At 33.5% G+C, this 144,179-nt stretch overlaps 1 protein-coding gene across 1 annotated transcript; it reads right to left on the reverse strand.

The window, feature by feature from the left end:
- Positions 1 to 5,340: 5,340 nt before the first annotated feature.
- Positions 5,341 to 93,242, reverse strand: LOC143223623 (uncharacterized). Its single transcript, XM_076451793.1, has 4 exons — positions 93,026 to 93,242; positions 13,563 to 13,768; positions 10,721 to 10,856; positions 5,341 to 5,903 (listed from the first exon to the last, which is right to left on the reverse strand). The coding sequence occupies exons 1-4, from the start codon at positions 93,078 to 93,080 to the stop codon at positions 5,815 to 5,817; spliced, it is 486 nt and encodes a 161-aa protein (XP_076307908.1). The 5' UTR covers positions 93,081 to 93,242; the 3' UTR covers positions 5,341 to 5,814.
- Positions 93,243 to 144,179: the final 50,937 nt, after the last annotated feature.

The following is a 144,179-nucleotide window of genomic DNA, read 5'->3' on the forward strand; positions in this document are numbered from 1 at the left end:
AATGACTAGTCGATATTTTCACTACGCTTGAAAATACGTCGAAACGCACACGCGAGAAAACTCGTAACAGCTGCCAATAAATAAAACTCACAGTAATAACTTTACTCTTGTACCAAATCATTGAAATGGAATGGCAAAGGTGTGCGTACAAGCATGCGCAGGACTCATTAATTTGCACTCGCTATGACAGGTGTGCGAATCCCACCATCCTCGACAAAAGCCGTATTTCTTTGTTGAAAAATAGTTTTGTACTAAGAAATATTGCTTGCTGTATCGACATATTTATCACCATATATATATGACTCCATCTCTGGAGTAGCAAAGGTTTCAGAAGACGGTCGCGTTGTTTGGAAACTTTGTGGCAGTTTAGTGCGTAGAAATAATGCGCCTGTGTGACAGGTTGTTAGTTTTGGGGGTAACAACACACAGCCCAATATGGCTCTATTCACAAACAAACATACATAATTTTGGTTATTGTAGAGAAACGACAAATAAGGTTTCTACTTTTGTTCAGTGGAAAATTTCTGTTCACCGAATTATAAAAAATAAGCAACTCAAAGATGGCTGTATCGTTAGTCCTAACGTCGAGGACACAGTGGCATGTCTGCGGGCTTACAACGCTAGAAATTGGGTTTCGATATCCGAAGTGGGCAGAGCACAGATAGCCATTGTGTAGCTTTGTGTTTAATTACGATGAATCATAATAAACCGGACTATAATTAACATAATAAACCAAACTATAATTAACTTAATAAACAAGACTATAATTTGTTTGGTAAGCTTCATCGAACCGGATTGTTGTTCGATAGTGTTTCTTTACACGTATAAACTAGGTGATTAGGGCGCTCGACTCGTAATAATTTGAAGGTTGTGGGTTCGAATCGCCATCGCACCAAACATGGTCGTCCTTTCAGCCGTGAGGGCGTTACAAATGTAACGGTCAATCCCACCATTCATTGATGAAAGAGTTGCCCAAGAGTTGGCGGTGGGTGGTGGTGACTAACTGCCTTCCCTCTAGTGTTACACTGCTAAATTGAAGACGGCTAACGCAAATAGCCCTCGTGTAGCTTTGTGGGAAATTCAGAAACTAAATAAATAATATTTATATGTCACAAATGTCATGGTGATTTGAGTAATAATGTAATGATATTTTAATATCAGCTAACATTGTAATCTGCTTATTGTTTTGTTCTGTATGTAAGAGATGCACCAATCACTGAAGGCGTCCTGTGCAAGGTATAAATTCTACACCTCTCGTCAGAAAGTCTGATTTATTCTTACTTTCAAAGATGTATACTTGCGCCCCCTGTAGCTCAGCGCTATAACTACCCTTGATAGAACCCTTCCGTATAACAGCAGAAAGGTTACTTAAAAGACAAGCATTATACTTAGATTGTTCCCCAATCTCAAATCAGCTTTCCATAATCATAAAATATATTTGTTTGATGTGCTTGTTTATTTTTAAGATAAAATTTCGTTCAGATAAATCACAATAATTCCGTAGCTAACTTCTCAAGGAACATACACTTGAACGGCGTGCTTGTTTGATTGGTATACAAGAATAACTGGTATTGCGTTATATAGTTTAGCTGAGTTTTTCCATCATTCTAAAAATTATCTATTTTCTCATGGAACATATTTGACCTTTTTCCATCTATTAATATAATAATATTGTGTTTTGTAGTCTAGCTAAGCTTATGCCATCATTATAAAAATGATCTGTCTTCCTAGGAAGTGGAAAATGTTTTACCTTATCTTCCATAATAATAGGATATACAAAGAACCACGTGATGTCACCTGAAGATGGCGGGTGAAACTTTAGTGTACACACTGTGGTGAAGGTCCGGCATGGTTAAGTGTGTTAAGGCGTTGGACTCGTAATCCGAGGGTCGCGTGTTCGAATCTCGATCGCACCAAACATGCTCGCCCTTTCAGCCGTGGGGGGCGTTATAATGTACAGTCAATCCCACTATTCGTTGGTAAAAGAGTAGCCCAAAAGATGGCAGTGGGTGGTGATGACTAGCTGCCTTCCCTCTAGTCTTACAATGCTAAATTAGAGACGGCTAGCGCAGATAGCCGTCGAGTAGCTTTGCGCGAAATTCAAAACAAACAAATATACTGCGGTGAAAATATGTTAGGACAAGAGAATATTTTATCATTCTTTCCACTTTATGGAGCTAATTATTCTATAACATTACACGATGTATATTTCAACACTACAGTAATGCTTCACTGATACATGTTAACAGTTGAATGAACCAGGATGAGAATACTTATCATTCTTTAGAATTATCATATACTTGTAACAAAAGTATGTCATAAGCATGTTTGGTGCGACGGGAATTCGAACCCGCGAACTCGGATTGCGAGTCGCACGCCTTAGCTTACCTGGCCATGCCGGGCCTTGTGCTGACAGTTTTGCATATGTTTGTTTGTTTTTGAATTTCGCACAAAGCTACTCGAGGGCTAGCTATGCTAGCCGTTCCTAATTTAGCAGTGTAAGACCAGAGGGAAGGCAGCTAGTCATCACCACCCACCGCCAACTCTTGGGCTACTCTTTTACCAACGAATAGTGGGATTGACCGTCACTTATAACGCCCCCACGGCTGGGAGGGCGACTATGTTTGGCGCGACGGGGATGCGAACCTGCGACCTTCAGATTACGAGTAGAATGCTTTAATTTACCTGGCCGTGCCGGGCCTTGTCCTAACCGTTTTGCATGTGTCTTAAGAGAATATTAATATTGCAAAAAAGTAAAACAATACCAAAGGAAGGACTGAGTTAAAACCTCTGTTGGTTTGTTTCTCTATTTAATAAAAAGTTGTGTTAACCACATCAGTAGTGGGGTACGTAAGATGTTTAGTTATTTAATTCATTTGCTGTCACTGCTCTGCGTAATTTTGTTTGATTTCAAATTTCTGTTACATTACGTCGAAATGATAGCTGTGTAATCTTTATCAGAACGTCTAGAACTCGGCTTTTTGTTTTAAACAAAATCTTTCTCAAAAAGTTAACATTTCTTTATAAATATATTTTAATGTTGCAGTTATAAGTGCAAGTCGTAAAGAAACAAATAACCATTGCTCTGTACATAACGTAAGAAATCCACTTCTTTTCTAGGCTTCACTTCAACTCTTCTGCTATTCGACACAAACCAACAAAATTGATGGTTTTACGTGTTACCATCTATTTCAAACCCACCAGTTGTTCAAATGGCGCATTCTAAGCAAAGACTGGCCGGTTTGGTCAGTCTTTAACCAGTGTGTTTAATACTGCTTAAAATGTGCAAGTTTTAGAACAAGTAACATGCCGGTAAAATAGGAATTATCAAAACTAAACCTGTATGTAATATATTTCACACTCATGTAAACAGACTAGCGTCATATTCAAATACTATATTTATACTTATCTAAACAGACTAGCGTCGTATTTACATAACACTATGTAACACATATTTTGTTCCTGGATAGTATGTGTTATTTTTTTTAATTGCTTGTGTTGTGAAAATACAGAAAATGGCCATTATTCCCTTCAAACTTTGCTTTTGTGACCTGGATAACGAAATTTAGAAATTAATCTATTTTATATGTGAAAACGGGCAAACTTGTACATTTTCATTTACATAAGGTCTGAATAAAACAACATATGAATCAAGATTTACGTGTATTTATACTAAAGTTGTACAAATATGTTTAGAAGTGAGTAGTTTTTCGAAATTTGCGACTGTAATGTAAATCACTTTTATATATCAGCCCCCAAATATAGTCTCCCATTATGTTTTTGTTATACGCTCCCAGGTCACAAAAGCAAAATTTGAAGAGAAAAATAGGTCTTTTCTGTTTATTTTAGGCATAAGCAATCGGGAAATAACACTTTCTGACTAGAAACAAGAAAAAGTAAAAATTTTGATACACTGTAATATATTCCACACTTATGTAAATAGACTAGCCTTAGATTTCATGGTAAGGCTCGCTTCTTTGTTGTCAAGCGCAAAATTACATAATGGGATATCTGCTCACAGTAGGTTTCGAAACCAAATTTGTAGAATTATAAGCTCTTACACTTATCGCTGGTTCACTGGTAAGCTTCAATGTAACGAGACTGAGGATGGCGTTAACTCGAGTCATGTAATATTTAAACGGTTTGTTTTTTAATGAAATAACAGAAATGTTGTGAGATAACCAACTTATCCATTAATAAAGAAATAATTAACTAAAAAGCTAAAACAAAGTTGTTTGGACACAGAAAATAACAGTAATTCTAAAAAGTAATTTGTAATTATACAATTTCGACTGACGGGCTTTAAAACTGTACATTTAGATGCATAGTGTTCTCTGGTTTATTGTGTAAAAACTATATTAAGGTTTTGAAGTAAAAATATTTTTGTTAAAATATGAATATGCTAGGTTATTTTTAACAGAACCTCGTTCCGCTATTGAGCAACCAGGCTGCATCTCTTAAGGTATGTGTTAAAAACAAGTTTTTGTTATATTCCCGAGTTTCGTTTCGTATTATGATAACTTTATTTAAAAGCTTAATTATCCATTCTAATAAATTATTATCTAGGACATAAGTTTATTAATTAAAAATTCAAATCAAAAATAAAATATACTTCATAAATGTACGAAAATAAGTCCACGTTTGGATTACAGAAATTACGTCACCCGTGCAAAAAAAAAAAATCGCAAACTACATTAAACATTTATGAAGAGCAAACTACGTCTTATCGGTGTGAGAACGAAAAACACACAATACGTGATACTTGTGAAGAGGTAATAATCACGAACTACGCTGAACATGTGAAAACCACACAAAACTAAATAAAACGTGTATGATAATTCCACAACTTGCATTACGCATGGAGAAGAAACAAGCAACTCATCATAACTATAAAAAAATATAATAATAACAAACTACCCAGAACATGTAAAAAGAAAACAGTTGCTAACTACGATAAACATGTAAAAATAATTTTACCATTAATTGAAAACAAAGAAACCAACTACAACACCGCAAGCGATAATAGAAAAAACACACATTGCACATGAAAGAAAAAAACACACACAATCTTATACATGTGCAAAATACAAATTATAACATTTCAGGTCACACAATCACCATGTTTAACCTGAGTAATTCAGATACAGTATATTCAACTCATTGTTTCGTGTTTACATTAAAACCATGGGATTGTTTCGTTTTTTTAACCACGACCTTGTTATTATATGGTATATGATTATCTGTTTGTAGTATGTGATGCTTCAAAGAATAATGCTTTTATTTTTTTTTGGGGGGTAGGTGTCGCTTAATTTAGTAAGATTTTTACTCAGGTCTTTCTTGAGCGTGGCTGTTATTTTGTTTATTGATTCAACAAATCGATTATTTCCCAATCAAAAGCTTTAAAAGCAACATCAGAAGGTTCGTTTTTATATAATACTCATAAACACATTAAAGGTCTATAGACAATAGGCACAAATATTAGTATAGTACAACTACTCTTGGTCTACCATATTTCTGTCATTCAACGAATTTAACTGACGAAATTCGTTTCTATGACAACCAAGAATAAAAGAGTATTGTCCATCATTTTAGAAGATAACATGACACAGCGAAGAAAATTCTGACACTGGCTTACGAAAGTGGATAGTTCTTCAAAAAGACGTCACGACTCATCAGGCTATGTTGTCTTTTTTTTTCACCATTTTTTTATTATTATTATTTTTTTCCTTTTGTCCCTCTCTCACTTCCATTCTTTTCTCCTTAAATTTTGACATACAAAGAGGATTTGAGCCCGATTAAGCCTAACAAAAATTGCTAGTTAAAAAACAGAGAAAAAAAAACTGCTAGTGAAGCCATTGGTAGCACTCCCTGGAAAGAAGAAACTCTTGGCGCACCAGATGTACCTGAAAGTTAGAAAAAAATTGCGATATTAATTATACTCATAATTCCAAGTTAAAATGTTTAATAATATTGGTAATAATCTTGTCTATTTCAATGATAATTGGTAATTATCACTGATTAACATAAGTAAAGATATTCTTGTTTACCAACCACCAAAAGTTGGCATTTGCTACTACTGAAAGACATATTCTTTTAGCACACGCCTAGTTAACCACAGTTTATTTGTTATAGGATACATATACATTCAGGAGACATAATGTAGCATTTGTAGCAATAATTGCCCTACCATTTTATATAATTTGTTCATGATAAATTATTAATTACTTTTATCCACAATTTAAAATGGCTGACATTTTGTTTTCTTACGAACGACATGCATCTCTATAACAGGTTATTTCAATCACTAGATATGTCTACCTTTGATTCTATAGCTAGGTGAAGATCCAACTTTCAAAATTTCGGTGCCCAACAACAACAAAATGTTGGATTTCTTAGTGGTATGAAAAGACAAGTTACGAGTGCATGGATTTGCAATGATTGATTGAAAAAAAATAATTAAAATCTGCTTCAACATGGCCTCCAAAATAACCCTTACGTCAGCATTAATGTGCCGCTAAGAGTAACTGTTCCAAAACGTAAGCCTAACAAATGCAGCAGTGAACACTGGTCTATATTGGCACGAACACCTCGTGGCTACTTTGTGTATCGAAAATTTTACGATATGTACTAGTCCTATCACTAGTGAGGAACAAAGCAGTAAGTCTGCATCTACCTGGACGAGGCAATACCTTGTTTATTTCAGTCGTAGATAAGTGTCTATGTTTGAAAGCATGCTACATTAGTGCTGAATAAGGAAGAGTACCAGTCGTTTCTATTTAAAAGTCTCTTTAACAATAATGATTACAGTTTTAATATATTGGATTGACTAATAACGCACAGAAATACGTGAAGTCCATCCTAAAGAGCGCTTGAAGAGATTGAAAAACAATTTAATAGCCTTAACCATCTGGCTGTTGCGGGTGTTTAATAAAGGGTGTTTATTCGCTTTACTAGTGTGTGTGTGTGTGTGTGTATTTTTCATTCATCAAAGTCATCTCGGGCTATCTGCTGAGTCACCCGAAGGGAATCTTACCCGTGTAACTCCGTAGATTTACCGCTGAAACTAGCGGGGAACTGTTTTGCTTGTTTCATGACCTAGCCCCGCGTAAACTCGCTCCTAATTTCAAACTTATTGACTAAATTAAATACAGACGTTAAAAAACTCCCACCGCCAATTCTTGAGCTACTCTACTGATCGCCTCAAAGTTCGAGGCGCGATTTTTGTAGTAGTGGACTTTGGGTTTCATAGCCCAGGCAAGCTATCAATTTGGCGACGCCTGGCTCGGTATGAAAGAGAATAAATTTGCGTTATTCACGTATCTTGTAATTAGGACAGAACTCGTTTGATTCGTTAAAATTAGTATTATGCACTGAACTAGAGTACGTTTCCATGTAACAGAAAACTCTTAACTAACAACATTTGTCTCTCATAATTAATTGAAATAGTTTTGGTAGCTTTGTAACTATTGTTTGTTTTTAGTACTCTCTATATCAGAACCGACTTTCCCTCAGGATTTTAGTACACTCGCGTTTTCTTTCTGTTGCTGATTCTGTAATGCTGTCTGTGTAAAAAATGGTTGGTAAAGTATCAGAGGCATTAATATTCATTTTTGAAAATGAACAGTATAAGTTTATTCTGACGCATCATTGTTTGTGTCCCGTCCCTACTCGTATCACTAGCTTTTGTAATAAAGACGTGCTTATCGGACGTAATGGAAAACCACTGTACGCCACCGATAAGTCTTACTTAGCAGTTAACGTGTTGGTCACGTGGCCCAGGTATTAGGCAGGTAATCAAATGATTTCGAAAAGAGATTTCTAGGTGCTGCTTAGAATGAACAATTAACTTCCTTTCAGATATTAGGGAAGTAGCAATCACGGATGCGATTCAATCTAGAATTTATCGATTTAAAACTAATAACAAAGACTCACGTTATGATGACCTTTTAGACATTTTCTGACATAAACAACGTTTCTTAATCACTCTATAATCAAATAACATCAGCCAACATGCTGCTGTTATAAATGCAAGGAGCCACAAGTTTAATACGTTTCTTTAGCGTATTCTGTATTATCTTTTCACTATTTTCAGAAGTTAATAATAGTAAATTCAAATAGCGAAAATCTAATAATGCGTTACTGGAAGACATCAAATGCGTTTTTGTAAATTTGCTAGCTACATGTTTCCCTCTCTTGTCCTCCTTTTACTGAGATTTCAACCGAATCGGAAAACACAAATTCGATCATCCATTCGATCATATGAGGTTCATCCATTTATCTAGATTTCGTCTGTGTTGGTAAGAAAGAGGACCCCACAATATCTTAGTTTTAATAGGGTCCTCCGCTGACTCAGAATTACGTACGCCTGTGAGTCTAGAACTTTAAAATTTGGGTTTCGATACTCGCGTTCGGCACAGCATAGATAGCTCATTGTATAACCTTGCAATTAGTAAAACAGAGGTAGACAGGTTTTTCAAAATTTAGATTATTGTTTCTAGAGAGTTCTGACGTAAGTTGGATGTTCACATGGTGTAGCTGTTTAAAGTTTCAATTCTAGAGAGTTCTGACGTAAGTTGGATGTTCACATGGTGTAGCTGTTTAAAGTTTCAATTCTAGAGAGTTCTGACGTAAGTTGGATGTTCACATGGTGTAGCTGTTTAAAGTTTCAATTCTAGAGAGTTCTGACGTAAGTTGGATGTTCACATGGTGTAGCTGTTTAAAGTTTCAATTCTAGAGAGTTCTGACGTAAGTTGGATGTTCACATGGTGTAGCTGTTTAAGATAAAAATATTACATTTTTTCATCTAATGTTGTTTTTTTATTTTAGTTATTACACAACACATAAAGTCATTACACAATAAATACATCACAGTAGCAAAATGAAAAACATAAACAAACAGAACACACTCTAATCAATGTGTAGTAAACACATAATTATGTTACGTATTTAAAAATATATATAATTACACAAGCAAACAATGAATAATAAATAAATATAAGGTTAAAACATAGATGTGACGTAAAGCGATATGTAAAGGCAACAACAAGAGTGACTAAAAGCCTTTGTTTAATTTGTTTTTATTAAGGGTTACGTTATTCAAATTTAATACATCTCCAGGAGTCATTTTATAAAATGACAGGAACCGTAAACCCATCCCACAAATCTAGATCATATATTATAATCAAACAAAATCACTCATAAGAAAAATATATTTTAATCACAGTGATATACTAGTACAGTTCAGATATACTCAATTTAACCAGAGATTTAAATCGGTCAGTTTAATTTATATATGTGGGTAGGTGGTTAAGACATTCGACTAGTAATCTGAGGGTTGCAGGTTGGAATCCCGGTCGCACCAAACATGCTCGCCTTTTCAGCCGTGGGGACGTTATAAAGTGACGGTCAGTCCCACTATTGTTTGGAATTTCGCGCAAAGCTAAACAAGGGCTATATGCGCTAGCTGCCCCTAATTTAGCAGTTTAGGACTAGAGGGAAGGCAGCTAGTCATCACCACCCACCACCAACTCTTGGGTTACTATTTTACCAACGAATAGTGGGATTGACCGTTACATTATGCCCCCACGGCTGAAAGGGCGAACCTGTTTGGTGTGGCAGGGATTCGAACCCGTAACCCTCAGATTACGAGTCGAGTGCCTATTAAGGACGGTTAGCGCTGATTGTGTTGTTTTGAGCGAAAATCAATGAACAAGCAAAAAAAAATTAATCCATAATTTTGAATATACAGACGAGAGTAAAGGCAACTATTTAATAACACCTACCGCCAATTCTTGGGAATTTTAATTGACTAGTGGGATTTTATATCACACTTATAACGTACAATTGACCCCCAACAATGGTGCACGATTTGGTTACAACAAAACACGAACCTTGGGCCCACGGGTTCATAATACGGCATGTTGCCCACAAGACCAAACTGGTCTATTGCTAATTAATTCTCATATTTCTTTAGATGTTTTAAAATTTCATTGTTATCTACTTTTTTCATATCCTCTGTTTGATTTTCTGGTATTATTTGTCTTTTTAAGATTTTCTCGCATGGTAGGTGTTGAACATTATAATTTTCAAAAGAAAAATAAAACTTCAGGTGCATATATAATGTATGAAATATTAAAAGTGTTATTTAAAAAAACCGACAACATCAGGGTCTCGAAATTGATTCAATTATTTGCCAAAAACGTGAAGTTAAACCAGGATATCACAAGAAATATTGGGTACATTTGTTCGAACGTATTCTGTTCTTTTATACCAGTCCGGCATAGCCACGTGATTAGGGAGCTCGACTCGTAATCTGAGGGTCGCAGGTTCGAATCTCCGTCACACCAAATACGCTTGCCGCCATTTCGGCCGTGGGGATCCATCCCACTATTCGTTGGTTAAAAAGAGTAGCCCAAGAGTTGGCAGTGAGTGATGATGACCAGCTACCATCCCTTTAGTCTTTCACTACTAAACTAGAGACGGCTAGCGTAATGTCATACCAAATATGCTTGCCCTTTCAGCCATGGGGGCGTTATAATGGTACGATCAATCCCACTATTCGTTGGTAAAAAAGTAGCCCAAGAGTTAGCGGTGAGTGGTGATGACTAGCTGCCTTCCCTCTAGTCGTACACTGCTAAATTATGGACGGCTAGCGCGGATAGCCCTCGCGTAGCTTTGCCCGAAATTCAAAAACAAACAAACGAAAACAAATCTTCCATACCTTGTACTGCCATCCATTGTTCTGCTGCTGCTGTCTTGAAAAATGGAGCATCTGCTGAGACTTCACAGCGAAATTTTCCTCCTGTTTCTTCTTGAACATTCTCAATGTAGATAGACTGTTTCGTGGACCTTGAAAACTGAATTAACTCGAATTACTTTTAAGGTTTATTAAATTCCTCAAAAGTCGCGTGGACTTTCTTTGTAGCAATATCAAAATTCTCCTTGTGTTATTTATCTAATTAGCTTCGGAAACACACTCAGGAATAGCAAAAGAAAATTTAGTGAATTATAAAACAGGAACTAGAGGGTTTTGAACTAACAGTGTTTATTTTAATAGTTTAATTCAACTAAACGAACATTTGGCACTTCTACAAAATAAAACTTCATTAAGCTGCCGATCTCAAACTGTATACAAATAATCTCACCCAAATGATATTGACTACCGTCCTGTTAAGTATGATTATCACAAACATAACAGATTTGTGAGATATTAGAAAATATATGTGGCTGAAATAAATACAAATATGAATTATTTTAATACCTAAAAATCTTGACGAAGATTGCTAAAATAGGAAGTTTAGAAAATGAATTATTGTTATTATAACACTAAGGTATTGGTTAATTTTGACGAGTGGTATAGTGGAACAATAGCGAATTTCATGGACGTTCCACGCTACAATTCCCGGTTCGAATCCTCGCTTTGGCCTCTAGAAATGGCCAAACGTGTTATTTCTCTAAAATCAACTGGCAAATTAATATCATATATGATATAATATACATTTGCAACAGCGATAAATAATGGATATTAAAGGTAGTTTTAGATTAACTTGTTTCAGATATATTTCATTGTCTTGTTCTTTAAGTATTTTAAAATAAAATTCACAAAACTCAAAGTTCTTCGAAATATCTGTTTACAATTTAAAGTTAAAAGAGGAAGTTGTGAAACATTTCAGAGAATGTCTGAAGAAATGTTTACAGGATTTTGTCTGATCCAGGTAAAAGTATAAATCATCCATGGAAATTTTAAATGGACTTTTAGGGACCAAGCTCTTAAGACATACATATAAGGATGCTATTACTTAATAATTTGCTCCTTGATTATAACAAAAGCAGGCAAGCGCGACTAGGTGGTTAGGGCACTCGACTCGTAATCGAACGGTTGCGGGTTCGAATCCCCTTCAAACCAAACATGCTCACTCTTTCAGCCGTGAGGACGTTAAAAAAGAAGCGACAAGTCCCACTATTCGTTGGTAAAATAGTAGCCCAATAGTTGGCGGTGGGTATGATGACTAGCTGCCTTCCATCTAGTCTTTCACTGCTAAATTAGAGACGGCTAGCGCAGATAGCCCTTGTGTAGCTTTGCGCGAAGATTTAAAACAAACAAATACTCTAAAAGTTTGCTTGTTATAAACGTGACAAGAGTAAAGACTGTTTACAGCGTCTCATTCCTCTCTAAAAGTATGCTTGTTATAAAAGTGACAAGAGTAGAGACTGTTTACAGCGTCTCATTCCTCTCTAAAAGTATGCTTGTTATAAAAGTGACAAGAGTAGAGACTGTTTACAGCGTCTCATTCCTCTCTAAAAGTATGCTTGTTATAAAAGTGACAAGAGTAGAGACTGTTTACAGCGTCTCATTCCTCTCTAAAAGTATGCTTGTTATAAAAGTGACAAGAGTAGAGACTGTTTACAGCGTCTCATTCCTCTCTAAAAGTATGCTTGTTATAAAAGTGACAAGAGTAGAGACTGTTTACAGCGTCTCATTCCTATCTAAAAGTATGCTTGTTATAAAAGTGACAAGAGCAGAGACTGTTTACAGTGTCTCATTCCTCAAAAGAAAAGAGTTGTTGTTTTGAATTAAGCATAAAGCTACACAATGGGCTATCTGTGCGCTTCCCATCACGGGTATCGAAACCCGGATTTTAGCGTGTAAGTCCGCAGACATACCGCTGAGCCACTGGGGGGCGAAAAGAAAAGACTAAAATTATTAAAGAAAGGTAGAAAAACTATTGGAATTCGATACAATAAATTTTCTGAACACTATAACCAATGCAATATATCAGTTTCGTACTATAATTCGAATATCCCAAAATATTTAAAGAAATTGTCGTCATAACCAGAATTTTGATGATAGCGATGAATATATCACGTCAAATATCTTCTAATGACGTTTCAATTAGTTTTGCGTATTTTCTTAAAGCTTTTTGTGCTTAATACTTATGTATTGAATATCAATGATTCTGTAAGCAGCTTTACAATAGAATCCAGTGAGTATTATAACCGAGACATACATGTAAGATGACTAAATAATCGGATTAGCTTCCAGAGTTTCATTAAACAATACTTTCTTCGATGTTGCAAACGTATAAATATGACCAACTAAAGAATATATAAAAATGAGTTTTCCGTATTTCTTTTATTATGGGCATCTTTTTTATTTCCATCAAACTGAAAACGAAATAGTTTATTGTGATTCCCATAACCCATTACTATTTCAGAAATATTAAAAATGCGACAGATAGAAAATCACTACTGTTTTCACTGGTTGCATTTAGTTTCAGATAGAAAATCACTTTCAACACGTGTCCACTCTTCTCACATTTCTTATATTTACCAAACCTTTTATTTTTTTTTGCAAACTTGGTGATATATTCTGTGCCCACTATAGGAATCTAATACCGAATTTTAGCGTTAAAGAAGTCTTACAACCCCTGATTTTTCCAACTGGCCTTTAAGTCACCGTGGAAGCTAACAGTCGTAACTTTATTAGAAAGAAGCTAATACAAATTTTTACCGCATTCTTACGAACGTTTTGTAAAGAGGAAGTGAATATTGTTTGCTCTTACGTCAACCTCGATTCCTTCCAATGGGAAGTAAAGTTGCTTAGGATCGTCACGTGGTACGAATCTGAAGAATTCCATATCGTCTCGGTACCATTTCACTGAATAAAGCTTTTCTCCTTCGAGGTCGTAAGAACAAGTCAACCGAACTTCTCGCCCTCGTGGTACAGTCCGAGGAACGTCGAGATTCACGATCCTTAAGGAGGAGGAAACTAGAAACAAAAATCAATGTAAATAGAAAGGTGTAAAAAAAAAACGTAAGACTTAAGCTATAGCATCACCAGAAGTGAATACGAGTTATATAGAAAAACAATACTGGGCATGAACTGAGAAAAGAACGTATGTACAAGAATGTTGATTTTTCAATGTAATAGAAAAGCTGATATCTATAGTAAATATAGAAAGGGAGACCTAAATCAGAAAAAAAAATAATATCTCACGTGAATAAGTATAGAATAAGGTAGAAAGAAAGTTAATACTGAATATGAATAAATAATAGGATGTGATAGTAGAAAAGTCGCTATTCACCATGAATAAAAAATGGAATCCGATAGAGGGAATGTAATTATTCAAAATAAATAAAATATATGTTTTCTTATAGCAAGGCCAAACCGAGCTATCTGGTATGCTCACCCTAGGGGAATTGAACCCCTAATCTTAGCATTGTAAATCCGAAGAATTAACAAAAATGTGGTATAGTTAAACTAATATAACATTGCTAAGAAAATTATTATAACTTGTTTTTGAATTTCGCGCAAAGCTACACGAGGACTATCTGCGCTAGCTGTCCTTAATTTAGCAGTGTAAGACTAGAGGGAAGGCAGCTAGTCATCACTACTCACTGTCAACTCTTGGGCTACCCTTTTACCAACGAATAGTTGGAATGATTATCACATTATAACTCCCCCACAGCTGAAAGGGCGAGAACATTTGGTGTGACAGGGCTTCGAACCCGTGGCCCTCGGATTATGAGTCGAGTGCCTCAACCATCTGGCCATGCCGGGTCTAATATTATAACAACTAAAAGTTGAAACTTAATTTCAATAGAAAAACTTTAAAACAAAAAATATATTAAATCATAACGATCAGGGAAAGAAACCTAAAAACAACAATGTTGAAAATTACTGTAACTTATGAACAACAAAAAAGTTCTTTAAAACGCGAATGTATGTTGAAAGAAATGTTGTGCGAAAAAGAGAGATAATCAAAGAATTATCTAAATGTTTACCAATTATTTTTGAAAGTTGCAAAATTAAAACTCGCATGTTTGAGTAATATGTAAGTTAAGAATATCTGGTCTTAGAAACACTATGTAGCGGTCCGCCATGGCCATGTGGTTAAGGCATTCGACTCATGTCCGAGGGTCGCGGGTTCGAATCCCCGTTACACCAAACATGCTCGCCCTTTCAGTCGTAGGGGCGTAATTATGTGAAGGTCAATCTTACTATTCGTTGGTAAAAGAGTAGCCCAAGAGTTGGCAGTGAGTAGTGATGACTAGCTGCCTTCCCTCTAGTCTTACACTGCAAAATTAGGGACGGCTAGCGCAGATAGCCCTCGAGTAGCTTTGTGAGAAAATTCAAAACAAACTTGCATAGCTTTGCGCGAAATTCAAAAACAAACAGTATAATTAATTTTGGTATAATTTAAAGTCTTAAATTTTGTTCGACAAATGTATCATTAACTTCAATATTTAAACTTCTGATCAATGGAATTTGTTTCGAAATCGCAATATGATTTTAATATATTAACGAAATAATATATTAGAAACAACCTGCATTTGAATGAAAAATACATCGGAAACTTTAGAAATATATAATGTCACTGTACAATATTACTGTGTTATTATGGTGGATATGGGTTATTATAATACGAACAACCACCATAAATACTTTGAAATTCTTTAATCAGTTTCATATGTTTTTCAAAGTGAAACGAAGTGGTTCAGTATGACGTCACATTAATTGAATACCATGAACAGGAAGACTGATAAAGGCCTAGCATGACTAGGTAGTTAGAGGAGATTATAATGTGACGTTTAGTCACACTATTCAGTGGTAAAAAAGTAGTCCATTCCTAAATTAGGGACGGCTACTCACAGAGCCTTCGTCTAGCTTATTACAAAATTCAAAACGGTCCAATAACTCCGCTGAATTTCAAAGTTATTAAATATTCGGTTAATTAACTATTTCTGCTACTTAAAAAAAAAAACCTTTGAGAAATACATGTAATAGGTAACCCTCTTTTGTTGTTCTGCTACGAATTAGCATAACTTTATTTAGGACTGCCGTTTTAATTTATATTAAATTAACATAAACTACCTACACCACAAAACTCCATAACAATTTCTTTTGGAAAAACAACAACATTACATCAAATGTAAACAACTTGTTTGGGTTAAAAATTGAATGTTTTCTATCTACAATATTTTCTTAACCAAATATGGATATTCATAATTTATCAAAATATCGTTTTGTTTTTCTTTTGCACGATTCTTTTATTTCTCCTAGATTTTAACCCCAGTACGTATTTTATTTCTCAGATTTTAACCCTAGTACGTATTTTATTCTCAGATTTTAACCCTAGTACGTATTTTATTTCTCAGATTTTAACCCTAGTACGTATTTTATTTCTCAGATGTTAACCCTAGTACGTAGTTTATTCTCAGATTTTAACCCTAGTACGTATTTTATTCTCAGATTTTAACCCTAGTACGTATTTTATTCTCAGATTTTAACCCTAGTACCTATTTTATTCTCGTTTGCAGCTGAAAGTTTCCGTTCTTTGTTTTTTAATACATGGATTTAGAAGAAAACTAACAGAGAGCAGTAATACAATAACATTTGTCTCTGTTCTCTTCGTCTGTAAATCACCTTCTTTTTACGAACAGAAAATAAAACTCCTTTTCGCATCTTACATCATCTATTGACAAGCCGTTTTGTTGCATTTATTGACGGGATCATTTATTTTGTTCCAGGATCGTTCGTATTAAGCTTGTTGAAGACAACTACGATACCAGTACAGCTCTTCCTCATAAGGAGAAACAGTGATCACCGTCTGTTTCACGGGCAATAATGAGAAAATAAAAAACTCAAACTTTATTGAAAAAACTTCGACAAACAATAAAGATGTTACTGCTACTGTGTTTTTTTAGTTAAAGTAAAATAGTTATTTTGAAATCAATAGAAATACTTTAAAGAAAAACTCAGACCACACATATTTTCATCAGGTACTTCATAAAAATTTTGGTTTTCTCTAAATTTCGCACAAAGCTGCGCGAAATCTGTTGGCGTTAGTCGTCCCTAATTTAGTAGTGATAGGGAAGACAGATAAACACCAAACACATCACAACTTTTGGGCTACCAACAAATAGCAGGATTAAGACACAATGACGCCTCCACAGCTGAAATTGCAAATTGAGAGCCGAGTGTTCTAACCACTAGGCCATGTCAGAATCTTTTATTCTATAACGGATTTACTATTATGTATTTATCTTAATATCTACATTTATTTCAGATTAATATATATATTTAGTAATGCGTGTAATGTATATTGTTAAATGTGTATTGTGTAAGTCCCACCTGTTCTTTAAATTTACAGAATACTTTCGAGTGCAAGAATTACCAATGTATATATATATATATATATATGTATGTATGTATGTATGTATGTAAACACAAATATTGTTGGGCCTAATGAGTGTGAGAGGTAGCCATTGCAAGGCAGTATTTAATAATGTTGTTCTGCTACAATCAGTATACTACAAACCTCTGAAGCTATAATTGTGATAAACGCTCATTGATAGAAAACCTACAGATATTTGACCAGGAACATGTATAGACTTTGAGCATTACAACTTCAACGAATTAACTTCGGACGCTAGTATTTCTATGAGGAAATTAAATAGTTTTCTCATTGAAAAGTCAGCTTGTGAACAGTGTGAGGCTAACCATTAAACGGACTGTAACAATATCAACATAGAATTCGCTCCTAGTGACGTGTCGATAAAACATTCAGTTCCAGACCAGATATAAGACTCAGCATCATTTGTAAGTTTGTAAAACTTTCGTATATAAATCAGTATTTGTAATAACTGCTATTATAAAATGCACTATCGTTTGTACATTAAAATATATTTGTGTTAAAACCAATTATGTGCATCAGTCTTATTGCATATCGACATTCAACGAACTTCTAAATTAAAATTAAATTTTCTGGTTATTTGAAATCGTAATACGTAACGTGCGTAACATAATAAATAGAAGACTGGTCCAAGATAAATTATAATACGTAACAAATGTTAGAACTAAAACGATCACGATAAGGAAACTGCCTACACACAGTCTTTAGATGGTGTAGTAATACAACTTTAGATAGTGTAGTAATACAATTTTTCTTTACCTCACCGTTCGGCACCGAACGAGGAAACGCTAATATACTGCTTGATTTAAAATATTAAACCATTAGTATCTATAGTAAGGCATCTTACTAACGTTTCGCCTATGACATGATTTTTCCTTTTCACAAACGAGGCCTATCCCTGATTCACGTGACGGCCACTAACTCAGTGCCGATTTCTCTGTGATGATTTTGTTTTATTTTACACGGATTCGAGATTTACCACTTAAAGGATAAACAAAAGAATCTTTAAGGATTCGTAAGAAAAGCCTGGACTTGGATTTTTCTTTCAAAGATATGCAGCTTTGTCTACCAGTTCTTTCTGTTTGCGTGTCTCCCGCAAACAGGATTTAACTTGAGACTTCTCACAGCCTAAGGCGAATGTTCTACAAGCTGAGCCACAGGGCTGACTCGTATGTTATCCCTAGTTAGGCTTAAAAATTCAGACCACAGCAATAATAAGAGTTTGAAATGAAAGGTTGTATTTCAGAATGATGCGATAAGCTGTTAAACTTGTTTGTTTGTTGTTAAGCACAAACCCACACAAAAGGCTATCTGAACTGTGCCCATTAAATGTTGTTGATTTGAATTAAGCACAAAGCTACACAATGGGCTATCTGTGCTCTGCCCACCACGGGTATCGAAAGCCGGATTTTAGCGTGTAAGTCCGCAGACATACCGCTGAGCCACTAGGGGCCCTACTAAGTGTATCGAAACAGGTTATAGGTTTGCAGAAATATCGCTGTAACACTGTGGGTAAGGTTGCAGTCGTTAAATTTTTTTTTTTTAACGTGATGTAATTACCGTGTGATGTCTGCTTCATCTTAACAAAAGGTAACTGTGGCAGAACTCCATGGATATCAGATCAGAAAAAAATTTAAAAAAACATGTAAAGTAAAAAAGAATGAACAAGTAAAACAAAAAAAAAACATGGTGGAAAAAATGTAGCATTGTTTTATATGTAAATAAATGTGTTAGCAGCACGTAACGGAAGAGCTAATAGTGGCAACATGAAAGGTAGCCACTGCACGTTCACGTAGATATAAGGAAACACAATATGAAACACATTTCGCGGTGCCTAAAGGCTTATAAATCTAAAAACTAGCTTTCAGTATCTGTTGTGGATAAAGCACAGATAGCTCTTGTATAGCTTCACCCTCAACTCTACACAAATAAAAGTAAAGTTACGTCTACAGCTCTTCGACGCGACATAGCCAGGTGGTTAGAGCGCTCAACTCTTAATCTGCGAGTCGAGAGTTCGAATCCCCCCTCCTACCAAACATACACGACCTTTTATCTATGGGGTAGTTATAATATTACGATTAATTCCACTATTCGTTGGTACAAGAGTAGTCCTCGAATCTTACACTGCTAACTTAGGGACGGCTAGCGCAGACATCCTTCGTGTAGCTTTGCGCAAAATTCAAAAACAAACTAGAGCGCCGTAAACCTCACCAGTTTTCTTGCCAAATAAACGTAAGAAACATGCAACAAAAATGATAGGAGAAACAGTGAGAATTTAACCAATCATAAGACAGAAAGTGTTATTGTTATTAACGAACACCTTGATAACTTATAATTTCTAAGGAACTTTCTAAACACTAAAGCAGAAGGACAAGCGACTCTGAAAAAGCCGATCATAGCTAGTTTAATAGTTATGAAAACACCATTATTCCGAGGATCTGTTAATAATAGGGCTAAAACAATTAAAGTCATGAAAAAGATGAAACAAAACACCGAAATTGTACATGAAACAATTAAAAATTCCTTTACTTGTGTTTGAAATTAAGCGCAAAGCTACACAATGAGCTATCTGTGATCTGCCCACCACGGGTATCAAAACCCATTTTATGGTGTTATAAGTCTGCAGAAATCCCGCTGTGCCACTGGGAGGTTTTGTTTTGTGTAACTTATTTTCCTTTTACATATGTTTCACCATATTAATTGACCAAATCGGTCCAAACAGACACATTGCTACCTAGTGTTTAAAGACCCATAAATATGAACGAGGTTAGTTTGTGTGTTTTTTCTCATAGCAAAGTCACTACAGGCTATCTGCTGAGTCCACTGAGGAGAATCGAACCTCTGATTTTAGCTTTGTAAATCCGTAGTCTTACCGCTGTACCAGCGGGGGAACGTGGTTAGTTGTTCAGTTGATAGCAGATTAACCCTAAGAAGAAAAAAAAACATTCATAACATGTGTTTTTTTACCTCTGCTGTATTAAGAACCGTAATATCTAATACATCCACGCCGAGGCTATTTTTAGGTTTGAGCCGACGTTTTGTGTGGATTTCGGAATGGTTTAAGGTTACGCCATCATTACCAACGAAAGATCAGTGCGAACGTAAAAAGATATATGTTTTCTTTCATTGGTTATTCACGGTTTATTTGACCTATCAGCAGAGACCTTAGGTTAGACAACTGCCTCGCTGTATTCAAGATGGATTACTTAAAGGAAAAAAAAACTTATTAATCTGATGAAGTCCTTAACCTGAATTATATGACAAATTCCTTCTTTTGCCCACAAACTAGATCCAGCATGTTCATCTTGTACCACTGTATCGCAAGCCAATACATGATTAATATATATTATAGCTATTAAACCTACCAACCACCTTCCCTAATTTTGAATTACTGACCAGAGAGAAAGACAGTCACCATCTATGTTAAGGGATTGACTGCTATTCTTATAACGCACTCACAACATATTACCAGTGCTATAAATATTTCTACCGTTTCTTCTGCATTAAATCTCTATTGTGAGTAATTTAATTTTCATCCACAATAAGGCCGTATTGTGAAACAAAATTCACAACTAAGATTTATAGGAAATAATAGAAGCTTCCCTCAAACATACTTTCAAGACTTTTTTTTTTTTTTTAATTTCGCACAAAGCTACTCAAGGGCTACCTGCGCTATCCGTCCCTAATTTAGCAGTGTAAGACTAGATGAAAAGCAGCTAGTCATTACCACCCACCGCCAACTCTTGGGCTACTCTTTTACCAACGAATAGTGGGATTGACCGTTACATTATAACGTCTTCACGGCTGAAAGGGCGAGCATGTTTAGTGCGACAGGGATTCGAACCCGCGACCCTCACATTACAAGTCAAACGCCTTAACCCACCTGGCCATGCCGGGCCTATTTTCAAGCCTAAACGAAATGCATTGTTTTCAACCGCAATGGAATTTATAGTGGTATGTTTGTTTGTTTGTTTGGGCTGTTTGTGCGAATATCAAAACCTGGTTTCTTTCGTTACAAGTCCGCAGACATACCGTTTTGCACGCGTGGAGCTATAGCGACAAGGAAAGGAATTTTCAATGCATTCATAATTTTAAAAACTGCCTTTTTGCATCTGAGCAGGAATGGGTGGCGTATTAAAATAATTATTGTTGTTTGTTATAGAATCATATTTATCAAGTTAGTTTACTAATATTGTGTGAGCTCTTACACGCTTATAACTAGATAATAACAATAAATTCAAAATTACTGTAATTAATGTTTTAATGTTTATGATAGGTGGCGCTTTAGCCAATGCACAATAGTTTTTGTTCAAGATCTGGTTCGAGATCCTTTTTACTTTATAAACAATTAGTAAATAAAACTGTTCGTTGACATGTTTCTGCGTTTCCTTGCATTTATTGCAAATACAAAATCATAGAGAGAATATAATCTAACTCACGGCTACCCGCTGGTATAGCGGTATGTCTGCAGATTTACAACGCTAAAATCAAAGGTTCGATTCACCTCGGTGGCCTCAGCAAATAGCCCGATGCGGCTTTACTGTAAGAAAACACACACACTCTACAACCCTTACTCACACCACCACCCAACAACCCTTCTGAAAACACCAGTAATATAAAATTTTGTCACGACAAGTAAGATTTTTAATGAAATATTTTGAGTACTTATTTTAAACAACTCAAAATATTTTGAATGACTATTTATAAGTTCTGTAGTTTTGTAAACACACAGTTAAAATATACTGTTTGGATAAAGTATCTCTATTTGTCTGAAATGGAAGAATTTATATAGTATTTCCAGTTCTTTTGTTGTAACTAATTTAGGTAATCCAAATATCCTATGTTTCTTTTTCTTTCGTTCTTTTAACTATTTAATTCGAATATATGAACACATCGTAAGGTACCGATATAAGAAGTAAGTTTAAAAATAGATATAATGAAACACACTAGACATTAAACAAGAATCACGTTATTGAACATAACATAATTTGAAAGAAGCCTCAATCATACAACAACTCCAGCCCGAAATAAACCAATACAAAGGAAAACCTTTATACCTATATTAATAAATATAATCCAACATCTAAGCACGCCCTCTACATTCCTACACTCAATTACACAACCGCCTTCAAACAGCTATCGGTCAATTATATCTTTCTTTCTTTGTGAACCTGACGATGACCGAAAAAGGTCGAAACGTTGTTTGCTCCTCTATATAGTGTTTTCTAATTTTGCTTTTTCTACCCATACCAGCCGTTTTTACATATATAATTTGAAAGCAACGTGTTCCAATCCGAAGATTTCTAGGACTAAGCTATAGCTATCCATAACGTTGAACTGCTGGCAAGAAGGAAGGTTTTATTTGGCTTTTTTGAATCATAAAATTGGATTTATTGTCACTTTTGTAACTTATATGCACCTGAAAATGCAATGCGCGTTCAGCATCAACACGTCTCGAACCTCGGATCTGTTGGTCCAGAACATAATATACTGCCACTTAAATCATATACAGTTTAACGGGTTTCTTTTTCTGAAGCCTCAGTTTATTTTTTATCCTAAAATATCTTAATTAAGTTATTTATTGAATTCGCCTTTTGAACATGATTGTCATAATTGTGAAAATAAATATAGAAAGCGATAAAGCTGTCCCCCTCTGGTACAGCGATAAGTCTACGGATTTACAACGTGAAAATCAGGCGTTCAATTCCCCTCAGTGGTCTTAGCAAATAGCTTGATGTGGCTTTGCTATAAGAAAACACACATATGGGATAAAGGTTACTTTAACTTTGACCTCTCCGACAGGATTATAGTTACACTTTCTAGATTTATGACCTAATAGTTAATTATCTGACTAACGATCCTCGAAATAAAAAAAATTAAAATTTCCCTTCCTTAAAGTATACAGAAAAACTCATCAATTAGTTATTTATTGACAAATTATCTAGTAATTGGGATTTTATACCATGGAAGTAATCATTGCTTATCACTTTTTGTTCTATTTCATAATGAATGCTCTAAAATGTCACTAAAAGCTTTAGAGATATCTAAATCCAAACATAAGTGGGTCTTGGAAATGAATCCCCATTGCTCCAAGCATGCTCGCCCTTTAGCCTTGGGGCGTTATTATATTACGGTCAATCCCACTCTTCGTTGCTCAAAGAGTAGTTCGAGAGTTGACGATAGGTGGTGATGACTAGCTGCCTTCACTCTAGTCTTACACTGCTAAATTAGGGACGGCTAGTGCGGATAACCCTCGTTCATCTTTGCCCGAAATTAAAAACAAACAAACAAACGCTCGTGGTTGCTAGTTTGTACGGACTTGGAAACTCGTAGATTCCTTGTTCATATTCCGTTGCTACATAAACGAGCTTTGAGACCATCAACTCCCACAATTCGTTCATACAAGAAGAAATAAAGAGCTTATGGAAGGTTCTATTGATTAGATAGCTGCTCTCCAGCTTTCACCTCAATATTAAGGAGCGCTACGCGAAGAGTTTTACTTGCGTGAAAATGTTAAAACAAAGGCATACCTTTGTATAAAAATAAAATATATTTAATTACTGGTTTCAGTCTTCAGATGTTCTCTTATCCCTAGCTCTCGAAAGGTCAGAGCATCTATAAACTATTAACTTCTCACTAACTGGATATCAATAAATAAGTTAACTTAAAATTCAGAAACTAAGTTACTTCATTTTATATACTTTGTATGAAAACAATTTTGAATATGTAAATAAATAAATGACGTGACACTTACCATTAATATAAAGCCTAGATGAACAACATGTATCAAACCTACATGTTCATATTATTTGGCGTCTCGTCAGTATTGTGACCACACCGAAAACTGATCTCACTCTGGAAGGGCTTATAAGTGTCCTGTCCAAAGCAAAATATTTATATTTTCATGAAGATGTCTTCAGATGGTGAATGTAAAATTCAACGATGGAGGTGGCTCTTATATTGAATGTTATTGGAAAAAAAGGGAATACGGATTAGCGTGGGGTATCAGAACCATCCAGAAAGTGACTTACAATAAGTCACACCCAAACAATTCTAAACAAAGTTAGATGAGAATCCACAAAAACAGACATCAGTGAAAACTTTTACATTTCTTGTACTACGATATGCAATATAATTAAGAAGGATAATGTGGAAGAGCTTCTTTTCGAGTGTCTGTTTTATCAAAGGTTGAAAAATTCATTAATAATAACCAAGAACTATTTAATCATTACTTCCCTGTGTCAAGGAAAATAGCACTTCCAAATAGTCATCCGACACGGAATTCCTAACAAAGCATACAACTTGAAATGAAGTTGAGATACTAACTAAAGCTTTCAACAACCTCGCCCATAGAAGACAGAATCAGGAATGTTATATTGAAACACTTATTGTATTTATTTGTTTGTTTGTTTTTAATTTCGCGCAAAGTTACACGAATAATATCTGCGCTAGCCATCCATATTTTAGCAGTGTAAGATTAGAGGGAAGGCAGCTAGTCATCACCGCCCACCATCAACTCTTGGTCTACTCTTTTACCAACGAATAATGGGATTGACCGTCACATTTAAATCTTCCACAGCTGAAAGGGCGAACACGTTTGGCGTAACGGACTTCAAACCCGCAACCCTCGAATTACGAGTCGAGCACCTTAACCACCTAGCTTTGCCGAGCCAAACGCATCGGAAACATAAATTATATACTTAAAAGATCTGTTCAACCTTCGTCTTAAATCTTGGTATCATCCCTTCCAATGGGATTTAGCCACGCTAAATATTTTGTCGAAAACCAACTCAGCCACTAAAGATCCTAAAACTTGCAAACCAATAACCTTACTCATAAGTATACGCAAGCTCCTAGAGAAAGTAACAACTCGTTTATTATTTAGAAAAAACGCACCAAAAACAATTATTTATCAGAAATGCAGAAGGCATCACACAAAACCAGACAAACAAAAGACCACTAAGTTAGGTTAACAGAAACAATAATTCAAGGTTTCAACAACAATTACATAACTGTAGGATTATTTCGGGATGCTTAGTGTGGCACCAAGGACTAAGATTCAATTTCCCACCAGTAATAACCAGATGGATTTCCAGCTTCCTATCTGACAGAACAGTCAGGGTGAAAATCGATAATGTCATATCAAATCTAATAACATTATCAGCAGGAATACCGCAAGGGGCTGTTCTAAGTATCCTCTTATACATTCTGTTTGTAATGATATACCCTTCCTAAAATTAACGTATGAGCAAACACTCCAGTATGCTTCCCCCACACCAGTGGCACAGCTGTATCTCTGCGGACTTACAGTTATATCAACTAAAGTTTACACAGGAATCCTTCACTCAAGAAAGATAATGAAGTGATGACGAATGAAAACAATAACAGCAATATATCTATACATGTAAAGCATGCATACGTCTAAAAATAGAATAAGACAACATCATTGCAGTCAGTATGTCACATCCCAGCGTAGTCCACAAAATTAAACACTTAGAATAGGATTCCGACTCCCTCAATATATCCATGGAAACACCTTGAGAAAATTAATAAGACAAAGAGTGAAACAACACTCGTTAATAAATATGTCAAAAACCAATTAACTGGATTAATGAAGCTGCTTCCCTCATTAGATGCCACCCCCCAAAAAACTTCTAAACACACTATACACGTCCTGACCTTTCTCACAGTTTTGGGTACTGGTTAGGTAAATATTTAGTGCCTTACCAGTAAAAGTTGGTTTTCTCGGGATAGTCCCGATTTCCCAAAATATGCATAATACTTTAGATTTAAAGATCCCGCTGTTTACTTACTGAAGGCCAATAATATATTTACAGGTAATTTATTTAATGAATATTCATAAGAAAATTAACTCAAGAAACAAAAACTTCGTATCTTATAACATTTACCTAAAGTAAGAAGTAAAATGTGATTGTGTTTAATTGGAACTTGTGTGTTTAGTCCAACCTCTTGTTTCCATCTCAACGAACCATTGATCGGTTTCATCCTTAACTTCAGTGTCATATTATTACAACAGGTATCAACTTGTGCTATTCGTTTCATCTTCGGTTTTCTAGCATTGAATCTTCAGACAATAATTCACGTGACAATTATTTAATTACACTGCACAACAATTTTTTTGAAAAGTTTTGCTTCCTGATAAGTTTTTGCTGATTGTGACAGGTACCTGGTGGGTATGCATAAATATAATTTTGGTTTTGCTTCATCACGTAGGAACTCTGAGAAATAGAAGTTAACTGTTTACCGGCAATAACGTATTTAATTGTGGTTATGTTTCTAATACGCTATTAAGTTCAACGTAATTAAAAGTGTTTTGCTTCTGATGTCCGGTACATCACGTTGCAGTGTCCAACAGTAGTCAGCAAGCATTGACAGATTCTAGTTGCCCTGATATCATTTTTCCATTGCAACAATGTCCTGGTGAAACTGAAGATTTCAATGAAACTGTACGTGATGGGCAAATTTGGGTGTGATTTTCATGATCAGCAGACAAACATCTACACGGAACACCCAACAGTGTTCAAGAAGCAAAACTTTGTTGTGCAGTGTTATTAGTTTAAAGAACATCAGTACATTTCTTTGTAAAGTCCCCACCATTTGGCTACGAAATGGGGGTAAAGAGAAACAGATAGATTTGACTGCCCCTAATTATTTTTCAGACTCATTCGAGGCTCGAAAGATACTTAACGAAAATAACAACTGTGGATGGATGGTTGGATCAGCAACACATGTCAAATGTGCATTAGTTGCTTCATGGACTGTAATTGCTTGGTGAAACTCCAAAATTGTTTTAGTATAATATACTTAAACCCAGTTTAGAACTTATTCAATATACTGTTAAACATTTTTTTAAATATAAATGCCCTATATTAATGTAAGATGCACGTGTGTATGTTTCATAATTTGTTTGTTCATGAACTACTTCCACAGTTTGGAAGCTAGCAGAACCAAACTTAGTATGCAGGGTTAGGGTGGCTAGAAGGTATCCTTGCTTATATGACGTAACATTTCACTCTTATTTATTTGGGGTATCAAAGGGGGCTAAGACGTTCCCAGAAAATAACTCAGGGATGGTTAGGTATAAAGATAGGTTTGCATGGTCGCTAAGCTCAATTCTGTCATCTAATTTTGTGTTTGGTGTTCCCATCAGGATTCCTTGGGTATCAAACTTGGACAAAGCTTGGTACACGTGCTGTTGTACCATTGGCCAAGTGCTCTAACAGGTTTTATGGTGAGGGCACGTCCCACTCTTGGGGTGGATACAGAACTAATTAGGAATGATAGAGGAACTTCATCGGTAGCCAGGCATGGCCAGGTGGTTAAGGCACTCGACTCGTAATTCGAGGGTCGAGGGTTCGAACCCTCGTCACACCAAACATGCTCGCCCTTTCAACCGTAGGGGCGTTATAATGTGACGGTCAATTCCACTATTCGTTGGTCCAAGAGAAGCTCAAGAGTTGGCGGTGGGTGGTGATGACTAGCTGCCTTCCCTCTAGTCTTACACTGCTAAATCAGGGACGGCTAGCGCAGACAGCTCTCGTGTAGTTTTGCGCGAAATTGCAAAACAAACAAATAAATTTGTAAATATGACTAACTGACTAATGTTGTTAAAAAGGCATAGCTCTCTTCTGCCTTAACCTTATGCAAAGCTAAACTTACGTAAATGAATTACATTACCTTGGCTAAAAGCGTTTTCCTTAGCTTTTCTTACAAACTTAGTAATAACAGGTAATATCAATAACCATTTTACACACTACTAACGAGCTAAAAAACAATATTATCTATATTATATAATAACGAGCATGCTCTGTGAGTCGCCAAATAACAACTCGCCATAATATTATGAGTTTCTGTAAAAATAGAGATAGAGTAAAAAATAGTGATGCTGACCAAGACGTAGCCATTAATACAGCCAAATAAAAGACTTCCACCTTGGTTAGATGCAAGAAAAACTGCAGCAAAGAATGACTATTAGATTTTCCTATCTCACTTCCATCCCCACTAGGACAGCGGTAAGTCTACGGATTTACAATGCTAAAATCAGCTGTTTGATTCCCCTCGGTGGGCTCAGCAGATAGCCCAATGTGGCTTTGCTATAAAACACACACACACACCTCATTTCCGACATTAAACACCCCCTTATGGTGTTGTACATTTCTTTAGGTTCACGTAATTTGATTACGTACAATTATCTCGATTTGGTTGCTGAGAAAAAGTTTACAACAGACAAATTTACCAATATACACCTTTCGTTTAGTTTGAACAATTATCAAGCTACAAAAAACACAAATTATTAATGGACGGAGTTATGGCAACGCCCACTGTGAGTTTGCACCTTCTCAAAATCACCACATTCTGTTATGTTTTTCTGCCCATTCCTACCCTGTTTCCTTACTTTTTGGTGCTTCCATTTATACATTGAATTTTTTTTAATTTAAAAAATAATATTTCTGGGCATCAAGAAAATTACTAAGACTTTAATTCTCACAATAATCACTAAAACATTTAAATATTTGTCAAAATTAACATAAAATAAACCTTTCTTTGTAATTCAATATCGAGAATAGTTGATTAATAATAGTTATAAGATGGAAGAATAGGAAATGGACTTTTTAAGCTTTATATTTAAAAACAAATGCCTTGCTATGGATGTTTTAAACTTACCCTACAAAAAATTACGTGTATTTCTAGTTTCACTTAGTTTTATCATATTTCTTCTTTTGTCTTACAATGTTTAAATGTTTGTTTTATAGCAATGCCACATTGGGCTCTCTGCTATATTCACCGCGGTGTATCTAACCCTGGATTTTAGCATTGTAGGTTCGTAAACTAACCACCGTCTCATAAGGGGGGGCTGCTACATATGATCAAGTTACTAAAACACATTAGTTTTACAAAGTTTATGTAACTGAAACAGAGCAAAAATCTTAAGTGATTATTTTAAAATGTTGAAAAATACAACTTTTCGTAGTAAGGATTAAAATAATTTTAAAAGTACTCAAGTTCTCCAATAGTTTTGCTGTTTTTGCATTTGAGACTCAAATTTCACAGAAGAATAAAAGCATATTTAACTGCACAACCATTAAAAAAGTTTGTTTTTCATAAATCATTTTAAAATACACGAGCCACTTTATTGTTTTCTTTGAGTTTGTTTGTGTTTTTTTTTTGTAAGAGAAAGCGGATATGACGATGACCTAACCAGATGATATGTTTTCTTCGAGGTTCTCATTAATCTTGGCATATTTCCAACTAGTGATTTTTCCTTAAATCCTGACAAGATAATTTAGTAATTTGGAAGATCGGGATAATTGCATTTTTCTCGATGGTTTGTGGACAATATTACCCCTGATGTCTGTCGTAACTGAGTGATTAATTACCCTGTTGGAAGCAGAGCCTATAAAACTCCACGAAGTGTAAATAATTGACTTCAGTTTTCTTAGGATCGTATTGTTTTATATCACGAGGTGCAGTATTTCCTCAAACTAAAGCCAAACTGAAACCTAAAGAACTTGTTGAAATGATAGTCAAATGCATCGTCCAAGAAGTAAAGGTCGCATATATATATATTTACATAACCTATTTTTTTCGTGTGTGAAATTTTATAGCAAAACCTAAAGATTAAATGAAATTTAAATTTATAAGTTATTTAAATTTCAAAGTTGTTTTGCGATAAAATGTAAGAAATCGTTCCTTGTCCAGAAAAAAATATAAGTGCATACAGGAGCAGGTAAAATGTATGACATTAAACGTATAGCATCAGTAGGCATGTGTGACAAACTGTTACTATTGTGATTTGAAAAGACACTCAATGCAGGCGTCTATGGCATAGTAACGCAAACGTAAGTCCTTTATTTAAAGGCTTAACTAGACTAGACAGTAAACAAGTGTGCTTGCTGTTGTTGGTTTACTTTCGCGTAAAGGTAACTGAGGGCTATCTGAGCAAGCATTTTTACTTTTAAACCGATAAACTGGAGAGAAAATAACTAGTGGACACCATCAACCGTCAAATATTGGAATTCCTCGTATTTGACCGTCACTCATTATAACGCACAATTGACCCAAGAGTGCGGAGTCTGATTTATTTTTATATGATAATAAGAAACGAACAATGGACATGTAGATTAACAGCTAAACATCAAAGAGACATGCTATTTGGTAAACAAACTAAAGAAATGGTGGGAAAGACTATTTCAGCGTCAAAAAGAACTTTTACCAGGGGGCGTTGATCCCAGAGTTGGCATGGCCAACAAGCTAACAACGTTTAAAATTGACAAAATTTTTCTTCACTACTGCATTCATTTAAGTGAACTTACGCTGTATCATTTTCAAAAGTTGCCCTTGACTTACCGTCTTATAATATCTTTCACTTTCAGTGCTGTAGAAGTAGTGGACATATAATAAAAAAACCACCAACCGGTTACAGTTTGCTTATAGAAATTTTAGCACAGATGCATTAACCGTCCCCAATTTTTCAAGTGAAAGATTAGAAGGAAGGCAATTAGTCAAAACCACCCATCGCCGACACTTGGGCAACTGTTTATCAACAAACAGTGGTATTGACCCTCACGCCATAACGCCCCATGACTGAAGAGACAAGCATGTGCGATGACGGGGTTAAATCCTACGAGTTATAGTCTGCGAGTCGAGTGTTTTAATCATCTGGTTGTATAACGCCCTCTCGACTACGAAAAATAAAATCTCATGCTAACTGCTTACGACAATTCTCACTATAAAAAATTAATTTCTATTTTTCAGTATGTTTATTTTCGTACGTTTTTTGGTCGGCTTATGAGGTAAAATCTGTAACATTACCAATCCGTGTTCTAACATGTTTTCCGTAGGTTTAGGGCAACCTATTTTAACGTTACCAATCAGTGTTTTAACATGTTTTCCGTAGGTTTAGGGTTACCTATTTTGCCGCCTTATACTAGTTTATAATGTGACGGTCAGTCCCACTATTCATTGCTAAAAGAGTAGCCCAAGAGTTGGCGGTGGGTGGTGATGACTAATTGCCTTTCCTTTAGTCTAACACTGCTAAATTAGGGACGGATATCACAGATAGCCCTCGTGTGGCTTTGCGCGAAATTAAAAAAAAACAAATTTAATTCTTTATATTTTCAGAAATTTCACTTTTTTTTCACTGTTTTTGTTTTTGAATTTCGCGCAAAGCCACTCGAGGGCTATCTGTGCTAGCTGTCCCTAATTTAGCAGTGTAAGACTAGAGGGAAGGCCATCACCACCCACCGCCAACTCTTGGGCTACTCTTTTACCAACGAATAGTGGGATTGACCGTAACATTATAACGCCCCCAAGGCTGAAAGGGCGAGCATGTTTGGCGCGACGGAGATGCGAACGGCGACCCCAGGATTACGAGTCGCACGCCTTAACACACACGCTTGGCCATGCCGGGCCTGGACAGCACTACGTTTACGGACTTGCTTCGTTAAAATCCGGGTTTCGATTCCCTGCGGTGAACACAGTAGATAGCCTAATGTAGCTTTGCTATAGAATTAAAGAAACGACAACAAAGTGCTCATAAAAGCAAAATTTCAATTTATTTTGTTCAAATTAACGTTTTTATTCAGTCGTTCAACGGGTCTTATTCGTATCACGATTAATCTCAGATATAAAATCACTGTGAGTTTGCACCAGATTCGTTCTCCATCAGCAAAAGTGGAATTATTAGTGAAAGGAGGACGAATATGTTCTGATGTGACAAGCATTCGATCCCGCGATTCTCAGATTACAAGTTGAGCGTCCTAACCATGTCGGGTTCAATTGAAACAAAGGAGATATACTTTTCGGAGTTATTTTCGTCACTCGCAGGTAGAGGGCCTGCAATTCGTATTCCAGCAACTCTCTTGATCTCATTTTTTGCAAGTTGACGATGTAGTTTAAGTGATTTAGTTTCGTCTATTTTAAATTTCGCTCAAAGCTACTCGAGGGCTATCTTCGATAGCAGCCCCTAATTTATAATTGTAAGACAAGAGGAAAAAGCAGCTAGTCATCACCACCCACCGCCAACTCTTGGGCTACTCTTTTACCAATAAATAGTGGGATTGATCGTCACATTTAAAGCTTCCACAGCTGAAAGGGCGAGCATGTTCGGTGTGACGGAGATTCCAACCCGCGACCCTCATATTACGAGTCTAGTTAGTAGCTTAATACACTGAACAAAGAGATTTGTTCTTCATGTTGCTGAAAACCCTCTTGCACTCTTTCAGTGATTTTGTTTTGGACCTCGATGGTTTCACTGTAGAACAAGGTAAGTTTATAATAACTGTCGTATGAAAATTGTGTAATTTATTTTAGAATTAATCGCCTGTTCTTGTGTAATGTTTTAAATAATTTATATTTTCATTATAGCCACTCGTGCCATCCCGCAAGGCTAGCCACAAATATGAAACTTTGGGGTTTTGTATCTATTGCTTTCGTTCGGAAGCAAGACTTCGTGATTGACTGTTGAGAGAGTGCTGTCTTTTGCATCTAGTGCTTTAGGTCCGGACCAAGAATTTTTGACTTGTTCCTGTGAGAGTATTGTCTACTGCATTGAGTGCTTCTATTCCAGAACGAGACTTTGTGACTGGCTATTGTGAAAATAGCGTCTTTTTCAATAGAAACGGAACATTGTAGAACGCTTCATTTCTAATCGAAGTTCACGAATGACATCAAATTTGCTTTTCCATCATGTGTTATGCAGTGGCTCCACACTTCAAGGGCAATATAGCATCTTGTATCAATGGTTCCTAATGATGAAGTGTAATACGCAATGACATGAATTTGGTTTATATCAAGTTGAAAGACGTCACTTCCTAGGTGAAATAGTGGCAGCATCGGCCAACACGAAATTCAGAGATTCAGTATTGTATGATACAGAACACCATAGCTTTGTCCTTTCATTTTATCGTGTCTTTGGCCTCAAATCTTCGAGTGATAGCGTTCGAGTTTCTTCAAAACAGTTTGATAATATAAGTACATTTGTCTTTTAACTTCGAGAAAACACTCGTTGATCATGGTTTTGCCATTAGTTGAAGATTCCATAATAACTATGTACATCCACCGATCCCCCTCATTCGTTTCTGAGTGATCTACGTGAATCTTGAGTCTGGGTCTTCATGGGTAACAAATGAATCAGATAAATCCAGAAGTTTTTGGGGGGGTTATATTTCGAAATAGTTATTATAGATCTATTGTGTAGTTCTTTTCTATAATGCAGAATGTTTTTTGAGAGGATCAAATATGGCCATATGTAGAAAAGGTTTCAAAAAAATTCCCGTTTTTAAATGTATAAAACTTCCTGTGATTTTCACCAAGACCAGTATTTCCATGAAGGAACCATTTAAGTTCAGCTTATTGCCTCTTGTTTAATCGGTTGACTTCATCCAGAATCCTAACATTTTAGTTAGTTGTAACATTTCCAGATGACCTTCTAATATATTATGTCAACTTAAAAGTACTGATAGTTTCTTTTACGTTCTTTGTCTCGCTTGAAGAGAGTGGAAAATTAGCTTTGTCCAAAATATTGCAGCATTAAACAACAACAAATAACAACAAGTGAGTCATGTATGACCGAATGGTGAGCCCATTGTTTTGACATTTCTCCTCTGTGGACAAACACTATCGTGTGATTTTGAAAAAGTCAAATGCCGTAGTTGTAACGGAGTAACACCTGTCGTACCTTCGAACTGGTCGAACTAGTTTTACCAAATCAAATACACCTGCGTTTTCCCTCATTTTTTTACGGTCAGAAAAGTCATTGTCTTCGTCATGAGAAGCCATAGTTTCTTTAGTGTACAAAACGATTTTTGGATAAGCTTCACTTTTTCTCATCTCAGGCACTATGATGAATTGATTGTTCAGATTAGGTTGTAGGTTATGAATTAGGAGTGCTTCCTTTTTTTTTCTTAGGACTCATTCATCTTTTACCGACTCTTTGAGGTGACCACATAGGTGGTTGTAAATCTTTAATCAGCTACCAGAATCAAGATAAAATGCCAACTTTAAAAAATTCGCTGGTGGTATACAAATGTTTTGTGTTCTTGCTGCAGATAAGTCTGTATTGAAATAAGGACTCAACCTTTAACTACAACAAGTGCAAATCCACAACAATTGAACTATACAACGTATAATTCTATAATTCGTACAAAGTTACATAAACAATCCTGCAACAAATTACCGCTTCTAAAAATAACTAAATTTAACACTTAACCCATCTGAATCATAACACTCGAATAAACTTAAATAGTTATAATATCCAACAGGAGGCGCTTCTGCACATATTTTGTATTAACAGTTCTAATATTTTAATTATTATAGTTTCAAAGAACAGTGGAAGGTAAATCACAGGTGAAATATCAACATATTGTTCATGTTCATATTTAGTACAACAGAAACTCAGTAGAAGTGTTTGAATTCAGTGAACAGTTAATATTGTGTTGATTTCTTTTGTTTCAACATCATAACTGCAGTCAGTCTTTCAGACATTGTTGCAACATATTTAAACAGAGGATCCTTTGGAATTTTTACTCCAAATGTCTCTAATATACTCCGATAAAGTAATTTTTGACTTGTCAAGTTTTTGATCTACCAAATACAGATCTGCTTAATTGGGTTGAGGTCGGAACTCTGTCGGGACCATTGCATCGTTTGAATGACTCCAGCAGCTTCTATCTTAGCTAAGTAATTTCTGAATGAGTATTTGGGGTCAATATCTTCTTGGTCGTGTAATTCTTGGCCAATAATACGCCAATCATTGGATATACCATGACGGATCAGTATCTGATGGTACTTGCGCTGATCCATTATTCCATTTAATTTGCAAATATCTTCTGTCGCCTCACCAGAGAAACACCGCCATGTCATTCCACTGTCTCTCCCCATGCTACATTAAAATAAGTATCTTCCACCTTCCTTCCGCAGGACGCACAATCTACACTTTAAACCAAATATTTCAGACTTCAACTCATCCATCCATAACATCTTTTCCCATCATCAACAATCTAGGTTTTGTATTTTAGGCAACTTTCAGTCTCGTGACAGTACTTAAAGACCAAAGGAAAGTTTTTAAACTGCTAAATATTCAAATATTTCATTTTCGTCGAGTCTTCTTAATACTGTAGATCTGGACATTTTTATGTCATTTGGTACATGGTTGTTTACCTCATGCTTGAGATCAGTGTCAGTCTTCCTTCTGTCCCGAAGGCTGCATAAACAAAGATACCTAACATCAGTAACATTGGATCAGTATCAGGTGTTCTGCCTCTTCCCTTCCTAATTTCTAATCTACCTGTCTAAGCCTCATGATCTAGGGTGTACTTGACAGTGTTTGTGGAGAATTTCAAGTCCGCAGCCATTTGTTAGAGTCCAACCAGTATCATGTAAAGATTTTATGTAAACCTTCTGCTCTACTGGCAATCCTCTACGTTTTTCAGACCGTGGCATGAAAAAATAATAATATATGGTGTTAAACACTATTTTTAGCAACGTTTATTTGTGAAATGCTATTAAACTGATTTCTTCTGGCATATACCGATATCATATGCTAGTTCTTTGCTAGCTTTTTTTGTATATAGCTAAGATAGTATGTTCATTCAAGTAGAACCCTTATGACAGGACCTTGGTACAAGTATGTGGGAATTCTAAAAAATGATAAGTGTTCTTACCCTGGCTAATTCTGTTGTCAATAGGAATCAGTGAACTATTACTGCAGTGCTTAAATTTACATTATGTAATGTCATGGAAGAATTAGCTTCATAAACTGTAAATAATAACAATATGTCTTAACACTATTGCACAGTAATGTAATTATATTTTTCCTATTTTACACATTGTTTCAGCTGTTGAAAAGACTTTCAACAAATAAAGTTTTTGCCCGTGCTATTTCTGAAACTTACTAATGTTTGTTCCTCACCTTATGGCATCAAGAACTGTCACAAGGTAACATCTAAGTGTCTCGAAGGAGTTTGAAAAATGCTGCCTATCAGATATACCTCAAGAAGAATCTACTGGTAACGTACACACAATATAATGACTATTTAATTAAAATCAACTGAAACTTTCATCTTTATGGGGTATATATTGAGTCTATGGTAGCAAAATGAAGCCCATTGATCTTTTTGCAGAGATATAATACTTATTCGCTTTTTTTAAAGACATATGACATTCCTTAACCTGTCTGACACAAATATAATGTTTATTGACCTCTCTGGCAGAGATACGATCCTCATTAACCTTTCTGGCAGAGAACATGATGCCTAATGATCTCTTTGGCAGAGAACATGATGCTTAATGATCTCTTTGGCAGGGATGCAATGACTGTTGACTTCTCTGGCAGAGATATTATGTTCGTTAACCTCCCTGGTAGAGATATCATGATCTTTAACCTCCTAGAGATGTTATTCAGAAACTATTATGTCTGTTGACTTATCTGACAGAGATATAATGTCCATTGACCCTCTGGCAGAGCTGTGATGTAAAATGACTCTCTGATGGAGACATAATACATAATGTCTTACTGTATCCTGATGAAATCTGCAAGACTTCTGTAAATGGACAACTGAGACTACAAGTAGCAGTATTATAGAAAGTATAAAGAGAGTCACTAACAACATCCGTGTACGTAATTTGTGAACAGTGTATTCACTACAACTAAAGATGTCAGTTTAAATAAATAACAGTAATATATTTCCACCACGAATTCATTTTTATTCCTGTTCGAAGTTTAGAAATTAAAAGTATAAATTAATATAACATATTCAGTCGTTTTATGTACTTTAATTCAGTTTGTTGTTAAGCGCAATGCTACGCAATTGGCTATTTCTGCTCTAACCATTACTGGTTTAGAAACCCGATTTTTGCCATTATAAGCCTTCGAGATTAACATTGAGCCACCAAGGGGGCATATCGTCTTTAATTAAACACGAAGTAAAATTGAAAAAATGCTAATGAAATAACTTATTAGTAACAAATAAAAGCAAATGAACTAGGTTAGAGATTTCACACTGACAAAAACTTTAGTATATTGTTCCTAGAATGTACACTTGAGGGAATACTTTCTCTGTAAGAACTTCAATAGGATATATTATCTGTATTACGATATCATGGCCTGGTGGTTAAGGTTCTCGACCCGCATTCTGTGGGTCGGGTTTTTTTTTCTTGTTATCGAACATAATCGCCCTTTCAGCTGTGAGAAGGGTGTCATAATGTGACAGCCAATCTCACTATTTGCTGGTAAAGAGTAGCTCAGCTGGTGGCGGATGATGTTGACTTTTCTCTAATCTATCACTTCAAAATTATGGCCGGCGAGCAAAGATAACCCTCGAGTTGTTTTGCTCGAAATTCATAAACAAATAAATTATATAAAACAGTGTGGTTTCCTTTAAAAAATTAGTAAGTCTAATTTTAAAAATGCAAATAACATACTTAGGACTCAGCAAATAGCCCAATGTGGCTTTGCTATAAGAAAAACACAAACATACTTGGTATAAGATTTCGCTTAGTATAGGAAGTGGTTGTACGATCAAAGTTATCCAATAAAGTAAGGATTAGAGACATAATTCATATCACAATGAGTGAATTTTACATTTTTGGAAGCAAAACCAAATATGAAACAAATGGATATATATTGAAAGATGCTATATGGTCCCTATCAACGATAAGATGACCTTTAAAACGTTCAATAGAACCAAGTGAAAGCTTGATAATGATCGGAGCACAGCGGGTTATTGTTGTTGTTGTTTTTTTCTCATCTTAGTATATATCATCTCTAGAGCACGATTCCTGCAATTATCGATGCTGTGTCTCGTGGTCACGCGCATCATCAGAATATCAACTAAAGTCGGCCTCTTTGATCTGAGACCAAAAGACGTCTTCTTATTTCGTTATTTCTCGAACGAGCTCACTGTACGAACCTTCAAAAATGACGCTGTAATTGTCTCAGCTGAAACCTTTTCTGCTGCTTGAAACAAAACGAATAAGCTTGTTGACGTCACTGATAATAATAAAAATCATTTTAAAACCTCTTTGAACGAGCGCCTTTATTGAGCATGATGCTTGAAGTTTGGTCTTAAAAACTTTCGTTCAACGTGCATTTTTTATCTATATGAAACCAAAAAGGAAATGAATAATTTATCATTTGTTTGTATAACATTGTTCTTTTTATACTTTGATCCAATTATACTACAGCGATCTCTGTCTAATTTAACATTTTCATTTGTTGCTCGGTAAACTTCCTTTTCTTGAAAATGTTTTTTTTCTCTCCTTTTTTATGTAATTTTCCACAAAGTTTCAACTTTCGCTTGCGGCAAAAGCCCACCTTCAATCAGTGTAATTGGGGTACACAATATTAAATAAAACCTGGGGTTCTGAGTCAGTATTTGAAGTCTTGTAAAGAAAATGGTTTGGTATTTCCGGTCGATTTCATATTATTAAGGCATTATGTTTTTTTGTTTTTTTTTCAATATCCGCTTCTATTTATCAGATGTTATTACAATCTAGGGCTTGATGATAAAAGTACAAAATTTGGTGGGCAACTAGATTACCTAATTATTTAAAAATTAGAGACACTTGAAATCGCATCTATGTCCATACTTTTTTATTATATAATCAATTATCACGATACACTTTCAACTTTGATGAGGTATGTTCTATGGAGATTCAGATTCAATCTCTTTAAAACAAAATTATTTGTCATAGAGAAGACGCGTGAAAAAACAAAATAAAACAAGTAATATCAGAGGTTATACAACTTTTTGATAGAGGCTATAATGCTATTAACAACTTTTCTGCATGTTTCAAACAGATATATGAGGATAACTTTTATTTCAAGTGCTTCAGTAAGTGCTAGACACTGCAAGTAAAAAAAAAAAACTATCCCAGTGCCATCTGTAGGTTGTAATTAGAAAGATGAAAGCGTCTATCTTTATTTTATTCCTTCTGTTAGAGAAAAAAAAAAAATGTTCTAACGACGCATCATTTGTGTAATCACAATAACCAGGGAAAGCGCAGAAAGTAAAAATGGTTTTATTTAATCATTATTATTATGATACTTTCCTTTCAACGAAGTTGATTTTAGTCTTATAATCGCTACTCCTTCACTGACTGTCCATTTACCACATATTAGAAAATATAAAAAGCCTGTTAACTTTTGTAGTTGCTTTCTATTGACCCACGAACTTGAAGAAACAGTAACCAAAACATTATCTTCACGTAAGTTTGTGAAGTTTTAAAATAATCGTCACCTAAAAGATGGATTATTTAGATATGTTTACAATATGTTATGATAGGGTGTACGTATTGAAGTATGAATGATTTATATTATATAGGAATAGCAATAACGTATTGAAGTAGTAACGGTCTATTAGAGTACTAGTTCCTTTGTTTGAAGTTAAGCACAAAACCACACAATGGCCTATACGTGCTCGGCTTTACCACGACTATCGAAACCTGGTTTCTAGCGTTGTAAGTTCTCAGACATACCAGCCCCCCGCTAGTACAGCGGTATGTCTCCGGATTTACAACGCTAAAATCAGCGGTTCGATTCCCCTCAGTGGGCTGAGCAGATAGCCCTTTGTGGCTTTGCTATATGAAAAACACACAAACACACTCAGACATACCGCTGTGCCTCTGGGAGGCCAGAGTGATAGTATCATGTGTGGTATGAGTTGTGGAGTATTAGATATTGGTATTTTATAGAGGCACTGAAATGAATTTGATTATCAGTGTACTATTGGAATATTGGTTGTTTGTGTTTTAAATTTTGCACAAAGCTACTCGAGGGCTATCTGCGCTATCCGTCCATAATTTAGCAGTGTAAGACTAGAGGGAAGGCAGCTAGTCATCACCACCCACCACCAACTCTTTAGCTACTCTTTTACCAACGAATAGTGGGATTGACCGTCACATTATAACGCCCCACAGCTGAAAGGGCGAGCATGTTTGATGCGACCGGGATTTGAACCCGCGACCCTCAGATTACGAGTCGAACGCCTTAACCCACCTAGCCATGTCAGAAATAGTATTGAAGTAATGATGCGGTATTAGATTCGCCATATGTTGGAATAACGATGATGCATTGGACCAATCACGATGTATTGGAGTAATAATAATAAAATAATGAATTAATTACGATTTCTTGTAATAACGATGATCCATCAGATTAATTACGATGCTTTGAAGTAATAACGCGTGTTGGATTAGTTGCGACGTGTTGGACTAATAAGGTTACTTTGGGTGAGTTAGGACGTGATGGTATAGTGGTGATGTTTTAAATTAGTTACGACGTGTTTGATCTGTGATGATTATGCAAGAATACAATTCAACAGCATAAAACTGAGTGGTATGCAATGTAGGTACACTTCTCATTAAAAAATACTGAATTTAAATGGACAGATAGACTTAAAAGTGTATAACACTGACAACAAATTACTCGTAAAACTACCGCAGAATATTTTAAGGGACTTAATTTGAATTATTCAGCATAATTAGCAATAATGAATGTCCTTTCAAACAATCAAACCGTTCAGATTATAATGAACTAGTAGTGGTCTACTAAGTATGTGAAAGGAGGACTTTGTCAGTGAGTGAACACTATGCATTTAAAGACTAGTTCCTTTCAAAATAAAACAAAACTTCACCGCTAATACAAGGTTTGAACTAGAAATAAAATCGTAAAACGAAAAGGAGAATATGGTATCATTTTACGAGTGACAAACTTGGCTACTCTAGGTGTGTAAAAAGATGCTAAGGCGTAGGAAGTGACATGATAAACAGAATTATCATTCAGTTTATCATGTTCTTCTTTCTATGTAATACTGTAGTTCACAATGAAGGATGAGGTAGTTGCATGTGGAGATAAACGCTTGCGTGCTGGTAGAGTGACCACGCTAAATAATGCTTTGTTCACGCCTGTAATCCAACATGGATGCTCTTCTATTAGATTTATTAATTGACTCTACTGAAACTTTATCCACGGATTTGTTTAAGGAGAAATAACGTGAACAAAACTTAAATTATGGAGTGTTTTTTTTTTATCGCTTTTAAGCATTTATTAAACCGAGAAGCTCAAAAGAAATATTCTGAACAAACTGTACACTTTTTCTTTTAGATGTAAACCATCCAGTTCTCGTGGAACTGTATGGTACTTACACGCATTAATTAAAAGTTACTCAAACAAGATGAGTTTGATTGAATATAGCACAAAGGTACATAATGGGTTATTTGTGCTCTGTCACGGGTATCGAAAACCGGTTCCTAGCGTTGTAAGTCCGCAGACTATCCGCAGTGCTACTGGAGATCAGTGAGATTAGATGAGACAGAGTAAACTCTAAACATTACTTAAATTATACTGTAACAACAACTACGGAAAACATGAAATATGTTATTACACTATCAACCGCTAGATGTCGCTGTCACTGTTTTCACTAAACAACAACAAAAAAAGACGATTTTGTTCCTACATATAGATACAGTTGAAATTTGATGTGGCCTTTGAAATACAGTTATCATCAACTTCACAAATAATCTATTTAAGTAAGTAAAGTCATAAAATGAATACCTTGATTGACACCAAACTCGTTTTAAACACGAGTTTTTTTTTTTTTTTTTGTCATAAAATAAATGTATTGTCCGACATTTACCACACAATTTGTTTGTTTCATTTCACACACAATTTCTCCAGGACAATCTGCTCTAACCGCTATCTGACTACCATTCTTCTAATGTAACGTACGGCGCAGTAATTAGTATATATATTTTTTGTAGTAGCGGGGATCCAGTCAAGGACGATCTGTAGTCAGTGGGCAGTAGACACCCTTAGACACAAAAATAAGCAATGTTAAGATTACACAAGTATGAAAATAAAATTAAAAAAACACCAGGTTTTGATGTTACACATAGGTAGGAAAATGCATCAGATGATGTCATATTCATAACGAGATGTTCAAATAATACCTCAATCCAAACACAATGTGATGTAGAAATTACAGACACGCCAGAGCAGACAAACTTACACATTTAGATACAAAAAACATATTCTGACATGTTCAGATACAAAGATATAATGAAATATTATTCACATATGGACGTCGTTTATGGTTTATAGTGTACGATCACCTTAAAGAACGTCAAATATAGATATCTTAGTGAGGTACAATTTCTCAGTATTCATGAGTCACACATCAAACACAAACATAACCCTGAAATACTAAAATAACTCAGTAGATCTCAACTAACATTTGGATAGTCATTATTATATTAATAATCCAAAATCAGGTCTATACAGATATAGCCAACTGCAGATATCACTCACAGACATGGGTATCGTCAGCTGTAGATACCACACACAGACATGGGTATCGTCAACTGTAGATACCACACATAAAGATATCGTTAGCTGCAGATACCACACATAAAGATATCGTTAGGTGTAGATACCACATACAGACATAGGTATCGTCAGCCGTAGATACAGAAATCGCTAACTGTAGATATCTCATCCAAGTAAACTACAGACAGCACACTTAAATGTATTTAGAACGAGTATACAACACATAAGAAAAACAGTTTAAACCTTCATTTACTTGAAGTATACCCTTTAAATAACATTATCTGTTTGAAGGATGATGGTCTTCAGTCAACTCTGAGGCTCGAAATTTGATAAAGAGAAAGAGAATTATAATCCATACACTGAAATTAATACACTGTTACGTGCATCTAGGGTGAAAAAAACTCTTACTATGGATGAATGGATAAAACTTTCAACCTATCGGCGATACACACATAATACCCTCAAATAAGATGACTTTATTAAAAGACATAACACACTTATTTTGGTAGTTTTGGCAAACATTATCTCCTACTTTCAGATGGAAATGGAAGGAATTTTGTAATCCAATCATACCTAATATGTCTCTTGTCACGAATACAATTCCGTTTTCCAGTTATCTAATACGCTTTGCTTTCACTCACCTTGTTTCTTTTTTAACTGTCTGAAGCACATATTTAACACTGTAGTTCATTACATTATAAACACAGTGTGTTCTACATTTATTTTAATCCACCTGGGGATTTACTTCGTGTAGTTAACATTGAGTGTATCATGTTTAAGTTTAGACTGATAACGAAGCTCCACACTTTAAACAACTACTGTAAGTATCGGTTTTTAGTTAACAGATTTTTGTTATTACATGTGTTGGCTATTTAAACAGATATTGTTTATTGTAACAAATGTTTATTTTAACAGGTGCCAGTTATTTTAACAGATGTTGTTTATTTTTAACAGATGTTTATTTTAACTGGTGTTGTTTAGTTTTACAGGTTATGGCTATTTTAACAGGTGTTTATTATTACAGGGGTTGGCTGTTTTAACAGATGTTGGTTATTTCAACAGGTGTTGTTTATTTTTATAGGTGTTGGTAATTTTAACAGGCATTGTTTATTTTTACAGGTGTTGGCTGTTTCAACAGGCGTTGTGTATTTTTTACAGGTGTTGGTTATTGTAACAGGTGTTGGCTATTGCAACAGATGTTCATATTTACAGGTGTTAACTATTTTAACAGACGTTGTTTATTGTAACAGATGTTTATTTCAAGAGGTGTTGTTTATTTTTACATGTGTTGGTTGTTTTAACAGATGTTGTTTATTTTAAGGGGTGTTGTTTAGTTTATTTTCATAGGTGTTGGTAATTTTAACAGGCGTTGTTTATTCTAACAGGTGTTGCCTATTTTAACAGGTGTTGTTTATCCTTTCAGGTGCTAACTGTTTCAATAAAGGTTGTTTATTTTTACAGGTGTTGGCTATTTTAATAGGTGGTGTTTATTTTTACAGGTGTTGGTTGTTTTAACAGATGTTTATTTTAAGGGGTGTTATTTAGTTTATTTTTATAGGTGTTGGGAATTTTAACAGGCGTTGTTTATTTTTACAGGTGTTGACTATTTCAAGAGGTGTTGTTTATTTTTATAGGTGTTGGTAATTTTAACAGATGCTGTTTATTTTTACAAGTGTTGTTTATTTTCACAGGTGCTGACTATTTTAGCAGGTATTGTTTATCTTTTCAGGTACTAGCTGTTTCAATAGATGTTGTTTATTTTTACTGGTGTTGACTATTTTAATAGGTGTTGTTTATTTTAACAGGCATTGGCTATTTTAACAGATGTTGTTTATTTTAACAGATATTGTTGATTTTAACAGGTGTTGGCTATTTTAAAAGATGTTTATTTTTACAGGTGTTTGCTATTATAAGAGATATTGTTGATTTTAACAAGTTTTGTATATTTTTACAGATGTTGGCTAATTTAACAGATGTTTATTTTTACAGGTGTTGGCGATTTAAACAGATTTTTATTTTTACACGTGTTGGCTATTTTAACATGTGTTGTTTATCTTTACAAGTGTTGGCTATTTTAACATATGTTGTTTATTTTTACAGATGTTTGCTATTTTAACAGATGTTGTTTATAGGGGTTGGTTGCTGTAGGAAGAAGATCCTAAGGGTAACGCCCCTTCAGTGGATCCGTTGTAAATATGTGGGCTTCCAATTCTAAAAGTCAGATTTCGATACCAGTGGCGGGCAGAGTACATATGACCCATTGTATAGCCTTCTGCTTAAGAACAACTAAACCAATTCAAAGTTAACTGTTTTAATGCAGCATTCACAATTTCCTATATAATAACTATTGAGTGTTTCTATGTATATTGTATTTTTAAGATTATTAAAAATACGTAGATAGAACTTCCTTAGTATCTCTGCATGACTATCTTTCTCTGATACGACTGATACGTGTTTAAAAAGGAAGCAATGCTTTGAGATCTCAGACACTATAATTTGACGTAATGTAAACACTTACTTACGCTACAAATATGGTAAAATATAAACCAATCAAGAGCAAGCCAAAACAAGACATCCAGGTCGACTTTTAAAAAAATATGGCAAACATCTTTGATTTGACAATCATGATAATAATAACACAGGTTGTACCTACTGTTTAATTTACTTACAAGACATTTCTTTACCAATTACTCAAAATGACCCCCAGGCAAAATAATCCATTATAAACATGTGCCCTCATCACTTGACATGCGCTCTTTTTGTATCGTTACGTGATTTATTTGAATCTCGTCATGAGTTGTCATTTGATGTGCATAGCCTTAACTTATTGTGGTGCTAGGCTAGTTATTCGATAAAGATACATTGTCTATTGCTTCAATAGAGCCATAAAAAATAAACACCAAATTCCTGCATTTGTAACTAATTTCTTTATTAGTTTCTCATAATAAGTAATATCTAAATTACAGTTCTAACACACTTGTAAAGCCGAGTTTTAGTCAAAATTATTTCAAAATCAGAAAGAAAGTGACATTTCAGGTCTTAAATTAATGTTTTTGTAAAACGTGGCAAGTATTCAAACACTGGCATACGGATCCTGTGATTCAGTCCCGTTAAACTGTACCCCAAATCCCCAGCTAGTACCTCGAAAAATCAAAATAAAAAAAAACATGCTCGATATCATATTGAAGCTAAGGAAAATTGTCGCGTCAGTGGGGCCCGAGCCCCTAATCTTTTAAGCACCTAGCGACACCTCTCTGTGTGACGACGCCATCTTGAAATTGCCGCGCTGTTAAAGAACTAACAAAAAACGCTGCGTCGTATAGCAGGTGTGTTACCAGTAAGCCTAATATGATCAGGCAGCGAGCTTGGTGACAAAGACAAAGAACAGCTGGAGAGAAGCATCCTGGGATATTACACGCGTGTTGAATATCTTCCTAACTTCACACCACTTTTACTATTTTGCTCTTAAGATATAACTGAAACCATTTTATGCACTAGGGAAATCTAGGGATATGTCCCCAACTACTTGTTTTACATCCGAATGGAAACTAAATACGATGGGGAATTACCGAACAACAGTTAAGGAAACGGTGTCCAGTGAAAGGCCCTCACCGAACCAAGTGTTTTGAGTTGGTTTAGTATGAAGAACAAACTTGACCTTATACGTGTTATCCAGCAGTTCGCGGACGGGAATATCGCGTCATAACTACCTTGCTGAGCCCTAGAATTTCATGAAAACAAACGAAAACAGTCACATGAAATTCATACATGTTTTATCATTGTACTTGTATTTTAGTTCACGATAGTTTAGGGAGGCAGTGTGCCGAACCGACAATGTTGAGACATTGTTATAAGTCTGTCTGTGTGAACTAGCTGTTTTTTTGTTTTACCTTCTCAAAGGGCCCAGCATGGCCAGGTGGTTAAGGCACTCTACTCGTAATTTGAGGGTCGCGGGTTCGAATCCTCGTCGCACCAAACAAGCTCGCCCTTTCAACCTTGGGGGCGATATAATGTCATGATCAATCCCACTATTCGTTGGTAAAAGAGTAGCCCAAGAGTTCTCAGTGAGTGGCGGAGACTAGTTGCCTTTCCTCTAGTATTTTACTGCTAAGTTAGGGACGACTAGCACGGATAACTCTCGTGTAGCTTTGCGATAAATTCAAAATAAACCAGATAAAGTAGGCTTCCTCCCGTAGCCATCAAATAATTCAATGAAAATAAATATGGTTACCGTTTCGTCATATGTGCGATTTTGAAAACAATGTATATCCTCAAGGTTTGACCTCAATACCTCAGTTTGACGTCATCATAGAGTTTCTGGTTTTGAATACATATATAAGAAATATATGGAACTGAATAAGCTTTCACAAAGATTGGTTTGATTTTTCACGAACTAAAGTCGTTGTTTTTTCAGAGTTCTGACGCGGCACTACTAATATTCGTGTTTCAAAAGGGAAAGACAGAAAGAACGAAAAGAAAAGGAAGAAACAAAGAAACTGCGGCTTAAAGTGAAATGTGGAAAATCGTTTGAAGTCTATCTGATTTTTTACTCCAAATCTTAGACCGATTTATCAGTCTATTTTGAAAGAAATACTAAAAGCCTATGTAGATAAAAATTACAATTTTTTTCGTTGTTGTAATTATGATTATTTTCGAATCCCGGTCGCACTAAACATGCTTGTACTTTCAGCTGTGGGGGCGTTGTAATGCTATGATCAATCCCACTATTCGTTGGTAAAAAAGTAGCCCAAGAGCTGGCGGTGGGTAGTGATGACTAGCTGCCTTCCCTCTAGTCTTACACTGCTAAATTAGGGACGGCTACCGCAGATAGCCCTCGTGTAGCTTTGCGCGAAATTCAAAAAACAAAACAAAAACAAACAAACAAACTATCTTAGATTAATATAATTTTACTTTTTATTATGTATATGTTTTATAACATATTGTTTAAGTATTTTGTGTTGATTTTGTTTTTCCCCTTGATGTTCACAAACCACAGACTTTAAATATATGTGTTCTTTTAAAATGTTATCTTATCTGTTGGTGTGATGTTGCCTCTGGAATATTTAGAATTATATATTTTTTCTTGTTATAGCGTGTTCCTTTTATTTAAAACGTTTTACCTTAGTTTTAAGCCTACTGTGTAGCTGCTGTTTACAAATAAGTTTTTTTGCCTTTCATTCTTTAACTACTATTCGGGGATGTCAAAATTTTTAAGTACTTTTTTCTTATCTTGGTTTCTTTTGAATTTCGCGGAAGACTACACGAGAGCTATCTGCGTTAGCCGTCCCTAATTTAGCAGTGTAAGTCTAGATGGAAGGCAGCTAGTAAGAGCGTGGCAGCTCCTGGTCTACTTTTGTTTCATTGAATAGTGGGGTTTGACCGTCATTTTTCAGAGTATCCAAGACACCCAAAGTGCTAAACGTGTGCTTGCAGCAACAAATCACAAACCATGAATGCTTGGGCTCATTATACAAAAAAAAAAAAGCGAACCATTAGGCTACGCCCAGCCCAATTATTAAATTTATTTTTTTCCCCCTTTCTAGTCCTTATAACCAAATTTTATTCAAGCGAGACTGCTATTCATTGTGCCGCGATACGCCTCGAGCCAATGAATTGCACATCTGTTTTAGATCAAAGGTATTATTCTACAGACTACAGCACATCCCGATCACTGAAAACTAATATTTTATTTTATATATGATCCGAACTTTGAAACATTGTCACTAGGGCCTTTCCTCATCGATGAATACGGAGTGATGCTTATAACTTATATAAATATCTAGTAGAATTCACTACTTAAAATTGTGTAAACGTTCTTGTACATATAAAAAAATGGGGAAAAAAACACACTTAATATTGTAAGAGTTAAAACAGATATATCAAGGACGAAATATTTAGCCAGCGAAATAATTGATATATACATATTATATATAGTAACAGCTTGAAATCAACAGCAGTTTTAATTGATTTTAAAAAAGTTTGACTTAAGCTTTGTAGTAAAGGAAACGCGAAGAAAAAGTTCCCGTAAGACGCGTCTTAAAATCTGCTTTTAGTTACTTTTGAGATTTATGATTATAAAACGCTTTAAATCTTTCATTCAACATCCACGTTTACTTTTACCCGACAAAACAGTTTCACACAATAAGGTTTTCACACGGGTATTTTATCATCGTGAAAATGAAAGAAGACAAACAAAGTAGGCCCTAGTGACCAAAATGTATTGTTATTTTTTATGGTGCACATATACAGATTTTTACAAATAAAACCAACATATTCTGTTTTTTAATTATTGATTTAATTCTAAGATATGAACATTTTGTTAATGTTCCTCATGCTGTAGTTGTACGTGTGACAAAGCAAACTAGTTTTTGAATTCATACACAGCTTAATGCACTCACTTTTTATCATCTATTTCTCAATATGATTCATAAATTCATATATTAGGAGTCTCAGCCAATGAAATACAAACAACTTCTGAAAAACGTCTCTAAGGAATTTATTTGACTTTGTTTTTGATTTTCTTAGAAGCATGCAACTTTCGGATGGTATATCATACGTCTATAATATCCAAGATTCCAGAACTGAAAGTGTATATTCATAAGATATAAGATAATATTAGAATGGAAATTCTCATTCGACAAACAATGATACACAAAAGCATTACATGAATTTTGCGACACTATGATATAAATTTACGTCTATCTGCGCAAGTGCGAGTAAGTTATTGATGAATAAGGTCGGGTTACAGGTGATACAATTCTTTCTTTGTAGGTAGATTTTGTTTGAACCTTACTCAGCAGAACTTCTGTTTCAATGCAAGTCTAATTACTTTTCTGATATTATTATTAAAGTAGGTCAGGCATGGCCAGTTCGTTAGCTTTATGAACTGAGGGTTCACGGTTCGCGTTCCGTTTCTGAAAAACATGTTTCGCACTTTAAGGACGTAAATGCGTTATAAGAGTGACGGTTAAATCTCATTATTCAGCGAGATTAGTCCATGAGTTGATGGTGTGTATTGTTCAGTTGTTACCATTGATGGTGTGTATTGTTCAGTTGTTACCATTGATGGTGTGTATTGTTCAGTTGTTACCATTGATGGTGTGTATTGTTCAGAAGTTACCATCGATAGTGTGTATTGTTCAGTAGTTACCATCGATGGTATGTATTGTTCAGTAGTTACCATCGATGGTAGGTATTGTTCAGTAGTTACCATCGATGGTAGGTATTGTTCAGTACTTACCATCGATAGTGTGTATTGTTCAGTAGTTACCATCGATCTAATCTATTCAGAAATTACTGGGTGTAGTCTAGTGGTTAGCGTGTTGATCCACGTCCTATTGCCATTAAAATTACCATCCGCATTATAAGGTAGTCACTCAGATATGAACACATATGCATAATATTACAATTTTTCCAAGTGCTTTGTTTCAGCTATGTATACTTGTTTTTCACAGATTAAGTGAAGACTCTTTTGGAGAGCGTATTGTTGTTCAACATTTGATTGTTTGTTTGTTTTAAAATTTCGCACAAAGCTACTCGAGGGCTATCTGCGCTAGCCGTCCCTAATTTAGCAGTGTAAGACTAGAGGGAAGACAGCTAGTCATCACCACCCACCGCCAACTCTTGGGCTACTCTTTTACCAACGAATAGTTGGATTGACCGTCACATTATAACGCCCCCACGCCTGAAAGGGCGAGCATGTTTGGCGCGACCGGGATTCGAACTCGTGACCCTCATATTACGAGTCGCACGCCTTAACACGCTTGGCCATGCCGGGCCCCCAACATTTGATATCCTATGGTTTTTCTTTTAGTATAAAATGAGGTTCTGACCCACAAAAGATACTATTTATTATTCAAATGACGTTGTTTTTAAAATAACGGATAACTGACATTCTATCTCGTTGCTCATCACATTTTTACGCAAGACAAATAAATTGGTGAGGAAATCACGAACATGTCATATCGAGAAGTAAAAGTGAAAGTAGTAACAGTTGGAAAGTAATTTCCATTTGATCAAGAGATACATGAAACATACAATATTAACGTAAACAAACAATCCAGTGAATATTTGCCAACAAACAACAACAAGGTTCTTATCATTTTCGTGTTAGGCACTTCAAAAAAAAGAAAGTTCTCAGAATATATTATACTGAAAACTACGTTGGTAGTATTAAACCTTGGTGAAAGTTGTAATCTCTGGAAAACTTGCAGTAAACGAGGATTTAGACGTCACTTGTACTTAGTGCATATACTCCGTGTACACGATTCAGATCCGAGTAGACATGATTTGGGAGTAATCTCTGAAGGAAAACCTGAAACCGAAGAGAATTATAACAGAAAGTGGGAGGGGCAGAGACGTGGGAAATAAAAGGGGGTTTTCGCAGTTAAAAAGAAAAAAAAAAACTTTAAGTTTTGGAATTTTTTTTACTGTAAAAGCAAACTATTTTGGTAAAGGAAAATAAGGCTTCTGATAACGTTCGCAAAAAATAATTCGCGTTGAATCAAATGTAATCTTCTTCTCGATTGCTTTTTCCTCGTGATTTTTTTGCCAATATTATAAATCTTTTTACAAACTATCGTGGAAACATTTATATTTCAATTTATGTTACTTTACTAATTAGGCTTAGCTTTTTCTAGTTCTCACATGTTTATTGATGTTCACCAACATTGTGAAAGTGAACGCGATAAGAACTCTACTTTTTATAAACACGTATGTCAACAAACACTTTCTATACTTTTTATAAATACGTATGTCAACAAACACTTTCTATACTTTTTATAAATACGTATGTCAACAAACACTTTCTATACTTTTTATAAATACGTATGTCAACAAACACTTTCTATACTTTTTATAAATACGTATGTCAACAAACACTTTCTATACTTTTATAAATACGTATGTCAACAAACACTTTCTATACTTTTATAAATACGTATGTCAACAAACACTTTCTATACTTTTATAAATATGTATGTCAACAAACACTTTCCATACTTTTATAAATACGTATGTCAACAAACACTTTCCATACTTTTATAAATACGTATGTCAACAAACACTTTCTATACTTTTTATAAATACGTATGTCAACAAACACTTTCTATACTTTTTATAAATACGTATGTCAACAAACACTTTCTATACTTTTTATAAATACGTATGTCAACAAACACTTTCTATACTTTTTATAAACACGTATGTTAACAAACACTTTCTATACTTTTTATAAATATGTATGTCAACAAACACTTTCTATACTTTTTATAAATATGTATGTCAACAAACACTTTCCATACTTTTTATAAATATGTATGTCAACAAACACTTTCTATACTTTTTATAAATATGTATGTCAACAAACACTTTCCATACTTTTCATAAATATGTATGTCAACAAACACTTTCCATACTTTTTATAAATACGTATGTCAACAAACACTTTCCATACTTTTTATAAATACGTATGTCAACAAACACTTTCTATACTTTTTATAAATACGTATGTCAACAAACACTTTCCATACTTTTTATAAACACGTATGTCAACAAACACTTTCTATACTTTTTATAAACACGTATGTCAACAAACACTTTCTATACTTTTTATAAACACGTATGTCAACAAACACTTTCTATACTTTTTATAAATACGTATGTCAACAAACACTTTCCATACTTTTTATAAATATGTATGTCAACAAACACTTTCTATACTTTTTATAAATATGTATGTCAACAAACACTTTCCATACTTTTTATAAATACGTATGTCAACAAACACTTTCCATACTTTTTATAAATACGTATGTCAACAAACACTTTCCATACTTTTTATAAATACGTATGTCAACAAACACTTTCCATACTTTTTATAAATACGTATGTCAACAAACACTTTCCATACTTTTTATAAATACGTATGTCAACAAACACTTTCCATACTTTTATAAATACGTATGTCAACAAACACTTTCTATACTTTTTATAAATACGTATGTCAACAAACACTTTCTATACTTTTTATAAATATGTATGTCAACAAACACTTTCTATACGTTTTATAAACACGTATGTCAACAAACACTTTCTATACTTTTATAAATACGTATGTCAACAAACACTTTCCATACTTTTTATAAATACGTATGTCAACAAACACTTTCTATACTTTTTATAAACACGTATGTCAACAAACACTTTCTATACTTTTTATAAACACGTATGTCAACAAACACTTTCCATACTTTTATAAATATGTATGTCAACAAACACTTTCTATACTTTTTATAAATATGTATGTCAACAAACACTTTCCATACTTTTTATAAATACGTATGTCAACAAACACTTTCTATACTTTTTATAAATATGTATGTCAACAAACACTTTCTCTACTTTTTATAAATATGTATGTCAACAAACACTTTCTATACTTTTTATAAATATGTATGTCAACAAACACTTTCTATACTTTTATAAATACGTATGTCAACAAACACTTTCCATATACTTTTATAAATACGTATGTCAACAAACACTTTCTATACTTTTATAAATATGTATGTCAACAAACACTTTCCATACTTTTATAAATACGTATGTCAACAAACACTTTCCATACTTTTATAAATACGTATGTCAACAAACACTTTCTATACTTTTTATAAACACGTATGTCAACAAACACTTTCTATACTTTTTATAAATACGTATGTCAACAAACACTTTCTATACTTTTTATAAATACGTATGTCAACAAACACTTTCTATACTTTTATAAACACGTATGTTAACAAACACTTTCTATACTTTTTATAAATATGTATGTCAACAAACACTTTCTATACTTTTTATAAATATGTATGTCAACAAACACTTTCCATACTTTTTATAAATATGTATGTCAACAAACACTTTCTATACTTTTTATAAATATGTATGTCAACAAACACTTTCCATACTTTTTATAAATATGTATGTCAACAAACACTTTCCATACTTTTTATAAATACGTATGTCAACAAACACTTTCCATACTTTTTATAAATACGTATGTCAACAAACACTTTCTATACTTTTTATAAATACGTATGTCAACAAACACTTTCCATACTTTTTATAAATACGTATGTCAACAAACACTTTCTATACTTTTTATAAACACGTATGTCAACAAACACTTTCTATACTTTTTATAAATACGTATGTCAACAAACACTTTCTATACTTTTTATAAATACGTATGTCAACAAACACTTTCCATACTTTTTATAAATATGTATGTCAACAAACACTTTCTATACTTTTTATAAATATGTATGTCAACAAACACTTTCCTATACTTTTATAAATACGTATGTCAACAAACACTTTCCATACTTTTATAAATACGTATGTCAACAAACACTTTCCATACTTTTATAAATACGTATGTCAACAAACACTTTCCATACTTTTATAAATACGTATGTCAACAAACACTTTCCATACTTTTATAAATACGTATGTCAACAAACACTTTCCATACTTTTATAAATACGTATGTCAACAAACACTTTCTATACTTTTATAAATACGTATGTCAACAAACACTTTCTATACTTTTATAAATATGTATGTCAACAAACACTTTCTATACTTTTATAAATACGTATGTCAACAAACACTTTCCATACTTTTATAAATACGTATGTCAACAAACACTTTCTATACTTTTATAAACACGTATGTCAACAAACACTTTCTATACTTTTTATAAACACGTATGTCAACAAACACTTTCCATACTTTTATAAATATGTATGTCAACAAACACTTTCTATACTTTTTATAAATATGTATGTCAACAAACACTTTCCATATTTTTTATAAATACGTATGTCAACAAACACTTTCTATACTTTTATAAATATGTATGTCAACAAACACTTCTCTACTTTTATAAATATGTATGTCAACAAACACTTTCTATATACTTTTATAAATATGTATGTCAACAAACACTTTCTATACTTTTATAAATATGTATGTCAACAAACACTTTCTATACTTTTTATAAATACGTATGTCAACAAACACTTTCTATACTTTTTATAAATATGTATGTCAACAAACACTTTCTATACTTTTTATAAATATGTATGTCAACAAACACTTTCTATACTTTTTTTTATAAATATGTATGTCAACAAACACTTTCTATACTTTTATAAATATGTATGTCAACAAACACTTTCTATACTTTTATAAATATGTATGTCAACAAACACTTTCCATACTTTTATAAATACGTATGTCAACAAACACTTTCCATACTTTTATAAATACGTATGTCAACAAACACTTTCCATACTTTTATAAATACGTATGTCAACAAACACTTTCTATACTTTTATAAATACGTATGTCAACAAACACTTTCTATACTTTTTATAAATACGTATGTCAACAAACACTTTCTATACTTTTTATAAATATGTATGTCAACAAACACTTTCTATACTTTTTATAAATATGTATGTCAACAAACACTTTCTATACTTTTATAAATATGTATGTCAACAAACACTTTCTATACTTTTTATAAATATGTATGTCAACAAACACTTTCCATACTTTTATAAATACGTATGTCAACAAACACTTTCCATACTTTTATAAATACGTATGTCAACAAACACTTTCCATACTTTTTATAAATATGTATGTCAACAAACACTTTCCATACTTTTATAAATACGTATGTCAACAAACACTTTCCATACTTTTATAAATACGTATGTCAACAAACACTTTCCATACTTTTATAAATACGTATGTCAACAAACACTTTCCATACTTTTATAAATACGTATGTCAACAAACACTTTCTATACTTTTATAAATATGTATGTCAACAAACACTTTCTATACTTTTATAAATATGTATGTCAACAAACACTTTCTATACTTTTATAAATATGTATGTCAACAAACACTTTCTATACTTTTATAAATACGTATGTCAACAAACACTTTCTATACTTTTATAAATACGTATGTCAACAAACACTTTCCATACTTTTATAAATACGTATGTCAACAAACACTTTCTATACTTTTATAAACACGTATGTCAACAAACACTTTCTATACTTTTATAAACACGTATGTCAACAAACACTTTCCATACTTTTATAAATATGTATGTCAACAAACACTTTCTATACTTTTATAAATATGTATGTCAACAAACACTTTCCATACTTTTTTATAAATACGTATGTCAACAAACACTTTCCATACTTTTATAAATACGTATGTCAACAAACACTTTCCATACTTTTATAAATATGTATGTCAACAAACACTTTCTATACTTTTATAAATATGTATGTCAACAAACACTTTCCATACTTTTATAAATACGTATGTCAACAAACACTTTCCATACTTTTATAAATACGTATGTCAACAAACACTTTTTATACTTTTATAAATACGTATGTCAACAAACACTTTCCATACTTTTATAAATACGTATGTCAACAAACACTTTCTATACTTTTATAAATATGTATGTCAACAAACACTTTCTATACTTTTATAAATATGTATGTCAACAAACACTTTCTATACTTTTATAAATATGTATGTCAACAAACACTTTCCATACTTTTATAAATACGTATGTCAACAAACACTTTCTATACTTTTATAAATACGTATGTCAACAAACACTTTCTATACTTTTATAAATACGTATGTCAACAAACACTTTCTATACTTTTATAAATACGTATGTCAACAAACACTTTCTATACTTTTATAAATACGTATGTCAACAAACACTTTCCATACTTTTATAAATATGTATGTCAACAAACACTTTCTATACTTTTATAAATATGTATGTCAACAAACACTTTCCATACTTTTATAAATACGTATGTCAACAAACACTTTCCATACTTTTTTATAAATACGTATGTCAACAAACACTTTCCATACTTTTATAAATACGTATGTCAACAAACACTTTCTATACTTTTATAAATATGTATGTCAACAAACACTTTCTATACTTTTATAAATACGTATGTCAACAAAACATTTTCTATACTTTTATAAATATGTATGTCAACAAACACTTTCTATACTTTTATAAATACGTATGTCAACAAACACTTTCTATACTTTTATAAATACGTATGTCAACAAACACTTTCTATACTTTTATAAATACGTATGTCAACAAACACTTTCTATACTTTTATAAATACGTATGTCAACAAACACTTTCTATACTTTTATAAATATGTATGTCAACAAACACTTTCCATACTTTTATAAATATGTATGTCAACAAACACTTTCTATACTTTTATAAATATGTATGTCAACAAACACTTTCCATGTACTTTTTATAAATACGTATGTCAACAAACACTTTCCATACTTTTATAAATACGTATGTCAACAAACACTTTCCATACTTTTATAAATATGTATGTCAACAAACACTTTCCATACTTTTATAAATACGTATGTCAACAAACACTTTCCATACTTTTATAAATACGTATGTCAACAAACACTTTCCATACTTTTATAAATACGTATGTCAACAAACACTTTCTATACTTTTATAAATACGTATGTCAACAAACACTTTCTATACTTTTATAAATATGTATGTCAACAAACACTTTCTATACTTTTATAAATATGTATGTCAACAAACACTTTCTATACTTTTATAAATATGTATGTCAACAAACACTTTCTATACTTTTATAAATACGTATGTCAACAAACACTTTCCATACTTTTATAAATACGTATGTCAACAAACACTTTCTATACTTTTATAAATACGTATGTCAACAAACACTTTCTATACTTTTTATAAATACGTATGTCAACAAACACTTTCCATACTTTTATAAATACGTATGTCAACAAACACTTTCTATACTTTTATAAAATATGTCAACAAACACTTTGTCACGTATGTCAAAACACTTTCTATACTTTTATAAATACGTATGTCTTTTATAAATACGTATGTCAACAAACACTTTCTATACTTTTATAAATATGTATGTCAACAAACACTTTCTATACTTTTATAAATACGTATGTCAACAAACACTTTCTATACTTTTATAAATACGTATGTCAACAAACACTTTCCATACTTTTATAAATACGTATGTCTATACTTTTATAAATACGTATGTCAACAAACACTATTCAACCATACTTTTATAAATACGTATGTCAACAAACACTTTCCATACTTTTATAAATACGTATGTCAACAAACACTTTTATTTCTATCAACAAACACTTTCTATACTTTTATAAATACGTATGTCAACAAACACTTTCTATACTTTTATAAATACGTATGTCAACAAACACTTTCCATACTTTTATAAATACGTATGTCAACAAACACTTTTATAAATATGTATGTCAACAAACACTTTCTATACTTTTATAAATATGTATGTCAACAAACACTTTCTATACTTTTATAAATACGTATGTCAACAAACACTTTCCATACTTTTATAAATACGTATGTCAACAAACACTTTCCATACTTTTATAAATACGTATGTCAACAAACACTTTCTATACTTTTATAAATACGTATGTCAACAAACACTTTCTATATACTTTTATAAATACGTATGTCAACAAACACTTTCTATACTTTTATAAATATGTATGTCAACAAACACTTTCTATACTTTTATAAATATGTATGTCAACAAACACTTTCTATACTTTTATAAATACGTATGTCAACAAACACTTTCTATACTTTTATAAATACGTATGTCAACAAACACTTTCTATACTTTTATAAATACGTATGTCAACAAACACTTTCTATACTTTTATAAATACGTATGTCAACAAACACTTTCCATACTTTTATAAATACGTATGTCAACAAACACTTTCCATACTTTTATTTTATAAATACGTATGTCAACAAACACTTTCCATACTTTTATAAATACGTATGTCAACAAACACTTTCCATACTTTTATAAATACGTATGTCAACAAACACTTTCCATACTTTTATAAATACGTATGTCAACAAACACTTTCCATACTTTTATAAATACGTATGTCAACAAACACTTTCTATACTTTTATAAATACGTATGTCAACAAACACTTTCTATACTTTTATAAATACGTATGTCAACAAACACTTTCTATACTTTTATAAATATGTATGTCAACAAACACTTTCTATACTTTTATAAATATGTATGTCAACAAACATATACTTTTATAAATACGTATGTCAACAAACACTTTCTATACTTTTATAAATACGTATGTCAACAAACACTTTCCATACTTTTATAAATACGTATGTCAACAAACACTTTCTATACTTTTATAAATACGTATGTCAACAAACACTTTCTATACTTTTATAAATACGTATGTCAACAAACACTTTCCATACTTTTATAAATATGTATGTCAACAAACACTTTCTATACTTTTATAAATATGTATGTCAACAAACACTTTCTATACTTTTATAAATACGTATGTCAACAAACACTTTCTATACTTTTATAAAATACGTATGTCAACAAACACTTTCCATACTTTTATAAATATGTATGTCAACAAACACTTTCCATATACTTTTATAAATATGTATGTCAACAAACACTTTCAAACATACTTTTATAAATACGTATGTCAACAAACACTTTCCATACTTTTATAAATACGTATGTCAACAAACACTTTCCATACTTTTATAAATACGTATGTCAACAAACACTTTCCATACTTTTATAAATACGTATGTCAACAAACACTTTCTATACTTTTATAAATACGTATGTCAACAAACACTTTCCATACTTTTATAAATATGTATGTCAACAAACACTTTCTATACTTTTATAAATATGTATGTCAACAAACACTTTCCATACTTTTATAAATACGTATGTCAACAAACACTTTCTATACTTTTATAAATACGTATGTCAACAAACACTTTCCATACTTTTTATAAATACGTATGTCAACAAACACTTTCTATACTTTTTATAAATACGTATGTCAACAAACACTTTCTATACTTTTTATAAATACGTATGTCAACAAACACTTTCTATACTTTTATAAATATGTATGTCAACAAACACTTTTATACTTTTATAAATACGTATGTCAACAAACACTTTCTATACTTTTTATAAATATGTATGTCAACAAACACTTTCTATACTTTTTATAAATATGTATGTCAACAAACACTTTCTATACTTTTTATAAATATGTATGTCAACAAACACTTTCTATACTTTTTATAAATATGTATGTCAACAAACACTTTCCATACTTTTATAAATACGTATGTCAACAAACACTTTCCATACTTTTATAAATACGTATGTCAACAAACACTTTCCATACTTTTATAAATACGTATGTCAACAAACACTTTCCATACTTTTATAAATACGTATGTCAACAAACACTTTCCATACTTTTATAAATACGTATGTACATTTTTATAAATACGTATGTCAACAAACACTTTCCATACTTTTATAAATACGTATGTCAACAAACACTTTCTATACTTTTATAAATATGTATGTCAACAAACACTTTCTATACTATTTTTATAAATATGTATGTCAACAAACACTTTCTATACTTTTATAAATACGTATGTCAACAAACACTTTCTATACTTTTATAAATACGTATGTCAACAAACACTTTCTATACTTTTATAAATACGTATGTCAACAAACACTTTTATACTTTTATAAATACGTATGTCAACAAACACTTTCCATACTTTTATAAATACGTATGTCAACAAACACTTTCTATACTTTTATAAATACGTATGTCAACAAACACTTTCTATACTTTTATAAATACGTATGTCAACAAACACTTTTTTCGTATACTTTCCATACTTTTATAAATATGTATGTCAACAAACACTTTCTATACTTTTATAAATATGTATGTCAACAAACACTTTCCATACTTTTATTTATAAATACGTATGTCAACAAACACTTTCCATACTTTTATAAATACGTATACATACTTTTATAAATACGTATGTCAACAAACACTTTCCATACTTTTATAAATACGTATGTCAACAAACACTTTCTATACTTTTATAAATACGTATGTCAACAAACACTTTCTATACTTTTATAAATACGTATGTCAACAAACACATACTTTTATAAATATGTATGTCAACAAACACTTTCCATACTTTTATAAATATGTATGTCAACAAACACTTTCATACTTTTATAAATACGTATGTCAACAAACACTTTCTATACTTTTATAAATACGTATGTCAACAAACACTTTCTATACTTTTATAAATACGTATGTCAACAAACACTTTCCTATACTTTTATAAATACGTATGTCAACAAACACTTTCTATACTTTTATAAATACGTATGTCAACAAACACTTTCTATACTTTTATAAATACGTATGTCAACAAACACTTTCCATACTTTTATAAATACGTATGTCAACAAACACTTTCCATACTTTTATAAATACGTATGTCAACAAACACTTTCTATACTTTTATAAATACGTATGTCAACAAACACTTTCCATACTTTTATAAATACGTATGTCAACAAACACTTTCTATACTTTTTTATAAATACGTATGTCAACAAACACTTTCTATACTTTTATAAATACGTATGTCAACAAACACTTTCTATACTTTTATAAATATGTATGTCAACAAACACTTTCTATACTTTTATAAATATGTATGTCAACAAACACTTTCCATACTTTTATAAATACGTATGTCAACAAACACTTTCCATACTTTTATAAATACGTATGTCAACAAACACTTTCCATACTTTTATAAATACGTATGTCAACAAACACTTTCCTATACTTTTATAAATACGTATGTCAACAAACACTTTCTATACTTTTATAAATACGTATGTCAACAAACACTTTCTATACTTTTATAAATACGTATGTCAACAAACACTTTCTATACTTTTATAAATAAATGTCAACAAACACTTTCTATACTTTTATAAATACGTATGTCAACAAACACTTTCTTTTATAAATATGTATGTCAACAAACATACGTATCAACAAACACTTTCCATACTTTTATAAATACGTATGTCAACAAACACTTTCCATACTTTTATAAATACGTATGTCAACAAACACTTTCTATACTTTTATAAATACGTATGTCAACAAACACTTTCTATACTTTTATAAATACGTATGTCAACAAACACTTTCTATACTTTTTATAAATATGTATGTCAACAAACACTTTCTATACTTTTTATAAATATGTATGTCAACAAACACTTTCCATAATTTTTATAAATACGTATGTCAACAAACACTTTTATACTTTTATAAATACGTATGTCAACAAACACTTTCCATACTTTTATAAATACGTATGTCAACAAACACTTTCTATACTTTTATAAATACGTATGTCAACAAACACTTTCCATACTTTTATAAATATGTATGTCAACAAACACTTTCTATACTTTTATAAATATGTATGTCAACAAACACTTTCCATACTTTTATAAATACGTATGTCAACAAACACTTTCCATACTTTTATAAATACGTATGTCAACAAACACTTTCCATACTTTTATAAATACGTATGTCAACAAACACTTTCCATACTTTTATAAATATGTATGTCAACAAACACTTTCTATACTTTTATAAATATGTATGTCAACAAACACTTTCATATACGTATGTCAACAAACACTTTCCATTTTATAAATACGTATGTCAACAAACACTTTCCATACTTTTATAAATACGTATGTCAACAAACACTTTCCATACTTTTATAAATACGTATGTCAACAAACACTTTCCATACTTTTATAAATACGTATGTCAACAAACACTTTCTATACTTTTATAAATACGTATGTCAACAAACACTTTCTATACTTTTATAAATACGTATGTCAACAAACACTTTCTATACTTTTTTATAAATATGTATGTCAACAAACACTTTCTATATGTCAACAAACACTTTTTATAAATACGTATGTCAACAAACACTTTCCATACTTTTTTATAAATACGTATGTCAACAAACACTTTCCATACTTTTATAAATACGTATGTCAACAAACACTTTCCATACTTTTATAAATATGTATGTCAACAAACACTTTCTATACTTTTATAAATATGTATGTCAACAAACACTTTCCATACTTTTATAAATACGTATGTCAACAAACACTTTCATACTTTTATAAATACGTATGTCAACAAACACTTTCCATACTTTTATAAATACGTATGTCAACAAACACTTTCCATACTTTTTTATAAATACGTATGTCAACAAACACTTTCCATACTTTTATAAATACGTATGTCAACAAACACTTTCCATATACTTTTATAAATATGTATGTCAACAAACACTTTCTATACTTTTATAAATACGTATGTCAACAAACACTTTCTATACTTTTATAAATACGTATGTCAACAAACACTTTCTTTCATACTTTTATAAATACGTATGTCAACAAACACTTTCTATACTTTTATAAATACGTATGTCAACAAACACTTTCTATACTTTTATAAATACGTATGTCAACAAACACTTTCTATACTTTTATAAATACGTATACTTTCCATACTTTTTATAAATACGTATGTCAACAAACACTTTCCATACTTTTATAAATACGTATGTCAACAAACACTTTCCATACTTTTATAAATACGTATGTCAACAAACACTTTCCATACTTTTATAAATACGTATGTCAACAAACACTTTCCATACTTTTATAAATATGTATGTCAACAAACACTTTCTATACTTTTATAAATACGTATGTCAACAAACACTTTCCATACTTTTATAAATATGTATGTCAACAAACACTTTCCATACTTTTATAAATACGTATGTCAACAAACACTTTCCATACTTTTATAAATAATGTCAACAAACACTTTCCATACTTTTATAAATACGTATGTCAACAAACACTTTCTATACTTTTATAAATATGTATGTCAACAAACACTTTCCATACTTTTATAAATATGTATGTCAACAAACACTTTTCCATCTTTTATAAATACGTATGTCAACAAACACTTTCCATACTTTTATAAATATGTATGTCAACAAACACTTTCTATACTTTTATGTAAATATGTATGTCAACAAACACTTTCTTTTATAAATACGTATGTTTATAAATAAATGTATCAACAAACACATACTTTTATTTTATAAATACGTATGTCAACAAACACTTTCCATACTTTTATAAATACGTATGTCAACAAACACTTTCCATACTTTTATAAATACGTATGTCAACAAACACTTTCCATACTTTTATAAATATGTATGTCAACAAACACTTTCTACTTTTATAAATATGTATGTCAACAAACACTTTCTATACTTTTATAAATATGTATGTCAACAAACACTTTCCATACTTTTATAAATACGTATGTCAACAAACACTTTCCATACTTTTTATAAATACGTATGTCAACAAACACTTTCTCTACTTTTTATAAATACGTATGTCAACAAACACTTTCCATACTTTTTATAAATACGTATGTCAACAAACATTTTCTATACTTTTTATAAACACGTATGTCAACAAACACTTTCTATACTTTTTATAAATACGTATGTCAACAAACACTTTCCATACTTTTTATAAATATGTATGTCAACAAACACTTTCCATACTTTTTATAAATATGTATGTCAACAAACACTTTCCATACTTTTTATAAATACGTATGTCAACAAACACTTTCCATACTTTTTATAAATACGTATGTGAACAAACACTTTCCATACTTTTTATAAATACGTATGTCAACAAACACTTTCTATACTTTTTATAAATACGTATGTCAACAAACACTTTCTATACTTTTATAAATACGTATGTCAACAAACACTTTCTATACTTTTATAAATATGTATGTCAACAAACACTTTCTACTTTTATAAATATGTATGTCAACAAACACTTTCTATACTTTTTATAAATATGTATGTCAACAAACACTTTCTATACTTTTTATAAATATGTATGTCAACAAACACTTTCTCTACTTTTTATAAATACGTATGTCAACAAACACTTTCCATACTTTTATAAATACGTATGTCAACAAACACTTTCCATACTTTTATAAATACGTATGTCAACAAACACTTTCTATACTTTTATAAACACGTATGTCAACAAACACTTTCTATACTTTTATAAATACGTATGTCAACAAACACTTTCTATACTTTTATAAATAGGTATGTCAACAAACACTTTCCATACTTTTATAAATATGTATGTCAACAAACACTTTCTATACTTTTATAAAAATGTATGTCAACAAACACTTTCCATACTTTTATAAATACGTATGTCAACAAACACTCTCCATACTTTTATAAATACGTATGTCAACAAACACTTTCCATACTTTTATAAATACGTATGTCAACAAACACTTTCCATACTTTTATAAATACGTATGTCAACAAACATTTTCTATACTTTTATAAACACGTATGTCAACAAACACTTTCTATACTTTTATAAATACGTATGTCAACAAACACTTTCTATACTTTTATAAATACGTATGTCAACAAACACTTTCCATACTTTTTATAAATATGTATGTCAACAAACACTTTCTATACTTTTTATAAATATGTATGTCAACAAACACTTTCCATACTTTTTATAAATACGTATGTCAACAAACACTTTCCATACTTTTTATAAATACGTATGTCAACAAACACTTTCCATACTTTTTATAAATACGTATGTCAACAAACACTTTCTATACTTTTTATAAATACGTATGTCAACAAACACTTTCTATACTTTTTATAAATACGTATGTCAACAAACACTTTCTATACTTTTTATAAATATGTATGTCAACAAACACTTTCTATACTTTTTATAAATATGTATGTCAACAAACACTTTCTATACTTTTTATAAATATGTATGTCAACAAACACTTTCTATACTTTTTATAAATATGTATGTCAACAAACACTTTTTCTACTTTTATAAATACGTATGTCAACAAACACTTTCCATACTTTTATAAATACGTATGTCAACAAACACTTTCCATACTTTTTATAAATACGTATGTCAACAAACACTTTCCATACTTTTTATAAATACGTATGTCAACAAACACTTTCTATACTTTTTATAAACACGTATGTCAACAAACACTTTCTATACTTTTTATAAATACGTATGTCAACAAACACTTTCTATACTTTTTATAAATAGGTATGTCAACAAACACTTTCCATACTTTTTATAAATATGTATGTCAACAAACACTTTCTATACTTTTTATAAATATGTATGTCAACAAACACTTTCCATACTTTTTATAAATACGTATGTCAACAAACACTCTCCATACTTTTTATAAATACGTATGTCAACAAACACTTTCCATACTTTTTATAAATACGTATGTCAACAAACACTTTCTATACTTTTTATAAATACGTATGTCAACAAACACTTTCTATACTTTTTATAAATATGTATGTCAACAAACACTTTCTCTACTTTTTATAAATAGGTATGTCAACAAACACTTTCTATACTTTTTATAAATATGTATGTCAACAAACACTTTCTATACTTTTTATAAATATGTATGTCAACAAACACTTTCTATACTTTTTATAAATACGTATGTCAACAAACACTTTCTATGTTGTTAAACATTTGAAAAAACAAACTTGTAAGTTATAACCGAAAGAGCTAAAACGTTATCACCTTCTATGAATTGGTTTTAAATACAGAAGTAGTCTCATTTTGTCGACTAGTTGATATATTAAAGTATTATATTAAGTAGTCTCATTTTGTCGACCAGTTGATATATTAAAGTATTATATTAAGTAGTCTTATTTTGTCGACCAGTTGATATATTAGTGTATTATATTAAGTAGTCTCATTTTGTCGACCAGTTGATATATTAGTGTATTATATTAAGTAGTCTCATTTTGTCGACCAGTTGATATATTAGTGTATTATATTAAGTAGTCTCATTTTGTTGACCAGTTGATATATTAAAGTATTATGTTAAGTAGTCTTATTTTGTCGACCAGGTGATATATTAAAGTATTATATTAAGTAGTCTCATTTTGTCGACCAGTTGATATATTAAAGTATTATATTAAGTAGTCTCATTTTGTCGACCAGTTAGTATATTAAAGTATTATGTTAAGTAGTCTCATTTTGTCGACCAGTTGATATATTAAAGTATTATGTTAAGTAGTCTCATTTTGTCGACCAGTTGATATATTAAAGTATTATGTTAAGTAGTCTCATTTTGTCGACCAGTTGATATATTAAAGTATTATGTTAAGTAGTCTCATTTTGTCGACCAGTTGATATATTAAAGTATTATGTTAAGTAGTCTCATTTTGTCGACCAGTTGATATATTAAAGTATTATATTAAGTAGTCTCATTTTGTCGACCACTTGATATATTAAAGTATTATGTTAAGTAGTCTCATTTTGTCGACCAGTTGATATATTAGTGTATTATGTTAAGTAGTCTTATTTTGTCGACCAGGTGATATATTAAAGTATTACATTAAGTAGTCTCATTTTGTCGACCAGTTGATATATTAAAGTATTATATTAAGTAGTCTCATTTTGTCGACCAGTTGATATATTAAAGTATTATATTAAGTAGTCTTATTTTGTCGAGCAGTTGATATATTAAAGTATTATATTAAGTAGTCTTATTTTGTCGAGCAGTTGATATATTAAAGTATTATATTAAGTAGTCTCATTTTGTCGACCAGTTGATATATTAAAGTATTATATTAAGTAGTCTTATTTTGTCGACCAGTTGATATATTAAAGTATTATATTAAGTAGTCTCATTTTGTCGACCAGTTGATATATTAAAGTATTATATTAAGTAGTCTTATTTTGTCGACCTATTGATATATTAAAGTATTATATTAAGTAGTCTCATTTTGTCGACCAGTTGATATATTAAAGTATTACATTAAGTAGTCTCATTTTGTCGACCAGTTGATATATTAAAGTATTATATTAAGTAGTCTCATTTTGTCGACCAGTTGATATATTAAAGTATTATATTAAGTAGTCTTATTTTGTCGACCAGTTGATATATTAGTGTATTATATTAAGTAGTCTCATTTTGTCGACCAGTTGATATATTAGTGTATTATATTAAGTAGTCTCATTTTGTCGACCAGTTGATATATTAGTGTATTATATTAAGTAGTCTCATTTTGTTGACCAGTTGATACATTAAAGTATTATGTTAAGTAGTCTTATTTTGTCGACCAGGTGATATATTAAAGTATTATATTAAGTAGTCTCATTTTGTCGACCAGTTGATATATTAAAGTATTATATTAAGTAGTCTCATTTTGTCGACCAGTTAGTATATTAAAGTATTATGCTAAGTAGTCTCATTTTGTCGACCAGTTGATATATTAAAGTATTATGTTAAGTAGTCTCATTTTGTCGACCAGTTGATATATTAAAGTATTATGTTAAGTAGTCTCATTTTGTCGACCAGTTGATATATTAAAGTATTATGTTAAGTAGTCTCATTTTGTCGACCAGTTGATATATTAAAGTATTATGTTAAGTAGTCTCATTTTGTCGACCAGTTGATATATTAAAGTATTATATTAAGTAGTCTCATTTTGTCGACCACTTGATATATTAAAGTATTATGTTAAGTAGTCTCATTTTGTCGACCAGTTGATATATTAGTGTATTATGTTAAGTAGTCTCATTTTGTCGACCAGTTGATATATTAAAGTATTACATTAAGTAGTCTCATTTTGTTGACCAGTTGATATATTAAAGTATTACATTTAGTAGTCTCATTTTGTCGACCAGTTGATATATTAAAGTATTATATTAAGTAGTCTTATTTTGTCGACCAGTTGATATATTAAAGTATTATATTAAGTAGTCTCATTTTGTCGACCAGTTGATATATTAAAGTATTATATTAAGTAGTCTTATTTTGTCGACCAGTTGATATATTAAAGTATTATATTAAGTAGTCTTATTTTGTCGACCAGTTGATATATTAAAGTATTATATTAAGTAGTCTCATTTTGTCGACCAGTTGATATATTAAAGTATTACATTAAGTAGTCTCATTTTGTCGACCAGTTGATATATTAAAGTATTACATTAAGTAGTCTCATTTTGTCGACCAGTTGATATATTAAAGTATTATATTAAGTAGTCTTATTTTGTCGACCAGTTGATATATTAAAGTATTATATTAAGTAGTCTCACTTTGTCGACCAGTTGATATATTAAAGTATTATATTGAGTAGTCTCATTTTGTCGACCAGTTGATATATTAGTGTATTATGTTAAGTAGTCTTATTTTGTCGACCAGTTGATATATTAAAGTATTATATTAAGTAGTCTTATTTTGTCGACCAGTTGATATATTAAAGTATTATATTAAGTATTTTAATTTTGTCGACCAGTTGATATATTAAAGTATTATATTAAGTAGTTTCATTTTGTCGACCAGTTGATATATTAGTGTATTATATTAAGTAGTCTCATTTTGTCGACCAGTTGATATATTAAAGTATTATATTAAGTAGTCTCATTTTGTCGACCAGTTGATATATTAAAGTATTATATTAAGTAGTCTCATTTTGTCGACCAGTTGATATATTAAATTATTATGTTAAGTAGTCTCATTTTGACGACCAGTTGATATATTAAAGTATTACATTAAGTAGTCTCATTTTGTCGACCAGTTGATATATTAAAGTATTACATTAAGTAGTCTCATTTTGTCGACCAGTTTATATATTAAAGTATTACATTAAGTAGTCTCATTTTGTCGACCAGTTTATATATTAAAGTATTATATTAAGTAGTCTTATTTTGTCGACCAGTTGATATATTAAAGTATTATATAAAGTAGTCTCATTTTGTCGACCAGTTGATATATTAAAGTATTATATTTAGTAGTCTTATTTTGTCGACCAGTTGATATATTAAAGTATTATATTAAGTAGTCTTATTTTGTCGACCAGTTGATATATTAAAGTATTATATTAAGTAGTCTCATTTTGTCGACCAGTTGATATATTAAAGTATTATATTAAGTAGTCTTATTTTGTCGACCAGTTGATATATTAAAGTATTATATTAAGTAGTCTCATTTTGTCGACCAGTTGATATATTAAAGTATTATATTAAGTAGTCTTATTTTGTCGACCTATTGATATATTAAAGTATTATATTAAGTAGTCTCATTTTGTCGACCAGTTGATATATTAAAGTATTACATTAAGTAGTCTCATTTTGTCGACCAGTTGATATATTAAAGTATTACATTAAGTAGTCTCATTTTGTCGACCAGTTGATATATTAAAGTATTATATTAAGTAGTCTTATTTTGTCGACCAGTTGATATATTAAAGTATTATATTAAGTAGTCTCATTTTGTCGACCAGTTGATATATTAAAGTATTATATTAAGTAGTCTTATTTTGTCGACCAGTTGATATATTAAAGTATTATATTAAGTAGTCTTATTTTGTCGACCAGTTGATATATTAAAGTATTATATTAAGTAGTCTCATTTTGTCGACCAGTTGATATATTAAAGTATTACATTAAGTAGTCTCATTTTGTCGACCAGTTGATATATTAAAGTATTACATTAAGTAGTCTCATTTTGTCGACCAGTTGATATATTAAAGTATTATATTAAGTAGTCTTATTTTGTCGACCAGTTGATATATTAAAGTATTATATTAAGTAGTCTCACTTTGTCGACCAGTTGATATATTAAAGTATTATATTGAGTAGTCTCATTTTGTCGACCAGTTGATATATTAGTGTATTATGTTAAGTAGTCTTATTTTGTCGACCAGTTGATATATTAAAGTAATATATTAAGTAGTCTCATTTTGTCGACCAGTTGATATATTAAAGTATTACATTAAGTAGTCTCATTTTGTCGACCAGTTGATATATTAAAGTATTATATTAAGTAGTCTCATTTTGTCGACCAGTTGATATATTAGTGTATTATGTTAAGTAGTCTCATTTTGTCGACCAGTTGATATATTAAAGTATTACATTAAGTAGTCTCATTTTGTCGACCAGTTGATATATTAAAGTATTACATTAAGTAGTCTCATTTTGTCGACCAGTTGATATATTAAAGTATTACATTAAGTAGTCTCATTTTGTCGACCAGTTGATATATTAAAGTATTATATTAAGTAGTTTCATTCTGTCGACCAGTTGATATATTAGTGTATTACATTAAGTAGTCTTATTTTGTCGACCAGTTGATATATTAAAGTATTATATTAAGTAGTTTCATTTTGTCGACCAGTTGATATATTAAACTATTACATTAAGTAGTCTCATTTTGTCGACCAGTTGATATATTAAAGTATTACATTAAGTAGTCTCATTTTGTCGACCAGTTGATATATTAAAGTATTATATTAAGTAGTCTTATTTTGTCGACCAGTTGATATATTAAAGTATTATATTAAGTAGTCTCATTTTGTCGACCAGTTGATATATTAAAGTATTACATTAAGTAGTCTCATTTTGTCGACCAGTTGATATATTAAAGTATTATATTAAGTAGTCTCATTTTGTCGACCAGTTGATATATTAGTGTATTATGTTAAGTAGTCTCATTTTGTCGACCAGTTGATATATTAAAGTATTATATTAAGTAGTCTTATTTTGTCGACCAGTTGATATATTAAAGTATTATATTAAGTAATCTCATTTTGTCGACCAGTTGATATATTAAAGTATTATATTAAGTAGTCTCATTTTGTCGACCAGTTGATATATTAGTGTATTATGTTAAGTAGTCTCATTTTGTCGACCAGTTGATATATTAAAGTATTATATTAAGTAGTCTTATTTTGTCGACCAGTTGATACATTAAAGTATTATATTAAGTAGTCTTATTTTGTCGACCAGTTGATATATTAAAGTATTATATTAAGTAGTCTCATTTTGTCGACCAGTTGATATATTAAAGTATTATATTAAGTAGTCTCATTTTGTCGACCAGTTGATATATTAAAGTATTATATTAAGTAGTCTCATTTTGTCGACCAGTTGATATATTAAAGTATTATATTAAGTAGTCTCATTTTGTCGACCAGTTGATATATTAGTGTATTATGTTAAGTAGTCTTATTTTGTCGACCAGTTGATATATTAAAGTATTATATTAAGTAATCTCATTTTGTCGACCAGTTGATATATTAAAGTATTACATTAAGTAGTCTCATTTTGTCGACCAGTTGATATATTAAAATATTATATTAAGTAGTTTCATTTTGTCGACCAGTTGATATATTAGTGTATTACATTAAGTAGTCTTATTTTGTCGACCAGTTGATATATTAAAGTATTATATTAAGTAGTTTCATTTTGTCGACCAGTTGATATATTAAAGTATTACATTAAGTAGTCTCATTTTGTCGACCAGTTGATATATTAAAGTATTACATTAAGTAGTCTCATTTTGTCGACCAGTTGATATATTAAAGTATTATATTAAGTAGTCTTATTTTGTCGACCAGTTGATATATTAAAGTATTATATTAAGTAGTCTCATTTTGTCGACCAGTTGATATATTAGTGTATTATGTTAAGTAGTCTCATTTTGTCGACCAGTTGATATATTAAAGTATTACATTAAGTAGTCTCATTTTGTCGACCAGTTGATATATTAAAGTATTATATTAAGTAGTTTCATTTTGTCGACCAGTTGATATATTAGTGTATTACATTAAGTAGTCTTATTTTGTCGACCAGTTGATATATTAAAGTATTATATTAAGTAGTCTCATTTTGTCGACCAGTTGATATATTAAAGTATTATATTAAGTAGTCTCATTTTGTCGACCAGTTGATATATTAGTGTATTATGTTAAGTAGTCTCATTTTGTCGACCAGTTGATATATTAAAGTATTATATTAAGTAGTCTTATTTTGTCGACCAGTTGATACATTAAAGTATTATATTAAGTAGTCTTATTTTGTCGACCAGTTGATATATTAAAGTATTATATTAAGTAGTCTCATTTTGTCGACCAGTTGATATATTAAAGTATTATATTAAGTAGTCTCATTTTGTCGACCAGTTGATATATTAAAGTATTATATTAAGTAGTCTTATTTTGTCGACCAGTTGATATATTAAAGTATTATATTAAGTAGTCTCATTTTGTCGACCAGTTGATATATTAAAGTATTACATTAAGTAGTCTCATTTTGTCGACCAGTTGATATATTAAAGTATTATATTAAGTAGTCTCATTTTGTCGACCAGTTGATATATTAGTGTATTATGTTAAGTAGTCTCATTTTGTCGACCAGTTGATATATTAAAGTATTATATTAAGTAGTCTTATTTTGTCGACCAGTTGATATATTAAAGTATTATATTAAGTAGTCTTATTTTGTCGACCAGTTGATATATTAAAGTATTATATTAAGTAGTCTCATTTTGTCGACCAGTTGATATATTAAAGTATTACATTAAGTAGTCTCATTTTGTCGACCAGTTGATATATTAAAGTATTACATTAAGTAGTCTCATTTTGTCGACCAGTTGATATATTAGTGTATTATGTTAAGTAGTCTTATTTTGTCGACCAGTTGATATATTAAAGTATTATATTAAGTAGTCTTATTTTGTCGACCAGTTGATATATTAAAGTATTATATTAAGTAGTCTCATTTTGTCGACCAGTTGATATATTAAAGTATTATATTAAGTAGTCTTATTTTGTCGACCAGTTGATATATTAAAGTATTATATTAAGTAGTCTCATTTTGTCGACCAGTTGATATATTAAAGTATTATATTAAGTAGTCTTATTTTGTCGACCAGTTGATATATTAAAGTATTATATTAAGTATTTTAATTTTGTCGACCAGTTGATATATTAAAGTATTATATTAAGTAGTTTCATTTTGTCGACCAGTTGATATATTAAACTATTACATTAAGTAGTCTCATTTTGTCGACCACTTGATATATTAAAGTATTACATTAAGTAGTCTCATTTTGTCGACCAGTTGATATATTAAAGTATTATATTAAGTAGTCTTATTTTGTCGACCAGTTGATATATTAAAGTATTATATTAAGTAGTCTCATTTTGTCGACCAGTTGATATATTAAAGTATTACATTAAGTAGTCTCATTTTGTCGACCAGTTGATATATTAAAGTATTATATTAAGTAGTCTCATTTTGTCGACCAGTTGATATATTAGTGTATTATGTTAAGTAGTCTCATTTTGTCGACCAGTTGATATATTAAAGTATTATATTAAGTAGTCTTATTTTGTCGACCAGTTGATATATTAAAGTATTATATTAAGTAATCTCATTTTGTCGACCAGTTGATATATTAAAGTATTATATTAAGTAGTCTCATTTTGTCGACCAGTTGATATATTAGTGTATTATGTTAAGTAGTCTCATTTTGTCGACCAGTTGATATATTAAAGTATTATATTAAGTAGTCTTATTTTGTCGACCAATTGATACATTAAAGTATTATATTAAGTAGTCTTATTTTGTCGACCAGTTGATATATTAAAGTATTATATTAAGTAGTCTCATTTTGTCGACCAGTTGATATATTAAAGTATTATATTAAGTAGTCTCATTTTGTCGACCAGTTGATATATTAAAGTATTATATTAAGTAGTCTCATTTTGTCGACCAGTTGATATATTAAAGTATTATATTAAGTAGTCTCATTTTGTCGACCAGTTGATATATTAGTGTATTATGTTAAGTAGTCTTATTTTGTCGACCAGTTGATATATTAAAGTATTATATTAAGTAATCTCATTTTGTCGACCAGTTGATATATTAAAGTATTACATTAAGTAGTCTCATTTTGTCGACCAGTTGATATATTAAAGTATTATATTAAGTAGTTTCATTTTGTCGACCAGTTGATATATTAGTGTATTACATTAAGTAGTCTTATTTTGTCGACCAGTTGATATATTAAAGTATTATATTAAGTAGTTTCATTTTGTCGACCAGTTGATATATTAAAGTATTACATTAAGTAGTCTCATTTTGTCGACCAGTTGATATATTAAAGTATTACATTAAGTAGTCTCATTTTGTCGACCAGTTGATATATTAAAGTATTATATTAAGTAGTCTTATTTTGTCGACCAGTTGATATATTAAAGTATTATATTAAGTAGTCTCATTTTGTCGACCAGTTGATATATTAGTGTATTATGTTAAGTAGTCTCATTTTGTCGACCAGTTGATATATTAAAGTATTACATTAAGTAGTCTCATTTTGTCGACCAGTTGATATATTAAAGTATTATATTAAGTAGTTTCATTTTGTCGACCAGTTGATATATTAGTGTATTACATTAAGTAGTCTTATTTTGTCGACCAGTTGATATATTAAAGTATTATATTAAGTAGTCTCATTTTGTCGACCAGTTGATATATTAGTGTATTATGTTAAGTAGTCTCATTTTGTCGACCAGTTGATATATTAAAGTATTATATTAAGTAGTCTTATTTTGTCGACCAGTTGATATATTAAAGTATTATATTAAGTAGTCTCATTTTGTCGACCAGTTGATATATTAAAGTATTATATTAAGTAGTCTCATTTTGTCGACCAGTTGATATATTAGTGTATTATGTTAAGTAGTCTCATTTTGTCGACCAGTTGATATATTAAAGTATTATATTAAGTAGTCTTATTTTGTCGACCAGTTGATACATTAAAGTATTATATTAAGTAGTCTTATTTTGTCGACCAGTTGATATATTAAAGTATTATATTAAGTAGTCTCATTTTGTCGACCAGTTGATATATTAAAGTATTATATTAAGTAGTCTCATTTTGTCGACCAGTTGATATATTAAAGTATTATATTAAGTAGTCTCATTTTGTCGACCAGTTGATATATTAAAGTATTATATTAAGTAGTCTCATTTTGTCGACCAGTTGATATATTAGTGTATTATGTTAAGTAGTCTCATTTTGTCGACCAGTTGATATATTAAAGTATTATATTAAGTAGTCTCATTTTGTCGACCAGTTGATATATTAAAGTATTACATTAAGTAGTCTCATTTTGTCGACCAGTTGATATATTAAAGTATTATATTAAGTAGTCTCATTTTGTCGACCAGTTGATATATTAGTGTATTATGTTAAGTAGTCTCATTTTGTCGACCAGTTGATATATTAAAGTATTATATTAAGTAGTCTTATTTTGTCGACCAGTTGATATATTAAAGTATTATATTAAGTAGTCTTATTTCTTCGACCAGTTGATATATTAAAGTATTATATTAAGTAGTCTCATTTTGTCGACCAGTTGATATATTAAAGTATTACATTAAGTAGTCTCATTTTGTCGACCAGTTGATATATTAAAGTATTACATTAAGTAGTCTCATTTTGTCGACCAGTTGATATATTAGTGTATTATGTTAAGTAGTCTTATTTTGTCGACCAGTTGATATATTAAAGTATTATATTAAGTAGTCTTATTTTGTCGACCAGTTGATATATTAAAGTATTATATTAAGTAGTCTCATTTTGTCGACCAGTTGATATATTAAAGTATTATATTAAGTAGTCTTATTTTGTCGACCAGTTGATATATTAAAGTATTATATTAAGTAGTCTCATTTTGTCGACCTGTTGATATATTAAAGTATTATATTAAGTAGTCTTATTTTGTCGACCAGTTGATATATTAAAGTATTATATTAAGTATTTTAATTTTGTCGACCAGTTGATATATTAAAGTATTATATTAAGTAGTTTCATTTTGTCGACCAGTTGATATATTAGTGTATTATATTAAGTAGTCTTATTTTGTCGACCAGTTGATATATTAAAGTATTATATTAAGTAGTTTCATTTTGTCGACCAGTTGATATATTAGTGTATTATATTAAGTAGTCTCATTTTGTCGACCAGTTGATATATTAAAGTATTACATTAAGTAGTCTCATTTTGTCGACCAGTTGATATGTTAAAGTATTATATTAAGTAGTCTCATTTTGTCGACCAGTTGATATATTAAAGTATTATGTTAAGTAGTCTCATTTTGACGACCAGTTGATATATTAAAGTATTACATTAAGTAGTCTCATTTTGTCGACCAGTTGATATATTAAAGTATTACATTAAGTAGTCTCATTTTGTCGACCAGTTGATATATTAAAGTATTACATTAAGTAGTCTCATTTTGTCGACCAGTTGATATATTAAAGTATTATATTAAGTAGTCTCATTTTGTCGATCAGTTGATATATTAAAGTATTATGTTAAGTAGTCTGATTTTGACGACCAGTTGATATATTAAAGTATTACATTAAGTAGTCTCATTTTGTCGACCAGTTGATATATTAAAGTATTACATTAAGTAGTCTCATTTTGTCGACCAGTTGATATATTAAAGTATTACATTAAGTAGTCTCATTTTGTCGACCAGTTGATATATTAAAGTATTATATTAAGTAGTCTCATTTTGTCGATCAGTTGATATATTAAAGTATTATGTTAAGTAGTCTCATTTTGACGACCAGTTGATATATTAAAGTATTACATTAAGTAGTCTCATTTTGTCGACCAGTTGATATGTTAAAGTATTATATTAAGTAGTTTTATTTTGTCGACCAGTTGATATATTAAAGTGTTATATTAAGTATTTTAATTTTGTCGACCAGTTGATATATTAAAGTATTATATTAAGTAGTTTCATTTTGTCGACCAGTTGATATATTAGTGTATTATATTAAGTAGTCTCATTTTGTCGACCAGTTGATATATTAAAGTATTATATTAAGTAGTCTCATTTTGTCGACCAGTTGATATGTTAAAGTATTATATTAAGTAGTCTCATTTTGTCGACCAGTTGATATATTAAAGTATTATGTTAAGTAGTCTCATTTTGACGACCAGTTGATATATTAAAGTATTATATTAAGTAGTCTCATTTTGTCGACCAGTTGATATATTAAAGTATTACATTAAGTAGTCTCATTTTGTCGACCAGTTGATATATTAAAGTATTATATTAAGTAGTCTCATTTTGTCGACCAGTTGATATATTAGTGTATTATGTTAAGTAGTCTCATTTTGTCGACCAGTTGATATATTAAAGTATTATATTAAGTAGTCTTATTTCTTCGACCAGTTGATATATTAAAGTATTATATTAAGTAGTCTCATTTTGTCGACCAGTTGATATATTAAAGTATTATATTAAGTAGTCTCATTTTGTCGACCAGTTGATATATTAGTGTATTATGTTAAGTAGTCTCATTTTGTCGACCAGTTGATATATTAAAGTATTATATTAAGTAGTCTTATTTTGTCGACCAGTTGATACATTAAAGTATTATATTAAGTAGTCTTATTTTGTCGACCAGTTGATATATTAGTGTATTATGTTAAGTAGTCTCATTTTGTCGACCAGTTGATATATTAAAGTATTATATTAAGTAGTCTTATTTTGTCGACCAGTTGATATATTAAAGTATTATATTAAGTAGTCTTATTTTGTCGACCAGTTGATATATTAAAGTATTATATTAAGTAGTCTCATTTTGTCGACCAGTTGATATATTAAAGTATTACATTAAGTAGTCTCATTTTGTCGACCAGTTGATATATTAAAGTATTACATTAAGTAGTCTCATTTTGTCGACCAGTTGATATATTAGTGTATTATGTTAAGTAGTCTTATTTTGTCGACCAGTTGATATATTAAAGTATTATATTAAGTAGTCTTATTTTGTCGACCAGTTGATATATTAAAGTATTATATTAAGTAGTCTCATTTTGTCGACCAGTTGATATATTAAAGTATTATATTAAGTAGTCTTATTTTGTCGACCAGTTGATATATTAAAGTATTATATTAAGTTGTCTCATTTTGTCGACCAGTTGATATATTAAAGTATTATATTAAGTAGTCTTATTTTGTCGACCAGTTGATATATTAAAGTATTATATTAAGTATTTTAATTTTCTCGACCAGTTGATATATTAAAGTATTATATTAAGTAGTTTCATTTTGTCGACCAGTTGATATATTAGTGTATTATATTAAGTAGTCTTATTTTGTCGACCAGTTGATATATTAAAGTATTATATTAAATAGTTTCATTTTGTCGACCAGTTGATATATTAGTGTATTATATTAAGTAGTCTCATTTTGTCGACCAGTTGATATATTAAAGTATTACATTAAGTAGTCTCATTTTGTCGACCAGTTGATATATTAAAGTATTACATTAAGTAGTCTCATTTTGTCGACCAGTTGATATATTAAAGTATTACATTAAGTAGTCTCATTTTGTCGACCAGTTGATATATTAAAGTATTACATTAAGTAGTCTCATTTTGTCGACCGGTTGATATATTAAAGTATTATATTAAGTAGTCTCATTTTGTCGATCAGTTGATATATTAAAGTATTATGTTAAGTAGTCTCATTTTGACGACCAGTTGATATATTAAAGTATTACATTAAGTAGTCTCATTTTGTCGACCAGTTGATATATTAAAGTATTACATTAAGTAGTCTCATTTTGTCGACCAGTTGATATATTAAAGTATTACATTAAGTAGTCTCATTTTGTCGACCAGTTGATATATTAAAGTATTATATTAAGTAGTCTCATTTTGTCGATCAGTTGATATATTAAAGTATTATGTTAAGTAGTCTCATTTTGACGACCAGTTGATATATTAAAGTATTACATTAAGTAGTCTCATTTTGTCGACCAGTTGATATGTTAAAGTATTATATTAAGTAGTTTTATTTTGTCGACCAGTTGATATATTAAAGTGTTATATTAAGTATTTTAATTTTGTCGACCAGTTGATATATTAAAGTATATATTAAGTAGTTTCATTTTGTCGACCAGTTGATATATTAGTGTATTATATTAAGTAGTCTCATTTTGTCGACCAGTTGATATATTAAAGTATTATATTAAGTAGTCTCATTTTGTCGACCAGTTGATATGTTAAAGTATTATATTAAGTAGTCTCATTTTGTCGACCAGTTGATATATTAAAGTATTATGTTAAGTAGTCTCATTTTGACGACCAGTTGATATATTAAAGTATTACATTAAGTAGTTTCATTTTGTCGACCAGTTGATATATTAAAGTATTACATTAAGTAGTCTCATTTTGTCGACCAGTTGATATATTAAAGTATTACATTAAGTAGTCTCATTTTGTCGACCAGTTGATATATTAAAGTATTATATTAAGTAGTCTCATTTTGTCGATCAGTTGATATATTAAAGTATTATGTTAAGTAGTCTCATTTTGACGACCAGTTGATATATTAAAGTATTACATTAAGTAGTCTCATTTTGTCGACCAGTTGATATATTAAAGTATTATATTAAGTAGTCTCATTTTGTCGATCAGTTGATATATTAAAGTATTATGTTAAGTAGTCTCATTTTGACGACCAGTTGATATATTAAAGTATTACATTAAGTAGTCTCATTTTGTCGATTAGTTGATATATTAAAGTATTACATTAAGTAGTCTCATTTTGTCGACCAGTTGATATATTAAAATATTATGTTAAGTAGTCTCATTTTGACGACCAGTTGATATATTAAAGTATTACATTAAGTAGTCTCATTTTGTCGACCAGTTGATATATTAAAATTTATTTCCGTGTGTATCTGTTTATACGTTTTTCTTGCCGTGAAATTGTAGTTATATATTTATATATCTATATCTATATATATAAAAACTTATATATACGTTTATATACTTCTCTGTATATTTGTTTTTATGATTATATTTACATTTATTTATCATTGTGTTTCTATATTTTTACCAATATTTGTCTATCCATATTTGTATGCGACACTATATCTGACTGTTTGTATATGTGTGTTCTTTTGTCTGTGCGCCTGTCACTTTACATTTTGTCTAGTTCGGTGTATCATTATATCCAGTTAGTCACTTTAGGCAAGAAAGAAAGACTTAAATATTTTAAATTCTGAAAAAATCGATATTTTCTTCATTTGCATACTGTACAGTAGATAAAAACTATACGTAGCCTCCGGTATAATAATAGATCAGACCTTTCAGAGGGAGGGTTGGATTTAGCGTAAACGAACCGACTAAAACGTGACAGCTTCTCCGTAGCTGAAAGCTTCCATCCTTTCCACTGAGAGCTCAGCTCGACAGTGTGAAACGCTCTAAACAGAAACTAAAACCTAACTGCCACGGTGCGGATAAGTATGTGGGGTTGAATTAGGGACAAACACGATAACATCAGTGAAAAAAAATGGAACAAAAAACGCGCACTATTTCGTTGGTTCCACTAATAGTGTGAAAGATTGCCTGGAACATGGATATTGAGTACTTCAACAATATTCCACAAATGTTGTAATTTCGCTTACGCAGTTAGAGCAAACAATGCAATAGATTAAAAAGAAACAATAAAAGTAGTTCAAACAAACGTGCTAATTAAAATATTTTATTTCTGACAGTAAGTAAACTTCCTTGTTCAGGGGCCCGGCATGGCCAAGCGTGTTAAGGCGTGCGACTCGTAATCTGAGGGTCGCGGGTTCGCATCCCCGTCACGCCAAACATGCTCGCCTTTTCAGCCGTGGGGGCGTTATAATGTGACGGTCAATCTCACTATTCGTTGGTAAAAAGAGTAGCCCAAGAGTTGGCGGTGGGTGGTGATGACTAGCTGCCTTCCCTCTAGTCTTACACTGCTAAATTCGGGACGGCTAGCTCAGATAGCCCTCGTGTAGCTTTGTGTGAAATTAAAACAAACAAACAAACCCTTTTTCAGTACCCCATATGCTTAGCGGCAGGTATGACTGCTTATAACGCTAAAATCGAGTTTCGATATTCGCAGAGTACACATATTAGATAGATAGCCTATTGCATACCTTTGTGATTGACCATTTTCTCACCATCTTCCCTGCTCCACCCGTGTCTCAGCAGTAAGTCTGAAGACTTATAACGTTAAAATCTGGGTTTCAATACAAGTGATAGGGATAACACAGCGCATTGTTTAGCTCTGTGTTTAACAATAGATAAACAAACCTCATTCATCAAGTATAAATCAACTCAGAGGCTCGTGTTTTCTTGGTCTGATTTTGACGTAACTGAACTTGCTCCTTTGTATTCTGTATTTTTAAACGTTGTCCTTTATCAGTGTTTGATGTGATTATGACACCTTTGCCATTGATTTCCTTGAATATGACATCTTTATAAGTTTTTACCTTGATTATGACATCTTTATCAGTGTTCAATTTAATAATGACATCTTTATCAGTGTTTAATGTCATTATGACATCTTTATAAGTGTTTACCTTGATTATGACATCTTTATCAGTGTTCAATTTAATAATGACATCTTTATCAGTGTTCAATGTCATTATGACATCTTTATAAGTGTTTACCTTGATTATGACATCTTTATCAGTGTTTAATGTCCTTCAGTAGTGTGTTTTGGATTTAAGTTAAATTGACAGACATCAAATTGTTTCTCTAACATACATTAGTGATTGTTATTTTATTATTGTAATGCTTGTGGTCCTACTAAGAAGTGTTTTTGAAGACACCTTGGTTTAGGGACATGAAACATTAGAATATTATATTTATATTAGTATCTCGGTCACTTCTACAGTAATATTTTTGTATCATATCTCTTTCAGAAGTTTCACTTTACACTATTTCTTAGTCTGTTTTTTTCAACTAACATTCATTAGGTTCAAATAGGCTAATTAAACTATATTTTTAGGCCCTGTCTTGATTTTACATTTTCACTAAACTGTATTCTCTTTCAGTAAACGCTTTTATGCTCGCTGTTCTAACTATCAACTGTCGCCCTTCTTCAAGGATGGCAAAATTAGCCAGTGTTTGCAAACACAGTGCCTCCCAGGAAAAAGACACTGCTCATCAGATGCATTTATTCGTCTAAAAAGGTAGAACAAACAAGGTTATCTCTAAGTTTCCACCTAGACAGACAGTGCATCATTCAAATCTCCAGTGGCGATGAAACGTAGGATCTCCTCTGAATTCAACCGTTTCTAGCTAGATGTTTACACGGTTACGTGTACACACGAAATTAACCGCAATTTTCAGCGTTAAATGACAGATCCCTGATGATAGATGGTCGTAATACTGTGGTAGGAAAGATGTAAAACTAATCCGATGTCATGTTTTGGAATGCTTAAAGACATTGTTCGTTGCTCAAAGCTTGTTCAGTTTACACTATATTAAGTTCGGTGTCAGTAGAAACATAATGGATTAAGTTGAAACCTGTTTTGAGAAGGAATTTGAAGTAACGGAAATAATATTTTAAAAGCTTCATTTCGTAACAAATTAAGTTGTAACTTGTTCCAAGGGAGAACCTCATATAACGAAGCTAATATTTTAGGATTTTGTGTTTTATAATAGGTTAAGTTGTAGTATGCTTTTACAAACTTGCCCTAACGGAACTAATATTTTCAAATTTCTGGAAATATTAAGTCGTAACTTGTTTTATGGGAGAAGCTGTTGAAAGAAGCTAATATTTTAAGGCTTTATAATTCATGTGAATATATTTTAATGTTGTGATTTCTATTGAATATTGTACAGATAAGCAAAAAACAGTTAATGGCTGATAAGTTTTACATGTACATCTCTGTTTTGTGTGTTTTATATTTGTTAATCAGTCTGTAAATTACAAGTAGATTAAAATCATTAATAACAGCATTTGAAATTTGTATTTCTGTGAAGATAATACTGCACGTTTGGTTATTGTTAACAGACTATGGTAAGTTCAGAATAGGAGTAACACTATATTTCAGTGACGAACTGTAAGCCTTTCGTACTAAACAAATTGGACTTTTGAAGCTGAATAACTAGGTTAGGTTCAGGTATACCCGCCCCTAAATTTTAAAACAACTGGCCACAAAGAGAGAGATAAGGCAGCTAGCTACGTTGTAGCACAAGTCGCCAAAACGGTTTTGCGAAGCTCTTCCAACCGAATGGTGGAAGTCACCGACATTTTCATAACGCACTAACATCTGAAATGCGGATCGTGTTTCGTTTCGACCACTTGTTGGCCACCCATTAGGCTACGTCCCTCTCACCTGCTCTCGCTGATAATGATATATACTATAGGATGGACCTCCGACTGTGTTTAACTCAATGCCGTTTCTATTGTCTCTTGTCATCCTACTGCTTTCACTTAGGATGTATTAACAACTACTATGTTTACTTTATAAACGATTCACCTGCACACAACAAACAATAACTGAAGATGGATGTTCATGCTAAGACAATTTAAAAATATCTAACTCCTAACAGCTTTTACCATTTTAATAATGACCAGTTTGTTAAGGTCTAAAAGCGAGATCATCCATTCTGTAACGCAAACACTTCTATGAAAAACAGTGAGTAGAATAAAAATAAGAGACTACACGTGAACTTCCATGGTTTGCGAGGTGGGGAAAAAAAACATGTCACGTCTGACTAATCTATTAAAGCTGAAGAAATTCACCTATACGAGTGACCATCCACTCATTTCAAGAGCCTTCTCCGCTAAAACGTCGAAAGTAAACTTCTTTCTATTAATATATTATTAATTTACATAAATCTCTGTAAGTCTGCATACTTATAAAGCTAAAACTGAGGTTATATTCCCGCGGCGGACACAGCAGATACACCAATGTTGCTTTGCTAACTAACTAATTAATATTACTTGATATGTGATGGTACTTAATGTAGTTTTCTTATGTGTGTGTATATATAAGTCTTAAAAAGTTTATTTAGCCTTTTAAAATGCGAATTATGTAAAAACCAACAGATATATGCATATAATAAAATACATTGATACTGATCAAGTAAATATCACACAAAGACGCCAAAACTGTGGCAAGCTTTTATTAACAAAATATTCTAATAATATTATCTCGCACATAGTGTGTTAAACCATTTTTGTTTACTGTTAGAAATGGTTCAAAACTTTGTTACTATAGGGAATTAGTTTTATTAAACATCAGACTAGGCGGATGAACTATCAGGTCATGATCTAAAAGGCTGGACATAGCCATTCTTAATTTAGAACTGTTGACCAGAAGAAGAACAACCAGTCAGCAGCACACGCCGCCTATACGAATATTCTTAACCGTATAGCAGTGTTGATTGTTTCAGTTAAAACGTCCACATAGGTAAATCTATAGAATGTGTTTCGCGGCTAGAACTTTGGACCAACCGATTTGCAGCCTGGCCCGATAATAAGAGGACCGCATTAAACCTGACTGATAGAGATTCTGAACTGGAAGCGGCGCTTTGATCCATAAATTACATTCTATGCTCAGGTTAACAAAATTCCACGTTTTTGGAGCTGAGATAAAGGGTCGAATAAGCTGTATTAAACCAAATTGGAATAAACAAAACAGCAAGTCTTGTAACAGGCGAAACTCACCCACCAACACAAAAATCACTGATAAAAGCTAACCACGTGTTTCAGACAACAGTGCGTAAAATAACCAAGAAAAATTTCTGTCTGGGAAAGTGATACAAGTCATACGTATACAAGTTTCTTTCAAGATGTATCTGATAAACCGTTACATTCCCCAAGAAGCCGGAGAATGAAACGGTTATTCATGCTATTCCATACGACAAAATCGCCAGACGCAACACCGATATTTTTTTCTATGCAATTGGACTGTCAGAACAGGTTGTTTGAAAACCAACGTCTGGTACACCAGATGGTTTATGTAAAGTTTACAGAGAAATTTGATGTGCTTGCCTTTGACATGACAGTCTTACGACGTCGATCCGACATAGCCATGTGGGTTAAGGCGTTCGACTTATAATCTGAAGGTCGCGGGTTCAAATCCCCGTCGCACCAAACATGCTCGCCCTTTCAGCCGTGGAGGCGTTATAATGTGAGGGTCATTTACCACTATTCGTTGGTAAAAGAGTAGCCCAAGAGTTGACGGCGGGTGCTGACGATTAGCTGCCTTCCCTCTAGTCTTACACTTTTAAATTAGGGACGGCTAGCGCAGATAGCTCTCGTGGAGCTTTGCGCGAAATTCCAAAACAAACAACCTTACGACGTAACTTCTGGATCTATAAACGACACTGCATAGCTGTTATCTGGATGCACGTACGACCTTCATATAGAGCATCACAAGTTTTTGCAATATAGATTGTAACGAAATATGTTTCAGCAATAGGCTTCGACCGAAATGTACAATGTACACAATTGCCTTTCTTTTGCGCTATTTTTTTCCATGATAATGTACAACTTGTACATAGCGCACAGCCTTTCAGATCGCTGCTAAGAACACTAAAACAATGATGTAGTTTATATTTAGTTTGTTATGAGGTAAATGGCGCCATTCTCCTTAATTTTAAGGGTTCATTTTATCCATCATTGCAGGTAAAAATTGCATTTAATTACGAGAAGTTTGTGTGTGTTTTCTTATAACAAAGCCACATCGGGCTCTCTGCTGAGTCCACCGAGGGGAATCGAACTCCTAATTTTAACGTTGTAGTTACGAGAAGTGCATTTTTTCATAACCTAAAAAAGGTTTTAGTCTAATTTTTGTTTTAACTAGAAATGGCATTTGTAATAAAACAGAGCTCATTTTAAAATATTTTGTTTTTTCGTAATTTTCAACTTAACAGCAGGACATGACGAAATGGGTCCTACCATAGCATGCATATGGGTGAGAGCTTTCGACTCGTATTCTCTGAGTCATGGGATTGAAAAATTCTACCAAACATGCTCACCCTTTCAGCTGTATGGGTGTTATGATGTTGCAATCAATCTCCCTATTAATTAGTTTGGTTTGTTTTGAATTTCGCGCAAAGCTACTCGAGGGTTGTCTGCGCTAGTCGTTCCTAATTTTGTAGTATAAGACTAATGGGAAGGCAGCTAGTCATCACCACCCACCGCCAACTCTTGGGCTACTGTTTTACCAACGAATAGTGGGATTGACTGTCACATTATAACGCCCCATGGCTGAAAGGGCGAGCATGTTTGGTGTGACTGTGATTCAAACCCGCAACCCTCATGTTACGAGTCAAGTGCCTTAACCACCTGGCCATGCCGGGCTTCTATTCATTAGTAAATAATAGTTTAAGAGTTGGCGGTGGGTTCTGCCTTTCTGTGACCGGTATTTCAACATTAACAACGACGGCAGATAGCCATGAAAGCTTTATCATAAACAAATGGAACAAAACTAATTACATTGTCTTCTGTCTTGCTTTTGCTTCAACATTTTGCCCCCTGCTAGTACAGCGGTATGTCTACAGATTTACAACGCTAAAATCAGGGGTTCGATTCCCCTCGGTGGGCTCAGCAGATAGCCTATGTGGCTTTGCTATAAGAAAAACACACACACACTTCAACATTTTATTTAACTTTAAAAATAGTATCGCAACCTGCAGATTGCGGGTTCGAATCCTTTTCAACAAACGTGCTAGCTCTCTTAACTGTAGGAGCGTTATAATATGACGAACAATCACAATATTCGTTGCTAACAAAGTGGCCATAAAGCTGAGGGTGAACAGATAGCGTCTGCCTTCCTCCTAGTCTCTCCTTGCTTTATTGGGGTCGGCAAGGGTACATTTTCCTCTGGTACCTTTGCGCGAAATTGAGAACAAAACAAATCAAATAATAACATGTAAAAAATGCGATAAATAAAAAATTACGAATTAATAAAAATGATTGAAATTATCAAATTGCACGAGGTTTTAAATCGTTTATTCACAAAGCAATTGCTCAAATTGATGAATTTGCAGAGAAAATAACCTTGATTTAAAAATAAGATTTCTTGGAGGATATAATTATCACAAAAACGTTCAACCTTATTAATTATACAAAATCATAATTAGTGAAACTTCTGTTAATGTTTTAACGTATTCATAAGAAGGAAGCGACTCAAGTTCCACACCGACAAATGCTTTGTTTTGTTATTTCGTAACCAAAATAAATGTTTCGATATCATATTATTGCTATTATTGTATTCTAACCATCAAAGTTCATGAAAGATTTTAATGTTTTTGTACTACATCTTTGTTTACAGTTTCGACATTTTAATAAAGGGCAACATTTGTTTTCTATCCATCTATATGTTCGCAATCAGGGGTCATCGTACCGTGACCACAATAGCCACGGCGTTGAATAAGATAATTGTTAAACAATATTTCTCTATGTTGTTTTTATACAAAAATTAACATTTTGAGAAATATCCGGCTCAGTTGCGTTAGGTTTCAAAACACCGCATTATAGACCAATGTTACCCCGGTTCAGTTTCAAAACACCGCATTATAAACCAATGTTACCCCGGTTCAGTTTCAAAACACCGCATTATAAACCAATGTTACCCCGGTTCAGTTTCAAAACACCGCATTATAAACTAATGTTTCCCCGGTTAGTTTCAAAACACCGCATTATAAACCAATGTTACCCCGGTTCAGTTTCAAAACACCGCATTATAAACCAATGTTACCCCGGTTCAGTTTCAAAACACCGCATTATAAACTAATGTTTCCCCGGTTAGTTTCAAAACACCGCATTATAAACCAGTGTTACCCCGGCTCAGTTTCAAAACACCGCATTATTAACCAATGTTACCCCGGTTCAGTTTCAAAACACCGCATTATAAACTAATGTTACCCCGGTTCAGTTTCAAAACACCGCATTATAAACTAATGTTTCCCGGTTAGTTTCAAAACACCGCATTATAAACCAATGTTACCCCTGGTTCAGTTTCAAAACACCGCATTATAAACCAGTGTTACCCCGGTTCAGTTTCAAAACACCGCATTATAAACCAATGTTACCCCGGTTCAGTTTCAAAACACCGCATTATAAACCAATGTTACCCCGGTTCAGTTTCAAAACACCGCATTATAAACTAATGTTACCCCGGTTCAGTCTCAAAACACCGCATTATAAACTAATGTTTCCCCGGTTAGTTTCAAAACACCGCATTATAAACTAATGTTACCCCGGTTAGTTTCAAAACACCGCATTATAGATCAATGTTACCCCGGTTCAATTTCAAAACACCGCATTATAAACTAATGTTACCCCGGTTAGTTTCAAAACACCGCATTATAGATCAATGTTACCCCGGTTCAGTTTCAAATCACCGAATTATAAAATTACACCATCCTAGTCCAGAAACGATTACAAATCGTCGAGTTATATCATCCCGGTCCAGTACCGGTTTCATTTCGCCGAGTTATCGACCTATAGCTTCCTGGTCTAGCATCAGCTTCAAATCGCTGTTTTGACTGTCTACTGTCTACCATTGCAGTACCTGGCTGAAACTGTTATGTTACAGACTCCAACCCACCGTTCTTAGAACGGATATAGCTTGTAATGAGAAACTTTAAAAAAACCAACACTCAGAAGCCACAACTTTGTAAATTCAGTAACGGATTATTTGCGATTTGTTTGTTTTGTTTTTGAATTTCTTGCAAAGGTACACGAGGTCTATCTGCATAAACCGGCCTTAATTTAACAGTGTAAAACTGGAGGGAAGGCAGCTAGTCATCACCACCCACTGCCAACTCATGAGCTACTCTTTAACCAACGAATAGCGGGATTGACCGCACATTGTAACACCCTCACGGCTGAAAAGAGGGGAATATTTGGTGTGATGGGGATTCGAACCGCGACCTTAAGATTACGAGTCGAGCGCCTAACCACCTGGCCATGCTGTGCCAAGTTATTTATGATATAATGTTCAAAATATCTTTTTTACTTCAGAATTTATTCATAGTTGTTAAGAGCGGCTTTCCCTAAATGTTAAGATTTGTTCGGTCAATAAAGACGTATCTTTATCTAAAGGTTGATTAGTGTAGTTCCGGCCTAGGTTTGAACGCTCACGAAATTTTGAACTAATAATCAGTGATGTCGAGAAACCCACTTGTTGAGAAATTTATATGCAAAAATGAAGTTTCAGTTGAGAAAATATTTTACATAGAAGAGCGAACAACGTTTCGACCTGACGATGACCGAAGAAGGTCAAAACGTTCTTCGCTCTTCTATGTAAAATATTTTCTCAACCCAAACGAGCCGTTTTTGCATAGAAATTTCGAACTGTTTAATTTAAAAAAAGTGAATATCTTATAATATTTAGATTAGCAGTTAGGACTATCAGTGTTGAATCCAAATATCTCTCTCTCTCTGGTATTTGGGTATATTTATTTGTATACCCAGGAGGGTCAGGTACACTAGACCTCTTCCTCCTTCCATAACTTTGCTGAAGTGGGCAGATTAATATATTTCGATTACATACTGAATGGCTGGAGTGATATCATAAGTTTAGTCTGGTCCTTTTCAGGACAATGTCCATTTATATTGTTCTTTGATTTTTTTATTATTATTTTTAATAAGTCTGGAACGTAGGTGATCTGTTTTATTTTAGCTCTATTCTATTATTAAAATTATTATTATTATTTTAAGTGATTCTATCTTAGTGATCTAATGTATAAATTTAACGGGGAGAGGTGTTTAGGTCTCCCTTCATCATATATTAAATCCAAATCTTTCTTCTGGTTTCTTAGTTTTGAATTTCGCGCAAAAGCTACACGAGGGCTATCTGCGCTTGCTGTCCCTAATTTAGTAGTGTAAGACTAGAGGGAAGGTATCTTGTCATCACCACCCACCGCCAACTCTTGGGCTAATATTTTACCAACGAATAGTGGGATTGACTGTCACATTATAACGCCCCCACAGCTGAAAGGGCAAACATGTTTGGTATGACGTGGAATCGAACCCGCGACCTAACCACTTCACCTTGCCGGGTCCTTTTGTTCTGGAGGTAGCACAGAATTTGGAGAAATTCCTCTTTACACCCCCTGAATTGAACACTGAAAAACATTTTTGGTTAATAAATGCGCCAATAGTGACGCCAGATATCTTGTACATAGTTTTCTTAATAAAGATTCTGTAAGTAATAAATTATTTGTTGTTGCTTGCTAAGAACAGCTAGTGTTTAGATGTTTGATTTTGTAAACTTATTTGGTGATAACCTTTCTAGGTGTCAGTTCTCAATCACAAACAAAAAAAAAATTAATAAGATTGGTACTTTAATGACCAAGTTGAGTACTAAAGTGAATGATATATCTTCTCATAAACAAAGTTTGTTTGTTTTTTTCCTGGTGAATTACTTTAACACGTAAATGAAAGCATTTTAATTGAAAGGCTTTGTTATAAAGCGTACAAACATCTAAGTGTGGAGGTTAGATGAAACAGATTGCTAAATAATTTCGAAGAGTTTTTGTTTTTATTTCTGTTTTCATGCGGTTAAATGCGAGGATAAAGCCCGAGAAGATAGGATAAAGGACTGCCGTGAAACACATCAATATTTGCCAAGTAATTCCCTCTATCACCTGAAGTCTAGACCCGCTGTTACTTAACCCTTTACAGCTGACACGTGCGGGGTGTTATATTAGATAACGTTTGAGGAATTTTCCACAGAAAAAAATTGAATAACTTATGTAAACATTTTGTAATAGAGTTAACAATCATATTACTGAAACGTGTTTCAACCACGGTAGGAACAGTCAGCGATAAGCACCTACGCGAATCCAGGACTTTATTTGAAGTGTTGCCATAGCAACTTAACAAGTGTCAACATTACACATGCTAATTACTGTAAAAAAAAAAACTGTTTGTTTGTTTTTGAACTTCGCGCAAAGCTATACGAGCGCTATCTGCGCTAGCCGTCCCTAATTTAGCAGCGTAAGATTAGCAGGAAGGTAGCTAATCATCACTACCCACCGCCAACTCATAGGGTATTCTTTTACCAATGAATAGTGGGCTTAACCGTCATATTATAATGCCTCCACAGCTAAAAGGGCGAACATGTTTGGTGTGACGGGGAGTTCAACTCGCGACCCTCGGATTGCGAGTCGAGCGCCCTAACCACCTGGCCATGCCGGGGCCTAATTTTCGTTTCTAGAAAGTGTTGTCGCCCCAACTCTTTCTCTGGCCACCTATAATAATAATTTAGATGTTTCATAGTTTCGTTTTCATCTTACTAACTGATTATACGTTTAATTTAAAAAATATTAACCCATTCAGTTACAATAAGTTTCAAATCATTGTAGACCTATACCATTCCATTGAACTTCCAGTTTCAATGTTTCACTATGAGTAAATAACTGTTTTATATCCATCAAAGTATTGAAGATTAATAAAAAAATATTAGGTGTTTTATTTCTTGTGTAGGGTTCCGGCATGGCCAAGCGTGTTAAGGCGTGCGACTCGTACTCTGAGGGTCGCGGGTTCGCATCCCCTTCGCGCCAAACATGCTCGCCCTTTCAGCCGTGGGGGCGTTATAATATGACGGTTAATCCCACTATTCGTTGGTAAAAAAGTAGCTCAAGAGTTGGCGGTGGGTGGTGATGACTAGCTGCCTTCCCTCTAGTCTTACACTGCTAAATTAGGGACGGCTAGCGCAGATAGCCCTCGTGTAGCTTTGCCCGAAATTCAAAACAAACAAACAAATTTCTTGTGTATTTTTGTACAAAACTAAACAATGACCTATTTGCGCTCCATCTGCTGTGGAGAACGGAATATGTTAAATTGAAATTTATTTTAAACTATATATAAAACAAGCGAAACAAAAATATATATGTTCCATTTTAGAATTTCATAATGGTGTAAACTGGAACAGGTTAGTAGAAATTTATAATCAGTGATGATGAAAAAACCCACTTGTAGAGAAATATGTATGTAAAAAAATTCTCAACCCAAACCAGCCGTTTTTACATATATAGTAGAAGCTTTTGTTAATTAGATTGCACTATAATATGTCTGTAAAATTACTGCTGTCCAAGCGAGTTCCGCTGTTTTGCAGATAAATCATTTAGTGACAAATAAAATAAAAAAATGACAGTAATGACATTTTGTCAGTTTTTAAAAAAGACACAAACACACACACACATATATAGATTAAACATTATATACAATATATACGAAATTACGAAATACACGCGCGTTTATTATAATTCATAAAATTGACAGACATTTCGCTAAAGTAGCGTGCGGTCTGTTTTAAAAACTTCGGGAGAAAACACGTGCTTATCTCTATTGTAACCGAAGTTTGTATTTATAGCCTTAAGAAGGACAAAGAACACTAAATTTATTTACTATTCAGTATCGTGTGAAGTTAATCTCTATGCAACAAAGCTTACTAACATTACTTTTTCAATACCTTTCCACAAAACTTGTAACAGTAAAATATTATCTCACCTTTGGTTAAAACAAGGACCATTAAAATCATCCACAACTGAATTGAAAAATCCATGTTTCCAGATTTCTCCTGTTTATTATGGAACTAGCTGTTCATTCCTTCGATATACTTCTTGTATGAGTTTTCAGATAAAATGGTTTTCTAAGCAATCACGATCGAGTACTCCAACAGCCTATCTCAACGGAATACAGTCATCCTCGTGCGTGCCACAGAACTTAAAGCGATGACGCTCATTGAAACGACTGGCCATCCACAAGACTACTAGCGCCACTAGTGGAGAGCTTTGTTTGTAAGAAATAAGTAATCGCACCAACTGATTCAGTGTTGTTTAGTATATTTCCCGCTATCGTCTTCTTTACAAAATTTCACTCATTCAGGTCCAATATAAAAAAAAAGATTTATTAAGCACTTTCATTCTCGCGTTCTTATATGAATTATAATGAAATATCGCTCACTGTTATTTACATATAGGAAGAAAATACTTTATACCTTTCATTTCTTATCAACATGTGCACTTTATCATATAATTTCCTTTCTCCAGAATTAATTAGGCTTCCTTTGTTATTCTGTAACCTAATGATGCTGAATTAATATATGCGAAACACTTGAATATAATTGATTTTTTTACTTTCTATCTCGGCAGAGGCGATTTCCCTAGAAGTGTTTACAGAGCCAATTATATGTACAAGGACGTACTTATGTCTAAGTTCGCTAATTTATATCAAACAAGAAGGAACTTAATAGAAGTTGTATATTACAAGTATAATAGAAGATATGTAAAACTAATGACTAAAGAGGTGGTTGCTAAAGCACCCTCTATATATATATATAAAAAAATCAACATTTATAATTAAGAGACATAAACGAACCCGTACCGTAAAACGCGTTAATACACGAACTCAAACGTAGACCTATATATGCATATGCGTGTGTGTACATGCGTCGCATTTTGTTGTTGTTAAGTCATAACTTTTGTTGCGAATAGGTTGCTCGTTCTCATTTGTCGTCGTCTTTTATTATTATCAGGCACTTCTTTAAGTGAAATGTTTTATTTTTATCCAAGAAATTGAATAAACGTGTCCCTTTAAAAGCAGTTTCACCTTAGGACTTCACTGTATATACACGAATCACGTATTACAGGGGCTAAGGATATCAATAATTAATTATTTGTAACAGAACTGTGATATTTTGTGTAAATATTATTAGAGAACAAAACTTTGGTTCTTCAGTTAAACTGCTATGCATAACTAAATGAAAGATCCACATGAGAGATACGGTAGGCGTTGGAATAAATTTGTTGCGAGTAAGTAACCTGGGTTTACGAATAAAACTGACATATATAACCACAATATAGGTCTACGTGTAAGATTCGATAAGGGATAAAACAACAGTGGTGTGAATAAAACTAGCATATACAACCATACTAAATGTCTACGTGTGAGATACGATAAGGGATAAAACAACAGTGGTGTGAATAAAACTGACATATATAACCACACTAAATGTCTACGTGTGAGATACGATAAGGGATAAAACAACAGTGGTGTGAATAAAACTGACATATACAACCACACTAAATGTCTACGTGTGAGATACGATAAGGGATAAAACAACAGTGGTGTGAATAAAACTAGCATATACAACCATACTAAATGTCTACGTGTGAGATACGATAAGGGATAAAACAACAGTGGTGTGAATAAAACTGACATATATAACCACACTAAATGTCTACGTGTGAGATACGATAAGGGATAAAACAACAGTGGTGTGAATAAAACTGGCATATATAACCACACTATAGGTCTATGTGTGAGATACGATAAGGGATAAAACAACAGTGGTGTGAATAAAACTGACATATACAACCACACTAAATGTCTACGTGTGAGATACGATAAGGGATAAAACAACAGTGGTGTGAATAAAACTGACATATACAACCACACTAAATGTCTACGTGTGAGATACGATAAGGGATAAAACAACAGTGGTGTGAATAAAACTGACATATATAACCACACTATAGGTCTACGTGTAAGATACGATAAGGGATAAAACAACAGTGGTGTGAATAAAACTGGCATATATAACCACACTATAGGTCTACGTGTGAGATACGATAAGGGATAAAACAATAGTGGAGTGAATGAAGAACATGAATTCACAGATTAAACTAGTTTGTATATATACAAATAATTAAGTAATTAAGGCTCACAAATAGGATACGATAGGCGATGAAACACGTGTGTTGCTAGTGAAATATTATTAACAGCAAAATAGGACTACATTTGTAAGCTATGGATGGCAACCTTCACTCCACGTACATGTTTATTTGTTGTTGATGTTTTTAATTTTGCGCAAAGCTATGCAAGCTATGCTATCTGCGCTAGCCGTCCTTAATTGAGCTATGAATTATAATCACTACCCACTACCAATTCTTAGACTATTAATTTACCAACGAATAGTGGGATTAACCGTCATATTGCAACACCTCCACCGCGTATTTGTTTGGTGGGACTGGGCATTCGAACCCGCGATCCCGAGATTGCGCGAGGAGCGCTCTAACCACCAGACCATGCCGCCACTTGACCATATAGAGCTCTCCACGTGTAAGTTGCTACAACTGACAGAGCCGTATTCTACTTGTACGCTTTTACAGTAAGAATAAATATACATGGTATATAAATCTGCACATGAGTTAAAACTGCAATCGCACATGTAAACTAACATTAGTAACAGAATTGATGTCCAAGTGTAATCTTTTATAGTTGAGAGAAACAACACACACTTGTGTTCCTGCTTTCTACATGTAAATTATCACAGCTTACAGAAACGAGATCTGCCTGAATCCTGCGTATAAAATATTAAATAATATTTTAAAAAATATATTAAAATTAATAGAAGACGGACTGAATTTTATTTACCCATAAAATTGTGTAAAAACTTCAGGAAAAGATTCTGACCTTTGAACATTGAGCTGGTCTTTAAAACATTTTAAAGATATAAATTGGAGCAATTTTATTACGTTCAAAAGTCGGACTCTGACAGTCAAAATAAAAAAGTTATTCCCATGACAAATCTAGTAAAAAACAAAGAAGAGGAATTTGTAATACCAAGACGTAAAAATATAATTCTTTTAAATAAAACCGTTATGCATATTGTTTGCTTATTTTTAAATTTCCAGCGAAGCTACACGAAGGCTATCTGCGCTATCTTCCGAAGGTTCAAGAACTGTTGTTACGATTTTAAATATTATATTAGGATTTATAAAAAATAGAAATATAAAAATAAAACTAAGAGGTTTTTTTGTGTAACTCAAGTCACCTATTTATGTATGACTCAGAATATTGTAAAATAGCTAACCTACTGTGACAAATCGAGCTATAGTGTAGACTGTGGAAGAGAAGGGGAGAGAGATACAGTGCTTGTAAACATTTGTTCCCCCGTAAAGCTCGACGGCAAGTTAAGACGACATGAAGTACGAATACTGTTGCTTTCAACGAGGCAGGCCAGACGAAAAAACAGTATGACTAAGCAAGTAGTTGGCTACCGAAGTATTACACATGAACATCTTGCTGACGTGGCTGGTTTAGGCTACGAACTATTGTCACTCAGCTCTTTTACTATTGTATTTATGGTCTGTCGTATCTACCCATTCTTTACCATAAATAATAATAAAACAACTGACTCTTCCTACAGATAAATAGATGGTTTTTGATGCTTTTTGTTATAATAACTAAATAGATTTTTACAAGTTTTGTCATCAAACAACCAGTTTTTAAAATAAAATACAAACGTGCTGATCTATTACATTATTTGCATGACCAATGTATCGCTATTATCCGTAACATCTGGAAATAATTGTTACATACCAAGTAACGATATACTATGATTATAAGTAACAACCTCAGATGTAACAGTTGAAAAATACTGAATTACTTTGGAATAATTTTATTAAAAGATACAAGCTGTCATATTGGAAGTTTCAGTCACATCTTCAACTATTATTACTTACTTAATACAGTATATCATCAACTGTTATTATTTATTTAATACAGTATATCATCAACTGTTATTATTTACTTAATACAGTATATCATCAACTGTTATTATTTACTTAATACAGTATATCATCAACTGTTATTATTCATTTAACTCAAAATATAATCATCAACTATTATTTACTTAATACAGTATATCATCAACTATTATTATTTACTTAATACAGTATATCATTAATTATTATTTACTTAATACAGTATATTATATAGTAATTATTAAAAATACATATATATATATCACACACAGGAAAGACAAAACAAAGAAATATTAAGAAACAGCAAATTCACGATATTTTGATCTCAAGTAAATCTCTGACTTTTATAATCCAATTGTTTTTAGTAATTCTGATTCGTCGTTTTGTGCGGTTCACATTTTTTCCAATGTATTCGTGATTCTAACCTATTACAGAAATTATCTAATAATATATCTTTGTTTGGTGGCACAGTGGTACGTTTGCGGACTTACAACGTTAGAAACTAGTTTCAATACTCATGGTGTGCAGAGCACAGATAGCCTTTTGTGTAGCTGTGTGCCCCCTTCAAGAAAACAATTAATTATTTTAAGATAAGAATATGTTGATTGTTTTTATATCTCGCACTAACAACTTTATATAATACCCTTTCCTAAAATTACACACATTACATACCTCAATTAATTTAAAATTATTGCATCTTTTATAAGAGTATAAATACTAATAATCATACAATTCGTAGGCCCTTTCCAAAATTGTTGAACATACCTTGAAAGTCACCTATAATGAAAGTTAATTTATAATACACCTAAAATACATATTTCAATTGTTACCTTTCTTAGTATTACAGTACAGACACGATTCATTCTCAGTCGTATTTATGCACTTTAACCATTGTGGTTAGGCAATATATCACGCATAAGTCTCCACTATATATCACGCATAAGTCTGCACTATATATCACGCATAAGTCTCCACTATATATCACGCATAAGTCTGCACTATATATCACGCATAAGTCTCCACTATATATCACGCATAAGTCTCCACTATATATCACGCATAAGTCTCCACTACATATCACGCATAAGTCTCCACTATATATCACGCATAAGTCTCCACTATATATCACGCATAAGTCTCCACTATATATCATGCATAAGTCTCCACTACATATCACGCATAAGTCTCCACTATATATCACGCATAAGTCTCCACTATATATCACGCATAAGTCTCCACTATACATCACGCATAAGTCTCCACTATATATCACGCATAAGTCTCCACTACATATCACGCATAAGTCTCCACTATATATCCGTGTTACGTTTTTCGGCCCGACTTCTATCCATCATTTTCATACAATTTTTGGTCATTGATACGGATATTGATTTAAAAATTATTTTATTTGTCTTTTACTAAATTTCCATACAAGGTTTTTGTGTCCTCTTCTCCTATTGGTGATTCAAACTAAACATGTTACCTTGTTCATTATTAGTCAGCTCTTGACTATTACGAGTTAACACCTATAAAATTAACAATGTATTTAAACTATAGTGTAACTTCACTCACTAAACGTTGCAAACAATCTTTATTTCCATCATTCTGTAATCGTGACGACATGACTGACGTCATGTTTTCCATATATTGTTCCGTTATCAACAATGTCTGATACTGTTATCACATTATTTATCAGCCTCGAAAAATAACAAACTGAATTTTCCTGTATTACCTAATAAATAACGTTGATACGCCAGGTTAAGATATTTCAAATGTCCTCTGGATGGGTGAACTGGTTGGTTTATGTAATACGTTCAAAGTAACGAGTCATAAAAATGATTAGTTTATCGTTCAAGAATATAAGATTTAATCCAACTACTTGAAAAGACAAAACATTTGTATTAGTTCAATGAAACTACTACAAAGTGCATAAAACTGTTTTGAAAATTTGTTATTAAATGGTATCCCGACATTTCACAGCCGCATTTTCGCACCCGACTCTTGGCAGCTAACAATTTGACAGCCGGGCTCGTTGGCAACGGACAATTTCACACCCAGGAAAATTGGCAGCGGATGATTGCCCAGCCGAGTATTTAGATCAACATTACAGTTTAAGAAAAAAGACTCGTATCATACAGCCATGCAGCCACATCTGTTCACAGTTTAAAGCAGTAGCTAATTCCTCGAAGTGATTGAATAAGATTCCTTTCTTGATATACGTTAACTATACGTTACACTCTTTGATTTACAGTCTCGTACTTTGTCTTCTTCCTTGGGTTCATCGGGTGCGTGGCTGTGCTCCTTGAGGCGAGCTGTAACTGTATCGTCTGTACATGAATCCGTGCTGAGCAGTGCAATGTTATGTAATTTTCACACATGTAGAAAGTTACCTGATTGTTCTTCTTGCTACCGTTATTGAATAAATAATCGTATCAATTGTTGCATGCCTTCGACTTTCCTCTGTTTGATGTTACGTAAGATACTGTGTTGTTCATGATGTTCCTAATCGGCTGTTTGAAACTGTTTTAAAATAAATCAGTGAAGGTTTAACGAGAAGACTATGTGTTGAAGTTCTAACAGTAGACGCAGACATTTTATACGTTTTTTTTTTCCAGGTTTCATAGTAATGTCAATTTTCAAATGGATGCTAATTTGTTGCTAAGTTAACATCAGTAACATCATGAACAACATCATAAATGTATTGCTTGGCTGGGTAATCATCCGCTGCCAATTTTCCTGGGTGCAAAATTGTCCGCTGCCAGCGAGCTCGGCTGTTAAATTGTTGGCTGTCAAGAGTCGGGTGCGAAAGGGCGGTTGCGAAATGTCGTAGAACCGTTATTAAATTTTTAGGTCGTTCTAAGACCTGAAATCTGTGGGTAGGTGTTTTTTTCTTATAGCAATGCCATATTGGGCAATCTGCTGAGTCCACCGAGGGGAATCGACCCCTGAAATCTGTGCCACATAATACTGCTAATAAATTGATCAAGAATTAATATTGTCCTTTTAATGCTAAAACAAAGTTGAAAACGCCTCGAGACTGTAATAAATGTCTCTGAATCCATACCAAAGACTTTCCTATATACACTCCAAATCTTTCTATTCCTTGATTCGACCATGTAAAACCTAGTTTATTTTTATTCGTGTTTTCCAAGCACCAGACAATAAACCAAGGGTTTTTTTTTTCCTTGTTGAACTTTAATCACGGGTAATGTTTCAAGTTCCTTTAATGTATTTTAAATAACTTTAAATTCTGGCTCCTGTCTAATATAAATATTAATATCTTAACCTGAAGATGATCTGGCAACCGTTGCAGGCAGAACAAATTTATCCTTTTGTATAACTCTGTGCTTAACTTCAAACAACGACTTTGGAAACTTTTAGTTATGGAATCGAGATAATTTAGAAACGTAGCAACTAAAGTTATTATACTTGTAAAGATCGGCTTGGTGTTACCCATAATTTCAGTTAATGTGCAAAAAAGTAAAATAGGAACGCTAGGGAAATGAATTTTTTGTTAGGCCTGACGCAGAATTGCAGAAGAAACAAAACAGAAGCTTTTACCTAGTCTGAAACTACACGTAAGTAAATTGAGAAACACTATAAATTAAATGGTTCAAATAAAAACGATACCGGAAAAAAGAAAAACAGTTTTTTTTTTATGGATTCCAATTTATTTCCAGTGAGAGCTTTTATACAGTAGATAAAAATTACGCGATTGTTTTTTGCTTATTAACTTATTGTTTCATGCAACTGTAAGACGAACAAACAACGTGTGTTTAACTTTTGTTGATGTGCTCAGCTGTTATTCTGACTTACAGGAAGAGAGAGAAAAAAAAAACCCATTAACTGAGTTCATTAGGGTATTTCTCTCGTTTAAAAGGAAAACTTTGGTACAAAAAAGGGTTAAAAACTTTGTAGTAAGTTTACTTTGCAAGATGAAAAACCAAACAGAACGTACAAGTTTATAATGAGCTTTCCCTGAGTTGGACATGTTTATTATGGATTTCCTTTTTTTTTAATTTCACTTCAGCAAAAATCTGTCCTCCATTTTTGTTTTTTCTTGAACAACTCGCTGCTTTAGTACTTGTTCACTAATAACATAGTTACAATTTAATCACAAGTGTTGTAAAAACATAACAATTTCAAAATAATGACATGGTATTATTAACCATAAATTGGTATTTTTACTTAATATAACTCCAGTCCAGAGTGTTTCAAACTTCCAAACGACTGCAATACTAATATATAACAATAAAACATTAATTGAACAAACTGTCTGGAAAACTTAAAAACGAAAAGAGTTTTTCTGTGACAAAGATTCGAACAAGAACACCGAGACGTCTTCACGTTCTATGTTTTACAGACAGATTGTACATCTACATTTTCATTGACTGGATAAAAAGAACACCGAGACGTCTTCACGTTCTATGTTTTACAGACAGATTGTGCATCTACATTTTCATTGACTGGATAAAAAGAACACCGAAACGTCTTCACGTTCTATGTTTTACAGACAGATTGTACATCTACATTTTCATTGACTGGATGAAAAGAACACCGAAACGTCGTCATGTTCTATGTTTTACAGACAGATTGTACATCTACATTTTCATTGACTGGATAAAAAGAACACCGAAACGTCGTCATGTTCTATGTTTTACAGACAGATTGTACATCTACATTTTCATTGACTGGATAAAAAGAACACCGAGACGTCTTCACGTTCTATGTTTTACAGACAGATTGAACATCTACATTTTCATTGACTGGATAAAAAGAACACCGAAACGTCGTCATGTTCTATGTTTTCCAGATAGGGTGAGGACCGGCATGGCCAGATGGTTAGGACACTTGACTCGTAATATGAGGGGCGCGGGTTCGAATCCACGTCACCCCAAATATGTTTGCCCTTTCAGCTCTAGGAACGTTATGATTTGACAGTCAATCGCACTATTCGTTGGTAAAATAGCAGCCCAAGAGTCGGCGGTGGGTGGTGATGACTAGCTGCATTCCCTCTAGTCTTACACTGATAAATTAGAAGCAGATAGCTCTCATCTAGTTTTGCGTAAAATTCAAAAGAAACCAAACCAATAGGTTTCTACAAGCATAGGTCATAAATAGTATATTACCAAATATTTCAAGCACAGATTACAACTGTTGTATTGTTCCATATACGAAAAATAGATTACAACTGATGTATTACTAAATATATCAAATATACTTTACAACTGCTGTATTACTAAATATATTAAACTGATGAGGGTCGACTTCTGAAGCTACCTTTTTACACTACTTTGTTATGACTGTGCCACACTCGCATTCCGCTTTCCCGTTAACTTTCTTTCGATTGTACATATTTCTATCATAAAATGACTCGTATCAAATTTAAAATCAAATTTCTTTTTTATCACAATATAAATAACACATAAATAAATAGGTTTTGGTTTCTTACTTTACTTTTTTACGCCTCTTTTTTTGTTTATTCGTCAGTTTCATTTATCCCGATTTTTATTTTCATGTTCTTTTCTTAATATTTCTACACCACGCCAACATGTTTATTTCGGTCCAACCTCTTATTCCTGTTTTTCATAATTAAGGTTATAGCGCTCTCAGTAATAGAAGGTTCCATAAAATCTACAGTAGCTAAACAAGAAAGACAGCCGGCCTTTCCAATAATTCTCTAACCACTTATTGTTGTAATCCACTAAACCCTTGGGGACTTATCAAAAGTCGGCCGCTTTCTCACCTCTCTACTGCAGCCGAGCTTCGTAACAGAAACGTATATTACAACTGCTGTGTCACTCTGTATATCAACCACAGATAAAGACTGCCACACCACTCTCTCCATCAAACATAGATTATACTATTTGTTGGTTGACGGTTTGGAATTAAGCACAGAGTTACACAGTGGGCTATCTGTGCTTTGCCCACCACAGATATTGAAACCCGGTTTCTAGTGTTATAAGTCCGCAGACTGGAGGGGAGGAGGACATAGGCTATAAACGATGTTCTGTAGTGAAATGTAAAATTTATTACTTTTACCCTGCTATGTATATGTTTTATAACAAATTGTTTAAGTATTTTGTGTTGATTTTGTTTTTCCCCTTGATGTTCACAAACCACAGACTTTAAATATCTGTGTTCCCTTAAAATGTTATATTATCTGTTGGTGTGATGTTGCCTATGGAATATTTAGAATTATATATTTTTTTCTTGTTATAGCGTGTTCGTTGTATTTAAAACGTTTTACCTTAGTTTTAAGCCTACTGTGTAGCTGCTGTTTACAATTTTTTGTTTTTTGCTTTTCATTCTTCGGTTGGTATTCAGTGATGTCTAAACTTTTAAGTACTTTTTCTTATCTTGGTTTGGTTTCTTTTGAATTTCGTGCAAAGCTATACGAGAGCTATCTGCGTTAGCCGTCCCTAATTTAGTAGTGTAAGACTGGATAGAAGGCTTGTTTGTTTGTTTTGGAAATTCGCTCAAAGCTACACGAGGGCTATTTGTACTAGCCGTCCCTAATTTAGCAGTGTACGACTAGAGGGAAAGTCATCACCACCCATCGCCAACTCTTGGGCTACTCTTTTTACCAACGAATAGTGAGATTTAACGTGCCATTATAACGTCCCCACAGCTGAAAGAGCGAGCATGTTTGATGCGACGGTGATTCGAACCCGCGACCCTCAGATAACGAGTCGAGTGCCTTAACCACCTGGCCATATCTGTGTAACTGTGAGAATAAAAATCAAAATAAATTGTTCGAGTTACAATAATCGTGACGCATATCCACACAGGTTTGAGTTCTTTCACACGTTTCGTGAGATCATACGGTTTGTGATTTTACTCAGATTTTAATTGGTCCAAACTGGAGAAACGCTGGTTTTCTCTAACACGTTCATGCACCTCAACCAAAAAAGCATATTTTATATATTATTTCTTACTGTGCCTAACTGTCAATGCGTAACTACTTCGACTGTAACAAGGGTATACCCACCCTTCTTCACACACACACATACTCATTCACTCACTACCAATACGTCTCAGTGACAAGAGAAAGAAAATTTAACATTTAGACAAATCGAATCTCCCGGCATGGCATAACCAAGCGCGTTAAGGCGTGCGACTCGTAATCTGAGGGTCGCGGGTTCGCATCCTCGTCGTGCCAAACATGCTCGCCCTCCCAGCCGTGGGGACGTTATATTGTGACGGTCAATCCCACTACTCGTTGGTAAAAGAGTAGCCCAAGAGTTGGCGGTGAGTGGTGATGACTAGCTGCCTTCCCTCTAGTCTTACACTGCTAAATTAGGGACGGCTAGCACAGATAGCCCTCGAGTAGCTTTGTGCGAAATTCCAAAACAAACAAACAAACGAATCTCCCAGCGGCATTTGCCAACCATAAAAAAACTTGACCTCACCATGATGCTCAGAGCCTTCACAGTGCTTATTCCCAGAGAGGAAAAGTCACAAAGAAATAACGCTCTCGTCAATTTCATTATGAACTTGCTAAATGAGATAAAGAATTTTTGGTGTCAATTCCACACACACACACACAATACACATGTGTATAAAATTTGAACACCTTACGTATAATCCCGAACAGTTTATTGTTAACACGTTCGCTGCCACGTGCTATGGCCTAGCGCGTTAAGGCGTGCGCTTCGTAATCTGAGGGTCGCGGGTTCGCGCCCGAGTCGCGCCAAACATGCTCGCCCTCCCAGCCGTAAGGGCGTTATAATGTGACGGTCAATTCCACTATTCGTTAGTAAAAGAGTAGCCCAAGAGTTGGCGGTGGGTGGTGATGACTAGCTTCCTTCCCTCTAGTCTTACACTGCTAAATTAGGGACGACTAGCACAGATAGCCCTCGAGTAGCTTTGTGCGAAATTCCAAATTCCAAAACATGCCACGTGCTCCACCAGAGGTTCACAGCCGACTATTAATTATGAACCGCTTAACACAGCGGTGTGTCACAGACAATTATGTTTCGCAGCCAAATTTCTCTTGTGAGATACGAATTCTGGCACTGTCACTTCTTCTTTGCGCCTCTTTAATGTGTATTTGTTTAAGTATACCTAATTTATCATGTGTCAGCAAACGTGTTAATTGATTGCATTAATAGGTAGGTGGTAGGTAAAATTTGTTTTAGCCTATGAATAATATTTTGGCCAGCACTCTACTCGTAATCCGAGGGTCGCGGGTTCGAATACCCGTCGCACCAAACATGCTCGCCCTTTCAGCCGTGGGGACGTTATAATGTCACGTTAAATCCCACTATTTGTTGGTAAAAGAGTAGCCCAAGAGTCTGCGATGGGTGGTGATGACTAGCTACGTTCCTTCCCTCTAGTCTTACATTGCTAAATTAGGGACGGCTAGCGCAGATAGCCCTCGAGTAGCTTTGCGCAAAATTCAAAACAAAACAAAAACAAACTAGTCTTTCACTGGTAAATTAGAGACGGCGAGCGCAGATAGCCCTCGAGTAGCTTTGCGCGAAATTCAAAACAAAACAAAAGCAAACTAGTCTTTCACTGCTAAATTAGAGACGGCTAGCGTAGATAGCCCTCCTGTAATTTGCGCGAAATTAAAAACACCAAACAATTACCACCCTCCTTTATACTATTACCAACGTATAATGCACACATGTCTGTCTTCCCGCCATTCCAGTGAAACTAACCAATCAGAATGCCGCGCCTGAAAAGGATACGTCTGTAATAAAAAACATGCCCGTAAAAATTATGCGAACTTCCTTGACGTCATTACTTCAGGCATATATTGAATAGCGTGTTTCACAAATACGCAGTTATTTCAACATTAAATCCTGACATTTCCATGTCACAGTTACCAGGTTATGTCAATTACGTACTGGATTACAGTTCTAAAGTTAACTACATGAAAACCAATTTGTATAATCTTGGCTACTTCAGCTTTTCAACATGAAAATTTGGACGGTCACTACTAGTAACTTTCCAAATCCAAATACACGACAGAAAACAAACAAACTCAAGTGGATCGCCTCTACTCATTGCCTACAATTTGCAAGACACTGAAGCTGTTCTCGTTAACCGAGAATCTTAGGGTTGCGAATTTGAATCCTTGTCACACCAAACATGCTCATCCTTTCAGCCGTGGGGGCGTTATAATGTGACGATCAATCCCACTATTCGTTGGTAAAAGAGTAGCCCAAGAGTTGGCGGTGGGTGGTGATGACTAGCTGCCTTACCTTTTGTCTTACACTGTTAAATTAAGGACGGTTAGCGCAGATAGCCCTCGTGTAACCTTGCGCGAAATTCAAAAGCAAACAAGCTTGCGCGAAATTTTTTTTAAATCCCACCCTACTACGCACTATTACCGACGTATAATGCACACACGCCTGTCTTCCCGCCATCCCCGTGAAACTAACTAACCAAAATGCCGCGCCTAAAAAGGATACATCAGTAATAAAAAACATGCCAGTAAATACGATTTATATAGACTCAGAGTTGACACCAGTAGCACTAAGGAAAGAAGATAGAAACATTTAAACAAAACATGCCGTGAATAATGTAATTAATAATTCCTTATCTATGAGGGAAACGAAAGATTTCATTGAGTTCTTTGTCACTTGATAACACCGAGTGTTGTAAGAAGCATAAAGATGAAATTACTCAGATTAGTGTGATATGTGGACGTAGCAAAGTAGTAAAATTATATTAAAATCTCGTTCAGTTGAGGATAATTTTTTTGGTTTTGAACTTCGCACAAAGCTACTCGAGGGCTATCTGTGCTAGCCGTCCCTAATTTAGCAGTGTAAGACTAGAGGGAAGGCAGCTAGTCATCACCACCCACCGCCAACTCTTGGGCTACTCTTTTACCAACGAAAAGTGGGATTGACCGTCACATTATAACGCCCCCACGGTTGGGAGGGCGAGCATTTTTAGCGCGACTCGGATGCGAACCCGCGACCCTCAGATTACGAGCGCATGCCTTAACGCGCTCGGCCATGCCGGGCCAGTTGAGGATAAAAAACAACGTTTCGTTTTTGAATTATCTCACAGAGCTCGTGAGTCTAAAACATATAGGTAGATAATTATCATTCCAAAATCAATTTCTTAATCAGGTATTGTATAATTTATACATGCAGCCCGACCCATAGAAATCATTTAGGTTGACGTCACTGCTAAATATAACGTTATTAATAAATTGCTACCATAATAATTAGGTGAGGTTCTAAGTGTGAAAAATTATATAAATACTGTTTATTATAGGTATTGCTTCACTTCTTATCTGATTATTCTATTCGACTTGTGGAAAACATGTGTTTCGATATCATCATATACAAACGATAGCCACAACGTGATTCTGTTATCTACGTAAGTACTTTCAGACACCTTAATGAAAACGTTGCTACCTTCGACAGACAAGAGGAAAACTAAAACATACATGCGATTGTACGTGGTTTGCTTGTTTTATTTTCGTATTGAATTACCAAACAGCTGGGAGAGATGATGCTTTATTATAAGTTGAAAGGGACGTAGTTGTATTAATTTTCAAAGGATAAGAAAGCGTATGCTATGCAAGTTTTAGTCAACGAAAGAAACAATAATCAAACATTAGTTTCACTACAGTCTCATTGAACTTAAATATAGATGAAATGAATTTATTTTCCCGCCGGAAACTCTCAATCGAGTAGCACTCACTTTATTGTAATTTCAAAGTTTACTAACTCAGGCTAATCAACCCTATCATACTATTATGGAAATCTTACTTATATGATACTGTAAAAACCTTTTTATTACGCAGTGTGCAACCCCGCCTTCGCAAAATTTTTATCCTCTATGCATGTAGATCTGCAATAGGGGTCATGATTTTCCCGTTTCATCCCAGTTTTCCATCACGGAGAACTTTACTTTTCTCCACTCTCAGGATTCAGATATAACATCATGAATGCATCACACGCTTATCTAATGCACTGGCGCTATCTATATGAATATAATTGTAATATCTCTTTATGTCCATATAAATGCTTTGCAGAGTGTGGATGAATCTTCACCAAAGTAGGTATGGAGGCTCATGAGGTCCAGGGGGTAATACAAAAGTTTTCAACTGGCATTTTCCGGTTTCCATGACTGTTTCTGCGGGCTGTTTTTTTCCACTACTTCGCTCCTGTTGAAGCGACATCGGGTTATCTGCTGAGTCCACCAAGGAGAATCGATCCTCTGATTTTAACATTGTAAGTCTGTATACTTGCCGCTGTACCAACGGGGTACTTTCAAGTACGCGTCTTTTACACTTTTATAAGGTATTGTTAACTATAATGGCAGCAAGCTAATAACTGCAATTATTAAGTAAAAATATTAAATTGTTTTTAGTGTGAGAAATTTCAACAGTTGACTAATATTAAATTTTTTCAGTAAGATTTATTTTCTGAAATGCTTCAGTTAAACAGAACTAGGCCTACAAGATGAAGAAATTGCTTAGAAAAATAGAACAGTCATACAGAATAATGTTTCAAAGTTGAAACTGACTTACCAGATTCATTTTCAATTCTCTGACACAGTTTTATCAATTGAAAAAATGTATCCAATCTATACACACAAACATATATTTCACTAGGATTGTTAACTGTAAAATCTTTATATAATCCTATCATATATATATATATATACCAAAATATTGATATATATATGTTTGTGTGTGTAAACGCATATATGGCTCACAATAACATAAATCAGTTTGGCCAATGTACTTTATGACAATAGACTTTAAATAAAATCAGCCACATCAATCTGACCAGTCATTCGATCCGTTATTTACGAATCACGGATTCCAATCTCACCACCAGACATGCTCGCCCTTTCAATCGTGGAAGACTTATAATGTTTCGTTGAATCCCACTATTCGATTAAAATAGTCAGAGTTGGTGGTGGATGGTGTTGACTGGCTTTCTTCCCTTTAGCCTATCAGTTCTAAAGTAGAGATGTCAGCTGTGGACAAAATTCATTACACAAAGAATTGACCAATCTCTCTAATCACATTGGGATGCTTGCTTCTACGATTAACTGCTCCGGCATGGCCAGGTGATTGGGGTGCTCGATTCGTGATCCGAGGGTCGCAGGTTCGAATCCTCGTCACACCAAACGTGCTTGCTCTTTCGGCAGCAGGAGAGTTATAATGTATGGATCAATCCCATTATTCGTTGGTAAAATAGTAGCCCAAGCGTTGGTGGTAAGTGATGATGACCAGATGCCTTAAAAAAACAAAAAAAAAAAAAAATACAATTAGACCAGGATAAAAACATCATTATTTTGTTTTAAACGTGTATTTAACAAAGTAATGTTCATTTCGATTGCAACGGTTACCGAGATTAACTTCGTGACTTTGGTATTGACAGTGAATACAATGGTGTTGGACGTTGTGTGACTTTGGTATTGACATTGAACACAATGGTGTTGGACGTTGTGTGACTTTGGTATTGGCAGTAAATACAATAGTGTTGGACGTTGTGTGACTTTGGTATTGACAGTGAAGACAATGGCGTTGGAAGTTGTGTGACTTTGGTATTGACATTGAACACAATGGTGATGGACGTTGTGTGACTTTGGTATTGACAGTGAATACAATGGTGTTGGACGTTGTGTGACTTTGGTATTGACAGTGAATACAATGGTGTTGGACGTTGTGTGACTTTGGTATTGACAGTGAAGACAATGGCGTTGGACGTTGTGTGACTTTGGTATTATCAGTGAAGACAATGGCGTTGGACGTTGTGTGACTTTGGTATTATCAGTGAAGACAATGGCGTTGGACGTTGTGTGACTTTGGTATTGACAGCCAAGTAATCTTGACAGCACACTTAGGAAACTTCGATTTGTGATGGTTCGCGCTATTTTTTTTTCAGTTACGTTTTACTAAAAAACTGTGTGCGCTCACCTTTTGTAAGAAACATTGAGAAGGTTTAGCAACGTGCAAGGAAATACACGAAGGGAAAACATTTTTAATAAAATAATTTCAGAAGTTACTTAAATTCCCTGTAGGGATAAATTACATTCAAAGTGTAATACAAGAATTGAGCTTCGATCATTCTGCAGTTTCATTCTTCGTACCGATACTCGAAGGCAAGTGAATCCATCCAAGCTATTAAGAATAATCGAATAAATATACCACAAAAAGGTTTGGTTTCCAGTAACAACAATAAAAACAACATGTTTTAAGACTGGTACCTGTAGAGGTACAAGGTTACTAGTAATATTCAAAGATGTTTTAAGACTATTATCTAAAGAGGTTCCAGATTTAGAAAAATGGCGTTTGTTACAAAAAGCTTTGGTTTCCAGTAACAATAATAGAAAAAAAAAACATGTTTAAAACTGGTACCTGTATAGGTTTTAGATTTAGAATAATGGCGTTTGTAAATAAAAGAAAGAAATTAAAGAATGTTCCAACATTCATGTGCCCACTAATGACTTTGTACAATGTTTCACTAATGTCTAGATGAAAATATCTATTAAAACTATTAAATCCATTCAAACACGTCATGTCTCTGTGAATGTGTGTGTGTATGCACCGAGATGAAATTGGGAATAACTTTTAAATTACATAAAATCGGATAAAATATTTAATGATTTTACAAACAGTAAATAAAACAGATATTTGGAAATTCCTGATTTAAATTCGATATTGCTCTATCTTGAGTTTCTACTGAAGACAAAACTTTAAACTCGTTAAAAATTACTTCAAATTAACAAAGGTAATTCATTTTCAACTTAATCGTAAAATATTTCAAATGTTTCTTTTGTGTTTTAGCAAACAATTAATTACGTTTCTTTCCTTCTTGAAGAGTCCCTTAAGTATTTTAGTTTGCGCTAAACATTCATATATATTTTGCTATTACGGGGTGGGTTGTCCATGAGACAGATGTCTAGATTTAGAAACTAACGAGCCGAGTTCTAAGTCATGTATTGCCAAAAAGAAACAAATGTATTTTAAAACAAACTTACGCGAATAGTGTAAAAATAAAGCAACAACAGCGCCGGTATAAAGTAATAAGAACAATGAAAAAATAATGTAAACAGTGTAAAGTAAATGAGTTATCTCTAGAATAAACAGTTTGAAAATAAAGCAGCGGGTACTGTTAAATAAGGGTATGGGTTATAAAGATTGTGTGAAAGTGACTAAGCCTGTAAATAGTGTAAAATAAGGTTACAGGTTACAACGTTGAAAGTAACAACAAATATGTAATATAAAGTAAAGGAAACTATGAAAGTAATATTAAACACCTTGAATAGTGTCAATGAAAGTAAAACAAGAGAAATATGAAGTAAAATCACACGAAAAGCGTGAATGTAAATTTACATAGTGTGGACAATTTGAGTAAAATAGTAACTATGGCGTAATTATATTGTTTTTATAGTGTAGAATTACGTGAAGAGAAGAATATATAATAGAGTTAACGGAGTAATTGTGAAGTAATATAAAATTACGCTGTTTCTGTACGTTTTGTATATCATCACTACTAATTTATTATACACTATTAATTTTGATGGTATCGTGTCTATTTTACACCGTTTCTGTTTGTTTATCTTACACTACCCGTTACAACATACCTGCTCTTTGACCTCCCAGTGACCCAGCGATAAATTACTATAGCTGTAGTGGGCACAGTTTAGATATCCCATTGTGTAGATTTATGCTCAACAAATAAGCAAAATAATAGCTTCTCTGTGATAAAAGGAAAAACGAAATGAGATATTTAAAAATTATTGAAGTATGAATAGTGTGAAACAAAGTAGTGAGGGTGGTATTAATTCATGTATCAGGGATTACGTGGAACACAATAGTGTGGATATATCTTTGATATAAATTGTAGACACAAAGACATTAAGTAGCAGAAATGTGTGAAACAAAGTAGTGAAGGTAGTATTAATTCATGTATCAGGGATTACGTGGAACACAATAGTGTGGATATATCTTTGATATAAATTGTAGACACAAAGACATTAAGTAGCAGAAATATATCAATTCATGTATCAGGGATTACGTGGAACACAATAGTGTGGATATATCTTTGATATAAATTGTAGACACAAAGACATTAAGTAGCAGAAATGTGTGAAACAAAGTAGTGAAGGTGGTATCAATTCATGTATCAGGGATTACGTGGAACACAATAGTGTGGATATATCTTTGATATAAATTGTAGACACAAAGACATTAAGTAGCAGAAATGTGTGAAACAAAGCAGCAGAGATAGTTTTGTGATAAAGTAATAGAGATTTGATAGATACAAAGGTTTGGGGATTCTGTTAATTTATTAATCGTGTTAACTTTACGTAAGGTAGAAGAGTTGTTCCAAGAAAACAAATTACGGCAAATAAAAAACAGAAACAATTTGAAAATTAGTTGGAAATAACAATTACATTGTTGATATTAAACGTCATGAAACAAACCTATGCTAATAAAAATTTAGAAAACCAAAGAATGAAAGACTAAAACTGACACAAATGTTATCAGATCCGTCACATATAATCTAGGAGGTCCCTTGTTATAATGATAACCTCGCCTCAACTTAAATATTCAGTAAATCTCATAAAGCACGTCTATTTATTTCAGCTACATGATTGTCTGAAATGGATCATTTCCAAAAGCCTTGTCGCTTGTCATAAAACACTAGAGAATTTTTTGTTCATTCTATGACCTATTGCTTTCCCTAGGGTGTTCTAATAGCCATCAGCAGTGTTGCTTTTGTAACTTCAGTATCGGAAAGAGTTATTCTAGCTATTATTATTATTAAAAAAGAAACATCTTGTTATTACTCTTCATTACGTTGCCTTTAGCTACTCTGGCCAGTTCATTCAGGAAACTTTTCTTACCACCAAAAGTGGTGGCTTCAAAATTAAACAGGAAGTTAAAAAAACACACACAAAAAAACGTATCGTGAATATTACAACCCCATCTGGTGTAAGTCTACTCTAATAAATCATACAGGACTGATAAGAAACTAGGATCCCAATAAACCCCACGATAAATAAGGATCACAAAATAAAAACACATTAATAAATTAGAATCACAAAATAACAAACACATTAATAAATGAAGATCACAAAATAACAAACACGTTAATAAATTAAGATCGCAAAATAGCAAACACATTAATAAATTAAGATCACAAAATAATAAACACATTAATAAATATGGATCATAAAATAACAAACACATTAATAAATTAAGATCATAAAGTAACAAATTCGTTAATCCAAAGACAGAACTTGCTTTTTCATGAGTAGAGTGGAAATCTCTTTTCATGAAGGAATGTCTGCCGTTCTAAAAAGAACAAAAATTATTAGTTCTCTTATTTTAGCATTCATGAAGTTATTTGCGTTATGAACACGTAAATTACCCTTTACTGCTCAACATTCTACATGAACAATAAAATAAAGATAATAAAAAATTCTATTTTCACATTTCGGATGTAAAAAACGTCCAAATATATCCTAATCTAGAAGTCTCGTGAAAAACCAAAAAAAAATTCCAGCGTAACTTGGATGATCGTTTAGTCTTAAAAAAGTGGATATTTACCATTTCTCCATAACTATTCACGTCCGTTATGAAAACAAATCTTACAAACGTGCTTTTCATATTTCAACGTAACTGAAACTTTATTATTTGGAAGTGAGAGCTGAGAAACTTTTAAACAAAGATTTGTGTTTTATGCGTGTGTGCTCGTGATTTTTGGAATATCAACAGAAAGCGTTAGAGTATAGTTCTATAGATATCCACTCTCTCTTAAATTATTCACACACAACTTCCAGGGAAGTCTGTTTGAGTCTTATTCACACACTTCTTCCAGGGAAGTCTGTTTGAGTCTTATTCACACACTTCTTCCAGGGAAGCCTGATTCAGTCTTATCCAAAAACTTCTTCCAGGGAAGATTGGCTGAGACTTACCTTCCATTTTCGCATCGTTAATCAAAACACTTCCAGACGTGACGTATGCGATCTATTCAAATTTCCGAATAGAGTTAGAGCTTTAAGTATTGCTTATCTGGTCTTGATAAACCAGATCTGCTCATCATACGACAACAAGTGAAACTACAAGTTCGAAAGTTCATTGCAGGACTTTACATCCCTGATAGTACGTTTCCAAATTCTGTTTTATTCAGTTAAATTTGTTGCTATGTGTTTGAAATGAAACTTTTATCTTGTTTTTAGATTAGTGATAAAAAATGTGTTTGCACTAAGTAACACTACATTTTAACTCAAGTTACCACGATGAAGAAAAAACCGTATTTTATTAATAGATAGAAAACAATGTATTATTTATTTGTATTGTGTTTCTGCTAGTAAACTCTCACCTAAAGCAACGAAGGTGTTATCACATCCATTTCAAGAAATACAGTTCCCACGAGTGTTTCTTCTTATATCTCTGTTTAAATTAAACACAAGATGTGTCAGTTGCTTTTGACCTCCTCAAAGAAATGGGTCAAATATTGCACAACCGTGGGCATACCATCTCCTAGGTCAATTACAATAAAAAATCGACTTCAAATTACTAACCATTTTTTAAAACTATTCACTATCTTGTTTTAAATGTTGGATAAATTCAGTTAGTTTTGTAAAAAAGTAGTACTTTGAACGCCGTTTTTAAATGAAAAATATCTTTTACCAGTTTTTTTGTTATAAATGAAAAGCTCGTGATTGGCTGTTTCCACTCTCTCTACTGCGCAGAATCGATTTTTGCGCTGTATGTCTGTAACGTTACCAATGATTTACCGGAAATGTTTTTTAGGCAAATACTTTAATTTGATGACAACACTAGGAGGCACTGTACGATATGAAAAAAGTGTTATTATTAATTGATTTAAGATTGATAGTTTGGCTATAGAATTGAGTGTTTATTTTTTTTAACCCACTGCTTTGTTCTATATTATTTATTTCCAAAAATTTTGTGGTAATGTTTGTGTGCCTTAATTCTCGGTTCTAGGTAAGACGTCACATATCTGATTTAATAATCTATCTTTATAAATTTGCATAGTTTAAAAAAGAAGACCCGTTCGCGGTGAAAAAAATTACAAAACTGTAAGAAACTCTCAATAGACTTATGTACGAAAATAAATATATAAATGATAGTTTCAGAAAAAAAACGCCAGCGACGCTGTGTCACATTATTGTTATTTTACTTTTAAGGGTGGGTTAAGGCGTGCGACTCGTAATCTGAGGGTCGCGGTTTCGCATCCCCGTCGCGCCAAACATGCTCACACTTTCAGCCGTGGGGGCGTTATAATTTGACGGTCAATCCCACTATTCGTTGGTAAAAGAGTAGCCCAAGAGTTGGCGGTGGGTGGTGATGACTAGCTGCCTTCCCTCTAGTCTTACACTGCTAAATTAGGGACGGCTAGCACAGATAGCCCTCGAGTAGCTTTGCGCGAAATTCAAAAACAAACAAACAACACTTTCAAGGTCTTAATATCCGTCACCTTCCAGCTCATCGACGTGGAAATAAAAATGGTGATATGTTTAAATGTTTAATATTATGTAAATTAAATTACAGTTCATAAAACTGTGTTTCATTACTTCTGCCTCGCGCAAAGCTACACGAGGGATATCTATGCTAGCCGTCCCTAATTTAGCAGTTTAAGACAAGAGGGAAGGTAGCTAGTCATCACCACCCACCGCCAACTCTTGGGCTACTCTTTTTACCAACGAATAGTGGGATTAAACGTTACTTTATAACGCACCCACGGCAGAAAGGGCGAGCATGTTTGGTGTGACGCGGATTCAAACCCAAGACCCTGAGATTACTAGTCGAACGCCCTAACCCACCTGGCCTTGCCGGGCTCACAAGTTTAAAGACGCCGTTTATAAAATATATATATTTCTAAGAAACCAAATAATCTCTCGCACTGTGAAACCAATGAATTACTGTAACAGTTCAATTAGCAAGTTACATGTAAAACCTTATTCTTTAATTATATTTCTTTGTTAATAATAACTTATATTCCTGTTCTACGATATTTAATGACGTAAAGGGATATTTTATTGTTGGACAAGTTTCTTTATATCCATTGCGAACTAATTAATTTATAAGCAGACTTTTAAGGTTTTTTAACATGAAACGTGACACATTAGAGAAATTTGTAACTTAAATTTGAGATTGAAAATTAAATTTCTAGCATTAATGTCTCGAAACTGGATTTGTTTATCTGCACAAAGCACGAAACACAGCCGCGAAAACTAAAAATTAAAAGTTCAAACGAGTCTGATGTTGAAAGAAGTTAAGGAGGCCTTAAACAGTGTGATGTTAGTAGATTAAATTAAATTTAGAATACGTTAAGTAAACATCTACCAATTAGGTCACTATTCATTGGTCGATACGTTCAGTCATCTATTTGTTTATATACTGACTTTTTTTTTTCAAGCTATCTAAAAGCTTGCACGACATTTTGAAGTTCATAATAGTGCATGTTTTAATCGATAGAGGGATTTGTAAAACATACATGGTTATAGATGGGCGTATTATCAACTGTGCAAGAAATGTTACAGGTATCAATAAACGTTTCACCAAACATTATGGCTGATATTATTGGTAACAATAATTCTTAAGTTGTCGAACTTCTTTTACTATAGAGATGAAGGTATTGTTTGTTCTATGTTTGTTCATTCTGGTTTCTTTGTTTGTTTGTTTTTATTTCGAGCAAAGTTAGACGATAGCTATCTGCGCTAGCCGTCCCGAATTTAGCAGTGTAAGACTAGAGGAAAGGCAGCTAGTCATCACTACCCACCACCAATTCTTTTACCAACAAATAGTGGGATTGACCATATATAATAACTCCCCTACGGCTGAATGGGGGAGCGTGTTTGGTGCAACAGGGATTCGAACCCGCGACCCTCGGATTACGTGTCGAGTGCCTTAACCATCTAGCCGTTCATTCTGGAATGCATACATCAGAGTTGGATAACACAGGCCTGCGATGATTTTGTTGTCTTCAAATGTTTATTTCTTCTACAGCAATTTCTGAACGCTGAATCCTAAAATAATATCCATTTTTCTCTATCACCTACGGGTTTTTCACAAAACTTCAGAACACAATACATAAAATAAATACCACAGCACGTAGTTTTAAGACTAAAAGACAAATATTTCACGAAAAATTGGGATGAATGAGGATACATGTTTGTTTGACATCAATGTTCTTCCATTTTGTTTGTACTTTTGTTAACAAACATAATAATAAAAATGTTCGTTGTGGTAAACGTAATAACAATTTGATCTAAGTAAGAGATTTTCTTCCCGATTGTAGAACAAATTATTATGTGACAGAAAAAAAAAAAGGAATATTATTTTCGATATCAACGTAGCTGAATTATGGGAAAAATGATATTAAAACCAAAACAACTTTTATAAAGTTTAAATTCGTATACCTACGTGAACAGTTTCTAAAATCTATTATTAACGTTTGTTTGTTTGTTTGTTTTGGAATTTCGCACAAAGCTACTCGAGGGCTATCGGTGCTAGCCGTCCCTAATTTAGCAGTGTAAGACTAGAGGGAAGGCAGCTAGTCATCACCACCCACCGCCAACTCTTGGGCTACTCTTTTACCAACGAAAAGTGGGATTGACCGTCACATTATAACGCCCCCACGGCTGGGAGGGCGAGCATGTTTAGCGCGACGCGGGCGCGAACCCGCGGATTACGAGTCGCGCGCCTTACGCGCTTGGCCATGCCGTGCCCTATTATTAACGAATTTCCTTCTTTATTATATGCATCTAAGTTTTATCTAAACATTTATTTCATATTTTTCAAGTTCAAAAACAATGTAAACGTCATTCCATGGTTTATAGAGTCGAGATGGAAAGACGGAGTATTACGTATTTTATGCTAGACGACAGTTTACTGTTACATATTGGTTTGGTTTATTTTGAATTTTCGCGCAAAGCTACACGAGGGCTATCTGTGCTAGCCGTCCCTAATTTAGCAGTGTAAGACTAGGAGTAAGGCAGCTAGTCATCACCATTCACCGCCAACTCTTGGGCTACTCTTTTACCAACGAATAGTGGGATTGATCATCACATTATAACGCCTCCACGGCTGAAAGGAGGATCATGCTTGTTATGACGGGATTTAAATAGCCAGAAACTGAGTTAAATTGTAATTTAAATTTAGAAGTTAAATAAATGTCGATATGTATACCATTTATAATATTCGCCAACAAGACTGATTCACACAGTTTTTTTTTTTTCTAGTACAAATACACTTAGTGGCCATCTTATTAGGTACAACTGCTCTTTAACGCAAATAGCCAAACAGCAAACCATGTGGCTGCAACTCAATATATAAAGGAGACAGACATGGTCATGAGGTTCAGTTGTTGTTCGACCAAACATTAGAATAGGGAAGTTGCATGATCTAAGCTACTTTGACAATGGAATGATTGTTGGTGCCAGCCATGGGTGGTTTCGATAGCCATGGTGGGCAGAACACAGATAGCCCCTTGTGTAGCTTTGTGCTTAATTCAAAACAACAACAACATCTTAGAAACTACTGACCTCCTGGGATTTTCACGCAGTACGATTTCTAGAGTTTACAGAGAATAGTGCGAAAAACAAAATTATCCAGTGAGCGGTAATTCTGTGGGCGAAAATATCTTGTTAATGAGAGAGGTCAGAGGAGACTGGTCAGATTCGTTGAAGCTGACAGGAAGGCCCCAAATACTCTTTACAACAGTGATGTACAGAAGGCCATCTTTAAACACACAACCCGCCAAACCTTGAAGCGGATGAGCTACAGCAACAGAAGACCATGCCGTGTTCCACTCCTGTTAGCTAAAAACAGATGAAGCTACAGTGGGTACAGGATCGCCAAAACTGGACGATTGGAGATTGGAAAAATGTCACGTTGTTGTGACATGCAAATAGTATGGTTAAAATTTGGTGTAGACAGCATGAATCCGTGGATCCATCTTGCCTTATGTCAACGATATAGACTGCTGGTTGTAATGTAGTGGTGTGTGGAATGTTTTATTGGCCCACATTAGTCCCCTAAGTACCAACTGAGCATCATTTGAATGCCATAGCATACCTGAGCATTGTTGCTGACCATGTACATCCCATTATTGCCACAGTCTATATGTTTGCCAGTGGCTACTTTCAGAAGGATAATGCGCCATGTCTCAAAGCACACATCATCTCAAGCTGGTTCCACGAACATGACAGTAAATTCAATGTATTCCAACAGCCTACACAGTCTCCAAATCATAATCCAATAGAGCAGCTTTGGGATGAGATGGAACAAGATTTTCGCAACATGAATGCGTGGCCGACAAATCTGCAGGAACTGCCTGATGTTATCGAATCAGCATGGATCAAAATCCCAAAGGAATCCATGCTGTGAAGAATTCAGGCTGTTCAGGCAAAAGGAAATCTTACCCGGTAAAGTGGCTACCGAGAATATATTTTAATATACAATAATAATGCAGTTTACAATGATATTTGTTACAAATGTTGATCTAGGTGTAAAACGATTTTCAAAATTACAAAGAATATCAAGTCTTTTTTCTGTTCTTGAATTTCCTCGGTGCCTTATCGAGGGCTCACGATGAGCGAATTAATTTCGAGGTACAGTTCACTTAGCAGGGAGCTAACTAGCTAGCTCTGCGTTCTTCGTTAATCACACTTCGAGTTTTTTTACAGATGAAGTTAATTAATGTTTCGTAAAAATATTATAGTCTGTTGTGAATCCGCTGAAATTAAATGGTTTGTAATGTTCGAAATATATAAACATTCCCGGTCAACTATCTGAAGTTCCCCACTAATAAACGTTAATCACAACTTTAGTTATCGCGATTTATAATGCACCAACTATAGCAAACCAATAATATATACTCCCTCTTCGACCGCCATGTTGACTACATTTATAGACGGTAGGAGAGTTTCTAGAAATTTTATCTTGCACAACAATATAGACGATACACCAGTGTTTAATTACAAAAATATATTGTTGAATATTATTCCCGCGAATTTTCTTCAACTTTTGGAAATAGGCGGGAATTTCACAATATAGTTTTAACAATCATCACCGCCAACTCTTGGGCTACTCTTCTACCAACAAATAGTGCAACTGACCACATATTATAACGTCCCCAAGGCTGAAAGGGCAAGTATGTTTGATGTAACAGGGACCATAACTCGCGATTCTCAGATTGGGAGTCAGGTGGTAACCGTGCTGGACCAACAGTATAAGTTATGTTTGTTTTGTTTGTTTGTTTTTAATTTCGCGCAAAGCTACTCAAGGACTATTTGCGCTCGCCGTCCCTAATTTAGCAGTGTAAGACTAGAGGGAAGTCATCACCACCCACCGCCAACTCTTGGGCTACTCTTTTACCAACGAATAGTGGGATTAACCGTCACATTATAACGCTCACACGGCTGAAAGGGCGAGCATGTTCGGTGCGACGGAGATTCGAACCTGCGACCCTCGGCTTACGAGTCGAAGGCCTTAACCCACCTGGCCATGCCGGGCTATAAGCTATGTCAATTTCGAAATATGTATCTAACTTAAATCAACATCATATTAAAACAGATATATTATGGTAAATCAATCACATTTTATAGAATAGTTAAGAATCGCCAAGTGGACAGCAAGAATTGAGACAAGGCTGTTTAGACAACTTCTAAAGCCCTCGTGAAGAAAAAACTAGGTACTTCTTGCTTTTAAAGAAAGAAGAAATGGTGTCTTTGTTTTTTAGCTTATTAAAATGTAGTTCATTTTATTATGTTAACATTTTATTTATGAAAGAATTATCCGGTGTTCATTGAGGATCCAAAAGCATCATATGGAGATTGAAAGTATTTATTTAGCCTAATATCTGACGTTTTTCCTTATTGAACAATACAGATATCACATCAATGTATTTGTCATTGTACACCTTTCCCAGGTTATGTATTTTTCTTCAGTTTGCACACTGGTTTCCAATTAAATCTAACCATTATGATAACATTATGTCTGTGTTTTTTTTTCACTTTATATTTTCCATATGTTACAGAAGAGTAAGATGAGGCGTTAACAATGAGGATTACACAAGTAATTTTGTAATTCGATGTAGCGATAGCAGGGGAAACAGAATTTGTGGGAGTAATGTTACCATTAAAAAACCAGACATAATTCTCAGTTGTAGCCTTTAGAACGACTCTGTATGTAGAAGTCTTATTTCTAGCCTAGACACAAAACGACACTCGGAATTAGTTAATTTTTAAAATTTCTGTAGCGCATGTGGCGCATAATCTGAGTGTCGTGGGTTCGAATCTCCATCACATCAAATGTGCTCTCACTTCCAATCATGGGGGCGTTATAATGTGACGGCCAATCCTACTATTCATTGGTAAAAGTTTGTTTGTTTTTTGGAATTTCGCACAAAGCTACTCGAGGGCTATCTGTGCTAGCCGTCCCTAATTTAGCAGTGTAAGACTAGAGGGAAGGCAGCTAGTCATGACCACCCACCGCCAACTCTTGGGCTACTCTTTTACCAACGAATAGTGGGATTGACCGTCACATTATAACGCCCCCACGGCTGGGAGGGCGATCATGTTTGGCGCAACGGGGATGCGAACCCGCGACTCTCAGATTACGAGTCGCACGCCTTAACACGCTTGGTTATGCCGGGCCTCGTGCAGATAGCCCTCGTGTAGCTTTGCGCGAAATTCAAACCAAACTAAGAAGCTGTAAAGCGAAACGTTGAGGGTCTAATTAAGTCCTCCCCAGTGGCACAACGGTATGTCTGTCTATCACGAGTATCGAGAGCACGCACAGCCTATTGTACAGCTTTGTACATAATTACAAACAAATCTAATTAAATACAAATTTTATTTCGGTGTTATATGGTCGTTTATTTTTTAGTATTAATAGTTATTTTCATTTTATTCGCATATAATGATAGTTTACTTCTCGTAAATCTTATTAAACTTTTGTTGATTTAAAGATTTTTGTTTCAAACAATAATGGCTAATTTGCAGGATGCACAAGGACTTTTCAGTCAACAATGTAAGAGGACAAAAAGTTTGCAGGTAAAAGTATTTAAAAGCAGAAAAAGCTGTATATATTTACAATTTAATTTTTAATTCATAATTATATGAGTCTTAAGCAACAACAATACTTTATTGTTGCACGGAAATAATCGTCTCGTGTAGATACGGAATAAGACCACGTTAGACCGATATTTATGTCTGACACAGCACATTGTTGTTAATATCCCTATTATTGGCGAGAATATTGTTATACCGAGAGATTCATTTAATACTTGAAATTAAAACTGCTTTTCTAATTATTTTCAAAATCGGAACTCTCTTGATATTTTTATTGAAATGTTAAAAAACGAAAATACAGAACTATGATAAAACACCTTCCTTTGAAATGGCATTCACGTTGTTTCCAAGTTTGAAAAACACAGAAAGAAAACTATAAATATTGAAATAAAACTCAGCCCAGTATTAAAATAAATATTCGTTGAAAATAGGTTCTGGAGGACTAATTATCCAAGCTGTGTACCCAGTGGTGGGATTCAGCCGATTCGCACCGGTTCTAAAGAACCTGTTCTTAAAAATTCACAAGTTCTTAGCCCTCTGATGTTAGATGTATAATGTATCGACTGTCACTATGAGAATTCATTCGACGTAATCGACTGTCACTATGGGGATTCTTGCTGAGTAAAGTTACGCGCAATAACTCAATTGTAAATTTTACGATAACGTTTAAGACCGGATTTGTAAAGGCCTCTATAGGTGAAAGATAAGCCATCTTAGACGAAGGGGGGAGAGCATTGCCGTAGACTAATGTAGGCCTACATTTTCCTGTGTGAACATTTGGTATCAGTCATGTATTATATTTGGAGAAGACAGAAAAAAAAGGTGAGTTTGAAAACTGACGTAGTCTGTGTAGACTTGTACGCTATTAACGTTAAACTGTGAGACATATTGTTATTTTGTAGATTTTACTTTACTAGAGCAAAATTAAAAGTTAATGTGTTGGAGGTTTAGCCTGTATTGGTGTTTTCGTTGTCGATCTTTTCAGTATTGGGTGGTTAATATTGTTGCCTCTCACCTTTTAAAAGCCAAAGTGTGCCGGTTAAACATTTTATTTATTCAAGCAAGGGCAAGTTCTTTTAAAAAGCATATTACCAAAACTGTTAAACGTAGTACGTGATTGCGTCTAAAGGAATAAAATAATCTCATGTTTTTGCTCGAGGTACTGAATCTCTGTTTGTTTGTATTTCATTCTGACAGTGTATGAAATTTGGATACTAGGCTTAGTAGGCTAGTATTCACGTAGAAAAACTATTCCAATGAAAAATATAAATATGAACCACAACACAATAGTACTACATTTGTTATAATTGTATGGCTTGGTGAAACTATATTTCACTATATTTATGTTTGTTGATGTATGGTGAAACTATATTTCACTATATTTATGTTTGTTGATGTATGGTGAAACTATATTTCACTATATTTATGTTTGTTGATGTATAGTAAAACTATGTTTCACTATATTTATGTTTGTTGATGTATGGTAAAACTATATTACACTATATTTATGTTGATGTATATTTATCGTATAAAATTTCTTACGTAAACAGAACAGAATCACCTAAAACCAATATTCGCAAAAACAGTTAAACATTAACTTAATTTTCTTTGTTAATATGTCACCACAAAAAATTAAAAGATGATTATAAAAATAGTTTTCATATGAAAATTTATAGAAAATAATTAGAAATTAATTATTTATTTTTAGCCCTTGCAGTGAAAGTTTAATGAGAATTTTATTGATACATTTATTTTTGAATAGAGGAATATTGACATTTCAGGTTTCAGCCCCTAATATGAAGCGGCAATATGATATACTGGAGTTTCTAAAAAAAAACCAAGAACTGAAACTTCAAAGCAAGATCAAATTGAACATCTAACACCAGCAACTTCAAGAAGCAATGAAACTTCCACTTCTAATACTGTGCAAACTAGAGATAATGAAGATCCAGCAACTGGTCTTCCGGAGCATGAAGCAGGCCGAGGAGTTCATGAAAAAATATGATGCTTTGGTGTTTGCAGCAAGAAACATGGTTGTGATCACTGCGCCAAATTGGATTTCATAAACATGAAGGAACTTCACGTATTGATGGAATGGAGAAGCTACAGTGTTTAAGCATCAGGAAGGAATAAAACTGTCCAGCAAGCATCTCTCAGAAAAAAAAAAAAAGTGAACATTTTTCATCGAAGGCACACAATATATGTGCAATACAATTGAAAGATCGTGCAGATGATAAAATCACCAAATGCCTAGAGAAAATAAACCATAAATATATCAGCTCTACATGTAAAGTTTTTAATAAAATCTACAGTGTAGCAGAACGAAGCAGGCTATTTTCTGATGTTAAAGATGAGATTGACCTACAAATAAAAAATGGGTTTGACATGGTAGTCGGGCTCCGTTCTTGAAAAACTGCTGTTAAAATAATTAATTAGATTACAAAGGAAATTAAAAATGAAATATTTACTAAAGCAATGGAACAAAATTCGGTTAACTCTCATCGCGAAATCAACTTTAATGGTTTCAGTGACTATGTGGAGAATGTCCGGCGAAATCGCCATGATGATGAGATTCCAAGAACTGTACAAAAGGCTAAAAATGTCATCAGTACTGTAGCTCTTAGTTCTGCAGAGGCAGAAAGAGGGTTTTCAATAATGAATATTATATATCCAGATAAAAGAAGCTGCCTTACAGTTGAAAATGTGGCAAACCTGATGACAATTAATTTGACTGGTCTCTCATTAGATTCATGGGATCCCACTTCTTCAGTTCAAACGTGGCTAAAAAAAAAACACATGGTTGATGACAACAGGGTCAAGGGTCAATTGTGGAAAAAATAAGAGTTTTGATGATAATCATATGGCGATTTGGAAACATATAAAACTTGCTAAATAAATTTTTCAGTAAAATATTTTTGTTATTATTTTTCATTGCAAAAAAATGCGATCGTGTAAAGCGAGATAGAACCGGTTGTTAAAATTTTTGAATTCCACAACTGTGTGTACCTGTATTCCAGAATGAACGAGCATAATAAATTCAAATATATTTTCATATCTACTGACATATTTTTGACCGTTTTACACTTTTTTACCACGAATAATATAAATTATAATGTATTTTGGAATCTTTTATAAAAAATAACTACCGTACAACTGAGTAGCGTATTCAGCTATACATCTCTGCGCATAAATACCCTAAATAGCCATCTGGTGAGAATTATTTTTAGACACTGGCACTGCCTTTCCCGTGGCCTCATTACCTCCACTCCGTGGCCCGGCAAGGCCAAGCGGGTTAAGGCGTGTGACTCGTAATCTGAGGGTCGCGGGTTCGCATCCCCGTCGCGCCAAACATGCTCGCTCTTTCAGACGTGGGGGGCGTTATAATGTGGCGGTCAATCCAACTATTCGTTGGTAAAAGAGTAGCCCAAGAGTTGGCGGTGGGTGGTGATGACTAGCTGCCTTCCCTCTAGTCTTACACAGCTAAATTAGGGACGGCTAGCACAGATAGCCCTCGAGTAGCTTTGTGCGAAATTCAAAAACAAACAAACCTCCACTCCGAACACTATAAGGTCTCTGGTTATTATGATTATAACTTTCTTGAGCTATGGTAGGTAGATTAGACTAAAATTGCAGGTCATATTCCCAGAACTTGGCGCTATGAGTTTTAGTGTTCGAAAGGATTTCCAAATTAAGATTTAATTGAACCTCGTGTGTTCACGTGGATGATTCCCGGTGTAAAAGATGGCGGAAACAAGTCTAGCGTCAATGAATGGCATATCAGTGTATGAATGTATGTTGAAGTAACAAGTTTTTTTCTGGATATTTGTTTGGTATTTTCATGTAGTAAAAAAGAAAGGAAAGATGAACGAACAATGAAAGTTGAAGTGGAAAAATGGAGATGAGGCAAATAGGATTGCTTTAAGTCCAGGTGTGTCTGAGTCAGCCATACGATACTTGTTAAAACTCTTAATATACCTTATTACCTCTTTCACTCATTTGCTGTGCATGTCCTATTAACTGAAAAAAAATCTCACAAATATGAGATACGACAGGCAGACTAGCTGATGGCATACCTAAAACAATACGTAAAAGGTAACCAGATAAACCGTTTTTCCGGTAGCTAATGAGAGTTTTTAATAATTTGTTCCATACTTAAACCGCAGATAATTTTTCTTACGGATGCAGAAATTTTACTCTCTTAAAAAAGTTTAAACAAATGTCAGCTCCCCCTTCTGTATTCGTTCCTTTTTTCTCATAATTCTGCTTATATTCTCGAATTTTCATTTCCTTTTTCGGTATTTGGGCCCGGCTTGGCCATGTGTGTTAAGGCGTTCGACTCGCAATCTGTATGTCGCGGGTTCGAGTACCCGCCGCACCATACATGCTCGCTCCTTTCAGCCGTGGGGGCATTATTACGTGACGGTCAATCCCACTATTGGTTGGTAACAGAGTAGCCCAATAGCTGACGGTGGGTAGTGATGACTAGCTGCCTTCCCTCTAGTCTTACACTGCTAAATTAGGGACGGTAAGCGCAGATAGCTCTCGTGTAGCTTTGCGTGAAATTCAAAATACAAACAAACAATTTTCGATATTTATATCAGTCAGTGAAAGGTGAGCGTATTAAAATAAATTAACTTAAAATTATTTTGAGTAGATTTAAAAACAACAACAACAACACACACAAAGCGATGTCCTAGTTTAGGGCACAGCTAAGTCTATAACGTAAAATAATACACATTCTTCAAACAAGCACTTTACTTTCCTACGTGTTGGACTTCCTCCTAACTCGCGGACTGAGGCACGAGACACACGTGTACCGAATTCTTAATTGTTACTTATTCGTTTATCTATTAGTGTACATCTTGTCTTACAGTAGAAAAATCATTCATTTGGACTGGATTTCTACTTATCCTTGTTTATTTAAGTTTTAATGCTAGGCCTGTGGCTCGGATCCTGCAGTGGGCATGGCGTAATTAGCCCATCGCATAGATTTTCGCTTAAATAAGCAAACAGTCTTATATCCTACATTCTCTCATATTATTATTCTCCCTTCCCTGAAAGGCCCTCTGTTAGGGCCCTTCTTCCGTCCCTGGTGTAATTACTGTGTACTATCCGTACTCAGTCCGAGAACAATGAGTTTCGTCAACATTAGTTAGATGACTCACTAATCCTGTATCACAAGGAACTGGTAGGAAGAACATGAACTGTTCACGTAAGTAAAAAAAAAAACAACGAAATGAAAGCAGTATAATACAGGGTGGCCCGTAAGTCCCTACCCATCCATATATTTTATGTATCCAGTATATCTGTGTGCTGTCCCTCATTCTCGCTGCATAATATTATGCGACGCCATGTTCTGCGAGACATTTTCCTCAACATAGCAGGGGTTATTGTTCCAAATGCCGTGGTAACAGCTGCCTTCAACTCATTATTAGTATTATAATGTTGTGTAAGTAAAGTTTTATTTTTGTTTATAATTTCGCGCAAAGCTACTCGAGGGCTATCTTCGCTAGCCGTCCCTAATTTAGCAGTGTAAGTCATCACCACCCACCGCCAACTCTTGGGATACTCTTTTACCAACGAATAGTGGGATTGACCGTTACATTATAACGCCCCAACGGCTGAAAGGGCGAGCGTGTTTGGAGCGACCGGGATTCGAACCCGCGACCCTCGTAAGTAAAGTAAGAAACGATAAGATAAAATATCAGTAAATTAAATAAAACAACAGCCGAAAATTATACAATTATGCTTAATGTATGTAAGTAAAGTATTCAAAAAATACGATTAGGGAAACTTGTCAACTTTAGCTAGTTAATGTCATTCTACTACTAACTACTTCTCTCTAACAGCTTATTGAATAAAATACTTATATCAAATTTAACAATTCTGACAGCTGTGTACGAGACTATTTAAAAAGTAACCTCGTTTTAAGCGTCTTTCAAACGTGGCTTCGTGTTAAGCCTTTTTGAAAGAGCTTACAACACTCGTGTGAAATATATTTTCATCCACTTCGAAATCTCTTTTCTTTCACAAACACCTTGAAAACTAATAACTATCCTTTACAATCATTTTCTGGAAAGAGTAAAATGTAATTTTATAACCACTCAACAAATTACAGTATTTAAAGTTGTTTTTTTAATTACTGTCACCTCTTTCTTACAAAAATAAAGCGTTCTAGTCAAGGCTCAAACTCAATAAATAATTAGACCTCTTACCTACAAATTAAACGAAGAGTGGTTTTGAGATCTTCCATTGCAATTCAATTAAAACACGCACATATCAATAACCTCAGGACACAGTATCCTAAAAACTACTCTTTACTGTCAGCTACCTTTCTAAAAATTCATTATCTTTTAAAGTTAGTGCTAGCAACCAGCATAGTGAAATAAACGAGTGTTGAAATATTCAATAACTGATTAAAAAGTAGTATATAAAAAACAACTATCAGATCAGTGAATTCTTTTAACAGCATTAACTTCCCTCTCTAGGGAATTGGCTCTAACGTATATAGCTGGTAAATAAAAATATATCCTTGGTCCCACCTTGTTTGTTTTGTTCAGGTTTACACCCAATAAAGTATTTTTATCTTCAACGAATAATGTTTGAAATACTGATTATTTTAAAATTAATATACAAATAAAAGTATATTGTGTATACTTTATTACTCTTTCCAGTGTAACAGAGATGAGTGACTTACTGTTTAAATTTCCCTGAGGCCCAGCATGGCCAAACGTGTTAAGGCGTGCGACTCGTAATCTGAGGGTCGCGGGTTCGCATCCCCTTCGCGCCAAACATGCTCGCCCTTTCAGCCGTGGGGGCGTTATAACGTTACGGACAATCCCACTATTCGTTGGTAAAAGAGTAGCCCAAGAGTTGGCGGTGGGTGGTGATGACTAGCTATCTTCCCTCTAGTCTTACACTGCTAAATTAGGGGCGGCCAGCGCAGATAGCCCTCGAGTAGCTTTGTGCGAAATTCAAAGAAAAAAAATCTGCGTTTCTCTGTATGTTACTGTTTGTGAAAACTAAAAAGGAACTTTGGCCAAATCCGTTGTTAGGATGCGTAGTTAACAACAAACTCTCTTTATCCAATAAGTGGATAAGCAATAAGTGGATTATGGAAAAATAACAATGACATCTCGGTATTTGATAATGTTTTTTTTTTATTTCTTACTGTAGTCGGTAAAAATAATAGTAAATCGAAATATTAAAAATTAGAATAGATATAAATTAAATTATATATTAGAGTTTGTTTAGAAATATACGAAGTTTTCTGAAAATGAGAAAAGAAACGGAATTGGTTGTTATCAGTACCAGACCCAATCAGTGGTTTGTTTTTACATCACATGTACATAATTATCGCACCCTGTACAGTTAATTTGTCGTACCAAATAATTAGATACAAATAGCACCAGAAAATGGAAACTAAATAAAAAATCACCAGAAACAATAACACCAGAAAATGGAAACTAAATAAAAAATCACCAGAAACAATAACACCAGAATATGTAAACTAAATAAAAAATCACCAGAAACAATAACACCAGAATATGTAAACTAAATAAAAAATCACCAGAAACAATAACACCAGAATATGGAAACTAAGTAAAAAACCACCAGAAACAATAACACCAGAATATGGAAACTAAATAAAAAATCACCAGAAACAATAACACCAGAATATGGAAACTAAGTAAAAAACACCAGAAACAATAACAACAGAATATGGAAACTAAGTAAAAAACACCGGAAACAATAACACCAGAATATGGAAACTAAGTAAAAAAATCAGAAACAATAATACCAGAATATGGAAACTAAGTAAAAAAATCAGAAACAATAACACCAGAATATGGAAACTAAGTAACAAAATCAGAAACAATAAGACCATAATACGGAAATGAAGTAAAAAACCACCAATAACACCATAATATAGAAATTAAGTAAAAAACCACCAGAAACAATAATACCAGAAAATGGAAACTAAGTAAAAAAATCAGAAACAATAACACCAGAATATGGAAACTAAGTAAAAAAAAACACACCAGAAACAACTAATACAAGACTATGGGAACAAATAAAAAAAAACATCAGAAGCAGCTAATACCAGAATATGAGGCCCGGCATGGCCAAACATGTTAAGCCGTGCGACTCGTAAGCTGAGGGTCGCGGGTTCGCATCCCCGTCGCGCCAAACATGCTCGCCCTTTCAGCCGTGGAGGCGTTATAACGTGACGGTCAATCCCAGTATTCGTTGGTAAAAGAGTAGCTCAAGAGTGGGCGGTGGGTGGTGATGATTAGTTGCCTTTCCTCTAGTCTTTCACTGCCAAATTAGGGACGGCTAGCACAGATAACTCTCGAGTAGCTTTGTGCGAAATTCAAAAACAAACAAACAAAACCAGAATATGAAAACTAAGTAAAAAATCACCAGAAACAATAACACCAGAATATGGAAACTAAGTAAAAAACCACCAGAAACAATAACACCAGAATATGGAAACTAAGTAAAAAACCACCAGAAACAATAACACCAGAATATGCAAACTAAGTAAAAAACTACCAGAAACAATAACACCAGAATATGGAAACTAAATAAAAAATCACCAGAAACAATAACACCAGAATATGGAAACTAAGTAAAAAACCACAAGAAACAATAACACCAGAATATGGAAACTAAGTAAAAAAATCAGAAACAATAACACCAGAATATGGAAACTAAGTAACAAAATCAGAAACAATAAGACCATAATACGGAAATGAAGTAAAAAACCACCAATAACACCATAATATGGAAATTAAGTAAAAAACCACCAGAAACAATAATACCAGAAAATAGAAACTAAGTAAAAAAAAAACACCAGAAACAACTAATACAAGACTATGGGAACAAATAAAAAAAAACATCAAAAGCAGCTAATACCAGAATATGAGGCCCGGCATGGCCAAACATGTTAAGCCGTGCGACTCGTAAGCTGAGGGTCGCGGGTTCGCATCCCCGTCGCGCCAAACATGCTCGCCCTTTCAGCCGTGGAGGCGTTATAACGTGACGGTCAATCCCAGTATTCGTTGGTAAAAGAGTAGCTCAAGAGTTGGCGGTGGGTGGTGATGATTAGTTGCCTTTCCTCTAGTCTTAGACTGCCAAATTAGGGACGGCTAGCACAGATAACTCTCGAATAGCTTTGTGCGAAATTCAAAAACAAACAAACAAAACCAGAATATGAAAACTAAGTAAAAAAAAAAAGAGAAACAAGTAATAACAGTGAATGAAAAATAACTAATACCAGAGAATGTGAAGCAAATGTTACCAGGAAAAATGTATTGATATTTTTATTATTTCATAACGTTAGTACTTGTGATTACCTTTGAATTTCGTGTTATAAGTCCGTTACAAAATGTGTGCCTAAAACTACGTATAGATGTAATAATTTCTTATAAAATGATAAAACATCTCGCAAAAAGTTTTACCTTTAAGTAAAAGGGCCTGGCGGTTAGGGCATCGACTCACAGCTTTCGGGTCGCGAGTTTGAATCCTGGTTGTTGAACCTTGTTAGCCGTTCTAATATGATAATCATTCCACATTATTATTTGGTAAAAGAGTGGCCCAAGTGATGGCGATGGGTGATTTTAACGAAATGTCTTCCCTCTAGTCTTTCACCGCTAAGTTAGAGACGTTTAGGTTTATGCGAAACTCAAAACTAAACTTAAACTTTTTGTATTTTCCTAAAGATTTCATCATAGTTTGATCTTTGTTATGCAAGCTCAGGTTACAAGTATTAAAAAAACAGTTGTTTTTTTTTACTTTAACTGTAATCATTGTTGGGTGGTTCGTTACAGAAATAAACAGCTTTTTTATTCTTTTATTTTTAGAGGCAAGAAAAGGTCAATAGCTTGTCATTCTGTGTCTTGTTATTACAGTGGGCTGGTTAACTTCCAAATCGCATTATCGACTTTAGTAATCTGAGCATGTGTTGTGTTGGAACCTCCACACGTCGTTATTGGCTTGAAATCAATAAGACATTATCTTTTACAGTACGTTTAGCGTCAGTTATTCTGACCTAAAACTGCCCAGAAAAGTGTACAATTTGAATCCAATCAACAGGCAACCGTGAAAATTTATAGAATGTGAAATTGAAATTGAAAAGAACAGCTAGGTTGGGAATCACAAGGTAAATTCTTACATCACATTACTTCACTACTGCATAATACATACAAAATCTTATTACTTTTGGATAATACATTTTCTTCCTTAGTTTAATTAACACTCGTAAATCTGAACACATACTAGACTGTTTTCTTTCTGATGTTGGTAAGCGCAACGCTATACAGAAGGTAATATGTGCTCTCACAGCAGGTGTCCAGTAGCCATTGGAGTGAATATTCTAGACTGAACCTTAAACTTAAATTCGTTGTGTCTGAAAAAAAAATTATTCTACTTTTGTCATATTACGACTTGAAGTTGGGTTATTATTGTAACATTATATCCGCCAGGGAACAGCACTGATACTTATATGCATAAAGTTGAGTTTCAGAGTACTAAAGAGGAAATATGTGTTGTTTCACTGAATGTAAACTTACGCAGCGTGTTGGGTAACTTAGGTTTAAAGAAAACGTTCTAATTCATAAAAAAAAAGTTCGCTTCGTTGGATCATACGAAACTCTTAAGTTCTATAAACTAGATAAGACCATCAATTTGTTCCGCCTGTCTGTTTCATGTATGAATGTTTGGTAGAGAATTTAATTTGTGAACTTGTAAGAGATTATAAGTTGCCTTTGACATAAATCACTGAATAAATGTACATTATTTAAAAATGAAAGTTGCCACCAATATGCATGACGTTAAAAAAAACATTTATAATACTGTATCAGATGTGCCGAAACGCAAACATCTTTTTGCACTCTTTTAATTTATATGTTAATATTTCGTGATCCAACAGAATCGCCACACTTATTAAAATGTCACTATACGATGTCATTGTATCTTGTCGCTGTACTTTATATATTATTAATTATCACGTCTTTGATAAGGTATGTTCTATGGATATTCATATTAAATCTCTTTAAAACATAATTATTTCTCATAGAGAAGACGCGTGAAAAAAACAAAATAAAACAAGTAATATTAGAGACTATACAACTTTTTGATAGAGGCTATAATGCTATTAACAACTTTTTTGCATATTTTAAACCAATATAAGGATAAGCAGCAACTGGCCTCAATGAAAGAAGACTTGGAGATATTCTGACGCATGCGCATTACACGCCAGGCAGGAAATGGAAGACTAGACGAATTATTTTACCATCAGAATCATGTCTGCCACCATCATTGTCACAAGGAGGAGCATTTCACCTGTACAATCACTGACAGAGATTGCCATTCAATTGTTGAAGTCAGGAAATCTAAAATAATTTGATTGGCATGTTCAGCATGTATTCATCTCCGATTCCAAGACACAACTACAACTTCAATTTCCTTGGACTTGTCTGAGACTGGTGTATTCCTAAAACCCTGAAAGGCACTGCTTGAGCTAAACGTGGAAAATAATTGTGTCAGTCATGTCACTGGTTCTGCACCCACACCTGAAAATTGGCATAATTTTTGTTGTGTAGATAAAAGTAAAAATAAACTTTTTTTCAAAGCGTGTCACCAGCTTACTAAAAGAACAGGTCAAGGAAGTCATAATCACCGATGGGCAATAAACCTGTTTGTTTCTACTTTAGAGGATCCTGTCTTATTTGTGTCATGCATCATGAAGAGGTAAACATCTGCTTGCTACTCAATGCCTTGAAGCCATCACAGAAACACCAGAAGATACTCATTCACAGACATCGTGGCTCTTGCCATTATGGTCTCCACTGTCCAATCTAGGCTCTGGTTGGTCTTTGGATCAGGAGAGAAATACCACTATCTGGCCACACACATAATATAGATGCTGATCTTGACCGAGACGAACCACTTGCCGTGACTAATAGTGATACTACGTCAACCTTTATTGGGTACAGCAAGAAAACAGCCTGAGAAGCATAGAATGACTTGCCAGAATTTATTAACGCCATGTTTAATCTATCCTTTACCCCTGATTATATGTCATTGAAGATAAACAAAGAGTTGTTCCCAAGAGAGAGATAACCAACAGCAGTTCTACCTACATACGCAGCACTTCAGCAACCTGTCAAATGAGCTATCTACAAGAACGGGCACATATAGGGTCAGTCACAGGATCCAGCATCTGTGATTCATTTACCTCTTAACTGGGGAAGGATGAAGATTGAAGACAAGCTTTTTGAACCAAAGTGGACAAACCTTCTTGAAGCATCAAAAGCTTGGTATAAGTTCCTCTATTCTAGCTACTATCAAGGATTATGCAGCCTATGCAAATGCAAATGAACTGCTCTGCAATGCACTGGTTTGTGCTCATGTAAATGAGAATCTCATAGAATTGACTATAGTGTTCTTCACGTCATAGGAAATAATACTGTATATTAACTATAATGTGATTTTTTTATTCTCAGAAGTAAAATGCATACTTACAATATAAATCTCATAGCACTCGACATCACGAATAAAGTTATGCGCCTGCGGCAAATGTCTAGATAATGACTGAGAGACAAATTAGGACAATTTTCTGATGACTCGTAAAATAATTACTTGTTGATGTATAATTTAACGTTTCTCAATTTCCTGCTCAGCAACTATGTTCGTATAAATAATGTATTTTTTCAGAAACATGGAGTAAAATATATTTCTGGTTGACGTACTGTCTTTAGAAGACTACAAAGTGGTGTAAATACATTTTCCAGTCACTCTCTTGCACTTTAATGAAAAGATTGGGTCATAGTCTTCTGTTGCTGGTAACCGATATCGAGACTTGCAGTTATATCATTTCCCGAATTGTTTCGCAGCTTCAATAGAAATTCGTTATGCCTCTCAAACTAAAAGTAAGCACCTTGACATATGGTTAAAATGTGTCAAATGTAATGCTTTTATCGCAGAATTCACAAATGCTGTGACTATCCGCCCCACTTTAATCCCCCAGCGAGCCCCATGGTAAGTTTGCACGCAAATTATGCCAAGTATCACTGTTCGATTCCTGCACAACATATAACCTGTTTTGCAGCTTGGCTCTCAGACCAACTAACCAATCCATATCGATATTAACTGTTCAAGACGCTTCTGATAACTTCTAAAAATAACAAAATATAATATACCCAAAAATCATGACGGAAAATTCTTTCCTGCTCATTATATAAACACATATTATAAATAAATGTTAAACAATTTATTCGAAAAAGTATTGTTTGTTTGTTTTTGAATTTCGCACAAAGCTACTCGAGATCTATCTGTGCTAGCCACCCCTAATTTTGCAGTGTAAAACTAGAGGGAAGGCAGCTAGTCATCACCACTCACCGCCAACTCTTGGGCTCCTATTGTACCATCGAATAGTGAGATTGAGCGTCACATTATAACGTCCCCACGGCTGAAAGGGTGAGCATGTTTGACGCGACCGGAATGCGAATCCGCGACCCTCAGAGTACGAGTCGCATGCCTTACCACGCTTGGCCATGCCGGGTCGTCGAAAAAGTAAAAATAAAGATTACTTTCTGATGACATAGCTAAACAGTAAACTACTAGAAACCTTGATCAGACGTGGCTTAGTGGTTAGTGTGTTGGGTGGTTCAAGATCTAAGTTACAATGTGCTACTGAATACATTCTGCATATTCGGCTGTAGGTGCATTACAAATGTTACAGTTAATCTTCCTATTCGGTTAACAGTAGATACATAGCCCCTAGGTGCCATTGGGTGATTGACCACCCTTTGTTCAACGTTTTCAAATTATAAATAGCTGGGCGTGAACCATAAGGGTCCCTGACTTTGCCAGCCAAGCGTGACCCAATGAATATTTTAATGGGCTTTGGATAAAAGGGTCAAATTTCCTATATGTGATGCTGTTGGATATATTTCTCAATACGACCTCGGTCAATTTGACCGACCACGTAATCTTCTCTCGCTACTTCAAAGTTTTTATACATTTGATATTACTGTCTTTTAATATATTGTATATATCTACACAAAATTCTGCAGTCTTTTGGTAAATATAAGTCTTGCACATACACAAGATCACACTTTTTATTGAAATATTTTTAAAAATTAAAAAAAGGTTACTCCATGAATATATCGGGTATTTCAACACTACTTATTTTGAATAGTCCGTGTACAAAGTGATTTTCATGTGTAAGAATTAAAATGCTTTTCTTCGTCAAAAGAATCTCAAATTTTGTTTGTGTGATCTCTGAAACTTTCTACATACATTTAATATATTTATTTTCAGCAAAACTTTACATTTTATCTATTATTATTTTCATTAACTCTATATAAGGTTGGTCAATTTGACCGACTTCTAACCAGCAGAAATATAGAAATAAATCTAAATTACTTTCTTTTTCTTTCTAGAATGACTTCATATAGTAACATAAAACTACATTCTATAAAGCTTTAAACTCATAACCCCATACATCTATTTATAATTAAATTTTATTTTGTATTGCTCTTTTAACCATATCTAGCTGTTATTCACGCCATTAATTAGAAATCACTAGAAGAACGTGCAACTGATGTTATATTATTGAATTACGTTACCCACGAGCTATTCGAGAAATGTCTCACACAATATTTTTATTATATTTTTCTTAATATTCATTTGATCTAATCTAGTCTTAACTAGCCTAAATAGACCCTATTTTTACATTTTAATCACTTTTATAATAAAAATTAAGAATAAACATTAAAAACAAGAAATAAAGTCTTTCTTTTTTATATCAACTGTCTATGACACTTAACTCTAATTTTTATACAAATGGTAGTAATGCACGAAATAATTTTATTTATTTAAATAATGCACCGAATAACATAAAAATAATATAATACAAAAGCAGGCAATTTCCTCTAACTATCGCTATTTTTCTGGCTTTCTAACTGTGCGTAGCCAGGTGAGTTAAGACGTTCGACTCCCCGTCGCGCCAAACATGCTCACCCTTTCAGCCGTGGGTGCGTTATAATGCGACGGTCAATCCCACTATTCGTTGGTAAAAGAGTAGCCCAAGAGTTGGCGGTGAGTGGTGATGACTAGCTGCCTTCCCTCTAGTCTTACGCTGCTAAATTAGGGACGGCTAGCGCAGATAGCCCTCGAGGAGTTTTGCGTGAAATTCAAAAAAACAAAAACAAAACAAACAAACCTTCCACTCAGTGGTCAAAAACTATGGACGACTACACTGAATACTAGAAGTTTCGGGTCTAGCCCGTTAGTATGCGAGAACATAATGTGCTCTTCAGATACAAAACACGAATATTAACAGATCATTATTGTAATCAAACGAATGATTAAAAATATCTATTTCCATATTTGTCAAAATTAAGTCACAGCGCTTGTGACAACTATGATGAACCTCCTAGCATATTTAAACTGTGATACACATTTGTCAGTTTGGGGGGAATTCAAAGACAATGCACATTTTTGAAGCAGAAGTGAAACAAAAATACGTGTTTATCAAAATGTTTCTATTTTAATTACGAGTTCAGCCAAAGATGACATATAGGCTAATATTCTCTGAATGTTTTTTTTATCTGAAGCAAGGAGATATTTTGTTTTGTTTGTTTTGAATTTCGCGCAAAGCTGCTCGAGGGCTATCTGCGCTAGCCGTCCCTAATTTAGCAGTGTAAGACTAGAGAGAAGGCAGCTAGTCATCACCACCCACCGCCAACTCTTGGGCTACTCTTTTACCAACGTCACATTTTAATGCCCCCACGGCTGAAAGGGCGAGCATATTTGGTGCGACCGGGATTCGAACCCGCGATCCTCGGATTACGAGTTCAACACCTTAACACGCTTGGCCATGCCGGTCCACAAGGAGATATTGAAAACGATCTAAGTTTGGTAAATAGAAGGAAGTAATATAATTTGTTAGCTATTTTATCAATCTTTTTGTCAGCTGTCACTTACTTAAAAGAAAGTACGTTATGTATAATTCTCAATAAGTAAATGAGGAGAAAGTAGTCTCTATGAATATATTTTATTTTTTGGTTTATTTCAAGTGAAGCACAAAGTCCGCTACTATTCCGCTGCGCCACTGAGGGACACATATTTTGGAAATGACGTGTTTTGGTATGATTTAATTGTTATTAACGTCACCACTATAAGGAAGGTGCTCATCTGACAATATAAAGAATGTTTATAAATTACCCAGAATACTCTTTGTTATTTTTCTACGGTAACTTAATTCTTACTAAGCTTCCGTTGTTAACTTCTGGTTAAGTTACAAGATCTTGTGGTCCGTAAGAAATGGATGATTTGTGTCTTTTAGCCCAGAAAGGAGCTTCTAAAGAGAGAAATCAGTACAATATAAAAAATTCAGGTTGCTAGAAATAGAAAAAGCAAATTGTCTTATATTAAAACGATTTTGCGCGTGGAAATCAAAAAGTCACGTGTCAAATATAACCAATAGAAAGTTGCGATGGGATAACATGTATTAAAATAACATTTTGTTTTGCAGATGATGGGTTGCATTGAAAACTGGCTGCTCTTGGAAGGTATGCAACAGTCTGATCAGACACGAGATATTGAGATCATAAAGATGCGATCAGATCGAAGATTTGTTTAATTAATAGCATTGAAAAACAAAAAATGTACATTAAGAATCATCCATGAAGAGGTCCGCAATAAGTCATACTAAATACTTCACTGATACGGTGTAGTATAACACAAAGACCCATGAAGAGGTCCACAATAAGACATACTAAAAACTTGACAGATACGGTGTAGTATAACACAAAGACCCATGAAGAGGTCCACAATAAGACATACTAAAAACTTGACATATACGGTGTAGTATAACACAAAGACCCATGAAGAGGTCCACAATAAGACATACTAAAAACTTGACATATACGGTGTAGTATAACACAAAGATCCATGAAGAGGTCCTCAATAAGTCGTACTAAAAACTTCACAGATATGGTGTAGTATAACACAAAGACAAATGGTAAAAGCTGCCCATCTGTACCAAGAGACAGTACAATATATAAATAAGAAGACTTTCCCATCTGAAGAAACAACACATGTCACGTGTAAATAAACTAGTTAGTCGTCTATTCATTCAGCATTAGATGACTTATGGAAAGCAGTTAGAGCTGAGTGGCGAGCTTTAGACGCAGCATTCTTATGACGGAACGTTCTTCATTTGGAATTTTGCTGCCCAGCTGTTATCGAAATGTATAATCGTTAGATAAAAAATGATTGGAAGCAACGAAGTAGTCAACCAACCACTGTTGAATAAATGTAGATTTTGGTTCAAATAAGGACTGTAAACAGAAACATTTTGATACTATAACATAAGGTTACAATAGAATCGTAGCTGTTTTGTTGATGTTGGCATTAAGAAACGTTCAGACAGAAAGGAACAATAGACATACGAGGCAAAATGATTGTCAATATTAACAAGCAAACCTGTTATTTTGAGGAACGTAAAAAGTTTCGTTACTGAAAGTAAACAATATTGTTACATTGTGTTCACTAGTGTATCAAAGGAAAACTATCGTGTTAGATTCATCTGTTGCTCTACTCTTTGATGTGTGTATCAATAATTAATTCTTATATTAAAAGAGCATTTAGTTCGTGTATTAATATATACATATATATATGTGTATGTTGTACTTCTTGGTATATAACATAAAAATGTTTATACATTTGAAAATTACTTCAAAACGTAAGTCAAGATAAACTCTGTTAATTAATAATCAATCATGGTATTTTTTAAACATTTTTAATATCACTGCTGATCAAATAAGAAAACACTTTTGTTAACCAGATGTACAAGATATCCCTGTTCTGATACCGTAGTTACATCATCACACTTTCTGAATAACAACCATATTAACTGGATTACTCATGATGGCGAGTTTATCTAACTGATGATTCAGCACTTTTTGATCAGTATAAGATTTTGTCATTTGATCATTTGGTTTATTAGATTACATAATTAGTTTGATCAAGCTATAAAATTAGTTATTAGGTTCTTTTTAAATTCTGATCTCTGTAGTTAATTTGGTTTCACAAGTAGTTACTGATAATATGATTCTTGTACTTTAGCCTGTAGTTATTGATATTGTGGTCTGTGTAGTTTAGTCTGTAGTTATTCATAATGTGGTATCTGTAGTTTAATCTGTAGTTATTCATAATGCGGTGTCTGTAGTTTAGTCTGTAGTTATTCATAATGTGGTATCTGTAGTTTAATCTGTAGTTATTCATAATGCGGTGTCTGTAGTTTAGTCTGTAGTTATTCATAATGTGGTATCTGTAGTTTAATCTGTAGTTATTCATAATGCGGTGTCTGTAGTGTAGTCTGTAGTTATTGATAATGCGGTGTCTGTAGTTTAGTCTGTAGTTATTCATAATGCGGTGTCTGTAGTTTAGTCTGTAGTTATTCATAATGCGGTGTCTGTAGTTTAATCTGTAGTTATTCATAATGTGGTATCTGTAGTTTAATCTGTAGTTATTCATAATGCGGTGTCTGTACTTTAGTCTGTAGTTATTGATATTGTTGTCTCTGTAGTTTAGTCTGTAGTTATTCATAATGTGGTATCTGTAATTTAATCAGTAGTTATTGATAACGTGATATCTGTAGTTTAGTCAATAGTTATTTATAATGTAATCTCAGTGGTTTAGTCAGTAATTATTGATAATATGGTATCTGTAGTTTAGTCAGTAGTTATTGATAACATGATATCTGTAGTTTAGTCAGTAGTTCTTGATAATGTGATATCTGTAGTTTAGTCAGAGTTATTGATAATGTGGTCTCTGTAGCTTAGTTTGTAGTTATTTATAATGTAATCTCTGATTGTAAAATATATCGTACTCGTAACACATAATGTACATTGTATAATAAAGAAGGTACCTGTAGTACACTGGTGGAGACAGCTGTTACACTACTAAAAAATATATTGTTGTAAACTAGTTACAAACGGATTATAGTAGAATAGTAATACGTTAACGTGGAATACAAATAACAAGTAAACTACACCTTTGTGCAAATTAATTGAAACAAAGGGTCATTTTACAATATTTTTAGCATAGCGGCCGGTGTGGGCTCGCTGGACCCGTTGATTTCATTTAATAATCATTATTTCATATAGACGACGTCATTAGCTGTGTTTTGCAGTACGGTCGTTCTATTTTTGGGATATATGACGAAATTTTGAGAAATATTACGTCATTCGAAATTGTGTTAGAAGGGCAAGGAGACCAGTCAAAAAAACAACTTCTTACCAACTCAATGAAGAAAAAACTGTAAATGGGGTCTGAAATACAAGAACTGGATGCAAGAACAATGGAGGAAGGTGTTATTCAGTGACAAGAACTTATTTCTTCGTACAGGGTCAAAGAAGTCTGCATGTTCGCAGATTTCCAGGTGAAAAACTTCGAGAATCTCACATCAATCAGTTCGTAAAACATCCCTTGAAGAAGATGTTTTGGGACTTTTTCAGCTAATATGGCGTCGGAGATTTACATATCATAGAAGGTATGATGCGAGGACCACAGTACATCAAAGTTTTGCAAAGAAAAGTCGTTCCAGAATTGAAAAAGAGATTTCCAGATGGATCTGGCATTTTTCAGAAATATCTGGCTCCGTGCCACACATCGAAACTTGTGAAGAATTTTATTACTACAACGCGAATAAAGGTGCTGGACTGGCCTGGAAACTCTCCGGACTTAAATCTTATTGAAAATCTTTGGGCGATTTGTAAAGAAAGACTTCGGGGAAAAGACTGTAAAACGAAAGGTAAGCTAATTGAGACCATAATTGAGGTGTGGTACCGCGATCCAAAAATTAGTAAAGATTGCAGTCAACTCGTGGACTCGATGCCAAAGCGGATTAATGATTTTCTGAAAAATAAAGGCGGTCATATCATGTATTAATTTGTGAGTAATTTTTGGATTCTCAGAAATAAAACGCAAAAAAATTGAAAAAATCGTAATTTTCCGTCTTGTTTCAATTAATTTGCACATGGGTGTACTGTATACTAGAAACAACCGGAGACTGAGGATAATAATAAGTGGCCTAGGTGTGTTCCAGTAAAAAGTTACCCATGATTAACTAACAACTAGTTAGCTGTGGTATTGATAACAAGATGACTGTGGTACCAGTAGCAAATGGTTTCTTGTATACTTGGGACAAGTAGACTGTGCTGTTGCTAAAAGGATGTTGTTGTATATATATTAGTGAAAAGTGAACTGGGGTATTACTAACAAGTAAGCTGTTGCATATGTACTAGTAATAAGTGGACCGTGGTACTACTAACGAATGGGCCTTGTTGCATACTAGTAACAAGTGAAGTGCAGGTCTACTAGCAAATGGACTGTTGTATATGAGTAACAAGTAGAGTACTGTATACTAACAATAAGTGCTCTATAGTATTAGTAGCAAACGTGCTATATTAGTAACAAGTAGACTGTGGATCTACTAACAAATGGAGTGTTGTATGCAAACAATCAGTGTTATGTGGTACTAGTAGCAAACGTGCTATATTAGTTGGTGTTTGGAATTTCGCACAAAGCTACTCGAGAGATATCTGTGCTAGCCGTCCCTAATTTAGCAGTGTAAGACTAGAGGGAAGGCAGCTAGTCATCACCACCCACCGCCAACTCTTGGGCTACTCTTTTACCAACGAATAGTGGGATTGATCGTCACTTTATAACGCCCCCACTGCTAGGAGGGCGAGCATGTTTGGCGCGACTCGGGCGCGAACCTGCGACCCTCAGATTACGAAGCGCACGCCTTAACGCGCTAGGCCATGCCGGGCCCGCTATATTAGTAACAAATGAATTGTAGCAGACAAACAATTATTACATCCAATCAAAAAATGGTTTTCGTCCATGCAATAAAACCCGTTGTCGAACGTACAAGTTCATAAAAAACCGCTAATTCATTTTCTGGTAAACACAACTCAAGAAACTTTAAAATTTCCCAAAAATTAACTTGTGGAGCACAAAACACCAGTTACCTTGTACAGTGTGAAAAGATGCAATCAGCAATATATAGTGATGCCTCGTCATGTAATTAGTGACGCGCATGAATAGGTTAACGAGATTCCCTCTGTCTCTATCTACAATCTAGCAAAACCACAGCCAAAAGTCATAGGTTGGGACTAATATTTTAGCTATTTTTAAGTTTTAAGTTTTTAAGTTTTGTTCTAGGACACTTTAACCAACATGGTCAGTCTATTAACAACGTCACTCTTATCTCAATTGACAGTAACTTTAAATCTAAAGTATATATAGAGATAAAAAGAACATCATGGAATCAATATTCTAAACACTGTTCAGTTTTACGGATTCAGTCCAGATTCTGGAATCAGTGGCCTTTGATTATTGGTTTCAAATCTGTCAGAAAAACAATATTTTATTTCTTGCTTACTTCTTTCATGTATGGTGCACCCTAACCTTTCTAAAAGTTATCATTTATTTAATATAATTTTCCATGCCTGTTTGCATAAATTAGTTAGATCAATATTTCTTTAAACCACTCTCCAGAAGTCATCTTTAGTTTACTTAAACACTTAAGTATAGTTTTATTTTTCTCGTTTTAAACCATTTCTAAGGCTATCCCTAACATCTTGTTACATAACGCTTTCGTCGTCGGCCATATTGTACCGGAAATGGAAAAATATATTAAACATTTCCTAGAAAACCAGATGACCTTCACGACTTCACTCAAATCCTTTTATATATCACTCATTAAACTGCATCAGTATTCCCAATCCGAGTTTAGTAGCCAAGCTGACCAGACATGTAAACTGATTCCTGCTAAGATGGCTCCCTTGACAGCATGTTGATCACCGAATAACTCGCCAATTCCACAGGTAATTCTTGATGGATTAGAGCTGGACTTCACTTCTCGACAAATCACCGCCTTTATCGACAAATTTAAACTTAAAGTTTTTATTGCCCCGAGAAAGAGTAGAATCCTTCGTCGAGACGGAGTCGTTTTCTGGTTCTCTACTCTGACCGACTTAACTTATCTA

This window comes from Tachypleus tridentatus, chromosome 8 (assembly GCF_004210375.1).
Source record: "Tachypleus tridentatus isolate NWPU-2018 chromosome 8, ASM421037v1, whole genome shotgun sequence".
Taxonomy (NCBI): Eukaryota; Metazoa; Arthropoda; class Merostomata; order Xiphosura; family Limulidae; genus Tachypleus; species Tachypleus tridentatus.

What these genes read in the sequence shown, in the direction of transcription:
- LOC143223623 (XM_076451793.1), bottom strand. Translation starts at nt 93,080, where the DNA reads ATGGATTTTTCAATTCAGTTGTGGATGATTTTAATGGTCCTTGTTTTA. An exon ending in GGTCCTTGTTTTAACCAAAG is followed by an intron (nt 13,769 to 93,025) that starts GTGAGATAATAT and finishes TTTTGTTTCTAG; the next exon opens with TTTCCTCCTCCTTAAGGATC. An exon ending in ACAATGGATGGCAGTACAAG is followed by an intron (nt 5,904 to 10,720) that starts GTATGGAAGATT and finishes TCTAACTTTCAG; the next exon opens with GTACATCTGGTGCGCCAAGA.